The sequence below is a fragment of the Peromyscus californicus genome, unplaced genomic scaffold (genome assembly GCF_007827085.1).
Source record: "Peromyscus californicus insignis strain IS unplaced genomic scaffold, ASM782708v3 Scaffold_11__1_contigs__length_118956290, whole genome shotgun sequence".
NCBI classification, from domain to species: Eukaryota; Metazoa; Chordata; class Mammalia; order Rodentia; family Cricetidae; genus Peromyscus; species Peromyscus californicus.
In genome coordinates, this window is record NW_026294402.1 from 37894095 (window position 1) to 38036860 (window position 142766).

Below are 142766 nucleotides of genomic sequence, written 5' to 3' on the forward strand. Positions count from 1 at the left end.
CCATGCATGCCTCCCCTCTTCACCGTGCTCACACTAGATTTCTCTCCATGCCCAGCTGGCCCCGGTACCCCCCCTCTCACTGACTGTGCTAAAACACACTTCTGTTCCCTCAAATTTTATCTTCTCTTAAACATACCTCTTCCCAGAAGCCTTCCAAGAATTATCACATGGGTAATGACAAGGCACATTCTAAGACTTGGGCTCTTGTATATATACACCCCTCCTTAAATGACCAGGCCTGGAAGTATCCCTCATCAACCCCCATTCAGCCTAACTAAAGCAAAATGTCTCCAAACACAACAGCTGCTGAATATTCATACCAACTCTGGCGGGGGGCAGTGCACAGACAGGTGGATGACCCCAACTTCACCACTCAGGTGTCACAAGTGGGCAACCTGGCAATATAGACTGTCCATGCATGCCGCATGATAACCCTGAGCAAGGCATGCCTCACTCCCTAGGTTTCTGATCTCATCTGTATAGGGAAGGGGAGGAAGCGCTGTACCGACCAAGCTCATTGGCTCTCAAATGGGCCTATCCCCACCACTCTGATTCAACAGGTCTGGATGGGGACCTGAAATCTGGATCCTGTCTCCACCTCATGTGTAGTCCTGGCTGGCCTAGAACTTACAGTAACCCTTCTGCCCATCTCCCAATGCTAGGATCACAGCCTTCCATCTATCACAGTCTCATATACATTTTACACCTAAAAATCTGCATTTCTACCATGTCTCCAGGTGCTGAGGCTCCTGCTGAGGGAACTATGATGAAGAGCCTGGGGGAGGAGGGTGGACGGGGTTGGTAGATGGGTTTGACTATTTTGTCAGAATAAGGCTGTATTTGTAGGAGAGTCAAGCAGGGGCATGTAGGCATGCAGATGGGAGAGACTGGGCAGGACCCACCTTACCACAAGCATCATGGCTTTTTGTGGGGTTTGCTTGCCTACGTGTCTAAGCAAGACTTAATCAGCATTGAGGGTTCAAGCTGAAAAAAGTTTGGAAGGCTGCCAACTAAAGGAGAGGTCAGGGAAGTCCCTTGCTGATGGCCTTCTAGAATCCTGTGGTCCCTGCACACCCTTCCCAGGCTCCCCCAGCCTGCCTGTGCTCACAACCAATGGGTGTAGGAAGCAAGGACGGGTGTTGAATTGTAGGGGAGAGAGAGGACACAATGAGGGGAGAGGAAATTGGTGAGCTCCAGACCATTGTCATCCCAGGGCATATTTCAACAGGGATGCACCATGAAGTAATGTGGATTATAAACACACAGACACAGACACAGACCACACACACACACACACACACACACACACACACACACACACACACACACACACAGAGCCTCCTTCCTCTGCTCAAACATCCCCTCCAGAAACAGTCTGGGATCCAGCTGGGTTAGGCAATTCCTGCAAAGCATGACAAGGTTAAGCGGCATGTAGACATGCAAGGGAGTAAGCATGTACACATGTGTGACGTCTGTGTGTACAAAAAGTCACCATGAAAGTTTTGATTGGAGTGATCAGGATTCAGATAAATTTTAATGACAGGAGCCTCCCGGAAGCTGAGTACAGTGGAGCATGTCTTCAGTCCCAGCACTTGGGAGGCAGAAGCAGGCAGATATCAAGGTCAGCTAGTCTAGATGGTAAGTTCCAGGACAGCCAGAGCTGTATAATGAAACCCTGTCTAAAAGAAGAGGGGGAAGAGAAGGAGGAGGGAGAGGAGAAGGGGGAGGAAGAGGAAGAAGAGGAGAAGTTGGAGGAAGAGGAGGAGAGGGAGGAAGAAGAAGAGTTGGAGGAGGAAGATGAAGTCTCCCCAGCTCTCAAAGTTTCACAGCTCAAGACCCCCAATTCCAAGCCTCTAGACTCTAAGCCTCTAGAGGATCTGATAAGAAGACAGATGTGCCTCTGCAACTGGAACCAGGGTTTCCTGCCGCCTGGGTCAGGGATCTGCCTTAGCTCTACCCAGATGTCAAAGGCGCTCCCGCACACCACAGTGACATCAGTTGAAATGAATGGAGCATCGTGGCAAAGAGACAAACATTTCACAGAAAAGAATCCAAAGCAGACAAATCCCTTCCAGCCATGCCGTCCCCACCCACGTCGCCATACCCTGTCCAGCTGCTCCCAGAGACGCCACTTCCAGGAAGGAACCTGCCCTGCTTGCAGCCAGGCTAGAGAGTGGCCGGAGAGTTACAAGGACTTCAAGGTGAACAGCAGGCCTGACAGCCCCTTACAGTCGGCGCCCATGGGAAAACTGGAGACAGGCGGTCACAGAAAGAGAAACAGCAGAGAAAACACCCAGGCCCTTAAGGTGGATGGGGTTCTCCAGAACCCAGAGCTCTGTGTGAACTGAACAGAAAGAGCAGCAGACAAGAGCAAAGAAACTGTGTGTGTGTGTGTGGGGGGGGGGGGGGGGGGGGGTGCGCGCGTGCGTTTATCAAATTGTATAAAATGTTTGTGCAAACCCAAAAGGGGCTAGCAGAGAATTGTGCAGGCCAAAGAAAAACACACAAACTAGGTGTGCACATACACATACATGTGCTCACACATGTGTACATACACATACACACACAGGGGAATACACATACACATGTACACATATGTACTCATGCGCGCGCGCACACACACACACACACCCAGGCTGCGTGTAGGTGGTACCAGGAACGGGAGAGCCAAGAGTTGAACAGCCCTCAGAGTAAGCCAAGAGCAGACTTGTTTATGTCTGTGACAGCAGGCTGTGACAGAAGAGGACAGAGCATGCCTGCGCATGTGGGCCACATGGGTGTGTGCCTCAGGAACCTGTGCTTGTCCCTGCAGTCAACAGTCCACAATGTGCTCTCACGCTTTTAGGGGATCAGACATTTCCAGGGTCCCCTTCCCTGGGGTCTTTGCTCACAGCCCCCATCAGTTCCTACTCAGAATCTCTCTTGCTTTCAACCCCAAGATGCTCCCCTGCCCCTCTACTTCTCCCTCCGTAGGGACTAATATGGCAGTCCTCAACTCTGGGACAAGCCCCTCTGTTCTGGGGACAGCAATGGCATCCCAGCCAGTACAATAACCATCAAATGCCTGTTCCGATCCTGTCTCATCCTCCTCACCTGACTCTGGATCTAAATAACCGACCTAATAAACACAGACCTTGAGTCACAGCCCCAGCTTCAGGGTTTGGCTCTTAAACCCTGTGACCTTGTGCAAGTTACTTAGGCCTTCCCAAGCCCTTCTTTCTTCTTTTTCTTCTTCTTTTGTTTTTTAAAGAAGAATAGAATTCTTGTTGGGGATTAAATGAGATAATGAGATAAAGAATGTGAAGCCCCTGGCATTGCACCAGCTACAAAGCAAACACTTCCTTTTCGGCCTCTAATTCAGTCTCCCGGGAATAAAGTGGTTCAAGCTCCCAGGGGCTTCCCAAGTCACACCTCCTGCCTGAAACTGGAGGTGACCTTAGAAGTCATGTGTTCTAGGCCCCACCTCACCGAGTTGTAAAAGAAGACTCTGGTTCCTGGAGAGGCTTGAGTATTGATAATGGAGCCGAGATGAGCATACAGATTCTGTCCTCACCTCGGCAGGCAGCCTTAGCATTCAGCCTTCAGCCAGAGGCAGAGAAGAATCACTCACAGGAGTGAGCTTCCAGGGTTGGCTCCCTTTGGCTTGGAGGTGACACTGAGCCACTCTCCCCCCCCCCAAACCCAGGGCGGGGGAGAGCAGAATCCTGCCCCTCTCAGGAGTCTTGATCAGTTCTGCTCTAGCCCAAACTTGCACGGCCCAAGTCAGATCCCCTCCGTTTCCTGCCCCTGCCTTGCCCTCACCTCAGCTGTGACCCACAGTGCTAAGGATAGCAGGTCTATGCTGGGACTTGTCCTTGCCTTGAGCAAGAGTCCCAGGAAGGAGGAATGCTGTGAGGACAACAGAGGTCATGTTCCTTCTTGTGTTTGTCACAACCCGCACGGGAGGTTTCTGAGAGAGGAGTCGGTGTGTGAGGCAGGGGTGATGAGGCAGGAAGCGATCTGGCTGGAAGAGAGAGCTCAGCAGTCGGGGTACAGAGGTCCAATGGGGTAGGAACCAAACTGCCTACTTCGAATTCCAGCCCCATTGCCCAGTCCTGTGTAGCTTGGACAAGTCGTGCAACCTTTCTGTGTTTCCATTTTCTGGTCCTGCACCCATCAATTGCATTAATAGATACTTCATAGACAAACTGTGATTTTTATTTTGGTTTTGTTTTGAGAAATGGTCTCTGAACTTCACACTAGCCTAGAACTCACTAGCCCAGACTGCCATCAAACATGCAGCAACCCTCCTGCCTCAGGCTCCCAAGTGCAGGGATTATAGGCATAAACCATCACACATTGTGGCATAGTATGAGGTTTAATTTGATAGAGACCTATGAACACTTAGAATAACAGACAACACATAATAAAAGTTAAGTAAGTACTAGCTGTGATTATTATTTATTCAGCTATTAAAAAAAACCCACCACCAACAAAAAAGGATTGAGTTCATCCACCGGAGTTATTGCCATAGGTGAAATGCTGAGGAAGGAACCCAGGACCTCCAGCATGGCATGCTAGGAAAGCACTATGACTGACCTCCATCCCTACAACCTTTCAATAATCATGTAAAAACTACATATTTAACAAATTGCTATGAAGATAAAGAATAGAGGATTGTGACGGTTTGAAAGAAAATGTCCCCCAAAGGGAATGGCACTAGCAGGTGTGGCCTTGTTGGAGGAAGTGTGTCACTGTGGGGGAGGGCTTTGAGGTCTCCCATGATCAAGCTACACTCAGTGTTGACACACAGTTGCTTCCTGTTGCCTGTGCATCAAGATGTAGGACTCTCAGCTCCTTCCCCAGCACCATGTCTGCCTGCACACCACCAGGTCCCGCTGTGAAGATAATGGACTAAACCTCTGAGATTATAATTAAATGTTTTCCTTTATAAGAGTTGTCATGGTCATGATGTCTCTTCACAGCCATAGAAACCCTAACTAAGACAAGTACTCTGCAGGCATTTAACTTAAGACCAAATGAGCCTGGAAGGTCAGATCAGGCTCTCTGGAAGGGGATAAGTCCCACAAACCCCCACTGTGTCTGCACATCTGTATGCACATCAGCGTCCACAGGCACATGAGGAGGATAAAACCATCTGTGCCCTGCTGGTCTAGCCAAGATGCATGCGAAGAACTGAGACCCTCTCACCTCAGCTGCTGCTACTTCTCTTCTGAATCCCAGGGTAGCAGGGTTGGGGTTGGGGTGAGGCAGAACCAGGCTTCCTACTCCAAGGCTTCCTTCCCATTGTCCATTTGTAAGCAAGTCCTCTTCCTGCGGACTTCCTGCACCAACTGGCCTCCTTATGGGTCACAGCTGTCTGTTCACTGCCCACTGTCCCCGGCCAATGCCCATCAGGAGGAAAAAAACAGTGTGTTCTGCAAGGTGTGTTACTGTTTATCATTACAGTTACTGTCTCCACCAATGGAAAAATGAACTCAGAACAGTGAAACCACTTCACCAAGATCACAGCTGATATGGGAAACTCATAAGTCTACAGCAAACCCTGCTTGCCTGGAAACCCTGCAATCTTCCTTTTCAAAAAAAATGTTTAAAATATATTCTTTGACAATTTCATACATGCACATAATGTATTTTGATTATATTCATTCCCCTATCTCCCTCCCCCAGACTTTGTGATCTTAAGCCAACATAATGTGTTTTTCTTTTTTCTGTTTTTTTTTTTTATTTTTATTTGTTTTGTTTTCCGAGACAGGCTTTCTCTGTGTAGCTTTGGAGCCTATCCTAGAACTCACTCTGTAGACCAGGCTGGCCTCGAACTCACAGAAACCCGCCTGCCTCTGCCTCCTGAGTGCTGGGATTAAAGGCGTGCGCCACCACCACCCAGCTTTTTTTTTTTTTTAATTTAATTTGTGTGTGCATGCAAGTACCACAGTGTGTGTGTGTGTGTGTGTGTGTGTGTGTGTGTGTGTGTGTGTGTGTGTACATCAGGAGACAACTTGGGGAGTCCTTTCTCTCCCCTCCCACACCATAGGTTCTAGGGGTTGAACTCAGGCTTAGGTTTATATGGGAAAGAGCCTTTACCCCCTGAACCATCTCCCTGGCCTCATAATATGGTCGTTTAAATAGTCTGAGTAATAACTGTTATTACAGCTAATACTTTCATAGCACTTTCCTTTTTATATGTTGTCCATACTTAAATTACTCAATCTCCATCATAACCTGGGAGACAAGTGCTCGTTTTGACACACAGAAAGGTCAAGCCACCTACCCAAGGACAGCAAGGTGAGTCTTCCTACACAAAATCAGACTGGAAGAACCAGGAGTCACTTAGCAACCCTAGACCACAGGCTCAAATGGGAGAGGGGATGAGTCTTGGTGTGGGTGGGGCAGTGATACCCAGGGCCCAGCCTGCCCCACCACAAGCTGCCTCTAGGAAGTATCTCCAAGAATCCGGGCGTCTTGCTTTCTCTTGTACCTGGCCCCTTCTTTTCCCTCCGGTTCTCCCAGGTTGATGATGGCTGGGGTACTACCTTGCCCAGCTCTGTCATCCAGAATTACAGGGCTCCTCTGTCCCCAGGGATGAAAACGAATCAGCCGAGAGTCTGCTCAGAGGCCTCTGAAAGATGGTGGTCAGACATTGAAACTCCCTCTTAGGACTCTACTTGGGTTTATCTCTTCAGAAGGCAACTTCAATCACCCAGCACCATGGCTTGACCAGAACCCAGGGCAGAGACAGCATGGTGCTTGCCTTATCTAACCCCACCTAGAGAAGAGGGTCAATGATCAGCTCAACTTCGTTCCCATCAGTCCCAACCCTTCAAGGGACCTTTACAGAGCCAGCCCTCTCCCTGCATTGCATAGGCCCAGCTCTGTTCCCCTCAACACAGAACAGGGGTGTCTAATGAAAGACAAAAGCATGAAAGGACAAGAGTGAGAGCTGTAGAGGACTTGGGAACCTGGGGGATTAACTTGGATTTTTGGTTTTTAGCCACTGGCACTGTCTTGCCATAGTCACACAAATGCAAAGGGTGTGGAGCCCTCCTTTTTCCTGGGAATATAAAACTGGACCACTGGTTTGTCCCAGAGTTATCCAGACAGGGAAGCAAAAAGAGCACTCCAGCAGGTTAGGTGATAGGCACACAGAGGGAGGCAGAAGCAGAGATAAGCTGACTGAGCCACAGCCTCAAGGTGATTGACGTGGGCTCCCTCCCTCCTCCGGGTCCCCAGGCTCAGCCCCCCATAGGTCTGAGTGAAGGACAGATCCAGTGTGGAAAGAAAGCCTCCTGTAGCAGGAGGCTAAGGAGAAACTCCACTGAATGAATGCTGACATTGGTGGTCCTGAGGATGTTCGAGAGAGGCAGCAGGTGGAAACTGTGGATTGTGTTGAGAGAATGCCCACCCCTGTCTCACACAGAGCATCCGAACATGGCCTTGTGCTGAGCTGGCATGTTTCTGCCTCCCAGTTGGACCACAAAATGGGAGGGAGCATCCATAAAGCTCCAGAGCTGCCTCTGTGGCCCTGTGCTCCACTAGGAGCTGCTGCTTCCCCCCTTTAATTGGCCATAATTTCTGTGATTTGCGGGTCCCAAGCTTGCCCAAGGCCCATCCTCCATCATGAGGGATGGCTTACTCTTTCTGGCCACTCAGAGCTTATATAGCAGGGTTCCCTGGGAAACAGGCCACCCAGCTCTCACCTCCCTTGAGAAGAGCCCGGCCTTGACCCTGAAGCCCAGAAACAGGTGCTACCCCTTAACCTTTATCTGGTAGAATCTTTCATCAGACTTCTAGCCCTGGACAGGATTGTAAGATAGACACAGGGTGTTGCTGTGAGCCCTTGAGTTTGGGCCATTTGTTATAGCATCAATAGGAAACACATGCACATGCTGAGCACTTTGAGAGTGTCTGGCACATGATAAAAGCTCAACAGACATCATCTCCTCCTTGTCACTCTCATTATCTTTGTGGCTGGACAGGATGGAGAATGCACAGTTGCTTCCTATGTGAACTGCTCAGCACCTGTACCTCACTCTACTGGAGAGCAGAGGCTGAAGGTAAGGCTGCCAGTGGGTAGGGACAGCCTTGAAGCAAAATGTCACTTGGCACAGCCACTCTGTAAATATAAGACAGATGATCAGCATCCCCACAGCCCCCTTCTTTTAAAGAACAGGAGTAGTGGGCACCCGGGAGAGAGGGGTGGGCCCATCTAGCACAGTCACAAAGATGTTCCTATACTTGCCCCTGCAGAGATGACAGCTGGGAGCTTAATTGTAGCTTATTCCACTCCTTACAATGGCACTGCCAGGGAGACAGGGAGGCTGAGGAAGTCTTGGCCCCAGGAATGGTTTGGCATCAGACCTCGGACCCACTGTGCAGTGTGCAACAAAGAAGACATGCCGTAGGAAGGACTTGGAGTTAGACAAAAGGAGGACTTCTCTGGTGCCCAGATAACAGAGGACTGACTCTGAAGACGCAAATAAGTGAGAAGGGCTGTTTATTCTCCCTTCCTGCTATGAGCTGAAGGTGGGGATGAGGAAGGAGATGAGAGAGCCCCCACAAGCTCAATCTGCTAATCAATTACGGGCCATCCCACCCACAGACTACACCTCTTCAGTACCCCCTCCTCGGTTACTGCTCTGACCAGTGAGACTTTCCCCAATACCTCCAGCCTGTCTCACCTTCCCATCTGCAGAAGCTCTAGTCCCCAGGCTTCCCCTCAGTAACTCCACAACCTCCCTAGAGAGGGAAGAGATGCATGTATCTGTCCCCAGTGGGTCTTTTACTTGGTGGCCTTTCATAGTCCTTGGTTCTGAGGTAGGAGGCTTCTTATATAACCAGACTGAGTCCAGTGTGGAATAGGCTAGTGCTCATAAACTTCCCTGGGACAGGCACACTGGCCCTGTGTGATATGAGCTCACTGCGGGCAGGGTCCAGGGCTACTTATTTACCATGGAATCCCCAAAGGGACTGAATGTTTTGTTTGTTTGTTTGGGGGTTTGTTGTTGTTGTTATTGTTGTTGTTGTCATTGTGGTTTCTTGTTTTGTCTTTTTTTTTTTTTTTTTTTCTGAGACAGCCTCACTATGTAGCTCTTGCTGTCCTGGAACACACTATGTAGACCAAACTAGCCTCAGACTCACAGAGATCCACCTTTGTCTGCCTCCTGGGTACTGGGATTAAATGTATTCATGATTATACCCAGCCGGGACTGAATTTGAAATAGCCTAGAAGACACTTTTCTGGGCATGTCTGTAAGAGTGTTTTCAAAGAAGTTAACTGAGAAGGCAAGACTCACCCAGAAAGAATGTGGGCAGCACTGTTCCATGAGCTAGGTCCTGTCCTGAATAAAAAATGGGAAGAGCTGAGAATCCGCATTCATCTCTCTCTGCTTCATGACTGGAGATGCAACATGACCAGCTGCCTCAGTTCCCTGTGTCACAGCTAGAGTCACTCTTACCTCTGTTCCCTGCCATGATGGACCGCACCCTCAAGATGTGTGAGCCAAAATACCCCTCCCCCACCATGTGCTTCCTTCCTTAAGTTGCTGCTTGATTTAGGTATTTCATCATAGCAACAAGAAAACTAACTAACTAAAATTGGTACCAGGAATGGCGGGTATTGTTCTGAAGAACCTAGCAATATGGTTCATAGGCCTTTGGAATTGGTTTGTGAAGAAATATGCAAGAGTTTGAAGCACTGGGCTAAAGAAACCTTAGCTACTGTAAACAGAGCTTAATAGGTCATTATGCTGGGGATTTGAAAGACCGAAACACCTAAGGAAATGCAGGCCAAGATTTCATAAGAAAACAAGGACTCCATCAAACACTGGATTACTATTTGTGTTATGTTCTGGCAGAGAATCCAGCCACATTCTGTCAGTGTCCTGTTATTTCAAGTAAGGCTGAATTTAAAAGTGATTGACTAAGTTATTTGGTGGAGGAAATTTCAAGTTAGCACACACACACACACACACACACACACACACACACACACACATATATATGTATGTATGTATATATATATATATAATACACAGCATATACATATACAATATCCATTGTAGCATGACTACTACACACTGCTCTTAGTCAGATAGTCAGGGAGAGAGAACAAAAATATCTGGGAAAATACCAGTTTGATAAAGAAAGGAGTGTGAGCAAGTTTAAAGTTACAAAGAAGGCCAGTGAAGAGAAAGCAATGGTAATTGTTACAGAGATTGATGCTGTTAAAGATAAACCTCATGCTCTGAACTGGTGTAATAGGAAACATGCCCTCAGAGAAAGACACTCCCCCTCCCTCAGTTAAAGGCTCTAAGTTGTGAAAATGTAAATTAGTTTATAAGGAGTGAGCCTGAAATGGGAATGTCATGAAGAGGGTTCCCTGCCAGAAAACAAGCAAATCACACAGGAAAGTGTTTTTCCGGGTTGGTTTGAGAACGTGTACTACAGCTGTGGTAACAGAGAATCAGAATACTCCTCAAACTGGCAGCAGGATTTAGCAGCAGCATCCATATAGTGCTGGCTTTGCAGGCATATCAAATGCAAGGGTTATAAGATCGTGTGGATTTGCACCAAGGTTCCAGAAAGCTGCCGAGCGCACATGAATAGCAGGGTTGGATTCCCTGGCAAAGAAAGCCCAGGAGGCAGTTGCATGAAGCTACAGACATGAACCTCAGGTTGCAGTGAAGATTCCAGGTTTGGGGGGAATTCCAATTGTGGGATATCTGGAGGTACCGGGTGGAATCAAGCTGAGAGGGTAGTTATGAGAGGGCAGAAGAGTTAGGGAGGCAGTACAGGCACTGGAGCCCAGATGATGCCGTCACAGCCCCAGATGCTACAGAGCTGCAAGGTTGGATGTTCGCATTGCTGGGTTTCAGTCTTGCTTTGGTCCAGTCTTTCCTTCTGATTCTCTCTTTTTGCGATGGGAATGTTGATTCTGTGTCAGTGTCTATTGGAAGTATATCAACTCTTTAAAAATTCTTTTACAGGAGCTCACAGTTAAGAGATTGTCTTGAGACTCAGAGGATACTTTGAACAATTTATTATGAGATTTCCATGAAGCTTTGAGGACCATGGGTGGAATGCTATGATTTTAAAATGATATGTTTGAGTATCAAGTTGACAAGGGGTAGATTTGCAACAGTTAATCTTCATTGTCAATTTGACTAGGTTTAAAATTACCAAGGAAACATCTGGAGCATCTGTAAGGGCATTTTCAGAGAGGTTTTTACTGAGGATAGAAGGCCCAGCAAGAATGTAGGTAGCATCAAGCAATATACTCGGTCCCCGAATGAATAAAAGGGGCACAGGGAGGAAGCCAGATAAGCACCAACATTAATTTCTCTCCGTCTACTGACGATGGACTCAATATGACCAACTCCTGCCACCATGCCTCTCCAACCGTGATGAACTGCACCCTCAAATTGTGAGCCCCCCAAATACTTTCTTCCTTAAATTGCTTTGGTATGGCATTTTCTCACAGGAAGGAAAACAGTAATTAATACAGGCCCCAAATCTAAGGGTTAGAGAAGGGAATGCCCATTGAAGAGGAACCCTAGAAACCCCAGCACTCCTCCAGCAGAGAGCTGAGGGAGGAGCCACTCTGGCCACAGCAGATACCTGTGAGAACAGAGCAGGAGTGAGCTAGGTTGCAGGGTGGAGAACCAGTGCTCCATGGGGCACACTGATCCATCAAAGGACCCATCCCATGCAGGAGCCACTGGCAGCCTAGGTGGCCTCTCTGGCCCAAGTTCCCTTACTTCTGAAGGTCAGCGCCATTCCCATTGTCCTTGCTCAAATCCCAACTCACACCTCACCTTCTGATAAGCCCTCCTTAGGACCCCAATTCCAATTCCACCTGCAGGAGGCCAAGCTCAAAGAGGTCACTCCCCAGGGTCACTCTTTGCCCAAATGGCACCTCTCCATTATTAGAAAAGGTGTTCCTTTTGCCAAATGGCTGCAGGCCCCCAAAGGTGAGTTCACATAGATTGGTGCGTTCACAGACGAGATTCAGCTCCTGTCTACTCACTGGCCGGGTATCTTGGCACCATATACAGCCTGCCTATCTGTGCATGGTAGTCCTATTTGACAGACTTCAGGAAACATAGCCACTAAAAGAATCAGCTCACATATATTGATATCACAAACGAGGACATGAAGATCCAAAGAGGGGATAATTTATCCAAGGTCATGTGGCTATCTGGTCACAAAATCAAGGTGAAAAAAAAGTGACAGATCTTGACTATAATTCCATTGTTCATTCTCTTGCCCCTCTCTACCTGAGTCTTACTCTTGGGGACAGATGGCAAAGCCAAGACAGCAGGAGAGCTCCCGAAAGCAGTGCCTGGGGAAGCCTTCCTGCACTAATTAGAGAAGTGATAACCTCATCCCAAACTCTGTCTAGACATAAAATTGAACATAAAGCTCCTTGAACCGTGCACAGCCCAACTTGTGGCTGGCATGGAACATAAATACAGAACCCCCTATTTATTTCCCATCTACCAACCACATTCATCCCACACCATCTCAGTGAGTACGCACGTAATGTCTGGATAGACCAATGCATCTTGCTTGGCCTGGCAGCTCCCAGGTAGAGTTACTGGGATTGGGAAAACCTCAGAGTGTACACGCTGAAAAGAAAAATTTCAATTCAGCGGGTGGTGGGTGCCTACAATCCCAGCAGAGGCAGAAAGATTGCCTTGAGTTGAAAGTCAGCCTGGGATACAAAATGTGTTCTAGGCTAGCCTGTGCTACAGAGGGAGACCATGTTTTTGTTTGTTTGTTTATTTGTTTAAAGTGCTTTGTGGTTTTGTTGTTGTTGTTTGTTTGTTTGTTTTTTTGTTTGTTTTTTAAGATAAAGGTGACAATGATGGAGGTAGATAAAGGGGGTACAGAGAAGAAGTGCAAAAAGGAGAGAGATCTGGCTGGGGTACTCAGGGATAGAACATTTGTCTCCCATGCATGAAGCCCTGGGTTCATCCTTGAACAAGGGCAAAGGATAAAGGAAGAGAAAATGTGGGGAGGAGGAAGAGGAGGTGGAGGTGATTCCTGGTGTCTTAGTTTCTTATCTGGGGTTCCTACTCACCCATTAAGCTCTGCTCCTTACAACAGTGGTGAATGTAAACATGTGTGTGTGTGTGTGTGTGTGTGTGCCTGCTTACACATTCTCTGGCCGTCACTGAGCGTGAATATCCTGTCTCTCTGTCCATAGCACTGAGATATATATAATGTGCTGATTAAACTCAGACAGAACCACACTTCCTGGCTTTGAATTGAAGCTTAGCTACTTCCTAGCTATGAGATTTCAGGTAAGTGCCTTTATGTCTCTGGGCCTCAGGTTCCTCTTCTGCTACCCCTTCAATCACCCTTTATGACCACCATGGGTGTGAATATAGGTTCCTACAGCAACCTACTGGTAGCAGGCCTCAGTAAATTCTATCCATCCCTACCTCCAAGTTACCTCCAAGTAAGTAAATTCTATCCATCCCTACCTTCAAGTTACCTCCAAGTAAGTTTCTTGGCACCTGCTCCTGGTCCTGTGGTCCTGGCCCTGTTTACTTTGGGGAGTTGTGGGGGTGGGGTGGGGAGCTATTGTCCAGGTAGCCTGGCAGTTTCCAGGTCCGCATTCCAACCTATACCAGGATGGGCTATCTGGGAATGAAGTGAACTTCCAATCACCAGGAATAATAGAGAAGAGTCAAGATGAGTGAGTGTGTGTGTGTGTGTGTGTGTGTGTGTGTGTGTGTGTGTGTGTGGTCCTTTCCAATCCTGAAAGTCTGTGACTATATGGAAAAACTCTCATTCTCAGCACCCATATGAGGAAACCTTTGCTTATGAATTGGGACACTCCCTCCACAATGGCTGTGGATAACAGGAAGACACATTATAAACCATGCCAGCCGGCACCTCCCAGCCAACTTCTGTGTACACATCAATGGCAGGTGGCCAGCAGGAGCTGAGGGAGGGATCAAGGAGCTTGTCCAGGAGCCTGTGCCCCACCACTCCCCCAGCTCTTTTTACCCTAACCAGCTGCCTGGCCCACCCCCACCCCCAGCTGCCCAGCTGGAGGCAGTGAGGGCAGGGACCAGGAAGGAGGTCAGTTCCTTGGGTATGTAGATAGACCTAGAGGGAACCAGGCCGTCCTGGGGCCCAGAATGTTGATGTTTTACTATCCCAGCGCGAGTCACAAAGTCCTCTGTGGAAAGCCCCACAGACGGGCACAAATCCAGTGCCATCCTTAAGCCTTGGCAGTTTCCCAGTTAAAGGACTCCTGCCCCCCGCTCTCCTCCATTCTCTCCCTCCGGTCCTCCACCTCGCCCAGCCTCAGGACTTCCTCCTGTACCCGGCCTCCTGGGCATCCCTGGGGAGGGCCAGGTGAGCCACAGCAGCCGACAGGCTTTGCGGCATCGGCATCGTATTTGTCTTTGCAGCAGCTGCATAGCGGCTCCTCTTTCCTGACAGTATCGGCTTTGCCTGGTATTAAAAGGGGCCCCTAAGTGCCACGGAAGAGCTTTGCAGGGAGTGTAGAGCCGGCGCGGGAGGGATGGGATTGGGGGGTGGCTAGCTGGCCAGAATGGAGGCTTAGCGCTGGGGATGCATCCAAAGGCGCGTGCAAAAATGAGGCGTGGAGGGTGAGGGCGAGGAACCTGAATTGCAAGGCAGATCTCTTCCTCCATACCAGGTCCCCACTCTGCCCTCCCCCAGAGTGATGGGGCTGCGTGCATATGTGTGCGTGCATATGTGTGCGTGCATATGTGTGTGTGTGTGTGTGTGTGTGTGTGTGTGTGTGTGTGGTGTTTGTATGTGTGTATGTTTGTATGTGTGTGTGCGCGCACACAAGCACACGAATGTGTACGTGAATGTGTGTGTGTACACGTGTGTGTGTGTGTGTGTGTACGTGAGTGTGTGTGTGTGCGCGCGCGCGCGTGCCTGGCTGTCCCCCCAGCGTCCCTACCACAGCTCGGCTACTCTTGCTAATCAATGGTCTCTTTGTGGCACAGAGAGGAGGGGAGCTAGGACATGCAATGTGGGGGGAGGGGTACGTGCTGCCTCAGGGATACTGGGGCACCGGACCCGGGCCTACTGCTCTCGAGGTGCCCCCCGCAACCCGGGAAGAGTTCGTCCTGGAAAGTCTATGCACTCTCTGGACGCAAAGAACACGAAGCCAAACCAGGCGGTGGCCAGGGTCTCCCCTCACTGCACTGTGCCCACAGTGGTGAGCAGTCCATGGTCCCATACACCAGGAAAGACCCGGACATGCAGTCCCGGTGCCCCGCACCCGCTAGGTGGCGCTGGCCTCACTGTGCTCAGCCCACTTGGGGCAGGTCCAGCAGTTTGGGAGGCATTTGGAGCACCTGGAAGCAGTGACCACAGAAGGATGAGAGGGTCATAGGAAGCCAGACTCACGAAGTTACTCGTTCCTACGTCTGCACATGTCCATTAAGTTGGACAGAGGAACAGTTACACTTCCTTGAAGATCTAAAAGCCTTTATCCTCAAGGTCACAGCCTCAGAGACTAGAGACGCACACAGGAAATGGTCACCCAAGGTTGTGTGGGGAAAGCTGCCAGAATTACAGCCAGTGCTCGGAATCCAGACCCAGAGAGGAATGAAACCTTCCTGAACTCCGATGGGTTATCCTGTCCCCTCTGCCCTGACAAAGCCCTAAGTTCTGTGATCTGGCAGTCTATGCTCTGGAGCTCATGTGCTGGGGGAGAAAACCCTCAGCAGTCATCTCCAGGGACAAGTGCCCTCCATGCTCAGCCTAGACTGCATGCTCCAATCCCAGCCATGGCTGGAAGGAGGGGCGTCTGCATCAGAAAGAATACCAGCCAAGGCCCTCTTAGATCAAGGCTGAAATGAAAAGCGTTGCCTGACATCCAGAAGAACACCGTCTAGGCTAAAGTCGTCTTCCTCTGTAAACTGGGACAAGAAGTGTAGATCCTGACTCCATGTGTAAGGCATAGTTGAATATCTTCTCCTTCCTCCTTTCCTCCACTCTGGAGTGGATGTTTTGACCACTACAGTGAAGAAGTCTGAGGCTCAGGGAGGTCTAAGGGGCTGTCCCAGAGTACCACTCGACCATCTACGGCCCAGTGAGAATTGGGATCCATGACAGGCTGAGTTCCACACCTCTTCTGCTATAGGTGACTAGATGGCTTACACCAGAGGACCGGAACATCAGAGGGGAGAAATCAGAAGGAGATCAGGGCCAGCCAGGCTACGAAGCAGCCTTCAGATGAGATGCTTAGCATTTCTCATAGCTCTTCCAAGTCAGCCCTTTCCCCGAATCTCCTGACCATGCCACCACCCGCTTAACATTCTGCTCAGTTCCCTCTGCTCTGACTCCAAATGTTTATCAACACATGCTGTAATGTAATCAGCTCCTGGGAAAATACACACCAGGTAACGGATGCTGACAGGAGTGTCAGACAGATGTCTCCTCCCTGCCTCTCCTTCCTCCCTCCTGCCCAACCCCAGCAGGCACACCCAGGAGGCTGGTGATACGCTTCTCACCGGGTCACCTCCCAGCCTTGCCAGTGGAGGCATTCTTCGGGAAGCTAGCAACACAGAGGGCAAGGTCCGACCGACACTGGGGTTCAGCAGTGTAGCAGGCACCTTACCAGGCTCTGTACCTCTCATTTCATCTGGCCCTCAAGGCCCCATTTCACAAAAATAAACAAACCTGAGGTCTACTGTGATGACCAACCAGATGAAGCAGTAGTGAGGATAGTCACTCTCCTGCCTTCCCATCAGGCTACCTCCCTGCTGGGCACTGGCTTTGAAAGGGAGCTGCCCTTCGTGGCCTTTTGAAGGGTCTAAGAGCCCGGCTGAACTCAGAGACTATGACAAGCAGGAATTTGGGGGTTTGCAAACTGTCCTTCATTTTAACCAAAGTGAGTGTGATGCAAAAGAGGGCCCTGAGGGAGGGACATCCCTTCTGTCTTCCCTCCTCTCTTCCCCGAACCAGAGCCTTGAGACTCCTAGACAGCCTAGACAGAAGAGCAAGGAAGTATGTAGAGCTGGGGAGAGCCCAGGGAGGGTAGACACCTCCCCCTCCGGCCCTTCCGGGGCCTCTGGGATCAGCTGTGTGAGGCTGGGTGTCCTAAAGGAAATCGGTATTTGCTTTCCCCTCCAACACATTCAATCGTTCCTTTCATCTGACAGGGACTGTAAATGAGACTTTATGGGATTTCTAATGATGGCAGTTTCCCTTTATCAGCCTCCAATTCCCACTTCTCTGCTGGCCTGAGTTGACTCCGGGAAATGTTTTGACCAGGAATCAAGACTCCAGCAGGCGCTGCCCTGGTCACCGCTTTCCAGAATGAGGACTGGAAGTTGTCAAACTGGCATCCAAGGACCATAGGAAGCTCACTACCAAGAAGTTCACCATCTGACGGCTGACTGCCTCCCAGATAGGGAGCTTCACCTCCCTGGTTCTGTTTCTTCAGCCATAAATGCGGGGCAATAATGCCTGCTTCTCCCATCCACCCCAAGAGCTGCTATAAGGCCCTAGTGAGATTCCAGGCCTGAAAGGCTTTGGAAGTATATAAAATGATCTCCCAACCTGAGTTTGCTATCAGTATCGTTGCTGATGAGATTCTGTGTAGGTGCAACAGAGGGAGGAAATGATGGCTTTAACAGTGAGGGTGAGCTTATATGTGTGCACAGAAGTGTACCCACCTGTTCTGGGGAAGGGTGGGGCTCTCCTATTTGCACCTGCTTCCAAAAGCAATAGATGAAGCAATATATATGTGTCTGTGAGTGTGTGTGCACCCACTAAAGTGTCTTCGTATAATGGCAGATAATAGTATCATATTAAAATACAATACAAAACTCCCACATGCTAGGCATTGACGTGGATGTTCCTTTTAACCTCTGTGATGTGTCTTTAAGGACATGAGAAGGCCCACAGGCCAACATACTACACAAGCATCTATTGAGGCTGTATAATAGTGTTTTCAACACAGGTATGTCAGTGTTGGAAGAGGTATGTCTCAGACAAATCTAATGTAATTGCAATTCATCTTACCTAACTAGCAGGGAGGGCCTCCATGTGCTTGCCTAACTTTCAGTACACATGTGAGTTAAATGCCAGGCAGACTAAATGTGCATGCACTCGTGTGTGTGTGAATGCATGTGCATATGGGTGCACACCCACCTCCCGACTCCTGGACTGATTAATACAATCGTTCCTTGTCTACCAGCTACCTGGTCTGAGTGAGCCCCTGGAAGGCTCCGAGCACTACTGTTGTGAGCCATCCAGCCCACACAGACACAATGTGGTGACAGCAATATGTTTGGGAGAGGTAGAACTCAGCGCTTTGGAGTCACTCTCTTTGAAGGTGACAGGACCCTGCCAGAGGAAGGTGTAGATTCATGCACCAGGTTAGGAGCAACAGGGGTATGCAGCAGGTGGAAAAGGCTCAAAAGCCTTCAGAACAAGACAGACAGAGCCAGCGCTGCTATGTTCAAAGGACCTGGAAATGACAGGACAAAGCAATGTCTGAGCAGTCTTGGGGGCGAGGGGCTGCTGAGCGGACAGGCCTTACCATAGCTCCTGGCTGCCCTGGGAGCTCACTGTAGACTTCAGGAGGCAAAACACAAAGCCCACACAGCGAGGCACGTGTCTTCGCAGCCTCTCCCTCATGCTCTCCTCTTGCTCAACCCCAGTCACCCTGAACTCTCACGGCAGTACCCCCCTCATAGCACCCCCATCCTCCTCCATCCCCAGGTGCCCAGCCTGTGGGCCTCCTGCCTTTCATCCACCTGTCTTGGCTTCCAGGTTCACACACCTGACTGGACCATCCTCAACCTCAGAGCGTTTAGCTCACCACTGCAAGACACTTCCCAGCCTTTCCCAGTCTCCTGGACTAGCAACAAGTCCCACACACACACGGCATTCCCACAGATTCCTAATTTCCCTACGATCCCACTTCCTTATTGATCCCTGCCTACCCTATCAGACTTTGCTCCCAGGAAGGAAAGGAGCACAGTACCTGGTTGTGGGTGGGCTGTAACTCTTTTCTGGGTTCTAGGAATTAAACCCAGGGCCTTTAGCATGTTAGGCAAGTCTCTGCCACTGAGCTACATCCTCAGTCCCCATAAACATAAACTCTCCACATATAAATTGTGCTGTTAATCCAGACAAGCTTTTGAGCTATGGGGCCTTAAGGCCAGAGAGAACCATTCTTCCCCCCGTTCTCTCCTCCTAAACCCACCCCCACCCCAGTAGACAAACACCCCCAACAAGTAGGAAGAATTGAAGTTTGCAGTGCACTTACAGAGATTCCCGAGTCACCAGCACCGTCTCACAAGCGAGGCTGCTCAGAGGTCCAGTAGCTCACTAAGGTGAACGAGGAGCTGGCGAGATGGCTCAGTGGTCAAGAGCAGTGGCTCCTCATCCAGAGGACCTGGGTTCAATTCCCAGCACCCACATGGCAGCTCACAACTGTCTGTAACTCCTGTTCTAGTTACCCTCACACAGACATACATCCAGGCAAAATAACAATGCACATACGAAAAATAAATTTAAAAACAATAGCAAAGAAGGTGAAGGACTTGCCCTAGCTTGTCCACGACCTTCCTAGTTTTAACAAAGGGAAGTCTCATGTCCTGGGATCCCCTCAATCCCAGGCCTACCAGTACAGTAGGCCACTCTTGTCCCAGGCTTCACAGTTAATCAAGGGCTGATCCAGGACCCTATTCCTATACTCTTGACTCCATGTCACACCCTCATGCCTTGGTCAAGCCACCTCCCAAGCAACAGAGCAACACATGATCCCTGTTCCTTTAAATCTCAGGTACCTGCATGGGCACTGTCTACCCTTTGGCTGCCACCCGGGCCACTTACCACCTTCCTCGAGCACCTCTTCCCAGAGGCATGTGCTCAAGGAGTACAGGGCATTGATATTAACCTAAATCAAATATAATTCAGAGCTCATTTCTGCAGGAAAAAGCACTTTTCATAATACAGAAAAAAATTAAATTATTAAAATAACTTTATAATGCTATTAAAGTAAAAATTTAAATAAAATGAAAATAAAAAATCTTCACCCACAGATTTATTTTCATTTCTCCACATTGCCTTCCCTATAGCTGCCTATTTTTGAGAACTGTAATACAATATATGAACCCTGCTTGGTTGTTCCAGTTTCATACCATAAAAACCTGATATGGATTCTCTTCTTGCCAGAGTCTCTGTGTCACTAATATCTCTTATTAGGTCAGATGACACAGAGCAGCCCCTCTGCAAAGGATTCCTTCTTCAGCAGGCCTAACTTACCATACTGACATTATCCTTGCACAGATGTGTGGGCTCCCAGACAGAGGGACACAGCTTTCCTCCATCCTTCCTGGAAAAGGTTGAGGCTAACAAGTCTAAAAGGTCTAACTCTCGGGCTCAGCCTCAGCTCAGCGTGCCCAGGACAAATGTCCACAGTGGACCCTTCTCTGCTGGATGGGAGCCGAGCTGGACACTTCTCTACACTTAAGAGCTCTATTGCTTAACTTCACACAGCTCTTGAAAAGTCTGCTTCCCAACTACGAAGACACCCCCTTATAATTTCCTTGACCCCTAGATGGAAGGGAGATGACATGTCCTCTTCCTTTCTCAAAATCTTCCGTCCCTCAGTCCCTGCCACCAGAGTTCTGTCCTGTCCTTCCTGTCCTCATGACCTAAGGTCACTCGTCTATGCAGACCCTCATGCAACCCTCTTCTAGACACCACGGTGGAGTTTGAGAACCCCAACTCAAAGCAAACAAGATGCCTCCAGTCACATACAGAACTCACTGGGATTCTGGGTGGTAAGTGGCCGGAATGTTAGGAGGGCATCTGGAACAGAAGTAAGGACTGTACTCACTCTCTTCCAGACTCTGTTCTCTCTGGAGAATTGATGGTTCAAAATGAGACAAGAGGTAGTTCAGTTGGTAGAGGGTTTGCTTAGTGTGCATGAAGTCCTAGGTTCAATCCCAGGCATTACAGGTACACACACACACACACACACACACACACACACACACACACACACACCCCTGTAACCTCAGCATTCACAGGGTAGAGGCAAGAGGATTGGAAGCTTAAAGTAACCCTTGGCTACTGTGGTAGTTTGAAAGAAAATGGCCCCTAAAGGGAGTGGCACTATTTGGAGGTGTGGACTTGTTGGAGGAAGTGTGTCACTGTGGGGGAGGGCCTTGGGGTCTCTTTTTCTCAAGCTTCCCTCAGTGCGACAGTCAGTCGACTGCCTGCTGCCTTCTGGTCAAGATGTATGTAGCTCCACATCTGCCTGCACGCCACCATGCTCTCTGTCATGATGATAATGGATTGAACCTCTGAAATTATAAGCGAGTACCCCAATTAAATGTTTCATTTATAAGAGTTGCCGTGGTCATGATGTCCTCTTGCAGCAATAGTAAACCCTAACTAAGACAGAAATAAAGTAAATTTGAAGCCAGCCTACATGAGCTTGTCTCAAAAACAATAAACCCCCCTGAAACGAAACCCTTGGACTTCAGTTCCACCAGCCATTAAGGTCCCTGGAACATCTCCTGAGGCTGCCCTTCAGCTAGCCCTCTTGGTTCCCTTTCGACACATTAGATCACTGGACCTGGGGGTGGGGTGCAATTGTATTCAGCTGGTTGTCCCAAGAGCAATGGCAGCCATGGCAATGAGGAAGCTCTGCGGTGATCTCTCTAGGAATAACAATAATTAAATGCTGCTAAGCACTGTGGGATACAGAAGCACAATCATAATCACCACAGCTACCATGGTGATGATAACAGTAATTAGGGGCTGTGGTTTCCAGCTCCCCCCAGGAGCACAGTCTAGGGTGGTGTTGGCCTGTCAGGTGAGGGAAGGGAGTACCTATAGTGGGTGGGGCATCTCTGGGGCATCTCTGGGATTGGCCAGAGCTTTGGGCATGCTTTCTCCATGGGATTCTGTCATCTGGTCCTGCTGTGTGCTACCCCTCATTATCATCATCTTCCTCCTCCTCATCTTCCTCTCCTCACACCTCAGCCTCAACTGGCCTTACACTGAGGGTTGGAGACCCTGGGTGGGGTAACCTTTTATTCAGTGTAGCACTTCCAACGTATCTTCTGCCAACAGATTTCAGGGTTTGAGGGTACCTTGGGGATTTCATAAGGTTCTCCTCACATCAAAGTAAGCTTTATTAGCTAATTACTGAATGACACAGAGGGGCCTGGGAGATGGCCGGGAGGGGAAGTCATTATTGTGTTGACTTTGGGCCTTTTCCAGGCCCAACAGCTGCCTGTCTGAAAGGGCCTGTGGAAGTTGAGAGTGTGCCTCAGGGAGAATTTCCTAGGAGTGCTGCTTTCTCAGGGCTCCTCTCTGGCAGATCAGTTACCACCTTTTCTACCCCTATGGCTGAGAAAGGAAAGCCCAGCTGCCTGCTCTTGGAGAGCCTGTCACACTGAGGCACGTCAGGTCTCAGAGTCAGAAAGGGAGGTCGGACCCACTCGTGTCCAAGCCAGAACAAAATTCCATCGGGAGCATTCCCAATGAATGGACTGCAGCCTCAGTGGGAAGATGACCTGGAGTTCATTCCCTGACCTCTTAGCTCGGATCTCGAAGCAGTCTTTGCCAGATTAAATTCAATACAACTTCTCTTAAGCAGATGCCCTGGGTCCTGACTCCCAAGGAAAGGCACACCCATCACGTGTATTCCTTTCCCCTGTGGTGCGGGAAGACTGCTAATCACACCTCCCTTCCACTCTCTCCAACCTTCCTACTTGTGAAAATCTGAAGCCACCTTCCAACCTCTCCCTGCAGGTAACTCCAGCCCTCACCTCCCTGCAGTGACCCTGTTACTCACCCCTCCTCTTCTGTCCCTCAAATTATCTTCACCCCTGCTCGCTTCACCTCCTCCTCCATGCTCAGAAACCATGCCTCCTCTCTTTTCCACCCTTGATCCCACCATCCCCCACTCTAGGCCCTCCCCCTTCCAGGGCTTGCGCCATAAAGGATTTTCACTTTCACTTGCTTCCCCAGCCCCTCGCTGCCCACCGGCACTTGGTAGCCTGTGATTTCCCACCCAAAAGGAGAAAGTGAGCCCCTCAATGTGTCTGGCCAGCTCTCTCCGTGCTTCTGATCATCCTGCTTACTCATCACACCACATTTCTAGGAAGCAGGACACCTACCGCTCCCCCTCGCTCTTCCTCTGACCCTGCTTGGATCTGGGTTCTGCTCCTACTTGGAGGTCAACACTGTTCTCTCAGAGGTCACTGGTGCTTCAGCCACCGTTTGGAGAGAGCCCTCTGATCCCTGCCTGCACCTGCAGAATCACTCACTATTGGTGGTGGCCTTCGCCGGCTCCCCCGCCCCTCTCTCCCCTTCCTCTTCTTCAGTTAAATCCTCTTCTCTTCTTACTGGCTTCCATGACAACCCACTCTCTCTGCTCCCCTCCTCCTTCACTGACCAATCATCATCTGTCTGTCCTACCCACATCCTTGCCAGATTCATCTCCTGAAAGCCCAGCTCCAGCAGTTCCCAATAAGCACTTCTCTGTTCAAAAATCATCAATGGCTCACTATTGCCTTAAGAAAGAAAGAAAGAAAGAAAGAAAGAAAGAAAGAAAGAAAGAAAGAAAGAAAGAAAGAAAGAAAGAAAGAAAGAAAGAAAGAAAGAAAGAAAGAAAGATTTAAATCAACCATCATGGAATTGTGAAATCATGAGCCTTTATGCAATCATAACTTAAAGTGCAATAATCAGTCAGGAGTCTCCAACTTTTTTGAACAGCCAAATCTTCAAACTCCATTAAGACAAGTAGTTTTCAGAAGGCCAATGTTTACAGTTGTATGAAAACAACATGTTCTTTAAACATGGCCTTATTGAAGCAAGGAGCCGGGACCCAAGGACATTGTAGGGCTCTCAAAATACAATCTGAAATCCAGGGGGCACATTAGCCTCCTCAGTCTGCAAATGAGAAAAAGTGAACCCCAGAGGGACCGTGGGATCGGCAGAAGGTGACAGGAGGTACAAGCGAGAGGACACGGCGTTCTCATTAAGTGAGCGCCGAGGGGGTATGGGGCACGTTCTAGGGCCTAGGGATGTAAGAGAACAACTGGGTATGGTAGAGTAGATCCTGCATTGTAAACAATCACCAATGAGGCTGCAGGAACACAAAAAAAGAGCTGTGGGAAGACACAGGGGACGAGCCTGGTCTACCATGAGGACTTGCCACAAGTGAACTGAGGCCAAAAGAAAAGGTCTCTGAACAAAAGAAGGTGGGTGGGGTTTACAGAGGAAATGAATTTGACGACCCGGGACCTTGCAGGCTCTCCTATGCAAAGCCCTAGAGCAGAGGAATATAAGGCTTCTAACGCTGGCAGGACCCGAGAGGCATCACTAGGCCTGACAATGGCCAGGGAAGGGTTCTCATGCTTGGGGCTGATCATTTGCATTAGAAGGTCACTTGCGTTAAATGCCAGGTTGTGTGCTGATTTGGACCCTAGAAGAGAAAATAGACTTTAGTGAGGAACTTGGGGAAATCCAAACCAATTCTTTAGTTCATTTAATAGAGACATAGTAATGCTAATTTCTTAATTTTGCTACATGGTTCATACATAAGTCATTAACATTTAGGAAAGTAGGTGAGGTCAAATGAAAACTACACCATCTTTTTTGTTTTTAAAGATTTTTTTTAAAATATGCTTGTGTGTGCACATGTGTAAATGCAGAGAAGTACATCATGTCTCTCGGAGCTAGAGTTGCAGGTGTCTATGAACCACTTGAAGTGGGCTCGGGGAATCGAACTCAGGTCATCTGGATAAGCAGCAAATAGTCTTGATGTTTCTTCAGCCTTTTCTATACCTCTTCTGTAAATCCAAACCTATTTCAAAATAAAACATACTTTAAATGCACAGAATGGGAATGCAATGTCTGTATCAAGCTTTGTATATAGTGTATATCCCTCTGGCAGAGAAGAAAAACATTGTATGTGGAAACACAGATTATAGGACTAATGATGACCAACATAAAAACAGCTTTCTCTGTATACCAGGTGTTGTTCCGAGTGCGTCCTACCATGTTTAATCCTCACAATCCTAAATCGTATGTATGCTATCTATTCCTATTTTGCAGATAAGGAAGCTGAGCACATGCAAGTTAAGCTGGCAAATTGACTGAAACCCTGAAGGATGGATCAGATTTGAACCAAGGGAGGCAAAAGAGAGAATTACAGGTTGATCGGACAGCTCATGCAAGAATGGGGACAGAACTTGTCTAAAGACACACAGTTACTGAGGGCCAGAGCTGGCATTTAAGAATTTGAATCCAGGGCTGAAGAGATGGTTCAGTGGTTAAGAATGAATATTGCTCTCCCAGAAGACATGAAATCAATTCCCAGCACCCACTTGTAACTCAACTCCAAGAGATCTGATGTCTCTGGCCACTTGGAGCACTGCACTCACATACACATACACATAGTTAAAAATAATAAAATAAGTATTTTAAAAATAATTTGAATCCAGAGCTGGCCATGGTGATTCGCAGCTATAATCCTAGTACTTGGGAGGTGTGTGTGGGGGGATCTCTGTGAGTTTGAGGTCAGTCTGATCTACATAGCAAGTTCAAGGACAGCCAGGGCTACATAAAGAGATCCTGTCTTTCCAGGTAGTGGTGGTTCATGCCTTTCATCCCAGCACTTGGAGCAGAAGTAGAAGGCCAGCCTGGTCTACAGGGCAGTTACACAGAGAAACCCTGTCCCAAAAAAAAAAAAGGAAAGGAAAGAAAGTGTGCCACCAGCACCCAGCTTGTGGTCCCAACTCTTAAGCTAGGAGCCCAGGAGTCCTTCTTTCCGACTGCTTGTCGCATCCCAGCTTGGTTCTGCCATGCTTATGCCAGAGGGTGTTGTGAAGACCATACAGAAATCATGAGCACAGAGAGACCAGGCTGATGAGAGCAGACATGAGGTCGTGTCGTCCCGGATAGGGCGTGGGCGCACGCCTTTAATCCCAGCACTTGGGAGGCAGAGGCAGGTGGATCTCTGTGAGTTTGAGGCCAGCCTGGGCTACAGAGTGAGTTCCAGGATAGCCAGAGATACACAGAAAAACCCTGTTTCAAAAAAAAAAAAAAAAAAAAAAAACGAGTCAGGACGACACCCTGCGCCCTCCTGGTGCCTGGCCTTATTTTCCTAGCAGCAAAGGAAATCTTTCTGATCTTTTGCAATCCCATTGCACACACCTGCCCCTCTCTCACACTCCCTCAGACTGCGAAACAAACCAGGCCACTGCCGTTTTCACAAAGGCAGAACCCTTACCTTCAGACATCTCCACACTCTTGCACAATAGCACTATTTTCCCAAAATTCTCTCTCTGTCTTCCTAGGTTCAAATCTGATCCATCCTTAAGAGCAGCAGTTAACCGTTGCCTCTTCAAGCCGAAGGTGTATACTGCCTTGTTCCCTTGCCTACATCTTCTCCACCCTGAGGTGGTTTGTCCCTCCTGAAGACACACACCCTCTTTATATGCCTTGTTTTGTTTTCTGTTTGTTTGTTTTTCGAGACAGGGTTTCTCAGTGTGGCCCCAGCTGTCCTGGAACTCGCTTTGAAGACCAGTCTGGCCTTGAACTCGGAGATCTGCCTGCCTCTGCTCCTGCCTCTCAAGTGTTGTGATTAAAGGCATGTGCCGCCATCCCGGTTTTAAGACTTCTTAAGAACAACAATCTCCAGCAAGGGTGGGGGGAGAAGGTAGGACAACTGGCAGAACTTGGCGTACCTGGAATTACCCCCTTGAACCCAACCATTCAGCTCCTATGATGCGTCAGGCACAAGCGAGAAACTCATTTTGGCTTTGGCAAACTTAAAAGCACTTGCCAGCCAGATGGGAGATTCCTGGCTGGGATCCTGGCCACCACTTGCTAAATTTAACAGGGCATTCCCCAGCTTAAGACCCTCCTGAGGCCACTACCTGGCATGATTCTGATCTACAGACTTGACCTTGCCTCAAGCTGAGGCTGGGTTAGGACCAATTATTTATGAGCCCCCTTCCCTAATACCTTAGCTGTGGCTCACCTTTGTGGTTTTCCCTGTGCTGACCCCTACCTTAAATCCAGTTGCAGCCGGGCAGTGGTGGTGCATGTTTTTAATCCCAGCACTGGGGGAGGAAGAGGCAGGCGGATCTCTGAGTTTGAGGCCAGCCTGGTCTACAGAGTGAGTTCCAGGACAGCAAGGACGAAACAGAGAAACCCTGTCTTGAAAAACCATAAATAAATAAATAAACAAATCCAGTTGCTTGAGGGACTGTGTGTGTGTGTGTCTCAACCCCACCCGATCTCCCTTCCCACAGAAGGGTCCAGCCCAGCCCAGCCCAGCCCAGGCTAAAGTAGATGTTTTCCTGGTGATTCTGAAAACCTACTACACTGTGGTGAATGGTTCTTCAGAACTTCTGCTTCTATGTCTCTCCCCGGACTAGATCCAGCTCCTGTTGGGCAAGGACCAATGACGAGACCACGCAATGCATTCGCAGGTCTGGCGGTTAGTGTGTTATGAAGTCGGTCCTGAGTTACACATGTGAAACTTAAAAGGCTGCAGAGAGTGAGTGTTCCCGTGAGTGGAGTGACTTCTTTAGGAGACCGAGGCCACGAGCCCAGGAGTGGGGAAGTGTCACCCTCCTCCACCCTCAGGCCCCTCCCACTCTCGGAAAGGGAAATTTACATTTTATCAGAATGTGGCTGCTTCCTATGCCTCTGTGTCCTTGGGGTTGGGCAAAGGGCAGAGGGGGCGTTGTCTGGTCAGGCCTCCTGGGAGTGTTCCGCTTTCTTGACTGGGAAACCCTGTCTGTCTGCCGCTCCCAGGCCAAGGATGGGGAGCCGAAGGTCCAGGCTTCAGACTGCTATGGGCCCCTCCGGCTCAGTCACCTTGGCAAGAAGCCACCCGGATGTGGTGGGTAGCGAACAGGATGGGGCGGAGAGTCCTGGCCGTTCTGGGACACCGACTGGATGGGCCACTTTCGCGGGAATCCCGCAAACCGCTCAGAAACGAGGTGCGGGCAATGGGAGCCGACTTGCTTTCTTGCTCTTTGGGGAAAGCAGAATGCTTCAATTTCGGGACGAGGACCCCCTGAAGGCAATGAGGATTATAAAAGAAGTCCCACTAGAAATCTGAGTGCCCTGATCTCATCCACCAATGCCTTCCCTCCGCTTCTCCACAGCTTTCGCGGTTGGGTCTCCGCTAAGCTGGTTCTGTCCTGTGTCCACATCTTGGAGCAGAAGCTTTGACAGCTGCGTTCTAGACTGTTCTCTGCTTCTTTCTGCCCCGGACCACTCTCTACGCCCTCCTCTGGGCCTTTGTTTCCTCATCTGCAAAATGGGCCCAGGGTTGGAGGAGAGGGCTGGAAAAGCCCTCGGAGCTCGGACAATGCCAGATCCAGCGTTCACACGGCTCCCCACGGCCGCCCCCCTCCCCATCTTAACTCCACCCCTACCGAGCAGCTTCTCCCCCTTGCCGGCCGCTAGGGGTCACTGCCTCCCTTTGTCAGCGACCGGGTAGGGCAGCCCGCCCTCCAGCCCTCTCCGCGGCCGAAAGGCGACTCAAGGGGCATCTCGCTAGCGAGGGGGCCTGAGCGGGACCCCACGGCCACGCTCGCAGCCGGAGGTGCCTGGGGTTGGGAGGTGCAGGCGCGCGGGCGGAGGCCGGGCCAGGGTTGGGCCGGGCGCGTGGGAGCCAGGAGGGGGTTAACGCTAACCCCTCCCCCCGGGCTGACATCACGGGAGAGCGGGTGAGAGGCTAGATCGGCGAGTGAGAGAAAGAGAGGGAGAGCAGCAAGCGCGGCTCGCCTCGGCTCCCAGGCAGCTCCACATTGTTGCGGATCGCCCGCACCGGGCGCAGCGGCAGTGGTGGGGACCCGTGGCGCACCTGGCTCGCTCCCCTTGCTCCTCCAAGACCGCGCAGCCCGGAGCCTCGAGGGCAGCTGCCCGCCGGAGCCCCACACCACCGCCTGGGCCCCGAGCCCTCCGCACCGCCCGGCCACCCTCTGGAGAACGGCCGGCCATGGACGCCTGCAAGTTGGAGCTGAGCGGGAGGGTGTGAGCGCGCCCAGGGCCGGGAGCCTGCGCCGCGCTAGCCGGGCAGCCGGGCGCGCCGGGGGTGGGTCCCTCTCCCCAGCCCGGCTCTGCGTGGAAGAAGAGGGCGGGGACCGGGGTGAGGAAGAGAGCGGAGGAAGCGAAGGGGGCATGACTCGTGCAACTTGCGGCGGGCATCTGCCGAGGCTCTGAGCCGGCGGCAGCCCGGGCCCGGATTGTGGCCGCGCGGATCCCACCCAGCCCATCCCGCCCAGGCCGACGGCTGCGGCTGACCTGGATCCTCCGAGCGCCAGCCGGCCGCCAGCGATCCGCCCTCGTCTTCCAGGCTGGTTTCTGGAGCGCGAGGAGCGCCCTCCTGGCCGCCCCTTTCGCTGGACCCCCGCCCTCCGATGGCTCGGATGGGGCTTGCGGGCGCCGCTGGACGCTGGTGGGGACTCGCTCTCGGTTTGGCTGCCTTCTTCCCAGGTAAGACGATCGCCTCTGCCTCCCCTCCATACCTCCCACCCAACCAGAGCCTCCCCGGGACTGGGAGCTGGATGACGGGCACGACTGGGTTGTAGGGAGCGAACGGAGCCAGAAAAGTTGGGTCACGCTTGGATAAGGAGTGGGGGCTGGAGGTGGCACCGTGGAGAAAGGGGTTGAGAAGCCGAACAGCCTGCCCTGCAGGGAAGCAATCGGATGCACGTCTCTATGTAGCAAGAAAGCACTTTCTCCGCTCAGTTCTTCACAAAAATAATAATATGTAATAGGGTTCTATTTATTTAATAACCAGTTCTCAGCTCGAGAAGCAGTTTGGAAACACTGAGTGTTACATAAATGCAAAATAATCACCGTAATCACAGGCTCGGGGTATGAGACAACAGCCCCAGGGGGAGGGCGTCAGTCTCCGAGCTGGTGGGCTATGGGCTTGGAGGGTTGCAGGGGGCTTCGTTTCTTTTGGCGGCCTCTTGTCAGATGGTTTCGGGCTCGCGGGGGGCCCCCTCTTGCCCCACATCGCCCCACAGCGGGCGCTCGGAGCGGCTCCTGCGGCACAGGCAGCTTCTTGCTCACCTGCGGTTCCTTTTCTGGAGGGTGAGGCCGGGCCGCCTGGGGATCACAAACTCCCGGCCTTGCGCGGGACTGGGCTCCGCCTTGGAACTCCACTTCTAAAGCGGAGGGCTCCCCCAGGAGGAAGCTCCATGGGCTTCATGCCAGCCAGGTGGCCGCATGACCCACTTTCCCAAGAGGCCCCGAGGGTGTCCCGCGAGTCTTCCCTCAAGGTGTGAGCTGCCGGCAGAAGAGGGGTTAACTCCGCGCCCGACCCTGGGGTGGCCCGTGGTGGCCCATTCTGACGGATGAGGTGGGGGCGGAGGCTGGGACCGGCCCAGGCATATTGTGCTGGGGAATGAACTGGAAAATGCGTTTAGGAGGCAAATCCTACCGAGTCCCCTTGCCTGGATTTAACCCCTTGTGTCCCTGGGGAAGCAACTGGGCTGCCAGCAGGACACTAATGTGGGCCAAGGTGGGGGAAGTATCTCTCTAGCCACCCCCCCAAAACAAACCTGAGATGAGCTCTGGCCCTAGCAAGATGGGGCCTGGGGGGGGTGGGCTAGGGGAAGCTTGACTGTGGCTGGTGGTCGTCAACTCGGGGTGGCAGAAAAAGGTGCGGAATTAAGAATATTGGATTCCCAGCCACTGGCCACTGTGCTTCTGCAGGCTTACCAGGCAGTTTGTTCGGAAGAGGCTGGCCTGACTGTCCAGGTGTGGTTTGAATGCACTCCTGGAAGACAAGAAAGAGCCTGGCCTCGTTTACTTCCTTTACTGCCTCCTCCTCCTCCTGCCAGCTCGCTGCTGGGGCACTGCACCTCTCCATCAGTGGTGGATGCCAGCCGCAATTTGGGAAAGCGGGGATGTGGGCCAGTGTGGAGTGCTCCCCTCTTGGGTGTCCCAGGAGGGGGCATTCCATGTCACTGTCCACAGGAGCATGCTGAACCTTCCTCCAGTGTGGTCTGGGTGGGGGTGAGAGGACTTCATCCACTTTCTTGCCGATGATGTCAGCTGCAGTGCACACACAAAAACTCAGCCTCTAGAATTTACCTGGTCAGCATAGGTCGGGCTTTAGAGAACCTTTTAAATCCCTAACCCTTCCCAGAACCCAGAGCAAGGAGAACTTGCCAAGAGCCCTAAGGATTCCTAGTGTACACTCTGGGTTAACCTAATCCTGGGATGGACAAAGGGCCAGAGGGTTTGAGGAAGGAAGCTCACCCCTTTCTGTTTGTTGCTCTATTTCCCATTTTGGGTTGAAGCACGTTTCATTCCATCCTTGGGGATTAGAGGCCCTGGCATGCTCCGCCCACACAACAACAGGGAGACTGGGAGGTGACGCTCACCTGGCTCAAAGCAGTTGCTCCCCCACCAAAACTCCAACGAGGAGCTAGGGTGCCCAGAATGGAATCACAGCCAAGGGGCATTTAATAAGTGCTCTGCCACTGACTGTGACTGGATGGGTGCATCTGTGGCAGCCGAAGTGCCTGGACTGCCCGAGCTCCTAGATGGAGCCTGCTCCTGTGTGCCTGCTGCTCTCTGCCTGGTTTCTGAGATCCACTGTGACAGAAAGCAGGTAGGCATGGCTACACTCAGCCTCATCCTCCGGCCGAGAAAATAGGAGGCGCAGTTGGCAACTCATCCCCACTGTGTGCACCTCCCTCTCCCTCGGCTTCTTCCTGCTCCGGCCTCTCACTGGGGGTTTGCCGGTCTGCTGCTCTTTCCTGGGTTCTCCTGGGCTGTGACAGGGAGGGAGCATCGTAGAAGTGGAGAGGAAGGCGCCCCCGGTGTGTGCAATGACTCCTGACTTCATAGCGCAGCCGCCGATGTGGCTCTTGAAGTGTGCACAGAGAAGTATGTTTCTCTGTGACAGACGGTACAGGTAGGGTAGGAAGGCCCCAGGAGTCTTTGTTTCCTGAGGTGACAGGCTTCTTCTAGGGTGCTCACTTAGAGGAGAGGGTCAGTGTTGTCCACAGAGGGATGGAAACCTGAAGAGGAAGGGCTGAAGCAGCTGCCTGGGAAGTAGGTGTCCCACCTATACCACACCCTCTCTAATTGGCTTCCCCACACCTTTGGTCTAGAAAGAAAACCCACACCCTAGGTGTCAAGCTCACCATGCAAAGACCTGTCAGGCCACAGCATTCATTCTCTTTAGGCCGCCTGTGCACAGCACCCGTTCCTGGCATTTTCCTTTGAAGCCCCCAGAGCTAGGCCGTTTGGGTTCTTTTTCTCAAAGACCAAGGTGGGCTTGGATTTACTGGGCCAGGCATTATAGCAGAATCCATTCTCCTGGCCTGGGGCTTGCAGTGTAAAACACAGCAGTCTCCAAGCCTATTAGTCAGGCAGCCTTGTGGAGAACATCTGAGTCAGATTCAAGGCCTAACCCTCAAGGCTGGAGGGTAGGCTGGACACTGCAGAGCTTGCACCCAGCAGGCCTGGCCCAGTAGCCTAGAAGGTTTCTGAACCTGGACTCGTTCAAATGTGGGACATGTAGCCAGTGGTTCCCTAAAGCAAGCTGGGACCAGCTGTAGGTTGCCAGTTCCTTCCTTGGCCACTTGGCTTTCACAATGAGTCCACCTGGGCCATCGCCTGGGCTGCCTGGCCTGTGGGCCCAGTTGTAGGCTGCCAGCATGGCTGTACCCACAGCTGAGCCAGTGGGCTGGGATGGAGGGCCAGAGGGTCGGCTCCCATTGCTGCATCTATGATGCTGCCATTGTTTAGCAGCTGACTAATGTTCATTGTTCAGCACAAATAGAAAACACCCAAGGGAGGTGTGACTATAGCGTCTACTCTTCTGATTGTATCTTTCCTGGTTAACTTGGCAAATTGAAAACCTCCTAACTGAGGAAGGGGCAGAGAGGTGTCTGCATCACCTGTTGGGCTTTGAACATTAGCCAGCACTACAGGTAAGCATGGACAGTAGACAGTTATGGGACTTGGACTCTAACACTCTGACAGGCTCGCCTTTGGTCCAGAGTGGGTGTATATACACATGTGTCCAGGGCTTTGTGTAATGATATTGGTCACCCACAATTCACTGTTACAAGCACAGGTCTGTGAGGACTAGAATTAGGGAGTATATAAACTCATATTTGCAGTCACCGTGGAACTGAGGCTGTAAGCACCAAACGCATGTTCACGCATAACTGATATTTTTATGGCATTCAGATGGGTTGCATGGGTGATCTCGAGCCTTGACAATGCCCGTGTCTCTGTCCGTGACTTGAGGGTGACTTTGGGAGGGGAGCCAGAATTTGCTCTTAGCTAGCTCGCACCAGGAAGTTGGGTCCCAGTCCTTTGGGGTACAGGAAGCCTTGGTGCTGCTTTCTTGCTTCTCTGTCCTTGGCTTTCCACTAGACCTTGAGAACACCTGGGAAGGCTTCCCTCTCTTATCAGCCTTCTGTTGTCTCCTCGGCCAACAGAGCGATGCTGGAGCCAGATGGGCCTGGCCTGCTCCATAGGCTCACAAGATCCTGAAATGTCTGGAAGGGGCCACGGGATGTAGGTTTTCAGTTCCTCCTTAGGTACCTTTGCTTCCTGCACGGGCACTTGTGAAAAGGAGTTTGGGGGAGTTAGGTACCACACTGTCCTTTTTAAAAGATCATAAATGAGAGCTTTGGTCCCCTTAAGAAGCCAGGGGTTGGCCAGGTCAGCAATGAATGAATGCACATGATATAGAATCCTAGGCATGGGCAACAGAAGGAGAGAGCCCACTTGTTAGAAAAGGGGGTGGCATTGAGGGACAAGGAATAGGGGAACAGCAGTCCCTGGGGGCTTAGCCTCCTCGCCCAAGCCTAGCAGACAAGTATTCCCCTGGGCTGCCGACCGACCCCACTCCATAGAGAGCACGGCTGCAGAGCCAACAGCAGATGTGCTGGCTGGGGCAGGAGGTAACTTAAGATCTGAGCCAGATCATCTTGCAGAGGGAATGCCCTAAGCTGGAGATAACACCCCTGCATCCAGTTAACCCTTTAAGCTCCCCGTGCCTGGTGAAGCTGGAAGAAGAGGAAAGGGAAGATATGGGAGTCAAGGCGTCAGACCTGTTACCAGAACCTTGACCCATCCACACGTAGGGGCGAACCCAGTGAACCAGAAGAGATCCAAGACAGACCCAGAGAGTCTGTGAGAGCAGGATGCAGGGTCTTGAGAGCAATGGGTAGGTAATCTTTGTCCCGGGAAATGCAGAAGGGAATAGGTTTTTATTCTCCAGGGGTAGGGCATGGCAGCTATACCTTTCTCAGACTCTCAGTAGAGGGGAGAGAAGCAGGTCACTTAGCTGTCCTTCTCCTGTAACCAGGTGTTCACCCCATCTTGGTGGCCCAGCATAGTAAAACTGGCCAAGCTAGGTTGGAGTCCCAGCTCTACTGATGACTAGTTGAGAAACCTTAGCAGAGTTGCTTGCTGCGCGCACCTCAGTTTTCCTATCTGCAAAATGGAACTTTGTTGATATGATATTCAAGATTTCAAGATGAGGTGGAGAATGATGAATGGAAAGTCCTTTAGCTCAAGGATAGCATGTGATAACACAAAATAACGACGAGCCTGGGAATTCTCTCCCCATGTCTTTCCTCTGAATGGCCCTGCCCTTCTGGGTCTGCTCATTGGGCATTCCCACCTTTATGCTCCTTGGAGAAGGCCACTCAGCTGCCTGCTCATTGCCAGCCTCACTTCCCTTTTCTCCTAAGGGAGAAAGTCCCTGCCCCTATTTGGACATGATGGTACAGCCACCTGGGAGCTGCTGGCATGGTGGGAGGACTCGGGTGGCCTGACTGGCTGAAGGTACCTGCCCAGGCCAGTCCTGTGGAGGCCGAGTACTACACAGGCAGCAGGTGCTGGGCAGCCTTTGTTCTGTAGCATGTTGCCCAGGGCCCTCCAGGCACCGGGTTCACTCCCTGGCTGCGGCCCAGCTGGGGCGCCATTGCCCATCTGGAGTGCTTGCAGAGGCAGCAGCCTGGGGCTGGCAGGGAGAGCCTGGGACTCTCTGCCCCTGCTTTTCTTCAGATTTCTACATCTGAGGGGAGGGGAGGTAACAGCTCTCGGTGAGGTGGTCGAGGCCAGGTAAAGAGAGTCCTTCTCTTCCGGGTCTCCTGTTGCAAACTGAACACTTTCATTAAATTGTCATGAAAACAATGCAGATGGAACCCTTGTGTTATGTGGTCAGTACCACTCTCCACTCAGAACTTCAGCTAGAATTCACACGAGTTGTGTTAGAATTAATATTGTTCCCTTTTACAGACAGGGAAAGTGAATCTTAGTTTGGTGACTTATTGCCTATCCCGTGCTCGTGTGGCCAAATCAGGGCTTCTGAGGGTAAATCTGGTAGACCAGAAAGAAGGAAGAAGCTGGGATGGTCACACAGAAGGGGTTGAGCCAGGTCACCATTGTGTCCATGGTATAGTCATTGACTTTGCAGCAGGTATGGCAGCTCCGGGCAGAGGTGAGTGGAAGACAGGAAAATGCTGCTGGAGAGGACCACAGAGCTCAGGTTGGCACAGGGTATGCCTAGCAGTAGAGCAGTGAAGGAGAGGGAGACAGTGAGCATCCTCCCCTGGAAATGTGGGCTGAGATGAGGGCAGGGCCCTGAGGTGTGAGCGTGGAGCCCCAGGGCATGGGCATGCCAGGACAGGGTGTGGGCTTGGCTCAGGCAGAAAGCAGGAGCCCAGAAAGCATCATGGGATGGATGGAGCACCCAAGAGGGGCTTGGGGGTACAATTTGGCACTTTGAGTCAACTCCCTTGCCCGGGCAACCCCTGCCACCTCTAGCCTGCACAGACCCCAAATCACTCCCAGTTTATGAGGAGTCTCATTACCCAGCCACAGACAATAAAACCCGCCTGACCACTCTGGCCCGACTCATTAGAGGACATTAGTTCTGCTGGCTCGGGGCTCCTTTGGGACCCAGCTGCAGACGTGGTTCAGGAAGCAAAATGGGCCATTGGCCATGGGCACAAGAACGTCCCGTTGAGAGATTGAGGTCCATCAGTGGGCTTAAGTGGAGGCCATCCCCCTAAAGTCCTGGAATGCATGCGCCTCAGAGCTGGAAAACAGCTGAACTCTCAGTTCTGTCCCATGCCTGTGGGGGGAGAAGACCCAGCTTCCTCCCCGGGGCTGTTCTCTGAAAGGAGCTGACTGTAGGCTCTGCCCATCATTATTCCATGGATGAGGGACTTTAGGGACAGGGACATCATACCAACTCCACATGCAACTGGAGCAGAGATACAACCTGGAGCCTTCCACGGCCTTGGCCTAAATCTTGGCCTGTCTTTCTATCCAAAAAGCAGAGAATAAAGATGTAGAGACCCTGTGGCAGAAGCAATTCCCCCATCTCTAACTGGAGTTTCATCCAAGACTGAAAGACTCCGCTTCAACTAAGAACCATCTAGTAGCCTTGGCAAGGCTTCATGCCCCACCTCCGCCCTGGAATTGGTACCTTGACCAGAGTCCACCTTGAAGTTCCATCCCCCAAAGACAGGTCTGTGTGTTTCCTAGCAGGCTCTAGTGTCTACGAACAGCCAACCTTGTTGTGCCTGTGTTCCTGTGTTAGACTTCCCACCCGAAGCCCAGCATACCAGAACACCAGCATGGCTCCATAGATGTCACAATGGAGAACAAACAAGATCCTTCTTGGTGCCCCAGGCTTATTGGGAAAATGCAGGCCAGACCCAAATAACTGGTGTGAGCACACTGGGGCTCCCGGGTCTGCCCTGCTCCTATAAGAGGGTCATGCAGGGTAGCCCACGCTTTGGCAGGTGAGCTGGTATGGCCGCCAGATGAGTCAGTGTAGATGGAAGCCTGATCTGTTTGGCAGACACAGTCAACTCTGCACTGAGGGAAGAGGCCAGTAATGGCTCCAGGGCGTTCCCTGTGAGCCCCTCTAAGCCACTTCTGCTATATAAGTGACACTTGGGATGGGGGGGCGCCACACCACTGGTGTCCACCTCCCCCAGTCAGCTGCTACGAGGAGTGCTGGAGAAGGTGCCTCAGGGCCAGGCCAGTGCTGCATGCAGACACTGCTGTGGGCCCTGATGACAGCATATCCTTGGTGAAGCAGCTCCTGCAGCTCCTGGCTTGCATCGGGCCCCAACTCCCGGCTCCAGTGTGCCCACACACCCAGGATACACCTGAGAAGGACACTCATAAGCCCAGGGCCCAGGAGCGTATGATGACTGCTCCCTCCCTGCAATCGCCCACTGGCCTCACCTGCACGCTTCACGCTCCTCTGTTCATGCCAAGCGTGTTTCCCACTTCAGGGCCTTTGCACGTGCTCTTTCTGCACCTTATCCACTCTTTCCTTTAAAAGACTAATTCTAAACACTACATTTGAGCTAATAGTATCATGAAACCTTCATGGTCTGCCCTCTGGCTGTGAATAACTTCTCTCAAAGTCTTCCTGTACCTCATCAGTGCCTGGTAGTTATTTGGACCTGGGATTTATCTTCTTCACAAGGCCAAGAGTACCTCTTGGTCTTCCCATGGCCTAACACAGAGCCAGCTCCATAGTCGACTAGGAGCGTTGCTGTGTGGATAGAGAGGTGCATGAATAATAATGATGGTGAAAGCAAACTTGTATTAGAGATCCTTGGGTGCCGGACACTGCTGGCAGCACCGGTTAATGATTTAATGACCATCACAGATCATGTGAATATTCGTTCATGGTCGATGTGGTGTGTCTGTTTTTATATATGTAAGGATGAGGCCCAGACAGGTTGGGGGACTTGCCTGTGGTCACTCAGCTGATGAGTGGCAGAGCCAGAGTTCAGGTCGAGGAGGTCGGACCCGACGTCCATGATGCTTCCACTTGCCTGAGTTGTTTCTCCACCAGGGCTTTGTGGGCAAATGGGGGAGGAGCCTGTTTGCTAAGCCTGGAACAGTCAGTCACAAGGCACTGCGTTAAGAGTGGTTCAACTCCCGTGCATGGCTCTCCGCTGCTTACATCTGTGTCCCTTTGAGGACCCCCACATAGCCTGGTTCTGTGGTTGCGTGGCCCAGGAGCGTTGCACCTTCAAGAGTCCTGGCGCTATTCCTGTGGTGTCCTTTAGCTACGTTGGAAGTTTTAGAAGTGCAATCAATATGTTCCTGGACCATCCTGCCCCTTCTCATGTCCCTCCCTCTCCTGGACTTCAGGAGTGTTCATTGGCTGTGCTGGAATGGAATAGACATCATGTTATTCTTTCATCCCCGAGTCTACACATTACCAGTGAGTGCCATCATGGGGGCCTCCCACCATGCTCCATGCAGACACATGAAGCAGAGCATTGGCTTCTCCCAGGGAACTTCCCAACAGGTATCAAGGTTCCTGGGTTTGGCACAGATCATGGGTGGGTCCAGAAGGTTGTAATATGTCTTGCTGTCTCCTAGGGATCCCAAAAGATGGAAAGGGAGGGGCCTCTGCAGGGGCGGATTTAGGGTGTTCACCTGTGTAGGAAGCTTTGATCTCTTGGGATGAAAGGACCAGTGCTTCCACTACCCCAGGAGGGCTGGGGACCAGGAGCTGGAGTAGAGACAGTGCATCCCTGGGGCCTGGGATCCTCAACCATGCAGCAGGGTGTAGCAGGGTGCAGCAGGGTAAAGAATTGGAGAAGCCCAGCAGAGACAATCCTGGGAACAGAAGAAGACTCAGACCTTTCTCCATGCTGTGGCTGGGGACTAACCATGGCCTCTGCACAGGGCATGAACATATCGCCCCTCTCAGGGTCACTCAGATCTAGAGCTTTTTCCTGGCATTCATGACCCTACAGGTCACCCAGTGGACTCTGGCCTCACAGCTCCACTGGCTTAATTAGGAAGTTAGCTGGGCTGAAACACAGTCATCTGATCGGCTTCGAAGCCAAAGAGAAATTCCTCCCAGACCCTCAGATTGTCCATGCTCCATTAGCTTGAATCACAATGTGGCCCCTGTGGCCCAGACACGAGCTGGAATCATCCCAGACTGGGATCTACTTGAAAGCCCCTAGAAGAGGCAGGCTTAGGGCCTGCTTGGATCCTCCCCAAATCCAGGGGTTGCCCAGTGATCACAAAGGGGCCCCCTACCCAGGAGAGTTTACATCTGTGGTGGCTGTATTCTACAGTCTCTCTGGAGGTCTCAGTTGGAGCACAGGCAGGGACAGGCATCTCCCGAGTGTAAATAAGATACTGACGGAGCATCCACACAGCACACGAGATGATTTTATTATTACTGCCCACCACCCCCGCCCTGAAGCGTCGACATCTCATTGGCCTAGATTGCTGCATCTCTCAGAATGATGGATGGGCCTTCTCTCCCTTCCCAGGCAAGGCAGCAGCCCTGCTACCCAGATACCTCCTACACAGCCCCTTCCTAAATTTATTCTTTGTGTCTGTGGTGCCCAGAGAGTCATCAGTGTCCTGAACCAGCTGAGCACTGATTATCTCCGATGGCTTGATGGATGGGCCTTTAGGGGGACTTAGGCGACAGACCCTACTCCCCTGCTCCCTCCTCTGTCCCTTCCACAGCACCCTTCCTAGCCCTCCCAGGAGGCAGATAATGGGCCTGGGTCTGCTGAAGAGAAGCAGGGGTGATAAAGGAGAGAGGCAGTGACAATCCTTGGCGCCCACCTCCCAGTGCTGCCGCCGCAAGGATAGCTGGGAAGACTCCATATCTACCCCACCCCAAGCTCTGCATGGAAGCATCATTCCCAGGCAGTGTTTCTTACCCTGTCCACCCCCTGTCACTCCATTACCCCATCCCCTCAGCACTATGGACACAGTTTGCGGTGTGGTAATGATCTGTGTGGTTTATGTGTGTTCTTCACAAGTGTTTTTTTTTTTTATGTCTTCTGTGTGTGTGTGTGTGTGTGTGTGTGTGTGTGTGTGTGTGTGTGTGTACTAGGGAGGTTTATGGCTATGTGTATGTGAGCACACATGAGGTCATGTGCATTGTGTATATGTGTCTGCTCCTCCTGGTGTTGGTTCAGAGTCTGGGTCCTGGAGGTGAGAGGTAGCAAGAGATGCTGACTCCTCCGCTAGCCAAGATCTGCTCTGCCCCCAGGGCCACGTAGAGACACTTGGAGGTCACTTGCAAAATTGTTTTGTCTGTAGGATCAGTAACGACTTAATTTCACTATTTTTCTTCTCAACACTGAACCCACAAGTTATTTTGGGCTCAGGGTTTTATGAGTGACCTGTTTGGCCTGTGGATCGATGCCATATGACCTCTAAACATGGGTTCCCTTAACTGTTAAGTTTGGGCGGGGAGTTGGAAAGAGAAAGGAACTGAAAGCTGATAGAGAGCCTGATATTATACCATGGGCCATCACTAGCTCTTCACTCAGGACCCTGAGTTTAAAGAAGGTTTAGTCTCCAAAGGAGGAACCCCTCCTAGCAGCACGGTCAAGGTATTCCCTCCTCCAGGCTAGGGGCAGAGATGTGCCCTTAGAGGTGTGCCTCCCACCTCGGATGGTCGCCTGGTGCCTGGTGGCTCTTTGGGCCATTTGGTCTCCTTTCTTAAGAAGTTGGAAGCCAAGGTTAAATGAGAGAGACTCAAGATTCTGACTTTCCCACGGACTCCTGACCACCCTTGTGCAAGCATGGTGGGCAGGTTCTTTCATACATTCCCTTGGAGATGGCAGCCAAGGACCCGGCAGCAAACATAATGTCCTGGCCAGCAGAGGATGGCATCAGCCCTCTGTCCTCTACCCTCACACATAGTGTGTGACACTTCAGGTCAGTTCTCCTTTAAGTGAGAATTCTCACAACACAGATGCCTAGAAGGCCGTGAAGACAGTGTTGCCACCTGGTGGGTCATTTCAACACTGATCTCCCTGAATAATCCCTGTATAGAACTTAAGGACAGGCGGGCTAGGCCAGGTACTATGTTCTCCTTCACCCTTCTTTTTGGTTTTTCAAGACAGGATTTCTCCTCGTAGTTTTGGTGCCTGTCCTGGATCTCGCTCTGTAGACCAAACTCACAGAGATCCACCTGCCTCTGCCTCCCAAGTGCTGGGATTAAAGGTGTGCGCCACCGCCACCTAGCCTCCTTCACTCTTCAAGGAGAGCCCCTGCTTCGCCACTAGACCCAGGACTAGAGAGAGCCTTTCAGTACAACCGCAGTTTAAGGAGTTTCTCTTCCCTGTAGGGAAGGGCAGAGCAGGTTGGTCAAAATCCTGGAGTCTCAGCATTGCAGGCAAAATCAAATAGAGTACTACCACGTCCACATCCTGAACCCGCTTACCCAAACTACTACCAGTTGGTAGAGCTGCCAGCTTCAGTGTGAACCCCTCTGAGGACAGGGGGCTCTCCCCACTCCAAGAAGCCCTTAGAAGTCCCCCCGCGACTGTACCACGATCTGTGTCCTGACCCGCCAGCTCTATCGCTGACCCTTGGGATTGCCTGGGAGCACATTGATGTCCTTGTGGTCATCTACTCAGAGAGGCCTGAATGCATGGCTCTTCCCCCCATGTGCTTTGGTGGCCCGGGGCCACACACCTCGCCATCGCTGGTGCTGAACGCACTGTCTGGATATCCAGTAGCAGAGGTACTGCCCCAAACCGAACCCAGTGCACCAGAAGCAGACTGAGCATTTTTGCCCTCAATTCTCAACCAACTGTGAGAGGGTTAAGAGGACATGGAGTGGGCAGGCTGGCCTCACACTTCCCACCACCCTCACCCCCTCCTCTAGCCCAGCCCTCACCCCTTCCCACCCCTGTTTTCTTTTGGATTAACCATAAATTGCAGTGAAAGATCGGCTTATCTCCAGTGGGAATTAAGGAATTAAGTTAGTGATGGGGAGAGGGGAATGGTGGAGAGAGCATATTGCAGAGGATCAGGGTGTGTGGGGCGGCTCCGAAGAGGCCGGGGGCAGCCAGGGTGGTGGACAGGACCCTTTCTGCCTGCATCTGTTACCTGGGAGGTTGGCGGGGTGGGGTGGGGGGTGACCGGGTTTGGGCTCCAAGCTTCCTCTGCCCTCCTGGGGACCAAATTCCTGACTGCTTTGGAGAGTACGGTGACTCCATGGGAAGGGGGTGCCGCAGGGGGTACCGCAGGTGGCGTGATCTCCCAGCAGCCTCTTCTGTTCGCGGGTGTTTCACGGCCCGGTAGGTAGCACAGGAAGGACCAGACCCAGCATGTGGCAGGGTGGGGCCCTCTACTTTTTGGAGGCGCTAAGATGCTGAAGCAAATTCTACAGGCGGAAGTTCAGGGGCAGAGGTAGAGCTGACCGAATTGTCCTTGAACTGAAACAAGTCCAGGTGGGCCTCACTGCCTGTCTCAGGGGTCCTTACCAGACAACACCTGGAGTTATGCTGAGACCCACATGGCCACTGCCCGCCCCCAGCTCCCCAAAGTGAAAGTTGAGGGGGACAATCAGCTTCCCTGTACTTTCAGGGACACTCAAGTGAGAGGTCAGGGGTCACCCAGGATCTCCTCCACCTGCCTCCCCCTGACCCAGCTCCTGCTTCCCTGAGGTGGCCCTGTCTATACCCCAGACTGCTGCTTGTCACCCTGCCTGGCATCAGCCCCCCTCTGTCAGAGACAGTGTCTGATGGTGCTTCCCTCCTCTCCTTCAGCCTGAGTCTGAGCTTGGGGCGGTAAGAAGCTAAGGGCATCCAGCCAAACCAGCCATGGGGGAGGTTGAACATGAAGACTGGACAGGGCCGAGGACCTCCCTGTTCACTCAGACAAGCTGGGGACCTGTCCCAAACAACTGTCAATCCTGGGTTTAGGGGTCATTGGATAGTAGCAGCCATCAGGGCACCAGAAGATAAGATCCAGACCCAAAGTAGCCTGGGGGTGGGGTGTTGTTCAACTCGGATGATAGAGGAAGCCCGGCCTAAAGGTCCAGGCATTTGGGTTAATCTTTGGCAACTCTGGTTAATAAGTCATTGGCAGTTTTGTCCCCAAATTTCAGCCCTCGATCCTGGAGGTCTTTCTGGCTATGTCCAGATCCCAGAAAAGAGGCCCCATCTACCCTATCCTGGGCCCCCCACCGCCCAGGCAAGAGTCTCCCATCATGCCTCAATCCCCTGTTCTCTGGCACCCAGAATCAGCCTGCTGTGTAATCTCCAAGAGAGATTAGTGACCTGCCTTCCCTGCCCTCCCCCACAGGCAGTGGATGCCCCTAGATACTTCCTGCAGAGAGGGCAGGCCACCCACAAAGGGTCTCCAGGTGCCCTAGTGAGCAGGGCCGCCATTATATGTGGGCCCTTTCCACAACCCTGTGGTGCCTGTAAGAGGATTGAAGCCAACGGATTCTCCTCAGGCAGCTCCTTTGTGCCCGGTACCGTGTGTCAAAAAGACACGCTTTTAAGCAACTAGAAACATGATTAGAAACTTTATTCAGCTGGTGCATGTTGGAGGCACCTGAGGCCAGTTACACCAGGTCCTGCCATTTAGGGTAAAAAGAAGAGGGAGTCACATGTTCTGGGGTTCTAGCATTTTCTGCATCTGACTGCTGGGGCCCTTGCTGGCTGGAGGTTGGCCAGGTTTCCCATCTCTGACTTATGATCTTGGGGATAAGCCTGTCCTGGTGACCATTAGAACAGTTTCCCTAGCTGGTTTTACCAGCCTGGCATCAAGGGACAGAGTAGTAGAAAGGGAAGCAAGAAAAAGGCCAGAGTTGAAGCCAGAGCCCCCGGGTGGGCCCTCCTACCCTTCCTCATTCGGTGCATACACTGGAGCCAGGTACAAAGTGGTGGGCTATCCTCCAAACAGGTGGGGTTCCTGTCCCCCTGGAGTTGTGCAGAACGTGAAAAGTATTTGAGTGGTTAAAGTATGCAGAGACTGGGATGGAGACATGAAGAGCTGGCCTTCGTGAGGGTGGGTCCCAGAGACTTCTCCAGGACAGTGAGCTTGACACTGAGCCCTGAAGGCTTAGGAGATGGACCAGGACAGCAGACTTGTGTCTTCTGGGACTTGCGATTGGAGGTGGGCATGGAGCCTTGGAAGGCCCTGGAGAAGGGGAAGGCTAAAGAGAAGCCCTCCATGTCTTATTTCAGCCTGACCTGTGTGCAGTCCTGCACCCCAAGATCCTCACTCACCTCTTCCCAAGCTATAGCCCACCCTGAACTCTTCCCATTTGGGCCATTGGAACGCCCAGTTCTGTTCCCTGTCCTTCACTCTTTTCCCTTGACTGCTGCAAGGCCTGGCAGTGTCCTCCTTGGGACACCTCTGAGCTCAGTACTGTGGTTCTTCCCCAGAGTCTTTCTCCATTCGAGAGTAGTCACTCAGCACTGGCAGAATGAAGAGAAGTTGGAGCATATCACTGTCCCACGCCGAAGCCCTCATGGGCTCTCTCTCCATTGCTGCCGACCTCAGTTCGTGCTCCATGATCTAGGCCATGCCTTTCAACCTTAGCACTGCTCACTTGGAGCCAGACATCCTTGGGCTTGGTCCACCCTGCACACTGTGGCATGTTTAGCATTTTCCCTGGCCTCTACTCACTAGAGGCCAGTAACATCCACCCCTTTATGACAATAGATGTCTTCAAGCCAGGCATGGTGGTACAAGCCTGTAATCCCAGAACTTGGGAGAGCAGGGGCAGAGGCAGGCAGATCACTGTGGGTTTGAGGCCAGCCTGGGCTACCTTGTCTCAGACAAACAAAACCAAAACAGAACAAACCACCCAAAATATTGCTGCAGTTCCCCTAGGCATCATATTGATCATCATTGGTCTAGCCTTCTGCTGTAGCCAGATCTGTTTTTCCAAAGCTACCTCCCGTACTGTTAGTTAGGCATAAGGTGAACCACTCCAGCTCCTGTTCCTGAGCCCTACTTCCTGCTGATGACTGAGCCCTGAGCCCTAGCACATCTGCCTGTGAAACACCCAGTCTGCTCAGTGTGACTTTATCTTCTCCCTTCCTCTAGACCCTTAGCTCTTCAAGGAGGGCCTTTACGCAGCCCAGCTCAGAGCCTTGTAAGCAGCAGGTGCCTCATGAATGTATGATAACGTGATGGGAGCCAGCTGGCTCTGGAGCACCCCCTCTCTATGCTGCTCTTGGCACCCTCTCTCACCCTGTAGCCAAGAGAGAACTTCGGATGCTCCGTTTTTCCTGACACCTCTATACCCACCTCGCTTTTTTCACAGCAAACAAAATCATCTTTTTCCATTTGCTAAGTACTGGGGTACTGTGGTTGTGTGCGCAAAGCTGTGTGTGGCTGGGCGGCTTTGCAGGCGGGAACCGAGTGGTGGCATGTTTCTGTGTGTCAGATATTGGTGTTTGCGTCAGAAACGATGCCATTTGTGCCAGGCCTTGTCTAGGGGGTCTTCTCTCCCACGAAATGCTTTACACACCAATTCCACTCAGATGTATTTATTCCCCTGCAAGCTACGTTCTTTCCCAGCTTTGTTCTGGCCATCTTCTCTCTTTGGAGAGTCCTGCCTCACTGCCTAGCAAGCTCCTACTCACTCCTCAAAGCCCAGTGCACCCTGTGCACATGTCCTTTCATCTCCGGTCGCCTTTTCCGAATTAATCATTTCTTTCCTCTGTGGCCACAGCACTCTGTGAACCGTCTGGCCGAAGCTGTGCTCGTGTTATTAGTTCATTTGTCCTGTGTCTTTGAGGCCAGGGACAATGTCCAATCACAGGTGTGTGTTTATATCCCTATTTGCAGGCCTTTGATAAGAGTCTTCCAAGATGTTAATTAAATAAATGGGAATAAATTGCTTATTTTGTCTCCAACGCATTTTCTTTGTACCGTGTTAAAAGTGTGTCTCTGTAATGACTTTGCTTAACCTTTCTGCACTGCTCCTGCGTGCTTCTGTTCGTGTAGACGTGTTTCGGTGTGCACAAGTGTGCTTGGATGTATGTGTATGCACGGATGCGTGTGTGCCTCCATTTTGAGGCTCCGAATTTAAAGGTGAACCCCCCCCCCAGTGCTGTTCCCCAGAGCTGACATTTCCTCGACCTCCTTGCCCCACATCTTTAAGAACTGAAGGCATGAGGGGAGGGGTGCCTGCAGTGTGAGACTCTGTGCCCAAGTCTCCTGTCCATCCTCGGGGAGCTCTGGGTATGTGCGAGGTGGGTTGGGGGGCAGAGCCCTTCATGGCCCCATCAGATCACACCCCCTTTCCTATCTATCTCTGCCCTGTTTAATTGGAATTTGGCTAGTGGAGACCATCTGTTCTATTCCATCCTGTTTCCATGACAACCAAGTGGCTTGAGACTGAGGTTTGTGGTGAGAGAAGTGGCCTGGGGGATGCTGGGAAAAAAATAGCTAAGTCCTCCCCCTCAAACCTGCTCTGTCTCGTCCCCCCGTCTTTGCCATGCCTTCACCTCCAAACTCGAGTGACATAAGAACCGCCCCTGTCCCAGAGCTGGAGTCCCCCCCGCATCACTCTGTCGTCTCCCCAGCCCTTTCCCAGGCTTCCTTTGGCCTCCCACACACACGGCTCCCCCTCCCTCCACTTCCATTCATAAGTACTTCCCATGCACGCACACCGGGGTGTGCAGGGTTGCCCTTGTCCTTCGCCCCAGCAGAATGAGAGCCGGCCTGCAGCTTCTGCCACCTTCCAGGTACCTTTTCTGTCTCCCTGCCCACCCCACTTCAAAGCATCCAAAGTTTCCCTGTGGGGGCCTTCCCACTTCCCCACTCTACAGGTAGCGTGAGGGGAACCCCAGCTCCCACAGATGAACCACCTAAGGAGCAGGGCCTTCTCCGTCCCTCACTGGGAAGTGAGTGCCTTCAGAGCACGGAGTGTGTGACTCAGTGACCTACAGCAAGGGCCATCTTTAGAAGGGGTCTGGGCTTCCTCCGAATCCCTTCCCCTCCCGCCTCAGAGAGCACATTAGGCCCCTGCTGCACAGTGGCAGACATAACTCTGACTCCAGGGAGACAAGTGAGGCAGTCTGAAGTCAGGTGACCCTTGGTCTCCCAGGAGCTCCGACAGGCCCCACACACTGGGATGTGGAAGGGCACGGGGTCCCTCTCATATCCAACATCCACTTCTGTTTTCAGGATGTTAGTTTCTGCCCCAATTTCCTCATCTATAGCAAAGCCTTTCCATGCCTGCTCAATTGCCAGGGGACCTGCCTGTCTTCAAAAATAAGTGTGTGGTGTGTCAGGTGACCTGTGTGTTATGCGGGTCCCAGACATCATGTGTGGGACATACATGAAACATTTACTATAGTAGGGCGTTGGTGATATGCCTAGAGGTGGGGTCCTGGGGCCTTTCCAGTCCCCACCCCCAGCAGAATCAGCCCTGGGCTGGGGAGGGAGGAAGGTGTCTCAGACCTTCACCCCTCATGGTTGGCACTCTTTGAATAGAGCTCCCCACCATCCAACCTTCTCCATGTATTTTTTTTTTATTACAATATAATTGACATACCATAAAATTCACCCTTCTAAAGCACGCAGCCCAATGGCCTTTATTATATTCATTGAGTTGAGAAGCCATCACCACCCTAGCATTCAGAACATCTGTACCACCTCAGAGAAAAACCCTAGACCTGTCACCGCTTCTCCGCCCCTGCCCACGTGCCCACTAATCCACCGTTTCCTCTTTAAACACATCACCTAAGTGAGACCGTACAATGCCGAGCCTCTTCCACTTAGCCCTCCACAAACCTCCTCCTGAAGTGACTCTGTGACTTCTCTTCACAGAGAGCACTAATGGTACCCAGCGGCTCGTGGGTAAGGTTTATAACCTTGTCTAATACAAGGACTACTTGTTTACTTACTTACTTAGGGGTCCCATGTAGATCAGGCTGGCCTCGAATACGCTATGTAGCAGAGGCCTTATCGTCCCGTCTCCACTTCCCAAACGCCGACATCCCAGTTGAGTAATCAGTGTTATGCTGTGCTAAGGATTGAACCCAGGGATTCAAGCATGCTAGCGACACAGTTACCTCCCCTGCCTCCTCCCCCCCACCCCCACTCTCCCCTCTGCCAGAGATCCCGATGTCCCTCGCCCACACACACACTTCTAAAGGTACCCTGTCTCTTCTGTCCCCTCTTGTCTTCCTTACTGAGGGACTCCCATGAGACCCAACTCAAAGCCTCATCTTGGCTGTAGTACCCCCATCACTCTGGGCAGCATCCTCTCTCATTCAAAACACCCTCGGTTTTGGTTCATACTTTACAAAACAAACAAAACCCAGCACTTGGCTTGCAGTAATTGTTTGTTTTCGTGTCTGGGGCTCTTGTTAGCCCGAGTTTCCAAAGAGAAGGAAATTGTCTCTGCCTTTCTCATTCCCCTGTCTCCTAGCGGTCACCACTATTGCCGTCTCCACCTCTAACAAGCAGGCACCGTGTTGACACACGGCGGCGTGTGGTCCGGAGTGTCTCAGGTGAGAGTGAGGGACACAGGACAGGGGAGGTGGCTTCTGTGACAGGTCTAGGTTGTCAGTAACAGCATGGGAGATGGATTTGGAAAATTTGGCAGAGGTGGGAGCAGAATGGGGATTAACCACAAAAGATAGGGTAAGGTGACTTTCAGCCAGAAAGTGGGAGCGGTGGGCATAGGGGCAGGCACTCCCTGCAGACAGGGAAGCTGTGCAAAAAGCCCAGAGGGAGGAGAGAGCCAGTGCCTAAAATAAGCTGGCATAGGGCCCAGCACAGGAGAGGGAAAGAGCAGCGGTGAGTCTGGGCAGGTGGAGTGAGGGGGCCAGCTGCCCATTACACCTGCACCTGCTGGGAACCTCCCTGTGTGGCTGCTTGTCACACAGAACACCTGGCAAGTGCAACTCAAGGGAAGAGGGGCTTATTTTGGCTCACAGTTGGAGGGGATACAGTCCATCATGGCAGGAAAGCCATGACAGCAGGTGTAGAAGGTGGCTGAGTCCATTATAGCCACAGCCACCTTCAGGAAGAAGAGACAGACAGACCGAGAGAGAAAGAGACAGACTGAGACTGGCTGGAACTCTGCCTGCCTTCTTCTTTTTATTCAGCCTTGGACGCCAGTCTATAGAGTGGGTTCTCTCACATCAATTAACCTAATTTAGAAAGACCGCCCCTCTCCCCTGCAGACATGCCCAGAGGTTTATCTCCTAGGTGATTTTAAATCCTGTCAAATTGAAGATCGATATTACCCATCACACCCCTCCCTCATCCTTCAAGGTCACTTAAGGATGGATCGCTTGATGGAGACTACTAGAATGCAAATGGTGGATCCTGATCCCTCTCCTTCCTCCCCACATAGCTTTAGGTAGAAGAATTATGGGGTTGGGATTGGAGAGATGGCTCAGCAGTTAAGAGCACTCCCTGACTTGCCGACTTGCAGAGGACCCAAGTTCAGTTCCCAGCACCATGTCAGGTGATTCACAGCTGCCGGTAGCTTCAGCTCCAGGGGCTCCAGTGACTTCATCTGACCTCCAAGCCTATGTGTACCCACATGCACATACCCACATGCATGCACAAAAATAAAAATAAGTCTTAAAAAATAGAATTGAGGAACAAGGATGGATCTGGGGGGTCCCTGGCACCTGCTAACCTGTGCCCTTGGACTTTATGCCAGAACCCTGGCCTTCAGTTTCTTCTTCTGAAGTACCTACCGGCTGGCCACAGTGAGGCATTCCTGTCATCCCAGCACTTGGGAGGCTAAGGCAGAACTATCAGGAGTTCAAGGCCAGCCCGAACCACATCGTGAGACCCTGTCTCTCAGTCACCAAATAAACAAATAAATAAGTTAATTTATTTATTTTGTTATGCCACCAACTCCACAAGTTTTCATGAGGACCGAAAGAAATGGTGGATACCAGTGAACTGGAAGGGAGTGCCTGTGCTCGCCCTCAGGTGTGCTGGGGACACCATTAACTGAATGGAAGAAGTAGAGGCCACACCAAAACCTCTGATGTCCTCTATGCCATTTCCAAAGGTCTAAAAGCCCCAGTGGGGGCAGTTCTAGGCCGTGCATCTGAAACAGACTGGAGGCAGCGCACACTGCGATTTCCGAGTATGGGAGCGTGTGGGTTTTTCTGCCCCCTCTGCTCCCAGGGTTCAGATGTGCAGAGAGAGGTGCAGGTCCCTGGTTTGCAGGATCTTCCTGGGCTGTGCAAAGGCCCAGAGGCAGAATTTCTCAAAGCGTAGGGAAATCTGCCTTTCCATACTCCTTAATGCCCAGGCTGATGCCTTACAAGCAGGTTCAGTTCCCAAGCAAGGTGCCAGACAGACCCCTGCCCTAACAGAAGCCAAGCCATCAAATTGCCTCTTAATCTGGGTGTGGGCCTGATGATGTGGTGCCCAGTGGAAAGGAGAACTTCGCCTGGAGTGAAAGTTGGTTGATCTCTGAGTGTCGGGAAAAGTGTAAGGAGAAGGAGTGGGGCCAGGCTCCAGACCCTGGGAAGGCCACCCCAGAAGGCTCTGTTCTCTTTGTGACAGCTGACCCAAGGATCTTGTTTATGCTGTGTGCTTCCATCCCACCCTGTTCCTCCTGCCTCAGGCCAGGATGAGCGAGACAGCTTGTCTGCAGGGAGAGGGAGCGGGTCTCCAGCTGTCACCTGCACAGGTGGGAGAGGTGGCCTAAGAAGAACTGGAGGCCTCCCCATCAGGCCTGGGGGGCTCCCGTGAAGTGTCCTAGTTGGTACAGTAGCCTAGGATGTACAGCTCTCTGCCTCCATTCCCTATAGGTTTATTCCCCGCAGTTATCAGTGATCTTGTGAAAACAAGTCAGATCAGTTGCCTCCTCTGCTGTCTCCCAGTGCCTCTCCTCTCACTCAGAGGAACTGTCTAGGCCCTGTGTCATGTGGCTCCTGTGTTTCTCACCTCAGCAACACGGGCCAAAAATTCCAGACCTCTTGCTTCAGGGCCTTTGCACCTTCTGCTCAGAACTGGAATGTTGCTCTACCTGGTAAATAGTTGTCTTGGTTGGTGTTCTGCTCAAATATCTTTTCTCGGTGAGAAACCCAAATCCCCTACAGACACTTCCTCTTTCCCATCATTAGCATCTAAACTTCCCAGGAACAGAGAATTTTTATGTTGTATCTAGCACCAGATCCCTGGACCTAATAGGAACCCTGTGATACCAGTAATATTTTCACGAGACACCCCAGAGGGATGTCACTGCCAGTGCCTTTGCACACTCACTGACCCTCCCGTGCATGCTCATGTTGCACACACGCGCACACATCTCCCACTCACCTGGGCTGACCTCAGGAAACTGCCCCTGACATCCATGTGGCCACAGTGAGTGTTCCGTCCCTTTCCTGAGTCTTACATTTGCCCCAGTCTCTTGAGGTACTTTGGGAGCAGAGGGGTCTCTACTTCTCCAAGACCCAAGCCCTACTCCGAGAAGGCGAGAACTTACTCCCAGCCCTCCTGACACTTAATCGAATAGTTACAGATGGACACAGGACCTGGAAGGGTCTAGGAATCTCTCCCTATGCTAGAGCAAGGAATTTAGTCCACAGCTTCTGACCCCATCCGCCCTCCCTCCTGAAGTCCTTCTCTCTGGCTACATCTGCATCTCAGGGAACACTAAGGCTGTCCCAGAAGGCCAGAGGAAGGAAAAAGACAGGCCCCACCCTCAGGTGGAAGTTCAGGAAAATGGAACAATGAATGGTCTTAGTGAGCCACCTACCAGAGGTGGCTCCTTCCAGCCAGGAGAACCATGTCCCCTGGATGCTTGGGCGGGAACCCTAAGAAGAGGCCCCTGCCAGGAGAGCTAACTGGAAGAGAGGAAAGTAGCACAGTAAATGTGTGATTTGAGCCTGTTTGGAAAGTCAGGAGTAAAGAAGGCTGATTGCCTCTTCACGTGACGAGCGCCTGTATGCTATCCCAAACACGTTCTCCACTCATGTGGCAGAAAGCTGCCTTGCTGGTTCCATGATCCACTTTGAGGCTCTAAGTGTTTGAGGTCACTGGGGTACTTCAATGACAAACCGGATGGTGGACATCCAGAGTGGGGATCCTACAGGAAGTGCTTTGCTAACGGGGGCTAAGCATGCTCAGATGGAAAGAGTGTTACCTCAGTCACCAAGCAGAATAATCACCCTGGCTGTCCTCAGGCCTTGGTGCTCCTAAGAAGCTCTTAGAATCTTCTGCCCCGTGCTCTGTGCACAGCAGATATATGTGCGTCTATCACTCATCCCTACCTCCTGTCAAAGCATTAAAAAACTAACAAGCAAGTTGCACACGAGTGAGGGGCTGAGACTTCCGGGACCTCTGGAGATGCCTCCCACCTCTTGTGTAAGACCTTTCCTTAGCCATCCCCTTGGTATGCTCAGGAGCCCTTTGTGACAGTTGGGGCCTTCTGCATGTGGGCTCCAGACAGCCAGACAAAAGAAACCTGAGGTCAAAGACCTTAAACTAAGCCCCAGTCCTTTCCATGGGGGTCGGAGAATCGTTAGGATGCCCTGGCCTCCTGGTCACGCTGCTCATCTGTCAACTCTTCACTGTTGGTCTCCTGTGTGAACATCCTGGCAGCCTCCAAGCACCCACTGTTAGCAAGGAAGGGCCGTGTGTTCACGAAACTGGTGGCCATTACTTAGCACTTGCTTTGAGCCAGGGTCCGCTTCTTAGACTCAGCTTAGAGAAGTCGTTTGATCTTTCGGAGCCAGCAAGATGACCCAATAGGTAGAGGTGTCCGCCACCAAGCCTAAGGACCCAGGTTTAATCCCCACATGGTGGACAGAGAACGGACTCCCACAAGGAGTACTCTGACCTCCATATGTGCCGTGGCACGCACCTACCTATACAAACATGCACACAAAATAAATAGTTAGTGAATTTTTTTTAGTCATCTGACCTTTCCAACTGCTAATCAATGAATAAGGAAATGACAATCTTCTCTTCCTCTTCTTCTTCTTCTTCTTCTTCTTCTTCTTCTTCTTCTTCTTTCTTCTTCTTCTCTTCTTCTTCCCTTCTTCTTTTCTTCTTCTTCTTCTTCTTCTTCTTCTTCTTCTTCTTCTTCTTCTTCTTCTTCTTCTTCTTCTTCTTCTTCTTCTTCTTCTCTTCTTCTTCCCCCTCCCTTCCTCCCTCCCTCTCTCCCTTTGGTGAAACAAAGTTTTTCTAGGTAGCACAGGCTAGCTTAAAGGCATGGTCCTCCTGCTTCAGCATCTTCAGTAGTGGGATTTCAGGTGGGTGCTACCATGCTGGACTCTCTTTCCATGGTCATAAATGAGGACACAGGTGTCAGAAGTGTTGCCACACAAGCTAGCGACAATTATAGAGGCGGACTTGGGGTCCAGTAACTGGAGAGAGAATGTTCTCTGCCACACAGCGAGACAGAAGAGCCCCTGATTTGGTGCAACAAGAAGGCAACATGAGAGAGAGAGAGAGAGAGAGAGAGAGAGAGAGAGAGAGAGAGAGAGAGAGACCCTGCCCTACCCCAAACAGAAGGGAATCTCTCCTTATTTTAGCAGTGTATGGACAGTATCCACGTCTAGCCCTAGCCTGGGTGGTGTCTGGCAGTAACAGATCCACTCCTGGGCTCAGTATCAAAAAGCATGAGGGAAACGGACTTCCTCTTCAGCAAAAAGGATGGAGATTAAACAGCAGGGGGGACTTCCCAGCTGTCGGGACCATACGCTTTTAAAACAGGCAGCCCTGGAAGGTGGAGGCCCTTGCCGAGAAGGTTAATGCTGCCGTTGCTCAGAGCTGTAGTCAGAGGTGAAGCGAGGGAAAGGTATGCCGACGGACCTCCCTAGGGTCCGGAGGTAAGACCGGGTCCTGCAGACCAAAGACGCTGCCCCACAGAAGAGAGACTGTTGGCTCTCCCCACGCGGGTACCACCCTCTTCCTGGGACCCCGTCTGCCCCAGCTCTGCCATTGGACTGCATTAAATTGCGTTTTCCCAGAGCAGGGCAGGCCAGTGACAGAATGAGTCAACACCAGCTTGCTACTACTGTCGCCCCTGGAGCCGGCGGGCATAGAGGGAGATAATTGGGAGCGGTTTGACAGCTTAATGTCTGAGGCCGGCTCCCTGGAGCAGAGCAGGGTGGGGTGGGGCGGGGCATGGAGCCAGAAATCGAGTGGTGGGAGATTGGGCTGTCTTCAGACCAACCCCACCACCACTGCCCCTTTCCCCCCTCCATTTCCCCAGCGCCAGCTTGTTGGGCAGGAAAATAAAACACAGAAAAGGAAATTAGATACGGAAAATAAATTAAGGCTTCTTTATTAATTTGTCAGAACTAATTAACGTCTCCCTGAGATTTGTCTTCCTCTCCAGATCCCCTCAGAGCAGGGATGAGGAAAGTCCGCAAGAGGTCAGTCAGGCTTGGGCTTCGGGGTCCCTGTCCCAACCACTCCTGACGGCACCCACCCCTGGAGTAGAAGACAGAAAATGTGTATCACTCAAAAGGAGGCCCCTGGAGTCCAGCTGAGAGATCCTACACCCTTGTCCATTTCCCTGGGTCACTGAGCCCCAGAACACCTCTGTCTCGTGTCACAGAGTTACTGCCTGCTTCATCCAAGGCTGTGGAACGGTATCTAACGTCAAGTGCCATTCTGGGCGAAGTCAGGACTCGGTGTTACTTAGGAGACAGGACTTAGGAGAAATACTGGAGCCTCTTCAGAATTCTTTCATCCTAAACCTATACGTGGTAGTTTTCACCTGTAATCCTAGCACTCCAGAGGCTGAGACAGGAGGATTGTTGCTAGTTCAAGACCACCCCGGGCTACAGAGAGAGACTGTCTTTAAAAAAAAAAAATAGCCGGGCGGTGGTGGCGCACGCCTTTAATCCCAGCACTCGGGAGGCAGAGCCAGGCGGATCTCTGTGAGTTCGAGGCCAGCCTGGACTACCAAGTGAGTTCCAGGAAAGGCGCAAAGCTACACAGAGAAACCCTGTCTCGAAAAACCAAAAAAAAAAAAAAAAAAAAAAAATAGTCTTCACCCTCAAGGTCCTTAGGGCTTCACATTTGCAGTCGTCTCCAGAGTACAGATTAAGTGGTTAAATGTGCCTTAGTGGTTAGTGGAGAGGGACCGAGCTCCCAAGAGCTCCCTGGCCATGCCTCCTGAGCCCTGTCCACCCATCTCACCCACCACTCAGCCTGACTCACCTCAGGGAGTCTCACTAACAGTTGCCTCACTTCCTGGTTGTGAGTGCAAATGCTCCCAGCCGGGAAGCCACCCCAGCTCCCCCTTGATTTGGGTGAGAACCGGGTTTTGTTTCCCAGAGTCAGGCCCAGCCCTGCTGTGTCAGAGTGAGTTTTGTGAGAAAGCTCTCCACGGCCACGCCTTGTATGTAGTAGACACTGCCTTGGAGGGTTGCAAAATCCAGTCTGTTCTGTGGGTCCCACAGTACTAACAGCATTTAGACAGTGATGCTAGACATCGTAACATTGACACCGGCCAACCAGACCCCAGAAGCCTAGGAGCTGTGGAGTTGAAACTCACTCTCCTCCCCAGGCCTGTCACCCCTGGAGTTGGCTGGAGGTTGCAGAGCTAAGACTCCCCAGGCTGGCCAAGCCGGAAGAGGCTAAGGGAAGAGAGGACTGAGTAGCCTTTCCTGTAGCTCAGAGGAGGACACTCCGACCTGGAAAGAGAGAGCCATAGCTTGCTGAGTCAAGGCAGCCCCAGGGTTAGCCCTTGTGTCTCCTGACTTCCAGGCCATGCCTCTCAGGAACAGGTGTCAGGGCTTTATAAATGACTTTGGAAGTAAATTACTTTGTCACAAAACCCTCTGGGGGATGTGGGGGGCATATGCCCGATGAGGTCCGACCACAAAATTAGTGTCCAGGGGCAAGGTCACAGTCCCACCCACCCCCCCTCTGACCTTGGGAACATTTCGGGCCCCGCCACGTCTCTTCATTAGCAGTATGCAGTGTCTAGATTGAACAGACCTGGGTTTGCATCCTGGCTCTCCTGTAACTGTGACCTTGGCTGTCCTTGAGTGCCGCGGAGACTTGGTTTCCCCAGCTGTCTTAGAATAAACACCTGCTTTGAAATGTAAAGACTCCATGAGCCTTGGGTGTGGTGCTCTTGGGATGGCTCCAGTGCCCAGTAATCTCCACAGTGTCCTTCAAAAGGCTCCACCCAGCCTCTGCCACTTTCTCTCCACACTAGGCGGAGATGGAATGGGGCCCTTGCGGCCATCCTATGATTCTAACCAGGGCTGCCCGGCTGCCCTGCTGTGCACCAGCCAAGAAGAGGCACTGGAGTGCAGGAGTGGAGCAGGCAGCTGGGATGGGGGCCTCTGTTCTCCAGGTCTCCAAGTTAGGCAGGAGGACTTTGGGTGGCCAATGGGGAGGGGGCTGGGGCCAGAGAGAGCCTGGCAAGGTTGGTGTCTGTGTCTGTGGGCTGGACATGGAAGGGAGTCTCAGAGTTCCCCTGAGGCCACTTGGAACTGTCTTGGACTTGAGGAACTTGGGGAAGAGACTGAGAAGCCCCTTAGCATCATGAGGCCACACCCCCATGCTTCTTACCACACCCTTGCACCCTAGCCAGGACAGGGCTACTTGCACTTAATCTCTGCAGGAAGGATGCCCAGTGCCTTGTGGAGCTCTCTCTGGTCACTAGCCCACTGGCCATGGGACCTCAGGACCTGGCCCAGCTCTGTAGGTCAAAATGAGAGTGCTAATTTGATGGGGAGCAGTGGAGCTGCCCAGCTGTGGGACTTCTACAAGACAGCTTAGAGAATCGAGGCAGATGAACCTAGACGCCACCTTAGGGAGCTGGAAAAGGTGCCACCAGCCCTGAGGGGTGGTGTCAGGTGGCGGCTCTAGCCTTGATCCCACGGCAGCTCTGTGAAGCTCCCGCTCCTGAGCAATTCCTTGGCCAGGCAGCTGGATAATCATGTCTGTATGTTGTTTTATTTCAGCCATTTTGAGATAAGATACCCACTTTGTGGGTAAGGCAACTGAGGCTCCTGGGATTGAGGCAACTTGCCAGTGAATGGAAGAGCCCAGACCAGGCTCTGTTGGCCTCCCAAGCTCTCTCTCTCTCTCTACTCCCCCACTACTCTCCTTAGGAGGAAGAGCTTAATGCTCCTTAGCTTTGCTGCCTGGCCCAGCAGGTCCAAGCACACCGTGGGACAGGGTGTGCTTCCTCTGCAGCAGGAAGAATTGGGGACAGACAGACTCAGGAGTGAAAGGGTGTAGATCCATCTAGCAGGTTCCCAGGGGCAATGGCGAAGTACCCCACTCTGGAGACACCAGAAGGGAGAAGGAGCTTAGTGACTGGGTGGGAGGTGTGGAGGTCAGCCTTGCCGTAGGCAGTGGATGATAGCCCCTCTCTGAACCGCCCCGGTGGGAAGTTTTGGGGACTGAGAAAGGCTTGACTTCTGTCACTTTTCCAAAGACTTTTGTTCCAGTCCACTTGGGGACCCTTGCTAGCCAAGGCCTGGGGTAGCTTGTCAGGCTGGGCAAGTCTGGCCCAGCTACCTGTTTGGGTACTGGCTGACTCCCAGCTAAGAGCATTGCCGCTCCGAGCCCCACATGCTACCTCACTTCTCTGTCCCTGAAGGGGACCAAAGGGACCCCAGGCTGGGTATGTTACCGAGGGCTTCAGCCTAGGATGCCCTCGTTCCCTTAGGAAAGAGACTTACAGACTTCGGCAAATCCATCACTATGCCACACCGGGAACAGGACTCCAGGACCCAGGACATGGCTCGGACAAAGGACCTAGGGCCGAGTCCTGCCTGGTTCCACTGCTCTAGCTGTGCAACTTGGTGGATTTCTTACCCAACCTGGGGCCACAGTTTCCTCCTCTATAAAATGGGAGTGTCAAGACTTGCTCCCGAAGATGGCAGTGAAAGTGGAAGATTCCAGAAGAGAAGCACTTCTGGGTGCCCAGGACATAGAAGGAGTCTGGAGAAGAGCAATCAGTTCTCCAGTTACAAGGGCCAAAAGTACAAGCTCTGCCCACCGGTATTTATTTTTTAGGGTTCAGAGAGCCTGAAGGGTAGGGGACAAGCTTGCTCGATCTGTGTTTAGGAAAGGCAAGGTTGCTGAGAACCGCTGGTCTTCTGAGGGGGCCAGGGCTGGAGTGCAGATGAGGGTCTAAAGTCAGATGTATGTTTTTAATTGCTTGAGTTCACATCTTATAAAAGAGGGAGAAATAATAATAATAATAATAATAATAATAATAATAAGGCAGGAGCCTTGCCATTCCCTACCCCCCCTTTCTCTGCCATGAGTCAAGAACCAGTTCCCACCAGTCTTTCTGGGGTTCAAAGCGTCTCCCCGCCCTAATCCTCACTTGGACCTCCCCGCTCCCACCACTACTGTGGGCAAGAGGCTTTTCTCTGGTGGGGTGTGAGCTCTGCCACTCCCAAGGCCAGACCGTGCCGCCGCCACCATGGTGGGCAGTGCCCGGAGTGCTGGCACAGAGGGGGCACGGCCAGGCTTCCTGTTGATTGAAGTGCATTGTGGGAATCCAAGCCTCAACTCTCTCGCTTTTATCTAGCCCAGGCCTGATTTCTCCCTCCACAATGGAGGCAAGAAGGTGCTCCCACCTTGTCCCTGTCTAACAGAGGCTGCCTTGCTCGACAACCTGAGCCGTACCAGGGAGGCAGAGGTCTGGGAGAAGGGACCCCTGAGCCTAAGTGCCGCCTTCCGACCTGGGGGTGTCACCCTGGCCTGCTGCCTGACGCCCCTCGATCCTCTAAGGTGGACAGAACTTCATCCCCCCCCCCATTCCATCCCCCTCTACCCCACCTCCAAGCCCTGACTCACTCCCTCACTTCCCACTCAAGCTGTGTCTCCAGGACATGTCAGGACAATGTGCTGGGTTCTGGTCCTACAGGCTTGGCTGTGTTGCTCTTGCTGGGGGTGGGGCAGTGCAGTGGGGAGAGTTGGCTTTGGCCTGCTTCTTCAGGCCTCCTTCCCACCCCCCTTACCCTGGGCGGGGGCAGGGCTGAACTCTAGAGCACCTCCTGTTTGCACCCACAAGAGGCCCTGCTGGGGCAGCTGCAGCCTAGGGGTGGCGGGGGATGGGGCACCACCCTTCTTCACCCTGATCCTGCTGTTCTGAGTCTCTCAGCGTGTACATGGGATGCCAACCTGCTGCCCAGAGACACTCTCAGAGTGCTGTTTCTCACCCAGTGGCTGGCCCCGCTTCCCCATTTTTCTACAGTCAAAGTGAAAAGGGTCTTGGGTTCTCCTTGGTTCTTTCATGTATCGTATAACTGTAACTATACCGTGTAAGTCACTTCACTCTGCTGAGAACCAACTTTATCATCCTCGAAATGGTCAGCACTTTCCCCTTGATTGCTTCAGGATTCTGGATCCTAAAGTCAAAGAGGCTGGAAGAAGGAAGGAGTGGTAGGATGCCCCCTGGTCAGCCAGCCTAGCCAGCGTGAGAGGGGTGCGTCCATTTCTCACTGAGAGAAGGAATGCTCCCCCACCCCTGTGGCTCTCAGCCCTCCTCTCTTTAGACAATCCTCTCTTTTGGCAAGTAACCATGGCTTTTGCCAGGGAGCCTGGTCCTCCTTTGATCAGTCAGCTTCCTAAGAAGTCTGGATTAAAAGCTCGCAGTCACCTGGGACGCCAATGGGGACCCACATCCCCGAGTCTGTTCCCTAGGGTTGGACTCTAGTGCAGAGTTCATTGGGGAGATCAGATGGAGTACGTTCCCAGTGCAAGCATCAGGCACCAGGCCGGGGAGTCTGGTTTTGGAACAGCCAATCATGGAGCACCCAAGGATTGCTATTTGAGCTAGGTGGAGCTAGGGGCTGTGGGAATATGAGAATAGAACAGGTGATTCTGTGGGACCTGAGTGTTGAAGTAGGAGTTTTCCACTTCAAAGAGGTGTGGCGGGTGGGGACATGGGAGGGGTAGGAGAGGAAGCTGGGAATTTAAGCAGGGGTAGATTGAAGGCCTGATACTGGTTTAGATCTGCCCCAAGGCAGTGGAGAGGGCAGGAGGCTGTGTCGGAAGATCTGGTTTATATTCAGATCCACCTGTTAGCAGTGTCGCTTGAACAAATCACTTTGCCAGCCTGAGCCTCAGTTTCCCAGCAGGACAGTGGCACCTGCCTTAACAGAGTGTTTGTGAGATGTGTCGCCTAACCTCGAACAACTAGACGTGGATGCTTCTCAGGGAAGGTTCACCGTCTTCAGAGTTTCCCACCGATTTGTAAAGACAGGAGGCTGAAGACCATATCTAGAACTTCCCAAGGAGAGTTAAACCGCTGCACTGCTGTGACTGGAGAGTTGAGTCTTGTGGGTGGTAAGGAAGCATCTGGCAGACAGCATGCTCAGTAGTATTTTTTATGTCCGTGAGCATTGGCCTGCATATATATGTGCATCACGTGCATGATGGTGCCCACGAAAGCCAAAAGAGAGTGTTCCGATTCCCCAGACCCGGAGTTGCAGACCATTGTGAGCCACCGAGTGGGTGCCGGGAACTGCACTTAGATCCTCTGTAAGAGCAACCTGTGCTCTCTCTAACCACTGATCCATCTCTTCAGCTCCTAGGTGATTGGTTGGTTGGTTTCATTTTGTCATTTTAACTTTCAAGACAAGTTCTTGCTAAGTTGCTCAGGCTGGTCTTGAACTCACAATCCTACCTCAGGCTCTGTCCGAGGCTGGGATTACAGACCCAGCTACTGTCTGGCTACCCACTCCTCTATGATCTTTCATTCCTTCCCCAGCGTGTTCCAGGAGCTGATTCCTTGGCCTCCTCGTTTTCCCAGTTCTCTTGAACTCTGGTCGCTTTATGCTGCAGCCTGGCAGAGTCAACCGAGCAGGAAAGAAATGGGAGGCCAGGAGACTTAGGAAACATTTGAACCTGGAGAAAGAGGCCAAAGGGGGAGAGAGATGTGTGGCTGGAGGTGGTGGCCTTCTAGCCACCCACCCACTGCTCTTGCTGCACCTGGTTTCTTAGGTGAGCCATTGCTTATCTTGTGACCCAGAGGCAAGGCTTTGTAACCACAACAAGAGAGACAGGCGTACTACTTTTCTAAGGTCTTGTGGCTGGCTGGTAATTCTTCCCCAGGTGTTCTCATGGCCATTATCACCGTACGGAGCCGTCACAGGCCAAGTCATGCCTTCCTACTCCTCTTCAGCCAGCTCCTCGGTTCTAATCCCTACCAACTTCTTTACAACTGTTGGACCAGTTAATTCCTCTATGTTTTTTTTTTTCTTTTCTCCTGGACAAATGGGGAGCCAGTACAGTTGGTCCCCAACTAAGAGGACCACTGAAGGAGCCACAGCCTGCTGCCTCTCCACCCTAGACTTTCCTTGGATTTCAATCTAGGTCCTCTGTCTCTTTGACTTTCCTATTTATGTACCAGAATTCACCCTCCACATTTCAGTTTCCCAATCAAATCATTAATTACCCCAGTAATTAAATCCAATTAGCAGTTGTAGGGGCCTTTCTGAGTGAGGAACCATTAGCCAGGGTGAAAATGCATGGGAGAGGGAGAGAGAAAAAAAAAAAAAAAACCACCCCTTCCCAGCTTTAAAAATGAAAACAGGAGTCAGTGCTACAAAGCCCAGGGCCCCAATTAAAGCTGGGGCCTCGCTCATTAAGCTAATTTGGCATGCTATCCCAGCAGCCTCTGGTGGGAAGGCCAGCAGTGGAGCTGGCCAACATTTGGTGGAGGTGGAGGTGGGACAAGCCCTGCTCACCTTGAGGGCTGCGGTGGAGCTCCAGGCCTACTCAGGGAAGGACTGGGGTCTCATGAGCACCTCTTGCTTCTGGCTTCCTGGACTTTGGGGCTGTTGATGGTAGGATGGACTGGGGCAAGATGAGAGGGAAAAGAACACCAACACCTTCCACCTCCAGCCGTGGGAAAGGACAGCTTGGCAGTCACTCACCTTTCCTTTCTAGATCTGCAGCTGAGGGGAACTCCCCTCCTGGGGTGGTTGTGAAGATTAAATACACACAGAAATATATACACACACACACACATACATACATACATACATACATTCATACATTCATACACTCATACACATACTCCGACTTTAGCTCCTTGGCGCCTCCACTCCATGATTCCTGGAAATCCTCAGTATTTTGTCTCCGTTTCCTTACAGCTCACACTGCACAGTTTCCAGGTTGAGAAGGGGAAGGTCAGAAAAACTCGGCCAGAGTCAGGCAGCATGGAAGAATAGAGATGATGGGTGTTTAGAGTCCTCAGTCAGGCCTCTTTGTGGCTCCACTGACCTGCAACCCTGACAGAGGCAGAGGTGGGGGCAGGGGTGAGAGACTCAGCCTCTTCCCAGAGCTATGTGCTAGGCAGAGGGGATGGTACCCACACTCCCTGTATTGTAGGGACCCCGTGCCCATCCTGCATCAGACAGGTAGACCACTGCTGCCCCCAAAAGGGACAGGAGCAAGATATATACTTATCAGCAGGTGCCGTAATGGAAGGCATAGCCTCCAGAGACACTGTCCAGATCAGAACTGGCCTCACAGGCTGTTTGGCCTTGGACAGGTTACTTGCCCTCTCTGAATTCATTTCTACAATGAGAATGGCAAGGACACCCAGCACCTAGGAGTTTTGAGAATTAACAAATTACATTCAGACTTGGCTCTGGGACAGGTGACTGACACACGCATGCTAACTGTTCTCGTCATCTCCCGGAGGATCCCAAGAGGGAACATGGCCCTCTTGTGTCTTCTCAGGAAACTGAAGGCTTCTGTTGCTCAGGGTAATGTCCAGTCTTGGGGTGGTCGAAGGGGACAGGCGATACTCCTCCCACACTTGTGGGTTACCTACACACACAGCACATCCCTGCCACAGGCTGCCCCGAGGCTCTCGGGCCACTCTGGGCCGGGTCAAAGGAGAAGGGAATGGGAAGTGGGGGTAGCTGAGGGAAGCAGGTGGCCACAGAGGCCGGCCGGCTCCATCTCTGCAGCTGGGCTCCATGCCCTGTGCCTACGTGCTGGCTTCCTCTGCAAGGCAGGATGAGGAACAGGCCCTGGCATGCCAGCCCCTACCAGTGACTCCTGAAACCTTGACAAGTCTGAGCTGGAAGCAGGACTGGGTGAGGCTCCTGACAGACTCATGTTGGGCAGAGGGATGGTCGGTGTGGGGAGGGAAAGCGGGAAAGACCCCACACTTGAAACTGTGACACCACCAGGGGAAACTGGGAACGAGACTCAGGAGGATCCGGGGTGGTGGCCGGACTCGGAGCTTTTTCTGACTCTGTGACTCTCAAGTCCCCTCACCCCATGGGTCCCTGCCAGGCAGGGCAGGAAGAGGACAGGCCGCCGTGGCAGCAGGGAGGTGTTCCCCTCAGCATTTTGCCAAGTGTAAGGTGATGGTTTTGAGTGCTGTGGAGAAAGAAGGAACAATGACATGTCCCGTGTGCCAGGGACAGAGGAGGCTGCCCAGTGCTGGGGAGGTGACCTCACCCCAGCTGAGTGAAGCCGCCGGGACTCGCTGTGTCGGTGAAAAGGCTGGGTTTGGGGATGGGCGTGAGACTTGGCCATGGGCACTGACACTGGAAACCACTGAACTAACTCATCCAGGTCAGACCGGAAAACCTGGACCCACCACTACCACCTTCAGCCTCCTGGGTGCTAGGGGGGAAAGGCCACTGAGGGACAGTTAGTTGTGCAGAACCTGGACATGGCCACAGGCCTGCTGAAGGTAGCAGCAGGGTGCCCCAGTGAGGCAGCCTCCTTCTCCCTGAATTGCCACGTAAGGAGCCTCTGAAGATCTTGTCTTCTTCTCCACATTGTGCTAGGTTGGGGGGGGGGGGGGTGCTAGGTGAAACACACACACACACAACCGAGTCATAAGTGTCCTGCTTCCCTGTGACAGTAAGCTTGGTTGACTTTAGACCTGGAGTTCCACAGAAGTTGAAAGGAAGCCAGCATGGTGGCCCCCACCTGTAGTCCCAGCTCTACTTCTCAGAAGGCTGAGGCAGGAGGATCCCTCAAGCTCAGCATTCCAGGCCCAGCCTGGGAAACTGTGTCTAAAAAGGAGCGGCCAGGGCTGCCGCTGTAGGGTTGCAATGCTGGGTTTGCTGCATGTTGTGGAAGGCCAGGAAGAGGTTAGCACTCAGGTTGGAGGCACGACCCTGGTTTTGTTGTGATCTGGGTTGCGTGAAAGTGGGCTGGAACTGCTGTGAGGGTTTGTGTTGGGGGAGGATGGTTTGGAGGTCTACATTGGGTGTGTTAGGGAGTTGGACTGTGATCCCTAAAGCTAATATTCTAAGGGCATCCATGCCATATATATGAGTTTGGGGTCACTATGGTTCTGGGCTACAAAGTATCACCCTCAAGTTATGTATTTCAGCCTCAGGAACTGCTAAGACAATCCCTCCCAGAGGGGCTGGAGCAGGAGCAAGGCCTGCCTTCTACCCTATCCCAGCATCCCTCAGTGGCCCTTGGCACTGGTTTGTGATCAGTCCTGCTGCCCACTTGGATCATGGGAACTCAGCCTCCAGTGTAGTTAGCTGTGTTTTCCACATTGTACTGTCCCTGTCCCTCCGCTGGTGGGACAGGCCCACACTCAGCAGTCTGGAACACTCCTCTGACCTTTAGCCTTTCCTATAAGGTAGCTCCAAAGGTAGGGCAGGACCAAAGGAGAGCTGCCTGCCACACGCAGGTGCCTGGGGGTATGGACAAAGGGCTAGGAGGGACAGATGCCAGTCCTGGGTGGGACAGCCATCAGGGCTGGAGCAGTGAAGTCTGAATGCCACACGATGCATGTGTACATTTGTGGTGTGTGTGTGTGTGTGTGTGGGTGTGTGTGTGTGTGTGTGTGTGTGTGTTTGCATGAATACCTCCTGAGCCCACCATGCTGGAGGGACCTGGGTTCCTCTAGTCAGGCCTTCCCACATTAAAGCAAAGGCAGGAGAGCCAGGCCCAGGGTGAGGAGAGCAAATAGCAAAACTTAATGACTTTAATATGAAAGAATTTGCCACTAATTAAGCACAAACACTCCACTAATGCAGAGAACACATGTTGTGGATTTCACTTAAGCAGGAACCAAATGAGGTGAAAATCCTTCCAAAATGATAGCAGTTTACCCTCGAAGGAAGATGCTACCTCACCTCGGTTCTGCCGAGCACAGCTCTGAGTGTACGGCGGCCCTCTGCCTTCACAGCCTTCCCACCCTCCCTGACTAGGGGTTCTGGCCATGCTCCCTCAGCAGGTCTCCCTGCTGGCATCCATTCCCCCTGGCTGCCCTTCTCTGTGTTTTTGCATCCTCTGGAGACAAGAAAGTCTCTCCACAGCCTGTGTTTTGTCAAACAGAAACCCTGTGAGCCCACTGTTCTGATCACCTGTCTCCCCCATGCAGAGCTCAGCTCAGGCCTTCAGACAGGAAGGCCTGCATCTTTCTTCTTACCCAGGACATACAAGGAAGGTTTCCCCACCGGAGTGTCCCGCCGTGGTACTACTCCTCAGCCCCTGTACCCCAGCTTGCCATGGCTGGTCCTGCATAGCCATCATGCATTTCACCTCTCCTGCCTGAGCTCATCGTCCCCTCCTCTAGTCCCTTGTTCCCCTGGGGAGCATGTGATAGTGGCTGGATATGATTTTTTTTTGTTTTTCACAAGTGAAGGTGGTGTTCCTGACGTCTAGTGTGTAGATGCAGGGATGTTGCTAAGTGTCTTACAGGGCACAGGACAGATCCCACCAGAGAGGATTGTCTGGCCCCAAATGTCAGCAGTATCTAGGTCAGTAGTGCTCTTGCTCAGGAAGCTGGCTCACCTGAGTCTAGGCAGGTTTTTCCCCCACGCGTCCCCAATACCAACACTTAGGCAGGCAGCATCTCCATGTACCAGGCGCCATGTTAGGAACCCACAGGAATGGTCTCATTTCACTCTCCTGTCAGCCCTAGGAAACAGTACTGTCATTATCCCCACTTTACATGTGAGAAAACTTGAAGCTGCCCAGTTCACGAGCGGCCCATGCAAGCCCTCGTCTTGCCTGAATTGAATTGGAAGCTGGTGCTCATGGACTGATTACTTCATGTATCCCAACGCCCTCTATAGATCCCACCCTCTAAATCTCTCAGCCCCTTCTCTAACCTGTCACTCCTTCCACCCAAGCCCTTTCTCTTATACTGAGCCTTCCCTGTAGGCAGGCAGCTGTACCCACCGGATAGTCTCCCCTCCCCCAGCCATCTCTGCAGAAAGAGCGTCTGCAGAGCTGGGTGCTGGGGTGACCCACCTTCCCCTCCTTGATACAAGGCAGACCCGAGAGCCCTCCAGATGCTGAACCTCGTTGTATTTGGAACTCTGAGCGCTGAGGCAAGGAAGACACATGTCAGTGCTGAGCCTTGTGAAGGTTCCCCTGGGGAAGCCTAGGGAATTCTTCCTCTGCCTTCTCAGCAGCCCCCAGCCTCTCCCTCCTCAACGAGAGTCTTCCAAAGAGGCTGCTGCCTGCCTACACTTTCCCAAATGTGTCAGTAGCAGTGTGTGCTTGCTCACAGAGGGAAACCCGGGCTGTGTCTGCTCTGAGACAATAGTGTTCACTACAGCGTCAGCTGCCATCACGTCACCGAGCCTTTCTGAATCTTGGTCTTGGAGCCAGAGGCTTCTCGGCCTGCAAGTCAAGAAAGGCCTGGTCAGGCAGGAGCTGCCCAGGGCTGTGGAGGGAGGGAGGGGAGCTGGAGAAGACGTAAACAGGCTTAGGTGGTGGGAGCAAGGCTTCTCTGCAGCAGCTGAGGTGAGAAAACAATTTTTCACCTTATCCGCTGGTGTGAGGAAGGAAGGGAGACTGGGGTGCTCGGAACTAGGACAGAAGAGGGAGAATCAAGACCACCAGCCGGGAAGCGAACAGGAAGGTATGGAATTGAAAGGCGGGCAGGTGGTTAAGCTGACCCACCTCCGCTGGGGATGTTGCTGCCCATTTCTGGGCAGAGAAAAGTCATGCCTTAAACTGTGTCCCCTCTATACAGGTGAGGGCTCACCTTCCGGCTCTGCCCCTTGGCTAATACACTTCCCAGGAAGTTGCCACTGGACCTGAGACAATGGCTAACCTTGGCCCAGGACCACAACTAGCTCACAGGCTTCTCCACCAACCAGTGGGGGTGCCCTGTGAGTTCTGAGTGCCAGGCTTTGGACTAACGCGCTATGAGAGGAACATGCCCATGTATGCACTCCGAGTATATAGTACCATCTAACCCCTGACAGAGCCAGGAAAGGGCTCCAGGAAGCCAAGTCTCAGGGAGTTCGGGAAGGACAGAAGTCACATGCGTATGTTTTTAGTAGAAGTGGGTAGCAAGCCAGACCTCTAGCCGTCTCTTGTGTCCTCATTTTCTCAACATTCCTAATCTGGGACTCTTCAAGCTCTACCCTTGGGGCACCGTGGCTCACACTTATAATCCCAGCACTCAGGAGGCTGAGGCAGGAAGCCTGCCATGAGTTCAAAACCCACTTAAGTGACCTTGGGCTTGATCTTGAGGAGTTCAGGAAGTTTATGACATGGGAGCTCCAGTCAGGGGACTATATACACTCAACGTTGTCCTGCAATGGACCACTGAGAGGTGGACTGGGCACCGGGGTGAGGCATGAGGAGAATGAGGGAGGCATAAGGCGTGAGCGTTGAGGTGACCAAAGAAGGGGTTGTACATGGGGGCCCAGCCCAGGAAGGTTGAGAAAACGAAGTGAGACACTACTGGATATAGGGGTGCTGATGGGAGGGGCTTAGGGGGAGTTTAGGTTTGGACAGATGCAGCTTAGGGAACACAGCTGGTAAGGACCTACTGTAGGCCGGACTGGGTAACCGCTTGGCTGTGGAAGAACCTGCTGTACCCCAGCTTTGCTATGGTGCAACCTGGATTTGATCTGGCAGGACTTCCAGAAGTTTGCCAGCCTACCAAGACAGAGAGCCGACTGGTCAGTACACAGGTTCCCAGAGGTAAATCCGGAGGAGGAGCAGAGCTGAGGCAGGGTGAGCTGAGCAGGTTGGAGCCACAGAACCCCTCCAGGATTCTCAGGTCTGCCACTCCCATTTACAGAAAAGGACACTGGCCCTACTCAAGCCCAGGTGACAACAGGGACCAGGGAGTAAAGACCAGAGCCCAACTCTCCCCGTTTCCAGTGGGTACCTTCCCCTACCCACTGCCCAGAGGAAAGGTGACAGGTATGATACCAGAGAGGAAGTAGAGTGGGCCAGGAACTAACACTTTGAAGGCTGGAGATGGAGACAGACAGAGCCAGGAGCGAGGCTCTGTGTTCTTGGGCTACCAAAGGAAAGTCCTGGCTTGCCAGAGTCCCTGGGGTGGGGTGACAACAGGAAATGAACCTGCAAGAGGGTGGTCCAGACATCCCCAATCCCTTGTTCCTTGATGGGAGAGCCAAAGCCCAGCTCCCTGATTCATCTCTGTCCCCCAACCTGTCCTGCCAGGTTTCGGGGAGAGATAGGGTTTGTCAGAGCCTCCTCATGGCTCTGCCACCCCCGGGGCTTCTGCACTGCCAGGGGAGTGGGGCTGGCCCAGTCTGTCTGGAAGATCCTGGGCCCTGGCTCCTTCTGGGTCTTTTCCCAGGCTGCCTCGCCCCCTCTTCTCCCACGCACCATGCTCCCCCACCCAAGGCAACCGGCGCCAGCCCCACAGCCCATCATTAACCAACTCCATGTGGGGAGTCGGTGGGGGCGGGGGGGGGAGCATTCAGCCAAGAGGATAACATGGGCAGTTTCTGTGACCCCAGAGCTGGGGGTGGAGGCGCCTGGGCTCAGACAGTAGCAATTAGCCCCTGACTGTGGGATCATAGGACATTATCACTGCTGCGAGCGAGTGGCCGGCGGTGAGAGTGGAAGGAACACAGAGCCCCCGGAGTCATCCCAGAAACTCTGTCCCCAAGAGAATTCCCCAAGGCCTTCTCACCAGCAGAGGTCCCTGAACTGCAGGAGATGGGAAATGGAGATGTGAACCACCACCATGCGGGGCCAAGCCCAGGACATGTGCTGTGCCTTCTTGCTGTGCTTCCTCAGGGAGGGCTGGCTGGGCACTGGGACAAGAAACGGGACACTTCTGTCTTCCTAGTGCCCTCTAAGCCAGGTCACCGTGGCCCTGTCCTGGGTGCAAAGGGGAGTTTGGAAGCGGGTGATGCAGCCTGGGAGCCAAGGAGCTCCTGAATTAATGGGGAACCATGCCTGGGGCATAGATACGAGAAAGGACAAGTTCAAAGGGCTTCAGCAAACGCCCCGCCCTGATGGGTTCTTGCTGGCAGAATGATCAGGTCCAGATGACAGGTTGGCAAAAACCTTCCAAGAGGCGATGACCCCAGAAAGGGAGTTCCCTGCTGGTCCCACTTCTTCCTCGCCAGCCTCCCTGAAGTGCTTCCTGCCTGGACTTCCTGAGAGGTGACATTTGGGAAAGAAGCCATGCTGAGGGGAGGGTCCCAAAGCTGTAAGTCACCTTGCTGACTCAGCTGGCTTTCAGGGACCCTTCCCCCTCCCCACAGTGAGTCATTCCCACTTATACTTAGCTGTTTCTCACCCCCGGAAGTCCTGTCCTGTCTGCCCATTCCTGGAGGGGAGGGAGGGAGCATGCCTAGAAAGCTCTGGAAGCAAAGGATATTGGTTTCAACTGGAGATGTGCCTTGTTGGTAGAGCACTTACTTAGCTAGCATGTGCAAGGCCCTGGGTTGGATTTCCAATACAGTCCCTGACCTAAACACACACACACACACACACACACACACACACACACACACACACGTCGGGGGGGAGGGGGGTTGATTTCTTCTAGCCAGGTGTCATGGTCATGGTAGCTCTGACATGTAACTAATCCCACACTGGGCAGGAACCTTAGTTAAAAGGTTAAGACAGGAGAATAGCCATGACTTTGAGGCTAGCCTAGGCTGCATAGTCTTGTTCTAGAGTAGCCTAGGCTACAGTGTGAGACTTTGTCTCACAACAAAGTAAAACCAAAAGAAGAAAGAGATGTTTTTTTTGGCACAGGTCCTTGTCAGAGAGCCCAGCACCCCACATCTGTACACACAGACTTATTCTCTTCGTGTGCTAACACTCTGCTCCAGCCACTGCTGGAGACACCGGGGCACGTTTCAGAAAATGAAGGCCTGGAGAAGATCTGCCCAGCCAGGTCAGGACACAGTGGTCCTCACAAAAGTACCCATTTACACACCCACCTTCTGAGCCCAGACCCAGCTTGCCCAGGAGTTCTGAAGTCAAAAAGGGCAGGAGGAGAAACTGCTCGTGTGGCCACGCCCGATGCGTGGGAACTTTTGCCACCCCCCTGCAGATTAGCTCCGTGGCAAGCAGGGCAGGGCCCTGGGGAGCAGGTTCGTCTGCCACAACTGAAGAGCCTTTGTGTTTTGTTGCTGAGTTTGGGTTTTTGCTGCCCTGTGACGTTGTGGGGGGCTGGTCCAATGCTTGCCTTGCTAGCTCAGCACTTCTGAGAAGCCAGGTTGCCCCAGCTGCCTCGCCTGTGCCCTGTTAAGGAAACTGAGGCACCGGAGCACAAGTCCCAGGGACCTGTGTCTTGGACCTTGACCGTGTAGGGTGGTCAGAGAGGATCTAGGCAGTGATTAAGGGCAGGGCAGGGCAAGACTCACTGTGTACCCTAAGATGTAAGAAACCCTCTTCTGTGGGCGCAGGTTCCACGACAGGGCGCAGGACACCCCCTGTCCTCTCTCTACTCCACTCTTCCCACTGTGCACATAATAGACTTCTGTAGGCACTCCAGCCTGAGCTCCCTAAATTCCATCTGACCCACAGTCACTGGACTCCAGCACAAGGCACCTATGAGTACTGTGGCTGGGTACTGTGTCATTTTCTAAGGTTTCCGAGGGTATCTCCCAGAAGGTCATCATCACCCAGAACAAGGACCCTAGGGAGATAGATTGAGCCAGACTCTCGTTTAAGGTAGGAATTACATTAGGCCAGGGGGCTTGCTAATCTATGACCTTGGGCAGATGACCCAACCCCTCTTGACCTAGTTAGTGCTAGGTTGCCTGATCCATTGAGCCCTGATGTGCTACTGTGTCATAAGCCCCCGTCTATAGTCTGCAGGGGAAGGGGGCTTTCTTATTGCTTGGGTAACCAGAGCGTCAGCAGATTCCCCAAACCTGGGGCCTACTATGTCAGGCGTAATGTGGTTGACACAGCCCAAGGTCAAGCATGTCCCTACTTTTCCCATGGTAGCTAGACATCCATTGAGTGACAGGATACAGACTCCGCACAAACGCAGGAAATAGTAATGGGTTCGAGTGCATGGTTCTATGCCATTGGGGTCCTCGTAGAAGTGTCCACCAGAGAGTCAGGAATGAGAACCATCTCGGTGTCCCAGAAGAGGGGGCCTGTAGCACCCTGCACAGTGCCTAGTGCCAAGTAGATGATCAGGAAACATTTGTTGAATGAAGTCCTAGAAAGAGAGGCCTACTGCTTCACAGATAGTGTTGATGGTGATGGTGATCATGATGATGATGGTGATGGTGATGGTGATGATGACGATGATGAGGATGGCGGCAACCAACGTTGATTATTTATTTGGTGCTCATGCTGCTTTCTGAGTTTTCCGTGTATTCCTTCACTTCACCCTTACAATGGGGCAGGCATTAACTATTAGAATCCCCATTTTGCAGATGTGCACCCTCAGTGTAAACTGGGTCGCAGAGAGTTTAAGTCATTGGCCCCCTGGAAGGCACAGAGGCCGAATGCAAACTCATACTGCAGACTCTTCCCAGCCCCACTGTGCACCTCAAAAGAGGGTGCCAGGAAGGCCATACAGAGCTCGGGAGCCACCCATGTCGTTTCCCAGACTGTGAAGCTGGAGCGGGCATGGAGAAAACTGAGTGTACTCTAAGACCTCCCTTCCTGCCACCTGCCCCTGCAGGCACCCTATCCGTCCTGTTCCTCTTCTCAGGCTTTCCAGGTGAGGCCGAGGAAGCCTACCCACCCCCGCCCCTCCTCTCCATGTGCAAGAGTGAGCCCTTTTCCTTTGGAAAGCCACCCAGTCTAAGAGCTGGATACTTAGATCTGATTTCACATGCTTAGTCCAAGCCAGGGAGTCCCGACAGAAGCTTGAGAACCAGGTCCCTCGGGCTGGAGTGTTGAGGCGGGGCCTGATTTTGCTAATCTTTCATCCCCTCTCAACTCCAGGACACTGAGGTCTTTACCCTCAGTTCTCCAGGAGCCCCACATGCCACCCATGGACTACCTCCTAGGCTCTGTTAATAGCCAGCCAGCTATGACAGAGGCCAAGAGTAAAAGTGAGGATGCCCACTACTGAGAGGTCCTCCATGTCCCCACCCAGCTCATCACAGGGCCAGAGAGGGCCAGGAATGCCTTTGTGTACAATGAAGGGATGCCAGGAATTTTTCTCTCTACACAACCATGAAGCTGCTTCTGGGAGACCCCAGTGGAGAGAAAAACGGCCTCTATCCAGTATAGACTTAGGTAGGGAGGATGGACACACACACACACACACACACACACACACACACACACACACACCTGCTTTGGCATAGAAACCTCCCCAACTTACATGGGGCATCAGCAGCGACCTCCCCCTTCTGGCACCAACTTAGCCCTGAAGGGTGAGGTCACTGCTTGGGAAGCAGCATGGGAATATCAGCCTGTATATCAGGGCCTCCCCGCTGCCTGCCCCACTGCAGAAGGCATTAGAGGAGGTGGGGTAGTGGGGCTCAGTGGGCCATGTGTCTTTCCAGGCCCACCATACCTAGCACCAGGATTGTTCCTGATACCCATGCCCCTTCCCCCAACTCTCAAGTTGTGGCCCAAGCCCTCCCAACTGGCTTTTCCAGTTCTTGGCTTTATGTGGTGCAAGTTTCCCAATTATGCCCACATTATCTCAGCTGCTGGGCAGCCTCCAGCAGGCTTGGGGAGTGGAGGCTGGGGGAGTTTCAGGGAGCACCCATTTTTATCCTGTCAGGGAGGATGGAGGAAATTAGCTGCTTGCCAGCTGACCAGTCAGCAGGAGTGCTAGACCATCTGACCCACTGACCTCCTCTCCGGCTGCTTCCGGGTGGGGCGTGGGCTGGGCTGCCGTGGGACAGCTAGAGCCAGAAGGAAACAAGACCCAGGGCAGCCAGCCTGCTCCCTTACAGAGGCAAGGGACGTGACTGCCAGGGTCTCACAGGTAGGCAGATATTCAGCCCCCAACTATGTGCCGTACTTCGCCCCCCCAGCTCCCCCAGCTTCCAACACCTCTGCTTGAGGTATCTGGTACTACCAAGGGCCAGCTGGGGGGCGGGGGCAGGAACACTCAATGTGCTTGTCAAGACTGTAGTGTGAATGGCAAAAAGAATGGGAATATGGATGAAATTCTCAATGCCAAGGGCATGGCTTGGGAAAGCCAGAAACATATGGCTTCAGCATCTCTCTCTCTCTGTCTCTGTCTCTGTCTCTCTCTCTCTCTCTCTCTCTCTCTCTGTGTGTTGTGTGTGTGTGTGTGTGTGTGTGTGTGTGTGTGTGTGTGTCTGTGTGTCTGTGTGTCTCTGTCTGTGTGTCTCTGTCTCTCTCATCTCTCCTTTCTTCCACATGCCTCCCAAGGTCTCACTATGCAATCCAGACTGGCCTTGAACTTAAGATCTTCTGACTCTGACTCCTGAATGCTAATATTACAAGCATGTCCCACCATGCCCGGCCTAGCGTGCATTTCCTAAGAACCTGCTGTGTACTAAGCCCCAAGATCCCACAGTCAATGTGATCCCTCGAAGAGTGGGATGGGGAGCAATGTGCTGAAGTGACCATGGGCTTTGGGACCTTCCCAGGAGCCCCTACTTCTCCATCATGCAGAGAAGGCAAGGGGAAGCCCCTGCTTCCCACTCTTGGATCCTAGGCCTCTTGAAGCCATCCTCCTGCCTCTGGGTCAGTAGAGGGCTTGGTACTATTGATGGTACTCAGTAAACTGCAGATGTGGGATATGAAGTACACCAGTGTCATCACTCATCAGTGACAGGAAGCACATACAGTCATGTGACAAAGATGCAGCCTTGGGGACTTGACAGACTCAGAGACAGACAGAAGTGGAGGGCAGAGCCTGGTCTGGGGTGGTTGTCTGGGGGTAGTGCCAAGTTCAGGCTAAGGAGGTGCAAAGGAAAGGACTTCCTGGATGTGGAGACTGGAGGGAACTTCCGCCTTGCCCCCAGCTGCCCGCTGCTTCCTGGGAGTCTCCATTCTCTTGGCTACCATTGCAGTTTGCCCAGCAATAAATATTTGCTACATTAGAGAAAAGGAAACACAGAAGCCTGCTGTGTAAGCCAGATGCTGAGCCGGGCTGGACTTTGGGGACTCAGGAAGGGAAAGAATTCCCTGCAGGAGTTCACAGTCCATGAGAGAAGTCAGGAATGAACAGCCGTTTCTGAGACAGGGAGACTGTACTGGGAGGAACCTAGAGGACCAGACCACAGCTTCCTAACAGAAGGGCTTGAGTGGGTTCCTCACAGGAGCTGAAGGGGAAGGGCTCTCTCACCGTGCATCCTCAGCATCTCCTTCAATTCCTGCCCTCCACCCCCCTGTTACACTCTTGGCTCCCCAGCAACGGGTGAAGTAGAGAAGACTGGATTATCTGGCTCATTTGTCAGATGAGGGAACCGAGGCCCAGGAAAGCTCCTAGCTAGAGCTCTTCTTGGAAGGCAGAGCTTTTGACTCTCACAAAATGAAAGGAAAGACAGCATTCTAGATATGGTGCCACCATCTCCAATTCTAAAGTTCTGGAGGCCGAGGCCAGAAGGTTAGTCCAAGATCAGACTTGACCATTTAGCCAAAAACTGCCTTCAAAGACATCTTGGTGGGGGGAAGGGGAGGCAGAGTTTGAATGTAGCTCAGTAGTGGAAAACTTGCCAAGCATGTTGTCTCCATCCACAGAACCAGACAAAAGTGGGGAGACTAGAACCCGTGGATGTATGTTTACTAACATCGAACACTGACCTGTATCACTAAGGAAAAAGCAGCATTTGAACAATCTGTACAGTATGATTCTGGTTTGTTTGTTTTTTTTAATACAGAGAGCTAGCGAGATGGATCACTAGGCAAAATTCTTGCCATAAAAACATGAAGACAATATTTAGGGTCCCCAACACCCACATAAATGCCAGATGGACATAGTGGCCTGCCTAGGAGGTAAAGATGGGATCCCTGGAGCAAGCTGGCTAGCCAAATTAGCACCACCTGGGTCCAACTGAGAGCTCTTGCCTAAAAATGCAAGACAGAGAAGCTCATGCCTTTAACTCCAGCACTGAGGAGGCAGAGGCAAGCAGATCTCTGCAAATTCGAAGCCAGCCTGGTTAACACAGCAAATTCCAGGCCAGCTAGGGATACAGAGTACGACCCTGTCCAAAGAAAGAAAAATATGGTGGAACTCAATCAAGGAGGATACTTAGCATCATCCTCAGACCCCCATGTGCATGCATAACACACATACACATGCAAAAAAAAAAAAATACAGATAATAGCCAGGCATAGTAGTGGCATACATGGAGAATCCCGGCACTCAGGAAGCTGAGACACTAGGCAGTGGTGGCTCACGTCTTTAATTCCAGCACTCAGGAGCCAGAGGCAGGTGAATCTCTGTGAATTCAAGGCTAGCCTGGTCTACAGAGCGAATTCAGGATAGCCAGGGCTACACAGAGAAGCCCTGTCTCAGGGGAGGGAGAGGGGAGGGGAAGGAAGCTGAGACACAAGGGTCATGAATTCAAAGCTATTCTGAGCTACAAGTGAATGATGTCATTGTCTTCTTGGTATTTTTTCAGAATTATCTAGAGTGAAATTTTATTAATTATTTTATTTTATGTGTGTGTGCATATGCTGTGATGGGTATGTGGCAGTCAGAGGACAATTTAAAGGGGTCTCTTCTACCATGTGGATTCTGAGGATCAAATTTAGGTCATCATGCTTGGTGGCCAATGTCTTTACGCACTGAGACATCTTAACAGGCGATTTTTATATCAAGTAATTATTTAATTAATTTGGGGGGGATTGGAAATGAGTTTCACTTGTATCTCAGGTTGCCCTGGAACTTACTATGTAAGCAGGCTGCCCTCAAAGTCTCGTAGCAATCTTTCTGCTTAGCCTCCCAAGTGCTGGGGTTATGGGCACAAACCACCAGACCCAGTGATGATTTTCGTAAGAAGAATTACCAAAGTAATGACTGCTGTAAAAGCTAAGGCCGTGGTAAAGAGAATGGTAGGGGTGGGCAGTAGTGCCTGGCACTGACCATTTCCTATCTTCCCCTCTGCCAGGCATTCACACACAGGTGGTGCAGGTGAATGATTCCATGTATGGCTTCATCGGCACAGATGTGGTACTGCACTGTAGTTTTGCCAACCCACTGCCCAGTGTGAAGATTACCCAGGTTACGTGGCAGAAGTCCACCAATGGCTCCAAGCAGAACATGGCCATCTACAACCCAACTATGGGTGTCTCCGTGCTGCCCCCCTATGAGAAACGAGTGGAGTTCCTGCGACCCTCCTTCATTGATGGCACCATCCGCCTCTCCCGCCTGGAGCTGGAGGACGAGGGCATGTACATCTGTGAATTTGCCACCTTCCCTACAGGCAACCGTGAGAGCCAGCTCAATCTCACTGTGATGGGTAAGCTGCCCTGGGCCTCTTGCCTTTGCCTGTCTAGAGGGGTTGACCATCCTTATCGTGTACCTCGGTGGCCCCAGACACCCCTGTTGGGTTGGCATGCTCCCATAACTCCATGTATAGTGCCTCTCACTTGACTAGCCAGACTGTCCACAATTCCCCAAGAATTGAGGGTGGGGCCTTAGCTTTGGGCAGGGGCAGTATTTAGGCTGGAGCCCCCACCAAGGGACATTGTGTTGGAGACTAGGATGCGGGCAGATGCTTTAGACACCATAATAAGGAAGAAAGATGCTTGGTTTGAGCATGCCAAGACCCCAAGAAGCCTAAAAACAGGACTTTTTGTGCAGCAAGAAGGATTTATTGGCATGAGGAACTTCCCAAGAGAAATTCTGGGAAGGGCTTTGGCAAGGGTGACAGGCAACTTCAACTGATGCCATGGTGTTGTGCCCACAGCCAAACCCACCAACTGGATCGAGGGTACCCAGGCAGTGCTCCGAGCCAGGAAGGGACAGGATGACAAGGTCCTGGTGGCTACCTGCACCTCAGCCAATGGGAAGCCTCCCAGTGTGGTGTCCTGGGAAACACGGCTAAAGGGCGAGGCAGAGTACCAGGAAATCCGGAACCCCAATGGCACAGTGACAGTCATCAGCCGTTACCGCTTGGTGCCCAGCCGGGAAGCCCACCGGCAGTCCCTGGCATGCATCGTCAACTATCACCTGGACCGCTTCAGGGAGAGCCTCACACTCAACGTGCAGTGTGAGCCGGGGCCGGGGGCCCTTCCCACCCATTGCCACCTGCCCTCCTCTTCTGTCCCCTAGTCCTTCCCCGCTGCTTCCTCCTCCAAGATGCTGCAATTCTCCCTTCCTCTCCCTCTGTCGCTCCTCCCTCCTTCCAACCTTCCTTTCCCCTTGCCGCTTCTGCTCTGAGGTCTTGTAATGCCCACTAGCTGCTCCTGTGTCCTCACCGTCTCCCTTCCTTAGCTGTACCTTCCATCCCTTCCCTGCCTGCTCCCCTGACCTCACCCTCTTCCAAACCCTCCCTTGCCTCACAGATGAACCTGAGGTGACCATTGAGGGCTTTGATGGCAACTGGTACCTGCAGCGGACAGATGTGAAGCTTACGTGCAAAGCCGATGCTAACCCCCCAGCCACCGAGTACCACTGGACCACGTGAGTGCTGTAGGCTGGCCCATCCCCTGAGAATACCCTTTGCTGGACCACATACTGGGAGTAGGGAGGATTAGAATCTAGGCTCCGATTTTTCCGTGGGGGTTAGTTTAAGAGATCCCACATATACACACATACCATGTACGCACACCTCTGCATTTGAGTGCTAGGATTTGGGACTAATAATCCTGCCAGCGGGGGTTTCCCTCATGACCTGCTTCCCTTCACTCACTAATAAAGGATTTTGTCGTTTCCCTTTGGTGACTCATCCCACCCAAGTCCCCATTATTTATTTTATCAAAGTGTCCCCTGGGAAGCTGGTGTTCTGGAACACCCCAGGCTTTCTTTGTTCCTAGTCCTTCTGTATAGCAACCCCAGGTTCTCTGGGTGGAGGCAGCAGTGGACCCCCATGTCCCACTGTCCCGTTCTTGGCTTTACAGGCTGATTCTTGACCTTCAGAGAGGAACATATCCTCTCTAGCCAATACAAACATCTCAAGCCATCGTTCTTTTCACAGAAAACTAGGTGGGAAGCTAAGAGAGTTGGCATGGGTGGCCAGAAGACAGCAGCTAAGAGTGCACCTAAACCATTGTCTATGGAGTAGAGGACCCTGGCAGGTCCTCCCTGGCAGCCTGAATTTCTAGGCACAAAACTGCTTCTGAAGGTGAGGTAGACAGAACCTGCTTGCCAGTCGGCCCTGTAGCCAGAGCAGCCGCTGGCTTAACTGAGGAGCAGCTAACAAGGGAAGGAGGAAGGAGCAAACTCCCAGATGTCCCCCACGTGACAATACCTTGAGATATGCCCAGCAATGGCATATGCCTGTTTCCCCATCCAAACAGCTTCTTCTAATGCACTTGGCCTCAGTGGCCTCACTAAGGGGAACCGGGATCAGGACCCAGGTGTCTCTGTTAATCAACCCACTGCCAAGGAGACGAAGGATCAACAAGACCCAGGAGCAGTAGGACGAGCACTCTCCTGAAGCCTGCAGACCCAGCTGGCCTCCACTCTGCTGCTTCCTAGCCGTGTGTCCTGGTCCTTGAATCTCGGGTTTCATCTGTTAATGTGGGAGTGGTACCCACCTGCCTTGAATACATTTCAGTGGCGTGACGATCAACCATGAACTGCCAAGCACGATGGTCCAAGCCTTGTCATCTCAGCACCAGAGAGGCCCAATCAGGATTGCTGCAAGTTCAGCGCCTACCTGGGCAACATAACAAAACCCTGCCTAACAAAGAAAAAGAAAATCATGAATTACTGAATAATAGAAAAACGGAGATGCAAGACATTATTATTGTGATTATTTTCCCTCCATCTCAAACAGACCCTAATATATGCACTCAGCCAAAGGGCTGGTGGATAGCATTAGAGCCAAGCGGATGCCCCGGGAGCTGAGTCTTGGAGCTGAAGAGTCATAAACCTTTACTGTGTCTCCCAATACCTACAGGTTGAATGGCTCCCTCCCCAAGGGTGTGGAGGCCCAGAACAGAACCCTCTTCTTCCGAGGACCCATCAACTACAGCCTGGCAGGAACCTACATCTGTGAGGCCACCAACCCCATTGGTACCCGCTCAGGCCAGGTGGAGGTCAATATCACAGGTAGGAACCTTCATGCTCCCTGCTGCTCCCCATCTTCGGATTCCTCCATAGCTGCACCCACTGCTTTCTTTGCACCTGGTGGGAAGTTTGTGTCCCCCACCCCACCACCCCACCCCCATTGCTTCTCTGCAGCTCAGGGCATGGTTCTTTCTTTACATTTTTCTCTTTGCTTTATAGGGCTATAGGGTACAGTCAAAGTGACCTTCGGGCGGCGTGGGAGGAGGCAGGAAGTGTTGTTTTCAGCAATGGCTGAGCGCTCGCACCAGGGAGTCATGCTAGCTTACTAGCATGGATCGGGTCTACAGGCAGAGCTCATGTCCTCCAAGTTCTGCAGCTGGAGTTGAGGAAACCTATAGGGCTGCAGGGTGAGGCTCGCCTCAAGCGGAACACAAGACAGACAGTAGAGTAGAGGCTGGAGTGAGCAAGCACCCCGAAGGCACAGGATACTTATGTTTCGAGACTGAATTGCTCTCTTCCCAGATCTTTCTCTGTGATCACAGAGGGGTGAGTCCATCAGGGGAAATGAATGCTGTGGTGTTCCACAGGGAGACTTCACCCGGGATGTGACCTGAGCAGGCCTCATCTGTAAAATGAGGGTAGGGTGACCCGCCTTGAAGGAAGGGCTGCTGTCCAATGACACATAATGTAGGTCACATAACCTAGCACAACTCAGTCTGTCAGTAAGTGGCCAAGGCTCTGTGATTATTGTCGTGACCTCCGTCATTATCATCGTCATTAACCATAGCATCAAAACAAATGCACCAAGGAGTAAATTGCCACCAAATAACTTCAAAAGGGGGAGTGTTTTTAGTATCAAACCTGAGTCGGTTGCCAAGTGAGAAAGGGACACAAAAAGCCTCCCAAAACAGGAAAGGACATCCCACTGCCACCAAAGGAGACAGGATGTAATATGCACAGAGTGACCTCGAGCTTCCAGGAAACTAGGCAGTGGTAGCAGATGCTAGCTAGACACAGGTTTGGGGGAGCCCTGAGGATGTGCTGGCTCTGAGAGAGAGCCCTCATCCATCATCCGTGGGTGCATTCCAAACACACCTGCACAAAGAGCAGCTGGAGCCGTCCACACTGACCTGTCCTTGGGGCTTCCTGTCACCTAGGAACAAGAGGGTGTGGTCACTTACTGTTTTCCTGAACTCCCTGCCCCCGACTCTGAGAGTGTTTAAAGAGGTCGAGGTACCAGGGTTGGAGCCCGCTAACAGCCAAGGGGGCCTGCCGGGATAGGGTTTGGGAATTCCTATAGGGTGACAGACAAGCAGAGGGGGACTGCGCACACTTCTCCCTTCTGGAACAAGTTGGAGACACATAAGGGTCCTGAGCGCTGGCCCTGAGGCGGCGGGGTTGATGAGGAAATGCACAGCTGCTTCCCATGAGGAGTCATCATAATGGGTGTGGTGAGCAGTGTCACTTGAGGGCCAGGAATGTGTTCGTGTAAGGACTTCTTGGCTGTGTGGCCTTGAATAAGTTCTTCACCTCTCAGCACCTCAGCTTCCCGATCTGTAATGTGGAGGAGGTAGTCGGACTTACATCCCATTGTCCATATGACCATGGAGTACTTTCTCCAACAGGAACACCAAAGCCACCACAGCATCCCACGGTGCCACCCAGAAACTCTGGGAAAATGGCTGATTGGAAATTTGGAGGAAGTAGGGCGCCCCAAAGCATCCTCTCATTGATGTTACCTCTCAGCATGAGACTGACCAGAGACTAGCCTCAGAGTCACAGGCAGCAGGAAGGTGCATCCTCCCTTCCCCAAAAGCCCAGGAGTAAAGGTGCTGGTCTTGAGGGAGGGCTGCTCTGTGGGGGGCTCAGGTGCAGGAGCAGAGAGAAGGAGGAGGAGGAGGAGACTAGCCATGGGGAGGAAGCTGCTGTGGGTACCCAGTGCCTGCTGTGGGACCTGTGGTCAGGTCTATCTAGGTGGTGGTGTGTGCTTGGCTGCACATAACTTCTGGAGTGTGTTCAAGGACAGGTGGTCTAAAGCTACCCAGAGCTCCAGCTGAAAAAGGGTCACCCCATGCCAGCTCTGTTGCTGGCAGATTAGCCAGAAGCCAAGAGCCAAACAAGCATGGCACCCCTTGATCTCCTGATGGGCTCAGGAGCTGTGGGTCAGCCCCTCCCCCCCCCCCCACCCAGGGAGTAGCGTTCATCCTTTCTGAAGGACTCAGCCAGATGTTCTAAGCCTTCCCAGTGCTGTTTATTCTCTAAGTGGCAGATGACCTCATCACCCTTCTCCCCACATCAGCAAGTGGCCTCTGCAATCTCTGGGAACCACCCCAAGGGGCACAGCTGGGCCCTGTGCTCCTAACCTCACTGGTCTGAAGGCAATGCATGAGTGAGAGGGATAAGTGGAAATTTAATATTTCATCCTGACCATCCTTTCAGGTAATAGCTTTGCCCTGGGCACATCTGGAGAGTGGAATGAAGAGCAGCTGGGGTGGGGTAGGCAGGGGGCGCACGTGGAAGGTGAGGAGCTGGAACGGTGGGGGAAGAGGGGGATGAAGAAGGACCGGAGAGCCTCGGGAAGGCTCATGGTGAAGCAGCTTGAGGTTTGGCTATGTTCAGATTGCTGCATGGTGGCACCAGGACACTATTTCGTCACTGTCACAGTGAATGACCCCTGGTGTGAAATAGGCCCAAGCTATGGCCATAGGAATGAGAAAGCTGAAGAAACAACCTAGTGGAATTTGTGGGTGCATTTAACAGCGTCTGGCCACTCAAAGAAGCACATTTCCAAGGCCCTTGTGCTGAGAAGCAATTTCAAAGTGTTGGGTCAGTGGTCCCACAACATAGTAGATAGTGTACCTACCTTCTTCCACGAGGGCTAACACTAAGGGTGGGAGGGGTCCAGAATATGGCCTTACCAAATAGGATATAGCTTTCACCCCTAAGGGTGTTAGGAGGAAAGTGGCAGATTGGCCTGTTGCCACTCCCAAGAGCAGGGCAGGGAAGCCACTCAAGCTCAGTGTGTCTGTCCCAACTCTTCCTTCCAGTGACGTCTAGGCTCATCCCATGGGCATGCCAGTTGGGCCAGTTCTTTGGACCAAAGATGGCGGGCCTTCACAGGGAGTGTCTCTGCAGGTGTGCATGCCTAGACACGAGTGTGGGTGTGTTCTTCTGTAAGCATGTGTAAGCCCGTGTGAGCAGGCAAGCCACGGTCTGCATGCTGAGCATGCAAATGGAAGCCTGGGGCTATGCTGAGGGCAAATGTGACTGTCTCCAAGCCAGCAAATGGCAGTGCGTTTGGGATTATGAGGATGCAGCTGAGTCCATACCTCTGGGAGTTCCTCTCCCAGCTTGCAGGAGCCTTGTCAGACAATGGAGGAGCTACACAGCTGCTACAGCTACAGGAAGACAGCAGGGCTTCTCAGGGTATGACCCCAGCCTTCCCATTCTCCCTCTGGCTCGCCTCATTGCATGCTGGGAAATGTAGTTCTCACAACTTCCTGGCCTGATCGGATGTAGGTCATTTCCTGCCTGCTGAAACCTTCAGCATTGGTTGTGGAAGCAAGCCCAGACATTCTCTTTGACCTTAGATCAATCTAGTTCTAGACTCTAAACCCTAACTCCAGTTCACCTCTTATCTATCCAAAGCCCCCGACACTGGGCCACCCATCTTACTCTGGAAACTATGGACCCAGAACGAGCAGTCTCATTGCTCTGAGGTCCTGCCCATTCAGGTTCCCAGAGGGAAGCCTGCAACCCTTCAGAAGCAGGGCCAGGTGGGCCACTTTGTAAGACGACCTGAGAGGAACCAGCTGGGCCCCCAGCAACAAGAGCAAATGATGCCAGTGCTTCTCTCCCTAGCTGTAGCCCTTGTGTTTCTGCTTCTAACACAGAGACAGAGGTGGCTGGCCGACTGTGACAAATGGAGGGGTGGAGGAGAGGGGCGGGATGCCCCTTTCCTCCGGTTGGCAGGTGGATTAAGTTCCCATAGCCATCCCTTTCTTCTGCCTCCCTCCCTTGATGCTTGTGTTTTGACATCTTAGCTATCCCGTTGCTCTCCACAGACCTAACACTAAAGCAGGCTAAATAACATGGGTTCCCTGTGGTCCCAAAAGGGACCACAGGAACAGTAAACCTGTGTTAGAGGGCCTGGGCTGGGGAGGTCAGAGGTAGAGAACCAAGTATAATCTGCCCCTAAACCACTGCTCTCCTCCTAACCCTGACTCCTAAAAAATGAGGTCCCCAGGGTGTCCCAGGCCCACTTCATCTGTGGACGGAATGCTTTTCACTGCCAGGAGTAAGCCTTACCTTTAAGGCGGAGCCATGGCATGAGAGAATATGTTCTTTTGCTCAACAAAGATTTCTTTGCCTTGTGATCTAGGCGTTGGGGATAAATAAGTGAGTAAAACAGACCAAACTCCATCCTTACGGGGTCCAGAAGGTGATACAGGAAAAAAAGAACAGTGACAGAAAAGTCACTGTGCTGGAGATGAGTGCCTTGTGCATTTCAGTTTTAAAGGTGGTGGGTGGGGAAAGTGTTCATGAGTAGGTAATGTTCAAGCCAAGCCCTGAAGTAGGTGATGGCATGAAGCTCCAGTCCATGGCAAAGAGGTCTCAGCCTTCAAGAAAGCAGGGCAAGATGGTGTCAGAGGTCAGGCAGGGCACAGGTCATGGAGAACATTCTAGACTCTGTGGCTTTGGGTTTCCTCTGGGAGTAAAACAGTCATTAGGAGCTCCGGGCAGGGTAGCGATGGGATGTGACTTAGGCTTTAATGGGCTCTTGCTGGCTGCCGTATCAAATATAGTCCGCAGAAGCAAAGGGTGTAAGCAGTTAGGTATCGATAGCAATAAATAATCCCGGTGAAAGATGGTGGTGTCGTGGATGAGGGTGGTTGGGATGGAGTGGCAAGAAGTGGCTAGATTCTAGATTTATTTCAAAATATAATTTACAGAGTAGTTGGGGACACCAACTATTCTCATCAGACAGATGATACAGCAAACCCTGTCATCCTGTGATTAGTGGGGCCAGAAAATCCAATCTAGCTGAGTTAAATGTAAGAGCACGGTATTTTTCATTGGTTCTTTGCTGGGAAAGCAGGAAAGTAACCATGGTGGGGCTTAGGTTATGCACAGCGGTAACACAGCAGTGAGTCAGCTCCAGAAGATGAGTGGCTCCTTCCCTCAGCCCGACTGAAAGGAGAACCAGAACCAACCGTGGTTAATCCTAATTTGCGTTTATTAGCAATGAATTTGTAATTAATACATTGGAATCTGAGATTGTCTAGAATAAAGTGAAGGGTGCTGGCAGGGTGTGGGGTGTAAGCAACGGCTTACTTGTTTGCTTGTGATTAGGGACTCACTTGAAGCCAAGTCTGGGAAGCTGAAGCCAAAGGATCATAGGTTCAAGGCCAGCCTGAGAAACTTAGTGAGACCCTATCTCAAAATATGAAGCAAAAGAGAACTAAAAATATAGCCTGGTGGTAGAGTACTTGCTAGCTTGTGCCAGGCTCTATGTTAATCCTTACTTAGTAACACATACACATACAGAGAGAGAGAGAGAGAGAGAGAGAGAGAGAGAGAGAGAGAGAGAGAGAACACCCACTTAGATAGCAAGTATAATGTGTTAATCAGCTTGCTGTTACTATCATAAAATACCTAGGATAAAGAGGAAAGGTTCACACACCTTTGACCCCAGCACTTGGGAGGCAGAGGCTGGCAGATCTCTGTGAGTTCAAGGCCTACACAGTGAGGTCCAGAACAGCCAGGACTACATAGTAAGACAGTTGTCTCGGTGGGGGTGAGGGGGATGGGGAGGGGGGGATTCAGTCTAGCATACTGTGTCAAAAGTTGCAGTCCATGGATGTTTGACATAGACTTTAGGGGCCTGTGATGAAACACCACCATGGAAAGAATATGAGGTAGAGTAGCTCATTCATTCTGTGGAAGCCAGCACACAGACAAGGGGCAGGGTCCCCACATCCCTTTCAAGGACACACACACACCCCCAGTGACTGAACTTCCTCCCAGTAGGCTCCAGCTCTAAAGGTACCACCACCGCCCGGTAGTGCCATGAGCGAGCAACCAAGCCTTTAGCACCCAGGCCTTTGATGGGGACAGCAGTGAAGGTGTGTGACAGAGACTTGGCAGGCCAGGTGCTAAGGCCCAGCAGGCAATGGGGGAGTTGCTGCTGGTCATTGAGATGGAGAGAGTGACCGTGACTTTACAGTGGGAATTAACCTGCTGACGGTGGGCAGGGCAACTAAGAGGGAGCGACCCGGTGAAGGCGAGCGGCCCAAGAGCCTTCTTCACACAGCAGAACCCAGAGAGGAACGGTGACCCACCAGGCGCGAGTCAGAGCAGACAAACGCTGGTGGCGGTGGGAGCCCGGGGAAGGGCTGGTGAGTGGAGAGAGTGAGGAAGGGTGGACGGACGGACGCCATGTTGGAACAGGTGGGATTTGAGTTGGTGATTCCAGAAGTTTCTCGACTCCGTAACCGTAAACGTTAGTTCCCCGGGGATGGTCCTGTGGGCGGGAAGATGGGGGCAGGCTCCAGGAAGCTGGGACATACTCCATCCTGTATCTCTCTCTCCTCTCTCTCGTAGTCCAGGGTATGGGAGGAGGTGAAGGGCTCCCGTGTGTCATCTAAGCCAGTGTTTTTCTGAGTGTTTGTCCTACCGTTTCTTTGCTGAGCTCTGAGTCAGTGGCTCAAGGTTCTGTGGTGTACACTTTGGGAAACTGTATCCCAGAGGCCTTCAGAGATTCAGCTCTGCAGCTGGGCGAGAGCTGTGTGCTTGAAGTGGCTTGGGAAGCCAGGAGGACCACAGTTGAGTCATGACATGGAGATGAGCTCTGCCATGAGCAAAGATAAGGGACAAAGGTCCATAGACAAAGCTCCACTGGGAAGGCTGGAAAAAGCCCAGCAGTGCAGGCGGTTCCAGAGCACTGAGGAGGGAAAGCCGAGGACCCAGGGGTTTTCATCTCAGCAGGCTAGGGGCACAGTTCAGAAGCAGCAGGCAGGTCCTTCCGTATGGAAGTCCAGCCTCCAGGAAGCCTTTTCTAAGTGCACACCACAGTGTTCTCTTTCCCCTGCACTCCTGAGCACTTCCCTGCCAGCTTCCTCGATGTCTGCTGCTGCTGTGACTCCAAGCATGTCATTTGGTTCCGTAGCAATGCTGTGACTAGAAAGAAAGATACTTGGGGTTTATTTGCTAACTGAATAAGGAAGTAGACCGGTGAGGGTGGGCCAGGAGTGGTGGTGACCTGTAACGTCAACGCTCAGGAGGCTGAGACAGGAAGATCTCAAGTTCAGAGCCAGCCTGGGCTGGTGGGGCCTTGTTTGAAACCAACCAAGCAAAGAAAGACATGGAGGCAGATGTAGAGGATCAGATCTGAGGAGATCTGAAGTGGAGGAGGTAGGCTGAGAGTACAGATGTGCAAAGTACTTCCTTCCTAAGGACAGTGAGCAGATGGGACCCAGGAAACCCAGAGGAGCTTGAGACTGCTCCCAGAGAGTGTTGCAGAGATGGGCAGTCAAGACAGATGTCAGTAAACATTTATGGATCAGCTCCTCTGTGACCTGCACTGAGGACACAGGAGTGACCATCGGGGAACCAAGTCTTCCTGGCTTGTGCTCCAGCTCCAGGCTTAGGAAGCCTCTGGGTGGCCACAGCTCAGCCATGTGATCTCAGGCAAGTGCCCCCCCCCCCTTTGGGGGCCCCTGTGTTTTCACTAGCCTTTCCAGCCCGAGCCACAGGAAAGCCTTTCCCCCAAGCAGAACCTCCGCCCTGCTCCTGCCTGCTTGCCAGCAGCACCCCACACACTCACATGGGGCCCATGGGAGGAGTGTGATTCCGATGGAGTGAGTGATGCTGACTCAGGGAGTGAGCTGGCTGCAGCGGGTTCCCAGGAGCAGACACACACGGGGGCACAGACAGACCCAGTACCTTGGCCTTGGCCCTCCTGGGCCAGGCTGGAGAGAGCACCGGACAGCAGCCTTCCAGGCTTGCCCTGAGTCTGCACCCCAGCTCCTTACCAAGACCAGTCATGGTCTCCGGTGCCACCCTGTGGTAGTGCTGGGAACCGTCTCCCTGCGTCTTGCCCTGGGACCTCTTGGCCTCTGGCCTGGCCTGGCTTCACCCTCTCCCATCCACCTCCCAGGCCTGGGAGAGAAAGGAAAAAAAGAGACAACAAGGTTGTCAAAAAAAAGTCACCCGCCTAATGACGTTCTTCCTTCCACCCTCTTAGTCTTCCCTACCTTTATTACCTTTTATTTCTACTCTGTCCTCATTTTGACTTTCCTTTTTCTTTCTTTCTTTTTTTTCTTTCTTTCTTTCCTTTTCTTTTCTTTTTTTTTTTTTTTGAGACAGTTTTACTCTATAGCCCAAACTGGCCTTGAACTTACAGCAGTCCCCCTACCTTAGTCTCTCAAATCCTGAAATTACAGGTATGAGCCATTATGCCTGGCTCAGTCTGTCCTCATTATGCACTCTGCATCTCTTTGTGCACACTTTGTTGTGCCTGGCGAGGCCTGTGGGCCATGAAACATGCTCGTACATGTTTATGTTCCTGGTCTGTAAACGACATGCGGGCCTCTACAACCTCTTTCTGCCTGTACTGACTTTGTGCCTACCATCTGTCCCTTTTGGTGTCCCAACCCTGGACTCCAAGCTGGCAATCCCAACAGGTCTCCACCTTGCCCTGCGGGGCCAGTCCACAACCAAGAGTCACAGCCCTGGTTTGTAGCACACTGGCAGATGACTGGCACTCACAGGATATCTACTGAGTCAAAACTTGGAAATCCATGTTCTGTGCATCCGGGAGGCAAAAGAAATCAGTCCTGGAATTCCTACTAGGCTCCTGGTGTTGGGACAGTGACGTCTACATGTCAGGCAAAGGGACACTGGTGATGTGCACAGGGTTTATATGCAAAACAAACAAAAAGCAGCAATGTTCTATCTGATTAGCGGTCTCCTGCATTGAATAGAAATGAGCAGCAGACCACCCTTGGAGGGTGGTGACAGTGTGGGGCACACAGCTGGGTACATGCAGATGTGCTTCTGCACCATGATGGGATAAAACAGGACTGACACTAACTACCTCCGGGGATGGTCAGGATGGGAAGGTTGGGTGCTCTGGGTACTCTAGCTGCCTCTCTCCTCTCTCCTGCCTTTTTCTAGCTCCCAATGCTGACATGACCTCAGAGAGGTGGGGTGCTAGGAACCTCTGGAACCAGAACTGCTCAAACGTGGGGTGTGGACATCCTGTCCCGGGCCTTTCCCTCCCCTGCCTCCCTACACCCCTGCTGACTTCCGAAGAACAGACACTGACACTGTCCCCTCCATCTCTTTTCCTCACCCAGAATTCCCCTACACCCCGTCTCCTGAACACGGGCGGCGTTCCGGGCAGGTGCCCACAGCCATCATTGGGGGCGTAGCAGGGAGTGTCCTGCTGGTGCTGATTGTGGTTGGAGGGATCGTAGTGGCCCTGCGCCGGCGCCGGCACACCTTCAAGGGTGACTACAGCACCAAGAAGCATGTATACGGCAATGGCTACAGCAAGGCAGGAATCCCCCAGCATCACCCGCCCATGGCACAGAACCTGCAGTACCCGGATGACTCAGATGATGAAAAGAAGGCCGGCCCACTGGGCGGGAGCAGCTATGAGGAGGAAGAAGAGGAGGAGGGCGGTGGAGGGGGCGAACGCAAAGTGGGCGGACCCCACCCCAAATATGACGAGGACGCCAAACGGCCCTACTTCACTGTGGATGAAGCTGAGGCCCGTCAGGACGGCTATGGGGACCGGACTCTGGGCTACCAGTATGACCCTGAACAGCTGGACTTGGCTGAGAACATGGTTTCTCAGAACGATGGGTCTTTCATTTCCAAGAAGGAGTGGTATGTGTAGCCCCGTCTTCTGGAGCCTCTGTCTGTGCCCACTTCTCCCTGGCCCCTACCCGCACGACCCCTGCCCACCCCCCACAGCCCACTGCCCCAGGAGCTCGACAGAGACTTGACTAGCTGCCCTCAACCAGCCCCAAACTCCTGGGGAGCCAGGGGAGCTCAGGGCAGACCCCACTTGGCTTCTTTTTTTTTTTTTATTTCCTCCCTCTCCCACCCTTCCCCACGGTGTTGTGTTCGACTGTGACTTCGGTGTTGCTGTATCTCTCCTTTAAGGACCCCATCCACTGCCCTCTGTGCAGGGAGCCCCGTTCTTGTCTTGTGTACTCGGGCATCCCTCCAGGGTTTAGGGAGCCAGTCCCCTCCTATCCCCCAACACTGGAATTCGTTTGTGTTCTCTTCACTGGGGACGGAGGGCAGAGGGGGCTTCAGGATGAAGAACACCCTCACCTCACCCCATATGCTGCTCCCCTTCCCAGAGAGAAGTCACTCAATGTCCCCCGACTCTAAGCTGATGCAGCCAGCGCACCTAAGAGGTTTTAGGGGAGTTCTCTATGGTACCCAGGGGAGTCTTGTCTGTGAAACGATGGAGCTGAGGTTCCTCCTGGGGTCCTGGGCAGTGTGTTTTCCTGGTGAGGGGGGCTTTATGTTTTCTTTTTTTTTCCTTCTGGCCTACAAAATGAGGTTGGCCTAGCTCTCATATACCCTTTCCTTTACCCCTAGTCCCTTCTCTACACAGTGAGTGACCCCGGGTGGACTCTACCCACAGTTCCTGTATGCCTCCACCAACACATGCACACACACACACACCACTGGGTCTCTGCCAGTCTCCCACAGTGCTCTCACGCCTTGCCCAGGCTAAACACTGCCCCAGGCCCTACCCTCTGCTCCGGCTCTCACTTCTTCCCAGCTTAGGGAAGTCCACAGAAGTGTCCAGAGACAGCTAGGATGGACCACCCAGCTGCTGCCGCTCTAAGATTTTGGTGTATCTCCAACCTTTCAGGCAGTGTGCACGTTTCTCGGATTTCTCTTTATCTGTCAAGAGCTCACAAGACTTGACTCTTCTGGAAAGCCGGGGCTGGGACCTCAGGAAGGAATTTGAGGCAAAGAAGTATTTATATGGCGAGGGCAGCCTCGTGGAAGCTCTGCAAGCATTCTGGTGACTGAAGGGGACTGCTAATGTCTCACACAGGAAGGCCAGCATACATGTCACAGGTCTCCAAGAAAGTGCAGGGGCCCCCAGGAACCTGCTGCTTGTCCACAGTCTGTCCCCCTACTCAGTTTCTCCTGGTGCCATACTGAGATGAAGGGGACCGTGGAAGGGCCGGCCTTTGCATGCAGACTCCCTCTTTGAATGGGACTCTGGCTTCTTCTGCCATCTGGGGTTGGGCTTTCCCTTGAGGTGCACGGAGAAAAGCCCCCTCCCAGCCCTCTGTCCCGAAGCTCAAAGTGCCTCAGTTTTTCCATCTGTGCCCCCAGACTCCCCACATTCTAAATGGGCATGCCTATGCCCTGGGGTAGGCAACATGGGCTGCAAGAGCCTTAGGGCCCGCCTGCTAGGATCTCCGCTAACAGCCCAAGGCGACGCTCTGAGGGATAGCAAGTGTGGGGGAGAGGGAGGCAGACCATTCTGTGCCCCACGGGCACTGACCCACCCTGCCATAGGCTTCCTAAGGGAGCCCTAGTCCTCAACCCGCACCCCTCCCTGGTGCTGCTATTGAATTCCCAGTCCAAGCGCCATCTCTGGCACCCCTCAGCCCCCCGAGCTGGGGCCCTTTGGCCAGGCCCTCACTGCCCTAGTCCCAGCCCAGGCTGCCCAGTAGCCACGTAGCAGAAGTCTGAAGCCATGCTAGCCCTGTGGCAGCTCTCCCCTCTTGGCATTTGGGGACACTGGATGGGGTGGAGTTCGGGGAAGAAAATTCTTGGGGCCTTTCTAGCCACAGGGTGGAGGAAGATGGAGGAGCTGGGCTGCTTCTCTCAGCAGTATTAATGTCCCTCCTGTGTCTCATTTCCCCCCTCCTCATGCCCATTCTGGCCCCTCTGCTTGGTCCCCTTACCCCCAAGGCAGGAGGCGGAAGCTTGACTGCCCCATAGAGGCGTTTCTGTCCCTATGGAACCGTAACACTGAAAGGACTCACCCTCCTGCCAGTCTCGAACCTTTCACTGTCACCCACCTTGTTCCTTATTTTGTGATGGATTGAGGAGGCCCTGGGCCCGGACAAAGCACCTAAGCTCCCCTTAAGACACCTGCACGCCTTCCCCACCCCAAGCAAAGCACAATTTTATGGGGTCCATGCAGCAGGATCCCAGCTGTGGCACTGCTACCAGGCAGCTGCTACCTGGGCTAAGAGAGGAAATGAGGCAGGAGTCAGTAGCTGGGCCTAAAGAGGACGGGCTTTCTTTGCCCTGTGTGAAGGGGGGTGGGGGGGTAGGGGGGACGGACAGGGGCCACATCCCGCTAACAGTGGAAAACCCAGAGCAGCAGAGCAGAGGGCATTCAGCCTCACCGCCATGCCCCCAACCCAAGCTGAGCACCTGCCTTACTGCACAGAGAATAAACTTGGTGTGTTAACTGTGCCAAGGCCTCTCGGGTTGTCATCTCTGCTGCCCCTGGACTCCTGTGTCCCTGCAGATTTTGATAGTGTTCTGAAGTCCAACAACCCTCTGAGTCTCTTTTGCCCAGGCAGACCTGGAAAGAACAGAGCAGCACCCAATCAGTGAACACATGCCCAGCACACTGACACACGCCTTCCACAGACCAAGCACAGGTGTGTGTATGTGTGTGTGTGTGTGTGTGTGTGTGTGTGTGTGTGTGGTGTGCGCACACAAGTACACACACGAGGAGTGAGAAGCCCTCACTCATGCTCAGGCCCAAGACAGATGGACGGGGGGCCCAAGCCCAGGGAAGGTGCCCCTCTGCCAGCCACCCCCGTGTGCCCCAGTCACTGGTGCAATAACTTTGCTGCTGCCCTCGAGGTGGGAGAATCAGGACTCCTGTCAAGGGGGTTGGGGCCACTCCTCTGAGCCCAGCGGACACTGCATTCCCTTTCCTGGGAGGAGGGGGGGTGCTCCCAGGCCTCTGGGGGTCCAGGTAGAGACATCCCCAAGCCTGACTGCCAACTGAAACACCCTCTCCTGGTGAGGGCAAGTGGCTCAAGTTGACCTGGGCCAGAGATACCCAGAGTTGAGGAATCCGGGTCTCGCTGCTGCTGCTTTCTGACCCTGGCTATGAGGAATAGGCTTGGGGGCGGGGGGTGAGTCTTGTTTTTGTTTTTGTTTTAACAAATGGAAACAAAATCCGGAGAAGCTGCCAGGCTCACCCGCCGCTGAGTGTGGCCAGCTTCCTTTGCTTCAGTTTCTTGTCACTGTTTTCCTCTTTGGTCCTGGGGACAGCCCAGCAGATTCTCCTGGTTCTGACCTGGGGAGGGGGGGTGTCCCACCCCCTTTTACTTGTATTAAAAAAAAAAGATGGGTTGAAAATGTACTGAGAAAAAAAAATGTACTTTTTTATAAATAAAGTGTTTTAAAACAAGCCCATTTGCCTCATGTCACTGAAGTGGGGTGTGGGCAAAGCTGGAGAAGGAGACACAAGCCAGACATCATCGGGAGGACAAAGGAACACTACAGATAACCAGAGCACCTGATCCCATGGCAGGGACTCACTGGGGTACCCCACCAGCCACCTTGCAGGCATTCCTGAGTGCCTGCCGGCTGCTATGGAACCAACCTTCCATGAGAAGATGTGAGCTGGGCAGAGCAGTAGGGTACAGGGGGATGGCTGGCGTCTGCTGGCCAGGGCCAAGGCATGTTGGGGCCGGGGGGGTGGGGGGAGGGGGTGGTCAAGAGAGGGATGACAGAAATACACAGCTGGGCAAGGCCTGCTCTGGCTAGAGCCACAGGCAGCCCCTGTTCCACAGCTCTTGCCTAGTTGGTCCCCTCTTGCCCACTTCCCTGGAATCCTGTTCCCCCCTTGCCGGGTCCACTGCGGGACCCGCAGTGGAGCACCTGTGTGTTAGATCTCCGGAGATCCCTCTTCTGTTCTGAGGGTGTAGCACATCCCTGTCCCCCAACAGCTCTCCCAGGTCCCAGCCTTACCCCTGCCCTCCCAGGGGGGCTGGTTGGGGGAAGCTCTTCTGGTTCCTCCATCCCCTCCTCCTGCCCATGCCAGCAACATCTGCTTCCCATCTCCTGGGCTGGAATGCAGGGCAAATCTACCCTGGGGGGGGGGGGGGGACAGGGGGCTTCAGGGGGCTGCCCCCTCCTACTCACCCCGGTGGCATCTCGTTTCACTGAGATCCACACCACAGAGCCTTGGGCTCTAGAGAGGGCAGGGACCGCAGAAGCCAAGACAGCTGCTTAGCAAGCCCTCAGAGCCACATGGGGAGCAAGGCCACCTCCTCCACACCTAAGATTAGGTCCCCTAAGAAAGGCAGGATCCAGCATGAACGAGGAGCCTGCAGCTGTTGGCAGCTGGCTAAGCCCCTCTCTGGAAGGCTAAACCAAGGCACCCAGGACAGACAGAGCTGTGTTTAGATGTTGATATTCGAATGAGATGCAAATTGGTTGTCTAAGCGGTTATTTCCTCAGTTTTTCAGGCTGTCTTGTTTAAGTTAATTTTTAATTTGTGCGAGCAATAAATGCTTAATTACATTATTAATATATTGGAAGAGAGCAGTGGACAGAACATCCTAATTGGCATTTAACTAGAGCGTTCCGGCAAATTAGCCAAGACTTTCTCCGGCTTTGAGGAAGGAGGGCAAGCCAATTAGTCTCAGGCACAGCCTCTGTGGGTGGAGCATTGCACTGGTGAAGCCAGACCCACACCTTCCCCAGGCCTGAGGCAGGTTGCCCAACTCAGGATACCAGCATCCACTCTCACTTCCTAGTTTAGTTAGGCTTAGGAGAAACTTGCTGCTCATTAGGCCATGGCTCCTTCTTCTGTCCAAACCCAAAACCCTTGGCCTGTGCCTCACCCCAGACAGAGCAGGGAACCCAAGGCTGGATGGCCTGAAGCAGTCCCAGCCTGAGTAGGGCTAAGTCTGCCTCCTGCATGCTGCCATTGCCTGCTCCCAGCAGGTACCCTGTTCTCTAGAAACCATTCTCTGAGCAAGTTTTCTGCTGTATGACTAAGGGAATAAACTTGATGTTCGAGATTTGTATATTTGCTCACATTATTTCACCTAGGTCTGCTAGTCTGTGATTATGGCTACTCCAAGAATTCAGAGCACCAAGGATTCTAGATTCCAAATGAATCATTGGCCTCCTGGTCCTAACAGTGCAATGCTAGTTTTGTTTGAAAGGGGGTGACATGACCTTCTATCTTGACCTTGAAGAATACATAGGAGTTCTGCAGATATTGGTGGGTCACAAGTACTCTGGGCAGACCACACATTATTTGTTCCAAAGTGACCATGCCAATTCAATCCCCTCACTCTACAGCTGAAGTCTAGAGCCAAAACTAGGAGCCAGGTACACCCCAGTAAGCATATGCTGAGCTTGCTCATGCAAGTGAGGTGTCAAGAAACTGAGGGGACGGGAAAACAGTAGATCTAGAACAAGTTTCTGCTGACCAAAAATCAATACAAGGCCCCAGTGGAGCATAAGGTAGGAATACAGAAGCTACATTGAGCTCAAGTAGAGGAACCAATCATATCAGACTCATTGAGGAAGACTTCTTGGGAAATATGCCAACAACTGGTTTAAAACAATGAGAGGAATGTGGATGGTGGCACAGTGGGTGTAGGGAGATTTCTGATGGCTGGAGTAAGCACCAGACCTGCTTCTGGAAACACCTCTACACCTGCCTTGATGTCCAGCAGCTTCCAGGAAACAGTCCTCAGGCTTGACCTCGGTGCTAACCTCCATGGTCCTCAAGCCCTATTTTCTCCCCCTGGTTAATAGGCTTGATGACAGCCGTGCCCAGGTCTTCTGGGGGCCTGCTGTCTCACTGCTCATCTGTATCACCAACTCTTAGATGACAGTCAGAGGCATTGTCCCCTCTTTTTCTCCCTCTGACAACCACTCCTCCCCAAACACACACACACACACACACACACACACACACACACACACACACACACACACACTTCACACCCCATACCCTGCCCCACCTCTGGCCGCATCATATCCAATTCACCCTGAACTCCAGGCTAAGACTAGCACAGAAATCGTTATGTCTGCCTTGCGAACCAACATAACAGCATCATCTGTGTACATCCCAAGTGCCACTGAGCACAGAGCACTTCATCCAGAATCACCCAGTGTATCAATTACTTGCCTTGTTGCTATGACAAAATAGCTGACCAAAGCCACTTAAGGAAGGGAGGGTTTATTCTGATTCTGCTCATTCACTCTTCGACGGTGTGGTTCGTCTCGGTGAAGAAGTCCTGGCGTCAGGAGCCTGAGGGCTGATAACTTTGCATCCACAGTCAGAAGGCAGAGAGAGGAACGAGCGTTTGTGTTTAGTTCTCTTCTTTTCTTCAGTCTGCCACCCGAGCCCAGGGAATGGAGCTGCCCACATTTAAGGTGGATCCTCCCAACTCAGTTAACCTAATCTAGATAATCCCTCACAGATGAACCAGGAGATTTGTTTCCATAGTGATTCTAAATCTCATCAAGTTGACAGTCAAGATAAACCATCATAGTTGAACAAGGTTTTTTGTTTGCTTGGTTGGTTTTTTGTTTTGTTTTGTTTTCTGAGACAGGGTTTGCTTCTCTGTGTAGCCCTGGCTATCCTGGAACTTACTTTGTAGATCAGGTGGCCTCAAACTCACAGAGATCCACCTGCCTCTGCCTCCCGAATGCTGGGATTAAAGAAGTGCACCACCACGCCCGGCCACAGGAGGCTTTGAAACTCCAAACCTTGCCCTAGGTAGATATAGGCAGAACCTTTGGGGCTTGAGAGCTTCTAACAAGCTACCTAGGACAGTCTAAAAGACAGTTAGATTCAAGCCTCCAACCTCAGGTTGGGACCATCCTCAGGTGTCAACCATGAAGAAGAGGGAGGTCCTGAGATAGGATCATGACTAAGCATGACAATGCTTGTCTGTAATCCCAGAACTCAGAGAAGTAGAGTGGGATTGTGAGTTCAACAACAAGCCTTGGCTAGAAAGCAATACCCTAATGCGGGGAGGGGGGGCGGGAATTGGCCAATAATAAGTGTCGTTTCTGGAAGGGCAAAGTAGATGGGTAGTTGGATGACAGGGCAAAATAGTGCACATAAGACTTGGGTACCAAATATGCTATTTGTTATCCTTCTTAACCACCTTCATCATTACCCTCCAAGACACAATGTCCTAGATGATGATGGCTGTCACAGAGGCCACCTGGAGGCAAGTAGGGGGCCAGGAGCTAGCCATAGCTGTAAGCAGGTGTTCTGATGTTACACCACTCCTAGATGAGAGGGCTCTGGGCAGCCTCCAGAAGAGAAGGGGTTCCATAAGCCCTCTATGAATGAAGATTCTTGGTCATAGGCCCTCTGTGAATGAAGATTCTTGGTTCACTGTGCTAGAAGTGAATATCTTCAAGAAGGAAGCTGACATTCCCTTGATAGGAAAGGGAACGGTTGCAGTGTTTATACCCTTTAAGCCCTTTTCCCTGTCTGAGGACTGGCCCCACATGTCCTGAGAAGGCCTATATTCCACAGTGAATGAAAACTTTGAGATGATGGCTGATTCAGAGCCCTGCAGGTCCCCTGACCTCCTCACACCCAATTTCCTCTCAACTGAAGGATCTAGCTTGTTTTGGGTAGGGTTTCTATATGATAAAAACACCATCCCCAAAAGTAACTTAGGGAAGAAAGGATTTGTTAACCTCATACTTCCACATCACAGTCCATCATCTAAGGACATCAGGGCAAGAACTCAGGCAGGAGCCTGGAGGCAGGAACTGAAGCAGAAGCTATGGAGGAGTGCTACTTACCAACTTGTTCCCCAAGTCTTGCTCAGCTGCTTTCTTAACATCCCAGGACCACTTGCCCATGGGCGAAGCACCCACAGTAGGCCAGCCCTTCCACATCAGTCACTAATTAAGACAATGCACCACAGAGTTGCCCACAGGTCAATCTGATGGGGCCATTTTCTCAATTGAGATTTCTTCTTCCCAAATAACTGTAGTTTATGTCAAGCTGACATAAAACTAGCCAGCACATAGCTCTTTTGCATTTTACAACATCCTTGGGACCCTCAGCCTCAGGAGAGCTCAGCCTACAGGCCAAGGAGCAACAAGTAATAGAGTCACACAAGCTGCCTTCCTCACTTGACTGTAGATCCAGGAGAGGAAGAGAGTACCTTCCTCATCCCCAGTGCTAAGCAAAGAGGGACATACAGTTGGTGCTCAGTAGAACTGAAGACAAATTGAATTTGTAAAAGTGACAGTCAAAAGAGACCTTTGGATCACAGAGGCCAACCTCTCCCAAGGCATGGCTATCCCCAAGCACCCTGAAGCATCTGTTGATGGATAGTTGATTAGCTCATGGGTAACCTGGCCTTCCAGGGGTTGTTCTGACCAGCAGAAAAAAAATTCCCTCCCCAAGCCTCACTCACTGATCTGGGCACACAGAATAACTCAGCCTGCCTCCTAGGACAGCCCTTTGGGTATTGTGAGATGGTCGCTGTTTACACAACTATGTTTCCCTGACCTGAACAGCAATCATCGGGCCACTGAGCATCATGGCAGTGAGGCACCTGCCCTTGGGAGTCAGACCAGGCTGGGCTTAAGTCTTGGTGCAATTGGTCAGCAGCTCTGGAAAAGCATGATCAAGGCCAGTATAGAGCCAGCACTCAAGCTGGCATCACCGAGCCCCAGTCACCTCTGGACTACAGGAGATAATGAGGTGTCAGTGTGGGTTCATCCGTTGCAACAAATGTACCACTCTGCTGCCGGACTTCTGAGAGTGTGGGAGGCTGTTTGTATGTAAGGGCAGGGGGTCTCTGGGAATTTTCTGCCTTCCATTTAGTCTTACTGTGACCCTGAAATGACTCCAAAATATAAAGCCTATTTTTGACGAGCCCCCAGTTATCCCAGTGTCCCTGGGTAAACAAAGCACCATCTCCCTCTCACCCTCGTGAGCACAGATGAAATATTGTTGCCTACAACTGTCTGACCAGGAGATGATGAGGGTGCAGGGGTGGGAAATTGTGTGTCCTCCCAGAGGCTGACCTGCCCACTCTTATGCAGTGGGCACAGCCAAAGCAGCTGTCTTCACAGCGATGGCATGGACCATAGAAAGGTTCAGTCCTGGTGGTTGAGTTTCTGAGTCGATGCAGAGGGAGACAGGAGGAAGACTGGGGGGAGGGGAAAAGGGGAGGGAAGGAGGGGGGAGATTGGGAGGGTGGATGGATGATGGATGGATGGACGGGTCAGGAGGGAGGGAGGGAAGGAGGGACAGGTGGGCAGGTGGGAAGGAGGCAGGGATGGATAGAATGGGTGGGTAAATGGATGGGTCGGGAGCAAGGAAGAAACGACGGATGGATTAGATGAGTGAGTGGGTGGACAAGTAGATAGGGAGAAAACAGTGATGGGTGAATGGACAGACAGACATGTGTGCTCACTCTAACCTGGTTTCATTGCCCTATACAGGCCCCCATCCACATCCCCTCACCCCAGAATGTGGTGGTTTTTCATGTGACTCTGCTATGTTTTATCTCAATGATTGGAGTCAGAACTTCAGCCTGTTGCCATTTTTTTGTTTGTTTGTTTTTTGGGGGTTTTTGTTTGTTTGTTTGTTTTGGTTTTGTTGTTGTTGTTGTTGTTGTTGTTGTTGTTTTTGGATGCCTGATTCTATTGGCAGTTCTGATCATCACAGATCCTTCCTGTGAAAGGATGTACGTGTGGATGTACGTGAAAGGAAGGAGACAGAATTCAATCCCTACGTCCAAGTGTCAGCTGTGTGGACCTATGTACGTTGCCAGCTGTCCTTGAGATTTGTCTCTATGTCAACAAGTTGCTAGGATGAATAAAGATAGTTCTGAGTTAACTGTTTGTTTGTTAACTGAGCCAATAAGAGTGGTGCCCACCACAGGCGGCTGCTGTGTGGGGCAAATGAGAACAACTTCCCTGTCAAGTATTCAGCGTATATTCCTGGACAGATGGGGTGCTCAGTCAGGTTTAGATACCCGAGAGGATATCATTTCTTAACATAACTTTTAGTACTATGTGTCTCTCTAAGTAGGGATCAGTCATGAAAACATCAGCTATCAGGACACTTGTCAAATTATAGATAAGATGCCAACCCTACACCATACGAGCTGTGGGGACCACCACCCTCCTGGCGTTTCCCTCTTGCCTGCCTCATCTCAGCTTCAGGCAGGGTGTAGTAGCTGGCATACGTAGCCTTGTCTAGGATCTTCACCTTCACTAGTGGGGGATTGGAACCCACTGCAGGAACAGAAGACCATGCTTACTTCAGAGCAAAGACTTCTGGGTGCCCCTCCACACGTGCCAGTTTCATCTGTAGAAATAGGGGCTGTAGCTCATGATGGAGCCCTTGCCTGGCATGCCGAAGGCCTTGGGTTTGATTCTCAGCACTGCCAAATAATTAATTTTAAAAAGAAACAGAAATATCCTAGGGGAAGCAAGAGACTAGGTCTCAACTTTGGTCTGTTTACTTATCAGGACTCTGTGTATGAGTTAGTCACTTTTAATTTTTAAGCTTCCTCATTTGCCAAGGGTAAAGTGCTCAGACTGCCAAGGTCCAGCTTCATATGCACACACACACACACACACACACACACACACACACACACACACACACACATCAACTCTCCATCAAGACAGAAGCTCACACACACCACACCTCCGGGCAAGACCCTCATCTGGAGCCATGAAGTGTACCTTTCCTTAATGTTTTCAAAGATTTATTACTATTATTATTATTGTGTGTGTGTGTGTGTGTGTGTGTGTGTGTGTGTGTGTGTGTGTGTAGATGCACATATGTGCATGTGTCCTGGCATGTGTGTAGCGGTCAGCGGACAGTTTGCAGGAGTCAGTTCTCTTCTGGTGCCTGTTGCCTCTTTGTGTATTATTCCGTTGTGTGTTCCGGCCACACTGTATTTATCCTGTGGGCAGGGGTCACCTGTTTGACGTGATCACACATCCAGTTGCTACACACAAGTATGAAACTGTGGGACCCGTCACAATTGTGTCTGCTGGCACCTGCCTGAGAGTGGAGTAGAGACAGACACGCAGCTGGGTTTGTTTAAGGGGAAGTCCTGCCAGCAGCATGCGAGTTCTGGTGGCTCTGCTGCCTGGCACACTTGCTGTCACTTCTCCTTTTACTCATCCCAGCAAGGACCTAGTGGTGTCTTATGGTGGCTTTAATTTGCATTTTCCTGATGACTAGTGAATGATGTCTGGATTGTTTTTTCATGACTATAAATGATTGGGACTTTTGAAAGAGTCCTATAAAATAAAATAAAATAAAATAAAAAAGGTTGGCACCCATCTGTAATCCCAGTGCTGCAGAGAGAGAGACAGGAGCATCCTTGGGGATTGCTGCCCAGACAGTCTGGCCAAATCAGTGATCTCAACATTCAGTGAGAGGCCCTGTCTCATAACTTAAGGGAGAGAGTGACAGGAAGGTGGACCCAACGTCCACCTCTGGTCTGCAAACACATGTGCACACACACCTGCACACACACGAACACATACACACACACACACACACACACACACACACACACACACACACACACACACACAGTTTGGAAGCTCCTTGGCACGTGTTTCCCAGAGCTCAGAAGGAGGGCTGATGTCTGCCCATCTGGGTATACTGCAGTCTTCTTAGGACAGGTTCCTGTTAGGGGCCTTAGGAAGTCAGAAGAGGATGGAGGGAGTCAAGAGAGAGGGGAAATAATAAGTGCTGCGGGGGAGGGGCTGTCCCAGAGTAGCCAGGAATCACCAGCAGTAAAGAACCTGACAGCTGGAGAGGCTGGCTGGCTTGAGGTGTTAATGATGCCACTTAACTGTCCAGGTAGAATTTGCTGAGAAACTTTCTTCTGTTCCCACCCCATCCCCCACCGCCCCGACCATGGTTGACTCCTAAGTAACTCAGAGTTGTAGTTTTGTTTTGTTTTTGTTTTTGTTTTTTTTCTACTCTTTGGGGGCCTGCCACCCAGCTCCCAAATAAATATATGGAGATTTATTCTTACTTATGAATGCCCAGCCTTAGCTTGGCTTGTTTCTAGCCAGCTTTTCTAACTTAAATTGTCCCATTTTCTCTTTAACTATGTTTTGCCTCTGGGCGTTTTAACTTTTTTTTTTTATCCTATATATCTTTCTTTCTTACTTACTCTATGGCTGGCTGTGTGGCTGGGTGGCTGAGTGGCTGGGTGGCTGTGTGGCTGGGTGGCTGGGTGGCTGGGTGGCTGGGTGGCTGGCCCCTGGCATCCTCCTCTCCTCCTTTTCTCACTCCTCCCCCTTACCCCTAGATTTCTTTTGTTATTTATTCTCTCTGTCTGGCAGCCCCACCTATTTCTCTCCTGCCTTGCTATCGGCCATTCAGCTCTTTATTAGACCATCAGGTGTTTTAGACAGGCACAGTCACACAGCTTCACAGAGTTAAACAAATGCAACATAAAAGAATGCAACACATCTTCGCATCATTAAACAAATGTCCCACAGCATAAACAAATGTAATGCATCTTAAACTAATATTCCACAACACAGAGTTCCTGGGGGCGGGGCAGCAAAAGGAAGGCAGTGGACAGGGAGGCACACCTCTCATTTCTTCTCCAATGACTAGTGAGTGGCAAGGGAAGAGCATTGCTTAGAACTGGACCCCAGGCAGGAGGCAGGGAAAGCATTGGGGAGGGCTGGGCTGAACCCCAGGGCTGGGCTCCCCTCCCCTAATCTATGTCCCACCAAGTGACCTCCTTGGTTGCATGACATTACTGACTAGGGCATGGCCCCTGTCTGCAGGTGGAACAAAGATCTGGGGACATGGGAGCATGGTGGCTTCTCCTGGGGTGCTCCTGGAGACAAAGCTGCAGGGCCAGGACAGCAAGTCCCCAAGCTCCTCACAGCCTGACAATGATGAATTGCCGTGCCCGTACCACAGCCTATGTCTACTTCAGTGGATGCTGAGGTGGTGGTGCCTGGGGTAATAGTGTGACTGCAGGCTTGCAGAGGAATCTGCTGCAGCAGCATTGGAGGAAGAACAGCCCAGTCACACTGCTTGACCCGCCTCATCAGTGACACAGCCCCCCTCTGTCTTCCCCTGCAGAGAAATGAAGGATCTGCCCTGGTAGCAAAAATGATCCAAGGCCCCTCCATGACAAGATGAGCAGAGCAGCTCTTCCTACAGGGAAAACCGCGACAGGAGTGACTTCCCATGCCGTAGTGGAGGCAGAGACGGAAGAGCGTGCCTTTACTCTGTCCCCAGAGTCTTCCTCTCTGTTCACTGGAGGAAGAAGTGGAGTTTAAGCACCGAAAAGTGAATTCCCTTACATGAAAATCGTTCAGGAGACACCCCTAAGCCCTGTGGTACTGACAGCAGTTGGCTGGTTGGTCCTGGCTTTCCCGAAGGCTCTGACTAACTAGGGAGCTCACCCTCCAACACCTGCCACCAGCCCTTCTCAGAGGTCAGAGGCTTCTCCCAACGCTGAAGCCACTGATGTTCTGCCCTGTACCCTATTCTTTTGTCCTCAGGGCTCAACTCATGAAAATCCCCAGCAAAAGATCTGTCATCTAGTTTTTAAGAGACGGGCATCCCTTGATCTTGTTAGAGTCCAGGACTTCCACCTCCCAGAGTCTGTAGGTGTTCCAGCCTCTTGTATAAAGTGGCACAGCGTTTGCACAGAACCCACACGATCCTCCACCACAGCTCGTAAGATCTGTAGATTACATACAACAGTGGATACAGCAGAAGTGACATGTAAATAGTTGCCACGGGTACATTGTTTCAAGAATAAGAACAAGGAAAAGAGTCAGCGTATGTTCAGTACAGAGATGGTCTTAGTGTTTCCACCAATGTGACCAAATACCTGAGAAAAGCTTAGTGGGGGGAAGCTTTCTTGTGGCTGTTTTGAAACTGTTCACCTGCTCTGTATCCAGGCTCATGTGAGAAAGACCAAACCCCACATGGTAGAGGAAGGCTGCTCACTTCACCGCAGTCAGGAAGCTGGGGGCGGTCACATTGTACCTTTCCAGAGCACAGCCCAGTGACGCACTTCCTCTAAGCCAAGCCACACCTCCTAACAGCCCATTCAGCTGTGAAGTCCTCAGTGGATCAATTCATTATGAGGTCAGTGATACAACTGGCTCTCAGTCAGCACCAGGGACCAGATCTTCAACATATGAGTCCATGGGGGAATCTATCAGATCCAAACCACAGCCAATGCCTTGTTTTCTTTTTTGAGGCAGAGTCTGAACACACAGACCAGACTTCATAACCCTAGCCCTTACCCTGATGGGAATTCCCCTGCCTTATTTCCTCAAGTGTTGAGAATACAGCCATCCACAATCACACTCAGCTACAATTACTTCTGAATATTTCCTTTATTCTTTTTTTTACATTTACATCTCCATTTGTGAGGATGGAACTTCACATGTGTGAAAGTCAGAGACCAGCTTGTAAGAGTCAATCATCTCCTTCCACTATGTGGGGTCCAGATATCAAACCCAGGCCACTGAGTTGTGTGCACAAACAGCTCTGCCCACTGAGCCATCCCACCACCTTCCTGAATATCCTCAGAGACTGGAGATCACAGATACAGACACAGAGAGCTCATGGCATAAAGCATTAGAACATCAGCAATCATTTTCCCCAGTCCTCGGATGAGGAAACTGAGTCCCAGGAACATAAATGTGATCATAAATCCTTACATTTATATAATATTTGGAAATCACAGAGTGACTTCAGATATATTAATAACAGCTTGACCTCCAGCACCACTCACTGAGGACTGGATCTGGTTCAGAACACTTTACTCTACCAGCCCCTCACCACAGCCCTGGGAGACATTAGTATTACAACCATCATCCAAAGACACTGGGAAATGAAGAACGGACACTTGTCCAAAGTCACAGAGTCAGCCGGTTAGGAGCTGGCCTTCCACTCCAGCCAGGCTGCCTCAAAGGTTATGTGCTCCTCTAACCTCTTGGCGGGCCACCATCATCATAAAAACCAAAGACAGAGGTTCAGTTCATAGACGCTTGCTAGCATGTAGTCTCGCTGGGTTCAATTCCCAGCACTGCATAAACCAGACATGATGGTACCCAATCAGTCCAAAAATTCCAGTGCTCAGGAAGCAGAGGCAGCAAAATCAGAAGTTCAGGGTTAGCCTCAGCACAGCTACATCACATATTTGAGGATAGCATGGGCTACATGAGACGTGAATGTGGGAAAGAAACTTGTAGGGAGGAGGGGAGACTACAGGGTGTGAGAGGGTGAGCAGGTACAGGAGTCAGGATGTACTTTATACACGTATGAAACTGTTAAAGAACAAGTTCAATAAAAGAAGGAAACAGCAAAGAATAAAGGCAAGAGCAGGTACAGTGACTAACACCTATAATTCCAGGACTGAGGAGTCTGAGGCAGGAGGATTGCCCTGAGTTCAAGACCAGCTTGTCTTACATAGTGAGTTCAAAGCCAGACTGCTACCTAGGAAGATTCTGGGGTGTGTGTGTGTGTGTGTGTGTGTGTGTGTGTGTGTGTGTGTGTGTGTATCTGTGTGTGTACACTAAGAGAGATAGGGCAGAGGTCCAGGAAAGGGGGAACACACCAGCCTTACTTACTCTTGGGAGGAGAACGTGGGCCCCATACATGTTTCTGTTCATCCACAAAACAGTAAGTGCCCCAGGCAGGCAAGTACAGCCTGAGCTTGTGAGAATCATGTTCAATATCAAATTGAGTTATGAGAGGCAGGCAGGAATCATGAAGAAAGATTTCTTGGAAAAGATGGTATCAAGGTGACTTTGTAAACCAGAAGTGATCTGGAAAAAACGGTAGAACTCACAGAACTAGAGCAGAGCGAAGCCCTATGTGAACATGTCAACAGCAAGCAGGGACTCGAAGGACACGGTCCTTTGGACTTCTGAAATGGGAACCTATGTCCTGTCATCTCCTTAGCCCCCTGGACAGGTAGCAAGAGGCAGGCCTGCCCAAACCTAATTAACTGAAGATCATCCCTAGGCCGGAGATGTTTGACATCTTGCCCAAAGCTAAATAGTGATGTGTAGCTGATGTAGACCTCGCACCCAGGCCTTCTAGCTACAAGTCAAGCACTGCTTAACCCTCTGTACACACACAAACAAAAAAGAACTGTCATTATGAAGAACTAGGGGATTTTATGGACAATTCAGACCATACCGAGGTTTAATTAAAAACACAAGGAAGGTTCTTGAAACAAGTGTGTTCATTTGTTGATTCGCTCATTCTTTCAGTAACTTATTTACATGCCCTCCTTCCTTCCACCTTTCATGTCCTTCCTTAGAAACGTTCAATAGAGATCTGAGGTAATGTAGGTATAATGACTTATGCCTGTAACCCAACACTCAGTCAGGAGGCTGAAACGGGGATTGCAGTAAGTGCAAGGCCAGCCTGAGCTATAGAGTGAAACTCTGTTGTTTTTGTTTGCTTGTTTGTTTGTTTGTTTGGTTGGTTGGTTGTTTTTAAAGACTAGGCCTAGAAAGATGGCTCACTGGCTAAGAGCACTGGCTGTTCTCCCAGAGGAACTGGGTTCAATTCCCAGCACGCACATGATAGCTCACAACTACCTATAACTCCAATTCCAGGGGGTCCGACACCCTCATACAGACATACATGCAAGCAAAAACATCAATGCACATAAAATAAAAAATAAATGATTAAAAAAAGACTTGAGCTAAAACTATGGCTCATGAGTTTCCATTGCATAGAAGAGCCTCAGTCCTGTCTGAGGCAGTAGTCAAGAATCTTGATGCAGCCCGGCGGTGGTGACGCACGCCTTTAATCTCGGGAGGCAGAGGCAGGCAGATCTCTGTGAGTTTGAGGCCAGTCTAGTCTACAGAGCAAGATCCAGGAAAGGTGCAAAGCTACACAGAGAAACCCTGTCTCGAAAAACAAACAAACAAAAAAAAAAGAATCTTGATGCCCAGCCTAGACACGAAAGCCCAGAGGTGGGGCCAGGTCTAGAGGCACTTGGAGTCGCTACCTTTGAGGAACCTGAAGACCTGGAGTCATGAGAATAAAGAAAAGACACTGATGCACACTTCCAGGGTCCCTGTGAGGTCACCTGAGACATGAAACAAGGGTCCTGTGCCCAAGGATATCATCTTCACGTGGAGTTCCATCCCCAGATCCCAGATGGTAGAAGGAAATAAAACAGTTCCTCAAAATTGTTCTCTGACCACCACACCCATGCTGTGATGGGCCGATACTCAAGGATCTTTTGATCAAGGTCCTTTCCCACCGAGAATACCTCAAGATCTGCTTAAGGTACCTCAAGGGTCAGGAAGCCCACAGCACTGCCTCAGAGGAACCCAGGGCTTAATTCAAGCTAGGCAAGTACTCTCCTAACTGAGCCGCGTTCTCAGCCCTCAGCCCCAGGAAGGTAGGCCATGAGGATATGAGCCCTTATCAGGCTAAAGAGGTGCTACCCTGGAGATTTCAACCCATATACAAGGGTTTCCCAGGGCACGTGGAGTCCCTGCTCAGTACCACAGCTGAGCGTAGAAAGGTGGACAGAGATTCCAAAGTCCCCAGACTCAACCCCAAGGCCCCTGGACCTGACTCCAGTGGTCTGAGCCAGGTCTGCTAGTTACATTGCTCCCAGGTGACCCCAACCCTAAGCCGGTCAGGTTTAGTTTCTATGAGGTCAGTCTTTCGCCCTTTGCTCTACCCAGATTTCCTCCTGGGCCCTGGATGGTGACTCCAGAACTCAGGTTCCCCCTCCTGCCCACTACTCTTATCCAGAAAATGTGAGAAGTAGGACTTGGCAGTCCATTGCTGTTCATGGCCTGCTCGTGTTCCCTCTCCAGATTACAGTGGCCATCATACCGTGAGTCTGTTCCTTCCAGAGAGGCACAAACAGGCTGTCTCAGTCCAGTGAAGGCCATGCTACTAAAAGTGGAGAGTCACTGTCCTTCCACTTTTTCCAGTTTGGGTCTGTGTTCTTAAGTCAAGGCAGCTGTTTGAGACCAGCTGGGAAAGAAACAGGAGCTGACAAAGGAGAGTGCCCAGTAGGGTAAGGAATGGCCATGAGATACAAATGGCTTCCCCACTTGCTCATCTCACTGGGCTGGGCCCTACCCTGCCCCTCAAGAGGCTGAGGGTCAGGTCCCTGCAGGGCAAGGTCCCCACCAGGAAGATAGTGCCTCCTCCCCCAGGAATGTGCATGAAATCCCAGTAACTCTCTCCAGCTGGGCCTGATGTTGGAAGGGCTCAGCTTAAGTTGTCTCTTCTCTCCTAATGACAACTCAGGGTGCAATGGTTAGGTAGGGGGGGTTAGGGGGCCTGGGGACACTGAAGAGAGCTTTCCAGATAGGAGGACCATCATAGGCACAGTGGAAAGTGACTGTCCTACACACACACACACACACACACACACACACACACACACACACACACACACACACACGCACACGCACACGCACACACGCACGCACGCATGCACATCAGTCCTCCATCCTGAGCCTACAAAGGAACTCATAATGGTGCCCTTATGAGTGGATCATAATGGTGAGGAGACTAAGGAACACTAAGGACAAGAAAAAGACTAGCATGCATATTTTCCTAAGGGGCCCGACGAGAAGAAATGCTTGTAAATAGTGTGTCCAGGCACTTGCGCTAAAGCTTCAAACATGTGTGACCTAACACCTGAAACCTATGTGCCACTGTTTCCATCTTCCAGATGAGATGCTGGCCTTTGGAGGTTTTGAGTGACTTGCTAAGAAGGTGGGAAACTCAAGGCTGAGCTGCCTGTCTCCTTAGCAGAGCAACTGAGAGCTAGAGGCAGGTCCGAAGGGGGAATTCAGGCAGGGGCCTCCTTTGTGCTACCCAGAGTACTGCACTGAGAATCAGGACTCCTCTCTCATCTCCACCAACAGTGTGACCTTGGCCGCATCATGAACCTCCTCTGAGCTTCAGTTACTGATCTGTCTACAGAGGTTAGGCAGCGGAGATGTCGGATGAGATCATTTAAGTCAAAGTATATGGAAGACACAATTGCTGTGATGATTGGGTGGCAAGTATGATTTGGCTGAGTGTCACTTCTGTCAAACTCTGTTTCTATGCCAGGCACTGTGGCACACACATGTAATCCCAGCACTTGGGAGGTAGAGAGGGGATGATCAGGGCTTTGGAGCCAGCTGTGACCACACAGTGGGTTCAAGACCAGCCTGGACTTCATAATACCCTATCTCAAAACATCAAAAAAGGAGGAGGGAGAGGAGGAACCATCTCCACCTCGCTTCCAAAGAGGAGAGAAGCAGTACTAACGTGTCCCTTATCATCATCGCCCCCATCACCACCACCACAGCCAGCAGCAGCAGCAGCCTCGTCCCGGTCACCGGCGACTTCAGCACCGCCACCCTCAATTTCTACTTATTGAATAGCTAATAACAAAAATAGTAACCATTTATTACATATTGACTATGTGCCGGGCATTGGGCTGAGCACTTTACATCATTTATACCTGCCTCGGGCAAGCAAAATGGAAGTCAAGTGCAAGGGAGTGAAGAGGTGGGGACTGTGGAAGGGGACTGCAAAGTGGCCTCCTGCCATGTCCCAGGCCTAAGCAACTGCTATGCCAAGGAGAAAGGCTCTTCTCACTGGAGGGCCCACCAAGGCAGGCGCAGACAGCCCAGACCTTAGGGAGCGACAGAGACAGAGCTCTAGAACGAGATGGTCAGAGGCTCTTAGCAGCTCCAGCCCAGGAGCACCGTGGTGGTAGAACAGAGGCCGTACCTAGCCCTGTAGCCAAAGGGAAGGACAGAACAGAGCTTGGCTGTGTCTGAGTTCGGTAGCCATTGGCTGCTTAGAACAAGAAAAGGATACTGTGGCTGTCTCCTCCTCATGCCTCTAGGTGGGTTCTACGTCAGCCCTGGGTCCAAAGGAAGAGCCTGGAAGAGTTGGCTCCTATAGGCAGAGGAGAGATGCAGTCACCTCTAGTCGGAAAGGGGGGGATTCCTACAACCCCCAAGTATGCTGATACAGCAGCCAGCTGCACTTGGGGTCCTGGGAAGATGGAACTGAAATGAGAAGAGAGTTGGAGAGAGCAGAACAAGCAGCAGCAAGCTGCAGGGCTGTGTGGGAAATGGCTGGGGTCGGGCTAAGGAGTTAGTGCATGGGCTTAGGGAGCTGAGGAGCTCAGTCCAGTTGCCAAAGCCACAGGCCTGTAGGGGCTGTGGCTGCTGATTACTGATGGCGATGTGCCACACCCGAAGTCCTGATGCCCTGGGATGTCACCTGGCTCCATCCTGACAGCTGTTGTGACCTGTGCCGCCAGAAGCTTCTTGTCCCCGTGGAACGGGTCATATGACACAGGCTTCCATACAATGGTGACATTAAAATGAATCATGAGCGAGGTGTGGTGGTACAGACCTGTAATCCCAGCACTTAGGAGGCTGAGGCAGGAGGATTACAGCAGTTCGTTCAAAGCCAGCCTGGGCTACATAGCAAAATCATGTCTCAAAAGACCAAGAAAAAAAATTGTGAAACTCCTGCTCTACCTAGACCTAGAGAGCTGGGTGAGACTGTGGCATGCTGGATTTTGCCCTCAGATCTTCTAGAGTTGTGCCCAGAGCACCCTCAGCCCAGCCCTCCCTCTAACCGGCGGACAGAGGCCACCCTGTACATCTGGGCTGGGGGAATGGCCATGTGACCCACTGGATGGGCCCTGAGTAGAGAACTCAGCCAACCCTTCCTCCAGCCCACCCTCCCCTATGCCCAAACAAACAGGCACCAAAATGAAAATCCCGTCTTCTTCTCTCCCACCAGGGCACCTACTTTCCCACACAATCCATAGACTCCTCCAGAAAGTCTGCTCCGAGGGAGGTGACCCACCCAGGACGGACCTGGGTGAAGAGCTCTTGAGGAAGCTACGCTGGAAAGCCTAGTCAGTCCGTCCAGCTGCTCAGAAAGGCAGGGTCTCTGTGCCCAGAGAGGGACAGCATGAGAGGCTGTTAGCATTTAAACCTCTAAGCACGATCTGCCCTGTCTCCACCGCCAGTCTCCTGCCCCACCCTATCGAACCGGAGCTCCCTCCCCTGCCGTACGCAATAGTTAGGCTTCTTCTCAGATCCTCACACTTCACACACCCGTCCCTGTAGCACACAGTCCCCCTGCCTATACTGCTGTCCCTTTCTACATCTAGGGACTCTTATTAGACTCTCAAAACCCCATCCAGGGGTCCACGCTCTGTGAAACCTGAACTCCCAGAGTCAATCACTCTCTTCTCTATACTCATCCTGAGCTTTTTAAAGACCTCTCAAGGCAAGTACCTTAAATTGGGGTACCTGCTGTGTCTGTGTCTGACCCCCACCTTCACCAAGGAAAAGCCCCTGCCCCAGCACCTAGCATCTAGAGCTGAAGGTACGCTTGTGGAAGAGGAGCAGGCCAGCGAGCTGGGAGGCAGGCTGTAGCCCTGACTCAAAAACACAGTCACCTGGACAGGCACAGGGGGAGGACAAGATCCCAGCTCCCCAGGGAACCCCTCAGGCTGGCGCCTGAAGGAGCCTGGAGCCCTAGCTGTCACTGTTCCAAGCCGCCAGGCTTGAGCCCTGGCCTCTTTTATAACTCACTGGATTTCATGGGCTCGGTTTGTGGAAAAAGCGGCTTGTTGTCAACAGGAGCAGGAGTTCAAAGTCAGCCTAGGCTACGTAGTAAGTCCAAGTGTCCTGTGCTACACGAGACTGGAAAGGAGGCAGAGGAAAGGAGAGGAAAGAAAAGGAGAGAGGGAGAGAGGGAGAGGGAGAGGGAGAGGGAGAGGGAGAGAGAGAGAGAGAGAGAGAGAGAGAGAGAGAGAGAGAGAGAGAGAGAGAGAGAGAGAAAGTCAGGCTGGATCTCAGTGGTGATCCTGGTTGTGGAACTCTGGACTGTTGACTTAACCCCTCTGAGCATCCTCAACAGAGCAAGAGGCACACAAGCAGCCTCGCGACACCGGCAAAGACTGGGCCTCACGCTCAGGGCAGGTTCATCGAGGAAGCCTTTGCTTCTCTTCCACATGCTTTCCCAGGTCCCTCCGACCCCTCACTGGTTCTCCTCCCAGCCATGTCCGGCGGCTGCAGGTGACAGAGCCTGCTTTAAACCCCGTGGAGCTGGGACTGGGGAACAGATTTGTCACGGTGTAACCAGAGAGTGTCTGGGGGTTGATGCCAGCGCTCCAGCTGGGGCCAGCGCCAGGCCCCCTCCTCACAGCTGTCAAGAGGAGGCTCAGAGACAAAGCAACCAGGGGCCCTCACTGGGGGCAGGGGCTGGGGGGGCTGTTTGCAAAGGGACGGGGAGGCCACAGCAGGTCCATGTGGCCGAAGGGAACCAGGATCTCTAAGAAACCCTGACAGTCTGGGCCAGGGAAAGTCACACACACCTGGGTCCCAGTGTACCCCTGACCACCTGGAGAACTTGGAACAAATGACTTCACTTCTCTAAGCTGGACTTTGCTCATCAAAAATAACATCTAATTCTGCAAGCTTAATGTAAAGATCAAACGAACTAGAAATCAGCCAAGGCACTGGGCAGAGAGCCTGGCAAGCCACAGATATATGCCAACTTCTTCTCTTTTCTAGATACCCTTTCGTCTCTTCTCTCTACTAGTGCCTATTCCACTGAAGTGGGGCGGGGGGATCCTCCAGGTCAATGGGGCAGGGCCCAGGGACAATGGGGGTAGCTCTGCTTTGAGGGGGCAAACCTAGAAGAAACAAAGTCAGAGGCCTTCACCCCGCCCTGGCTCACGTGAGGCCTTGCTCAGAGCCTGCCACCCTCTATGGGCCTTGGTTCTCCTAATTCCCCCGACCTACCCACCCTGATGCATATGCAAACCCTTCCCAGGTATTTTTTTGTTTTGCTACAGTTTGATACCAGGCCCCTGGTTGGGACAGCTGCCACCTTCCTTGCTAAAGTGATCCCAGCGGGTGATGGGTGAAGGCCCAGGAGACAAGGCCTTCACCCATAAACAGAGAGTGCAAATGAGCCGGAGACCCCAGGCCTTGGTCCTAATGCTCTCCCTCCCTTCTGCCCCATCGAGTAGCTGCTGCCCCACAGCTTGACTGGTAGAAGGGAAACCTGAACGCTGAGTGCCAAACAGGGGATGTGTTCATTCCCCTGCCGCTCCACCCACCCAGCACCTCCAAAGTGCCAGCCTGCTTCAGCTGGGCCCATGCAGGGTACCAGATATAATTGGGCCTTAGCTAGGAAAACTTAAAGGCGGCTCAGGGTGAGAGCACCCCCTGGTGGAAGGTAAGATTCTGGTGCTTGGGCTCACCCTCTCCCAGAACTGCCCTTTGGGGACTGGCCAGCCAAGCCCCACTAAACCAGTTGACCCTGCATGTGACAGCCATTTCAAACTCGTCACCCAGGCTCTCACCGTCCATAGACAAGACAGTGAAAGAGTGCCAGGGATGGAGGATAGCCACCGGGTGGAAGAAATAGGAGGGCAGCAGATGCCAGACTGGCCTGGCAGAGAGAGGGGTGCACAGGAGAGGCTCCTGCAAAAAGCAGCTCCCCAACACCTGAGCAAGCTGGGAAGCTGGGGTCCTGCCACGAGGATCCAGCACAGTCAGGAGAGAAGGACACAGAAACATCAGGACCACTCCTCGACAAGCCTCAACAGCCTTGCCCTACGACCCTGTGCTGTGCACCCTGAGCCCCTGAAGACTGTAAGTGGGGAGGGGACTGATCAGATCTGCAGTTTAGGAAGATCACTCTGAGAATGGAAATGTAACTCGGGCAGTAGAGTGCTTGCTTGCCTAGCTTACGCTAAGCACTGGATTTGAGTTCCAGCATAAAGTGACTGTGGCGGTACACACCTGTAATCCCAGAATCCCAGAGGCAGAGACAGGAGGATCAGGGGTCCAAAGTCTCCCTTGGCTACATAGTAAGTTAGGACTAGCCTGAGCTACATGAGACTGTGTCTCCTCAGAAAGAAAGGAAGCTGGAGGTCGTGGCATCCCAACACTCGGGATTGGACAGAGGTAGGCAGATCTCTGTGAGTTCGAGGCCAGCCTGGTCTACACAGCAAGTTCCAGGATGGTTAAGGCTGTTATGCAGAGAAACCCTGTCTCGAAAAACAAAAAGAAAAGAGAAGGAAGGAAGGAAGGAAGGAAGGAAGGAAGGAAGGAAGGAAGGATAGAAAGATGGAAGGAAATAGTGTCACTTGGGATGGAGGGTGGAGAACAGCTTCAAGGGGACAAGACTGTCTGCAGAGAGACATTTAGCCTGTGATGACAGCTGATGATACAAAGGTAGCCCTGGAGGTAGGAGAGTCCAGAGGCACAGCCACGTCCTCTCACATCTCTGTGGCCAGGACTAGTACAACTGTGGAACAATCCAGATGCTCCTACCTGTATTCGTCCGCTAAACCCAAGGAGAAATGAGAGTGGAGAGTTAGGAGGAGGTGGGAAAGAGCGGGGAGGTTGGAGACATAGATGAGAGGTACTCGTGCAAGACGCCAGCGTTTAGAGGAGAGGAGGTCAACAAGGTTTGTTTATCGGGTTCTAGTATCCCAGTCTAAGATGGCTGTGAACAAAAGATACGGTGCTGAGGCAGAGGGTCTAAGGAGGAGCCTGAGACATCTGAGTCCCTCTGAATAGATGTATACACCACGCACACACATGTATATCCCAGCCCCAAGAGCCTGTAACTACCATACAAGGCCTCCCTTCAGCAGACACAGCCCTCCCAATGGAGCCATAGGCCAGCAGCTGTGTACAGATGGAGGGATGCTGAGGCTGGGTGGAGCCGATGTGGAGAGACTGTCCTCAGAATACCAGAAGCTAGAACTAAAGAGGGTCTACAGATTGCATGATAGCCAGGCTGTGCTGGGGTACCTGCTAGACAGCCCCCATCCTCCTCTCCCTTCGTAGCATTGGGCCTGGGAGTGGGGGTGGCGATACTCATCAAATCCACTTTCGGAAAATTGGCTACATGATGTTTATTGCAAACTGCAATTTAGCATCTCTATTCAGGTCCTCTCCATGTTTAATTGGGTATAATGTGGTGGAGGGGAGGAAGCAAAGAAAGGACTCCGTATGACTCCCTCCTCAGTTTCTCCCTCCCAGAGTGTTACAAAGATCAGAGGTGAGACATGGAGTCTGGGACATGATCAGAGGACCAAGGGCCTGGCACTTTCGGTGTCCTCACATGCCAAATCCGCAGCTCTGGAAAGCTGCTTGTACTCCTGGCTGCAGGACGGGCTGGTGGCTTTCCTCAGACTATGACTTAGCTCCCCATGCCCCAACAAATCCCAGGCCCTTTTCTTTCCATACCCCATACAGAGCAAGTTGAGAGGGGCCGCTCCCACACCCCAGCCCAGATAGGAGGTATACTCAGCCCCCATACCTTAGACTACAGATCCCTGTGATTTCAACCCCTCCAAACTGAAGAGACTAGAGTTCCCTCAGGAGCCTCCAGGCACCCCTTTCCCATCTAATCTCCTAGCCTTCTTCCCCTCAGGATCCCCATCCTCTCCAGAGCTGTGAGGGCAGGGCTCCAATTAACTCATTTGCTTGGTTAATTGGGTGGGGAGGGGAAGGAATTAAACTCCTCATCAGGGATCTCCCCTGCAGGGCCAGAAATGGAATGAGGGGGTGGGGACCCCATCTCTGAGCACCCTCAGCCAACCCTGGATTCCCCCGCACACCTCTGTGCCCTAGATCTGGATCCAAGCATGGACTGAAGCTCTGGGAGAGATTCTGACCTCCTGGCCGAACCAGGCAATCACCCTCCTAGAACCAGAGTGCAGTGGGGGACAGGGGACGCCTGCCTCAGGGTCTGGTTCTATTAATTTCTAGGTTTTGCTGGCCTTACTGACTCTCCCTGGCTCATGATCCATCCCTCTCTCTCTCTCTCTCTCTCTCTCTCTCTCTCTCTCTCTCTCTCTCTCTCTCTCTCTCTCTGTCTCCCCCTGGTCTCTTGGTTCCAGAAAAACCCCTCCCCCAGGGGGGCCCAGGAAGTGCAGCCAGGCTTCTTGGGGGTGCATTGGCCATGGTCCTCGTCCTTGGCGTGACTCTGGCTGTCTTCTTTCTGTACCGCTGGCAGCAGAAGAACCGGCTAGGAACTGACATAGACGGGTGAGTGTGGACAAGCCTATCTCCCTTGCCAGTCCCCGATGGCTCTTACACTCTCAGCAAGCACTTGCCCTTTCAGGGGTCCAGGTGGTCAGGTGCTCCTCAACCCATGTGGGAGGGGACAGGCTGGGAACAGGTCTCAGCTGGAAGAACAGTCCTGTGTGCAGGGCCCGATGCCTACACTACCATAAAGATGCAGTTCACAGCCGGGCGGTGGTGGCGCACGCCTTTAATCCCAGCACTCGGGAGGCAGAGCCAGGCGGATCTCTGTGAGTTCGAGGCCAGCCTGGGCTACCAAGTGAGTTCCAGGACAGGCGCAAAGCTACACAGAGAAACCCTGTCTCGAAAAACCAAAAAAAAAAAAAAAAAAAAGATGCAGTTCACCCTCACAGCAGCTCAAAGTAAGTGCACAATTCCTGTCAAGGAAGACTATGGCTCAAAGATGCTGCTGCATAACTAATACAGTTTTACCTTCTCCTAGCCCAGGTTCTCAACCTCAATAACACTGCGACCCTTTTTTAAAAAAAAAAAATATAGGGGGCTGGAGAGATGGCTCAGAGGTTAAGAACACTGACTGCTCTTCCAGAGGTCCTGAGTTCAATTCCCAGCAACCACATGGTGGCTCACAACCATCTGTAATGAGATCTGGTGCCCTCTTCTGGTCATACATGCTGTATACAAAATAAATAAATAAATCTTTAAAAAAAATATATATATATATATAACCAATATCTTTTTATAGTCTTACTTTTTTTTTTTTTGAAGCTTTTTTGTTTTTTGTTTTTTGGGTTTTTTTTGTTTTTCGAAACAGGGTTTCTCTGTGTAGCTTTAGAGTCTGTCCTGGAACTTGCTCTATAGACCAGGCTGGCCTTGAACTCACAGAGATCCGTCTGCCTCTGCCTCCAGAGTGCTGCCACCATCGCCCGGCATGCTTCGACCCTTGAATTCAGCTCCTCATGTTGTGATGACTCCCAGCTATAAAATCATTTCGTCACTACTTCATAACTGTAATTTTTCTACTGTTATGAATTGTAGTAGTGTAAATATCTGATATGTGACCACAAAGGGGTCACAATCCACAGATTGAGAACCACTGGACCAAGCCACTGATCAAGGGTGAGCTGGGGGCCAGAGACCATTGAGGTACAATGTTTATGGAGGAACCCAAAAGTCTAGTCATCACCATCAATAACATTTTAACTCTTCTTTTCTTTTCTCTTTTTAGATAGGGTCTCATTGTGTTGCTCAGGCTAGCCTCGAATTTCTGGGCCCAAACTATTCTCCTGCCTCAACCCTCATGCCAAGCTTGAATACATTTTTTTTTTTTTTGCTAAAATCAGTATAAAAAAATCTAGGATGAACAAAATATCCGCATTTTAAATAGAGACAGAATTAGAATGCCTGTCTTCCCCCTTTGCCTCGGGCTCCAATATGGCTCAGCATGCTATTGCTGATCCTCTTTTCACTTAAAATGTTACTTTGTTCGTCATGGATTTCTGCATTAACTTTCATTTGAAAAATATTGCTTTAAATATGATTTACTGTGATGGCTGAGATGGTCGCTGGCCCACGCTTTGTCCCTGTGTTCTCCTTCCCCCGGCCCTGGGTGCAGCCTCTGGACTTCTCACTGTTGCTGGGAGCTAGGAAACCTGAGACTCACAGGATTCCTACACTGTCTAAGGTGGTCTGGGCTGGACTATGGCAAGGACACCTGGGAAGGATGGACAGGTCACCCTTGGCTTCTCCTCACCATGCTGAGTAGCCATCCCATCGACTCGGCCCACCTGCGGCTGCCTGGGAGCAGAACTCAGGGCTCTGGGGATGGTGATGTTCAGGTGTCCTGACGGAGACAAAGGTCCCCATCGAGCCTGTCCTGAACTCACCTTCATTCTCTTTCTCCAGCTTGGACCTGACTCCCTCCCGGAAGCTGGAGCCACCTCCAGACAATGCACCCGAGGACGTTCAGGTGGGCCTAGGGAAGCACAGGGCAAGACCGCTGGCCTGAGGAGACAGGGGTGGGGGGAAAATGAGAGCCAGCCTCAAGGAGGGGGTCTACCCTGAAGAGAGTATGGTGCCTTCGTGAACCAGTCAGTGTCCCCAGGTTGGGTCAAAGCCTTCCATAGCCCCACCCTCAGAAGTGACAAACTCAGGCTGTCCTAGCCAGAGCCTTAGAGGACCCTTTCGCTGCCTCTCAACCACCCACTGGGATGTAGCTCAATTGGTAGAGCGCTTTCATAGCAGGCATGAGGCCCTGGGTGAATGCCCAGCACTGAATAGATTGAGAAAGGTAGTGTGCTCCAGACGTTTAGGCAAGAGGATCAAGAGTTCAAGACCAACCCAAGCGTGGTGGCGCATGCCTTAATCCCAGCTCTCAGGAATCAGAGGCAGGCAGATCTCTATGAATTCCAGGCCAGGAACTACATAGTGAGACCCTGTTTTTAAAAAGAGGAAGAGAGTTAGGGATTAAAAAAATCAAATTAAGAGAGAGAGAGAGAGAGAGAGAGAGAGAGAGAGAGAGAGAGAGAGAGAGAGAGCACTCAAGATCAGCCTTGGCTACTTAGAGGCTACTAAGAAGCCACGTGAGACTGTCTCAATACCAAAACAAAACTTTCTCTGAGCACCTGTGAGGTGCCTGGCCTGTGCTGGCTCCTGCTAGGCTGCCTTAATCATCTCCAAACCAATCATCACTATGGTGAATATGGGGCCATGAACCAGGAGGAGCATGAACCAGGGCAGAAAGGATCACCTGGAGCAGGGTGTGGAATGGTCTGTGAAGATCCCTCTTTCCTTCCAGGGTCTCCATCTAGAGCTGGGGAGACAGCAGGAAGAAGATCTGTGCCTACAGCCCCCCTACTATGACCTGGGGATGTCCCCCATCTACCAACCCTTGGTAAGGATGGCTGAACCCTAGGACGGTGCAACAGCCCAGCTCCCCCACAGCCTAGCTGCCTTAAAGGGAAAGAAGACAGACAGAAGAATGAGACGCTGAGCTGGGGGTAAAGTTCAGTTGGTAGAGTGCTTGCACTAAGTGCTTAGCACTCAAAAAGCACTAGGTTTGTGCTCCAGCACTGTATAACCCTGGCATGGTGCTGCACTCCCATAATTCCAGCATTTGAGAAGTCAAGGGGGCAGGGTCGGAAGTTCAAGGCCATCCTTGGCTACATAGGGAATTTGAAGCAAGCTTAGGATACATGAGACCCTGTCTCAAAACAAACAAACAAACAGGCCAATAAGATGCCTCAGCAGGTAAGGGTACTTGGAATGGCAAGCCTGGTGATCCACATAAGATAGGTGAGAATTGACTCCACACCATCCTCTGTGTATGCTGTGGCTCATGTGGTTCATGTTTTTCTCGCTTGCTCACATGCACACACACACACACACACACACACACACACACACACACACACACACACACACACGGCGGTGGGGGGGGGGGGAGAGAGAGAACACAAGATTCTTGCCAGGAGGGATGGGGAGAAGGAAGCCCCACTTCAGTGCCCCTGGGCAAGAGGGTGCTGCATTCTACATATACCAGAGGAGAGACAGGACTTCCAAGTTTGCTAAGCCCAGCCTAATGCCCAGCTCTCACTCCCCCAAGCACCACCCCCAGCTCCATACCCAAGTCTCCAGGCTCTACCAACCACAGAAAGCTCCTCCATGGCTCCTTCTCCTGGCCCCACTCCCAGCGGCTCACAGGGCCAGCACCACTTGAATGGCTGCTGCCTCTGCCCACAGCCGGCTCCTTTCAGAAGGCTTGGGAACTGAAGGTGGTACCAAATGGTGCCAGCCCAGAGACCCAGGCCAGAGCGGCTGGGCCCAAAGATAACACCCTCTCTCCTGGCACCGGTGGCCAAGGCAGGCCTTTGTCTCCTCAGCACAGCTATCCTCCCTCTTAGCTGGAAGTGCCAGTGAAAGCCCAGTGTAGGTGCCAAATCCTGGCCCTGGGGCGGTCACATTCCCTTCCGGGAGATTGCACCCAGAAGAACAGTCCAGCCTCCACCTTCTGATACAATGCAGGGTACAAAAGACCACCCGCCGACCAAACCAAGAAGGGGCATGAAACTGACTCCTCAGAGAGCATCCCTGACTCCATTCTCATCCCCACTGGAGGGTACACAGCACGGCCCCGCCAGCTCCCACAAAAGGAAGCCGAGTGGCAGAGCACAGCGCTGGCTGGGCCCCAGGCTTCTTGCCAATTTTCTCCAAACACTATTTCATTTAATCTCACAACAGTCTAAACCACAAGCCTTGTTGATATTTATGGGATAAATTAGAAAACTGAGGCCCAAATAATTTGAGAGGCTTGACCAAGACCACCCAGTGAGCAGTTAGGACCGCACTGCGTACCATCCAGGTCCCCGGGAGCCTGCTTCCAGGTACCGTGTGTGTGCAGTAGCCAGGGCGACCACCAGACACACGGCGAGTGAAGGGAAGACACGGGAGCCTAGAGCAGGCCCTGTGCATCTTCCGGCTTCCTACTGGTGCAGAAGGACCCAGGTCTATTGTCTGCCTGTCCAGTCCAGCAAGGAGAAGCGTGGGCAAGGAAGCTGAGAGCAGGTGAGGTAAAACGAGGTGGAGAGGTCCACCATTCCCAGAAGAAAAAGCTACCACCCCCCCCCCCCACCTCACCCCCCACCCCCCCACTCCAGCTTCCAAGATTTGCAAAATTATCCGTCTGAGGGATAAAGGGAGGAGGGGCCCAGGCTGTGGCACAGGGGGGCAGAGATGATGGAAGTTGGCAATTTGGGAAGTGTGGGTAGACTCCAGTGGGATCCCCTGTAGAGTGGGCCAAGACACACCGTAATAATCGCTGTGATGTAACGAGACAGCTGCGCCTGGCCCTAATCCCCACCACGACTTCCTCCATCTTCCTCCAGCTCTCTGCCAGCTGCCCCTTCCACCTAGCAGTCCCAGGCCTCCCTGGGGACGTAAGAGGAGCCAGACTGCACCCTGCAGCTCCCACTCAAGGACAGGACCCCAGACCCAACTACACACTCCTCTTCCTTGGTCCCTCTGAGCACCACGGCCCGTGGCTCCTCGCCTCCTCCTGAGCAGTCTGTCCTTCTCTAGCTCTGCTACAATCGGACTAACAGAATCCTCTGTAACGGTGGTTCTCACCCCTCCTAATGCTGCGACCCTTTAATACAGTTCTTCATGTTGTGGTGACCCCTAACCATAACATTATTTCATTGCTACTTCATAACTGTAATTTTGCTACTGTTCTGAATCGTAATGTAAATGTGTGATATGTGGGGTTTCTGATATGCAACCCAAGGGGGTCACGACCCACATGTTGAGAAGCACTACTCTGTACTTTTATCCATTCAAGAGCCTCTGAGGACCGAGAGTAGAGAGAGCCACCTCTGCTCACCAGTCACAGGCAGGAGATGGGACCAGGAGATGTCTCCACCCTGTGTCCTGCGTGAGCCAGAAGGCAGCATAACAAGGATATCTGGGTGGATAGAGGCGGAATGGCCTATGGGGTGGGGTGCGCTGGTCTCTGGAGGGGAAGGAAAGTTTGGCACCGTGGGAGGCTCCATTCTTGTTCTCAAGAAAGGTGTAATTCCTTTTGCCTTACAGAGCAATTACTGGCCAGGAAAGGATTTATGCCCGGTCCTCGGGTTTGGTGTCCGTGCGGCTTGTATACAAGTCACATTATTGATGTTGCCATCAGTTCTCCTTTTCAACAAGCAGTGAGAGAGGGAGTCAGGAGCGTTCACTATTCACTGAGACAGAGCCAGGAGGACTTCAGGGAGCCAGCAGGCTAGCAACTTCAGGCTCAGCCAAGCTCAGTAGCCCTAACCTGGGTGGGTCTAAGTTCTCTCCCTGTGTGAACCAAGTCCATGCTACACATTTACCCAAGAGTGCTAACCCAGGCCGTGACACTCTCCTGGTAGGCTGTGGAAGTTTCTGGGCTGGGAGTTTACCCAGGTACTACTGGAAAGCTGCACAGCTCTAGGTTAGATCTTAGGGAGGACCTCAGAGAATCCATGATGTCCAAGAAAGAAGGAGGAGAGGAGGCAGGGCCCTACCATTAAGGAGAGAGGTTCCTGTCTCCTCATCCTTATGAGAAGACAGTCCGGGCTAGAAACTGAAAATGCTACTCAATGGCCTTGGGGACTCTGAAGTCGACTCCAGTCCCCCCAAGAAGCAGATGCCACAGTAAAATCAGACATGCAGGGAGTCACTGGGAGGAAGACTCTGAAAGATACAGAAGGAGCAGAGAGTGAGCTTTTGACCAGAAGGCTGCCTTATTGCCCATGAAAGGAAAGGGGGCCGGAGGAGAATTGCCTGGGTAATCTCTGGATGTTAACACAGTTTGGCCAGGCAGTGGAGAACACGTAGTCCATCACGGCCATCCCATAGGAATTTACCTGCAGTGACCAATCCTCACTGATGAGTAGATGGAGCAGCCTGGGCCATGGGTACCCTCAGCACAAACATTGTTGGAGGATCCAGGGGGTGGCCCGTAAGCCTACAGCCAATTGCTAGAGCATCCTGGGACCACAGAGATGTCCAGACCACCCAAGTTCAGATTGCCTGTGGTCCTTTTCATGAAAGACAGAGCCTTGTAGCCATGGAAGACCTTAGGGTCATGACTGGTATTGCCTCCTCCTTTCTTTCTCTTTATTTTTGTTTGGTTGGTTTCATTTTGTCTGCTTTTGAGAGTCTTACGTTGCCCAGGCTAGTCTCATACTTGAAATGTTGCTAAGGAAGACCTTAAACTCCTAATTCTCCTCTACCTTCCAAGCTCTGGGTTTACGGGCATGCACCATCACCCTTAGATCTCTTTCTGCTTCCTGTGTCCATTAGCTTTGTTCATTCAGCCACCCCCTCAGCAGGTCTTGATGGCTAAGCCGGCAAATGATCAGACCTCCATTCTTGAGGGCCCAGGGTCTTGGATAAGCCTGCCCTTCTCACCCAGGCATTTTGTGTGTCTTAGTTCATAGTCAGGCCAGAAGATGTGTCAAGGAGACCAAGTGTAGGTTCCTAACATTCCTTGTCTTCATCAGGTAGCAGTCACTGGCCTTCTTCTGCTATTAATTACCCTACCAACACAAGATTCCTCACCTTGCTTGTTGGACCTGAGATACGGGGAGTTCTATTGGCCAGGCAGCAGCCTCAGGTTCTGGCCCAATGGGACCCTCTGCCTTGCAGAGCCCCAACTATGAGGATAGAAACACAAAGTTCCCCACTTGGTACTGGGGACAGTGGAATTCGCTCCTGCTAGCTTGTGTGTTTTGGTTCGCAGACTCATGTATTCTTGTAAAGGACACAACTCCGTTTAGAGGTCTTTCAAAGTACTGCCAAGGGGCTGGAGAGATGGCCCAGCAGATAAATACACTTGGCTCCAAGCCTGATGACTTGAGTTTCATCCTTGGGACCCACATGATGGAAGGAGAAAACTGACTCCTGCAAGTTGTCCTCCGACCTCTGTACACACACTGTGGCCCACTGCATGCACCAGTGCGTGTACACACATAAATAAGTCTAACTCAAAAGCTGTGTTAAGTGTATTGCTACCAAGCTGATCCTTTGGCTGGTATTTGAAAGACTGCTCCAGCAGATGAATTGGACTAACAGTAGATTGAACCCAAAGTAAGTAGTTGACTGACTGTCCTAGACTGTCCAGGCTGGTGCTAAAACAAAACAAAACAAAACCCCTCACAAACATGTGGCTCATAAACAAAAGGAATGTGTGTCCCGCAGTTCCAAAGCCTGGAAAACCCAAAATCAAATCACAGCAGATTCAATGTTCGTCAGGCACCATGGCACCATGTTGTGTTTCCTAGATGGTGTGTTCTCTTGCTGCCCTTGCATAGTAGAAGAGTAGATGGGTTCCTACTCACCTCCCAGAGCCCCAGCTCCTAATACCATCACCTTAGGATTCCAACATGAGAGCGAGAGGCCACCAACATTCAGGCCTTGGCGTCAGCCATCACTCTATAGAGTCTACTGGTTTCTACAAAAGCTAGACTAACAAATTAAGTAGACCTAAGACGGGGAGCACCTGCCTGTGTCCTTTAGGTCTTCAGGGGTGACACTTCATATACCTTCTTGCCTCACAGGCGGCAGCTGCAGTGATTTCCATTTGGCTTTCCCCCACAGACCGAGAAGCCAATGTGGTGTTAGTGTGTCGATCCCTATGCTATACTCCCGTGTGGAGGATGGTCATAGCCCTGGGGGTGAGTTTGCCTGTCCTCTGGGGTTCTGCAAGTCACTTTTCTTGTCTTGTTACAAAATACCTGATAGAGCAAATTAAGGGCAGAAGGTCTGTCTTGGGTCACGGTTTCAGAGGACAGAGTCCATCATGGCAAGATAAACATGGTAGCGTAAGAGCTCCTCTTCATAGCATGACCAACCAGGAAGTAGGAAGAAGAACCCAGAAGCAGGTATAACCGTCAAAGCCCTCCCCCACTGACACACTCTTGATACAACTTAAAAAAAAAAAATCCTTAAGCTGAGGACCAAGAGCTCAAGTGTATGAGTCTATAGAGAACATTTCAGACTCAAATCATAACGAAGACCCTGAGTGTCAAATCCCAGGTTTTGAGAAAATGTTCCCAAAGTCAATGGCTTCCATATCTCATTCTTGCTCTGGCCCCCTGGATCAGAACCCTCAAAATCTACCTAAAGTCAACCCTGGTAGCAGACACCAATAATCCCAGCTACTCAGACGACCGAGATGGGAGGGCGGAAAGTGGGAAGCCAACCTGAGCTACAAAGGAGACTGTAAAAGTAAAATAAAACTAGCCTAGGAGTGTTCATCTGGTTTCTGCTGTGCCTGCTAGCTGATTCTTTACTTCGGGAATGTAATTTTTCTTCTTCAGTTGGGTCCAGCATGTTCCCAGCTGGGTCATGTGAGGCTCTAACCCTAATTACCAGCCTGTAGCCAGGGATGTTCGTTAGCAAAGAAGTCTCCGAGGTAGCCTCCAGCATGGAGCAGCCGCTCTTCACAGGGAAGAGGGGCCACCACCTCTGCCCGCTCTGGGGGAATCCAGCTTCAAGGACCTTTGTCCATTCACTCTGAGCTAGGTTAGGGTTGTCTGGAGCAGGGTCCTTACCTCATAGCAAACCCCGCTCCCAGTGGAGCCCGCTGGCTCTCTGTGAATCCTGCTCCCAGATCCTGTCTCTCAACTGAATCCTCTCCAGGGCAGGAGAAGGGCCTCTTTGGAAGTTACCAGAAGATGGGCTTTCACACTGAGCTTTCCTGGTGATGGCTCACTATTCATGTATCAGTGTTCACATGACTTCATAATAAGCCACCTTTGCTGTCCCCAAAGTCACCATTCACTGCATCTCTTTCAAATATCTTGCCTCATTGTATCTCAGAGCGTCCTTCCACCAATTCTCCCGGTCACCACTAGAGAACTAGTCAGTGGCGGCTGCCGCCTTTGTGCTAGGGACTCTGTGCCCTGTTTGGGTTTTACTTCTTTATTTCGGGAGTCGATTGTTCATTGAGACAGGGTCTCATTTAGCCTAGGCTGACCTCAAACTCACTACACAGCAAAGGTTGGCCCAGAGTTTCCAGTGCATGCCAAGCTGTTGGGAGGCAGGGTGGCCACTGGCTTGTTTCAGATTTCTTTGTAATTTGGTTGTGGGTGTGTGTGGTGGGGTAGGAGAACAACTTTCAGGGGTCAGTTCTCCACAGGGATCGAAATCGGGTCATCAGGTTCCGCATAACACACGCTTTTTACCTACTCGGTCATCTTATTGGCCTTCTTGTTTCTTTGTTGTGGGGGACTTGGTCTTGTTTTTGGAGACAAAGTGTCCTTCTGTAGCCCAGACTGGCTGGAAACTCCCTCTGTAGACGAGGTTGACTTCTTGCCTCTGGCCCCCAAGTGCTGGGATTACAGATGTGCATCACCACGCCTGTGCCCTACTTCCTGCTGGGGCTGCAGTCTTTACTACCCAGCAGTGAGGAAACTAGACCCAAATCTCCAGTCTACCCTCTGTGCCTATTTTCTTGGGTTGCCCCTGGCATTATCCAGCAGGAACCATAGGTCACAGCTTTCTGCCCGTCTCTGGGAGGTTTTATTAAAGCCTTTTTAGATAATGTGCTCAGGGTCACAGGGCAGCCCCCAACCCTTGAAACCTGTAAAATGGGCAGCCCTTCTCCCCTCCACTTATCTAGATGAGGTGTTCCCAAACTACCCCTGCCAGCACCCTACCTTCCCTCTCCTGGGGTCAGAGCACAGTGGCTCCATACGATAGCAGTCACTGGGAAGGACCTACAGAGAGGTAACCAGAACACTGGAGGTCTCTTGAAAGAAATCTTAGTGGACTCTATAGGGCCTGGGAAGTCCCCAGACACCCCTAGCCTCCTATTCACTGGAACCCCAGGCCTCGAACCCGTTGTGATGAGGGGATATGAAGTGAGGATACACTCCACATGTCGGAGCCTTGCCTCAGCAGGACAGCTCCACACCATCTTAGTATGCAGACATCCTCCACTCAGTAAAGGCTCCCTGCACTCTGTGATTGCCACATGCAGACTGCTCTGTTTGCCTTCAGTTGTCTTTCCCACACACAGCCACCCTCCAGGCCCTTGAGCTTATAGTTAGGGCCCAGACCACCTGCCCGTCCAGCCCCTTGCCCTTCATTCTGTCTCTAACCAACTTCCTTCAAGAGCTCTTGTCTGCTGGAGAAGATATTCACCACCACCACCACCCCCCCCACACACACACACACACACACACTCCAGCCCGACTCTGGGAGGGCAGAAGGCTGCAGAGGAAGGTGTTAGAGTGTGACTTTCACTTGTGACAAATCAGAAGCTAATTGCACCCCTTTTAGCTCTGCCCTGTCCCTGACCTCAGGCACTGATGGGCTCCACCTGGGTATTACTGGAGGTCAACCAAAATCAGGACACTGGACCTCATCTGCTGCCCAGATGACCCAACCAAGAGGAAGCACAGCCTAGGGCCCACCTAAGAGGGGTCCCCTCCAATTGCACGGTTCCCTAATCCTGTTCCCAGTCTTCTACCCGTCTGTTGGGCTCTGTGGACAGGACATTCTGTCTTTCTGCCCAAAGACTAGCACTGAGTCTTGGAGGAGGTATCAGCTGTGAAGGAAGAGCCAGAGGTAAGAGCCGGAGAGACCTCAGATGGTCAGGCCACCCTCACGTTTTGCTGGAAAGGAAACTGAGGCCTGGGAAGAAGGGCTTGGCTGGGCTCCAGTGTTGAATCAGCAGCCAAGATGGGGAGGGTATCTGCCTTTCAGCAGCTCCTGGTAATTTCCACATCAAACCAAGAGCCTAAGTAAAGCAGTGCCGTAAATAGCCAGCATGGGAGGGAAGGAGCCTGGGCTCTAACAGGAGTGATAACGCTCATAAATTTTATGTCTCCATGTCACAAACGAAAAACTGACTTTGGATGGGTTGAACAATCTGCCTGGCAAGTCACAGCAAGCGGCTCAGCTAAACCCAGAGGCAGGCGTCCTGACTCCAGTTCTGCTGCGTGTTGTTGAAAGCTTCCATGACCCCAGGCCCATCAGCGCCCCCTCTTCCCTCTGAAAAATGAGAGGGTAGATCTAAATCAGCCCTCAGAGCCCAGAACAGTGGGAGCAGGAGACCCACTGGCTCTTCCCACCCACACCCAGGGTCTAAAGCAGTGATTCTCAACCTTCCTAATGCTGCCGCCCTTTAATACAGCTCCTCGTACTGTGGTGACCCCCCCCAACCATAAAATTATTTCGTTGCTACTTTATAACTGTAGTTTTGCTACTGTTGTGAATTGTAATGTAAACATCTGATATGCAGGATATCTGATATGGAACGCCCGGGAAAGGGTCATTCAAGCCCTGAAGGGGTCATGACCCACAGGTTGAGAATCACCAAAGGAACACAGCTTGGCAGAACACATAAATGATGCCTTCTGGCCCACACCCTAGCTTTCTGTTGTCACTAATGGATTGCTTTTTTGACCCCCCCCCTGCTCCCCAATCCTCCATTCCTCCCTCCACTCCCACCACACACACATCCACCCTCCCATCTCACCCTGCAACCTGGGTCTGCCCCCTTCCACCCTCTGCCCAATTTCCAGAGTTCTTGCTTAAAAGACAGAGACGTTCACTACGCCGAGCTGGACACCTCAGTCCTGGCACTTGTACCAGGGCCACAGAGCACTGGGCAGGGGCCGGGAGAAGCTGTCGAGTATGCCGTCATCCAGCTGAGTCCACCTGAGCACTGACCCCCGAGCCTCTCACCCAGCTCTGGACAACAGGTATATCCTGCCAGCACCGGCCTGCCCTTCCCACTTCCTGACATCTGTGCCTGATCCATGGTGGGCTGGAGAGGGGCCAGAGCTGGGCCCCAGCCGTTGGGGAGTAGGAACCGGGGGAAGCAGAAGGAGACCGAGATCCCAGAGGTCTGGAATGCAGTCCTGTTCCTACCACCAACCTTGAAGACCTGAAGTATGCCGTCTCCCTACTCCCCAAGCCTGTGAACAGAGAAGAGTGGACCCAGTGATCTCCAGAGCTCCCTCCGGCCCCAGTGGCCCTCACATCCATAGAAGGTGTTTCACTCCCAGCATCACAGATACAGATGGCCCTTGATCCTCCACCAGACACCCAGATGCTCCATCTTCCTTTTTTACCAAGGGGCCCCCAGCACCGGGGCTGGGGGCCCACCTTCGTCTCTGACATTCTTCAGCCCAACTGAACAGTTGCATTCAACCAACTGTCATCGAGCACCTGTCCACACCAGCCATGGGGTGGAGAGCTTCAAGGTTAGGGCGGTCCCTAGCCCATGAGTGGTACCCATTAGAGTAGACATCTCGAGACCTCTGAGTCCACAGTCTGAAGGGAGCTGATTGGCAGAGATAGATGACCATCAGGGCCTCAACACAGCTGAAGCCCTGGAAGATACTGCAAGTCACAGGGAGAGCAGAGAGAGCTTGAACACTGGCTGGGGGGAGATGGAGGGAGGGGGAATCCAAGGAGCCTCCCTGGGGTGCAAAGGACACCCGCTGACTACAAATGAATATACCTGGCCTAGTAGCCCTGGGCTTGAGCTAGTTTGGACAGGAGGGAGGAGGGAGGATGGACCAGGAGTGACAGACAGCAAAACGAGAAGTGGCGTGGGCTTGGCAGCTGGCAGGTCCCGTGAGAGTTGGCAGCTGGAGATGCTCCCGAAAGGGGCCTCCGTGAAGGCCCCTGCAAAATGTCTTTCACTCCTACCAGCCAGCTGGGTTCATAAACCAGCAAACTGTGCCCCAACCTCTGCTGCTATATATATCATTAAGTCTCAGCAAGCCAGCACCCCACATCCTGGGCAGGGGGATGGTACTGGGCCTCTAGCCTCGTAGGAGAGAGAGCAAGGGCAAGCTAGGCCTCACCAGGGCCATGTGCAAACCATCCTTCCAGAGCCTGGCTACTCTAGGACCAGCCTATCGCCTGTTCCAGTTCCTCATCACCTCACCAGGAGAGGGGTGCTGTGATGAGAGGGAGGGTGCCCACCTGCCCTCCTCGCCTCCCAGGGGCTGCTGCAGCTTCTTGTGAGGTCTGGCTCCGGGCATGAGGCTCAGGGTGGGGGAGACAGGCTGGGGGTGGGGTTCGGGGAGAAGATGTGCAGAAAAGCTGTTAATCCTATAAATCCTCATTTGGATGACCTCCCAGCCTCTCTGAAGTCCTTGGGGCTGGGGCTAAATTAATCCTGGGTGCTCCTGGCAGCAACCCAAGAAAGGGACAGATTTTTGCTGCCTCCTCTAGGGCCTTCTCTTGCCAAACATTCCCACGTGGAGGGGGAGGCAGCTGTTCCTGGCCCAGAGAGGCCCTTCTTCCCCTGGAGGAGCCCAACCAGGATGGCCAGGACAAGGGAGGAGGTACAGAGCTGACGAGAGCTCATACAGGACCAGGAGAGTAGCTGGTGGGGTGAAGATGAAGAATGAGGTGTGGAGTGGACTGGGGAGGAGGGAGCTGTGCAGCTGGAATCAGCCCTCTCTGCCTGTGAGCCTCTTCCTGCCATGTTCTCACTCGCCTGCCTTGAGGCAGCCCCACAGCACAAACCAGGATGTCAGACAGGAACAGGTGCACGGGCCCATCCGCCCCTCCTCCTCGACTGGGCACAAGCCTGGGCCATAGACCCTTAACAGAAGTCTCAAGGTGAGATCCTCCCTTCCCGCCTTCCTTCTCCCCGCCCCCCCCCCCCCCCCCCGCCTCCTCCCACCTTGGGGCCGTTTGGTACCTTTCTTCCATGAGGCATCAGCCCAGAACTTGTACCATAAGCAGCCTGGGCAGAGCCAGCCTGAGAGCCTCCTCCTGAGAGAGGAGACGGACTTAAGGCTGGGGGCTGGGGGTGAGGGAGCTAGGGTACATCTGTGTGGACGACATAGGAAATGAAGGCCCCATGGCCTGCACCTCAGTCCTCTCTCACCTGCCCCCCCCACACACCCCTACCCCCCCAGCCATTCAGCCCTTCCCCTTCTCACCCTTGTCCTTGCCTGGCCTCCCTGTCTGCCCTCACCACCCCTCCACCCAGCCCCTTTCCCACCAGGCTCTCTTCCCCCTCCCTGCCTGCCTGACTTCCCTCCTCTTGTTCACACATCTGTTTCTTCCTCGTGGCCCTCCCCAAACCCCCTCCCTCCGTGCTCTCCCCCCATCTCACCCTTTCATCTCCTCCCTCCCCACACACTCTCCCCACCGCCAAAGTCACTGGTCCTAGTGCCAGAACTTCAAAAGAAGATCAAAGTCGGGCTCCCCCCATCAAAGCTCTGTCAGAGCACCCCCCTACCCTGTGAGTGTAACTCTCCCTGACAGGCCCGAGTCCTACACGCTCCCACCCTGGGAAGCTCAGGGTCAGCTGGATCCTTGCTGCTACAGCCAGGACTGAGTGTGCCTGAAAGTTCCCCGGGTTGGGGGCTCAGAAAATGAGCTGTAAAGTCAACCCAGCCAGCCCCTAGCAGGCTCTGTGGTCGTGGAGACATCATTGAAGCTCTCTGCACTGGAGGGATAGTACATTTCAGACAGAGCTGGGGTTGATTTTCGGGGCTATTTAAGGCTATTAAAGAAGAGAACACAGGCGGCAAATCAACTGTGCCTGTCTTACAACAGGTTCTCCGTAAATCGCTGTCTTAACCTCACCAGTTAGGTCCTCTGGTGTGGTGGTGTATACAGACGAAAGTGAGATTGCGGGGGAATAAGCCTGCTGCTGTCCTGAAAAGCCTCCAAATCCCCCTTCTGGACCCCAAATCACAAGAAGGTTCCACTCATTCTCTGAGTCTGAACCTCATAGAAGGTAGTGGCCGCGACAAAGCCCCCCATGGCCTCTGCTGGACACTCGGCCACACCCCCTCCTCGCTGGATCACCCAAGCCTTTAGCTTGGCTTCCCACAGCAGAGAAGTCTGGTTCTTACCTTCTCACAAGCCCAGCCCATGTCCCCCAAGGGATGAGGGGGCCTGGATGGGTGGAAAATAGGGCTGAGTGGCCATTTATGAAATGGCTTGAAACGTCAGGGATCCTCCAGGGATGCTGTGACTCCCGTAAGTCCCTCAGCCTCAGGAAGCTTGTTCTCTCATTTGCAAAATAACAGGTTAGCTGCCTCAAACCCTCCTCAGGAAGGCACACAGTATAATTTCACAGAACTGTGAGACCTCAGAGGTCCTGCCGCGCAGCCAAATGTGGCCACTCAGTGTTTTTCTGTGAGGTGTTACGGCCCTGTTTTACCAAGCAAGTGACCCAGCTTGGGAGGTGAAAGACTGCTCCAGAAGTCGTATATGGAGGGCCATGAAGCTAGCCTATGCGCCCTCAGACTGTCTTTGCTGTACCACATGACCGATCTCAGATTGAAAAATGGAACATGGCTTAACACCAAACCACACCGACAAAGATGCATCCTGCCAGCCTGCCCTCTGACACCTCCCTCATCTCCTGTGCCCAGCACTGGCCTCACTCAGCTTCCTGACTCTACAGACCCAAGCCCAACACCAGATGTCCAAGGACTAGACCAGTACTGCCCACAGAAGCACCTGTGAAGGTGGATGCTCTAGTTAGCTGCTTTCCTGTGAGGAGCCTCTGGCCACATGAGGTGATAGAAAGCCAGAAATGGGGCCCCAGCCTGTAACATCTGGGCCTTTGTTATGCTAATGCTGTTTGTTAATTAATCTCAAGAGAGATACAGGGCTGGAGGCTGCCATACCAGGCACACATAGTGCACCCCATTTCCTTGACCTGTCACTCCCATCCTACCCTCATCATCCTCTTTCTCCCCCAACTCCTCTTCCATCCCACAGTCACGGACAGCAGTAGTTCCTTCAGAAGCAGGACCATGGACGACACTGGGAAATAAAATGAGCAGAAAAATCCCTGCCTCCTGACTTTCCCAGCCCAGTCCAGCCTCCACTGAGCTTCCAAATGTGCTGGCCAGAGGTGGCCAGGCACAGGGCAGGTGGGCACGGGGAGCACAGTGTGCCCCAAAGAGCAGCTCTCTGAGTACGGTTGTGCTGAAACTTGGATGAGAGCTTCCGTCCCTTCCTAGAGGTGCCCTCTGCTCCCAGGACTTCTGGACAGCTTCTGATAGACTTCTTTCTCTACAGACCTGGAGGGAGGAAGGGTCCAGGCTCTCCTTTGGAAGAGGCTTGGAACGGCCTAACTTTTATGTCCAACCTCCTAGGAGGCCAGGAGTTGTAAGCCTGGCAGAGGGGGGTGGGAGTCCCTTCCAAGAGCTAGCATGTGTGCAGCCCAGGGCCCTCTCCACTGTGTTTAAAAGGTCTATAGGACCTTGGAAACGGTAGCTGGAGGCCAGGGCTCCCCCTGCTGGGAAGGCTAGGAAGGGCACCCAGCCTCCGCACCCAGAGACCAGAAGCAGTAAGTCCCTCGCGATGGATGAGCACCTCAGAGAAGCCACACAGAGACTTCAGATGACACAGAGAGGCATCCTGAGGTATCCCCTCCAGGATTCAACATGGTGAGGATCCAAGTGAAGATCCCTTCAAAGCTCTAAAGTTAACTGCCACCCACGTCCCCCCCCAGGGAAGGCAATCCTTCTATCTGCTCCCCTAGACCCCTGCCACAGGTGCAGAGGAGAGACCAGACCAAACTCCGCCATTTGCCTATGTGACCGTCCTGGAACCGGTGGAAGGGAGGGTGAGGACCACTTCCGGGCGTCTTGGAGAAGCTGTTGTGAGCTGAATGAACTAAGGAACTGCCTGGCATGGGAGGGGCCGCTGCCCCCCCCCCCCACCTCTTCTCGCGCTCTCCTCTCCTCTTTTTCTCTAGAACTCCGGCATGAGAACCCCAGGACCCCAGAGCTGACATGGAGAAGACTTCTGCATTGGGACCAGCTGCCCATCTGTGTGTGGAGCCATGTCCTCCAGAATATTTGCCAGCCTCCTCTCACCAGCCTCCCTGGGCTCTGCTCATCTCCTTGGCATCCATGAGGCAGTGCTATCATCCCCCCCACACACACACACACACCCTTTCCCTCCTGCTGCAAGTGGGCCAGGCCAGGAAGCAGCTTCTACAGTGGAGGACACTGACTTCCCTCCAGCGCACTACATGGGGCAAGCTTGAAAGTAGACACGAGTGTGATTCTTGTGTGTGGTAGAGGATGGGTAGGGAGAATTCACAGAGATTTACCATCTCCACCCCCATATGTAGGCTTCCCATCTTCTCATAAATGCTTCTGTTCGGACTCTCCTTTGGCCTGCCAGGCTCAACATCAGCCAGGTTGAACCATTAAGTTACTGACGAGGCATCAGAGTTGACCCTCTGTGGTGGCTACCCCTGCTTTCCACCGCCCCCAGCTTGCCTCCAGATTCAAACCTGAGGCCTTTCCTCTTGCCTACCCCAAACCCCATCTTGGGTATCATGGGCAGGTCCTCTAAGGAGCCCAGCAACTTGGACAAAACCACAGCCTCTGCTGGCCCCTCAGAGCCTGGGGCACTCTGGTCTAGCCAAGTCTCTTTACCTACGTTTTTAGGGCCCAGAGGTCCCAAGGTTATAATTTTTTTCTCCTTCTAAGGGCAATGAGGTATTTAGGCCAACCCAGTTCCAAGTGGCTCTCCCTTAGTTAGGGGAGACCCAATCCAAGAAGCCGTAAGCCCAAACCCTCAGGCCCGGTCTAAGGCACATTTCCCAAGCCGGGTTTTATGGCACTGGTGGATGGGACCCTAGGAACACCTGAGCAACACCCCGCAGCTGCCTCTGCCCACAGCAGGTAGAAAAGTGGAAGGGGCTGGCCATCACAATGACTGAGCACTGGACTAGGAGTCCCATCAGCGCCTTTCTCAAGGACCACCAAGGGACCAAAGCGTGCCAGGAGAAGAGAAGGCAGGCTCAGGAGAACAGCGCTGAGTGGAAAGCAGGAACATGTCACCTCAGGAAAGCACTGCTAACTGAAGAGGGTGAATTTCCTCTTCCAAATTGCTAGTGCCTCAAGACCCCAGTTACTAGAGAGGAGCTGGGCCCAAGCCAAAACACCACAGGCTCAGCTACAAACGGGACACAGAAAGCCGCAGAGGGCCAGCTCTGTGCGTGTGTAAGTGAACACACACACCCATACACACTCCTGGGAACCCCCGGGTCCAGTACCGTTTGCCTACTACAACTTCCACTTGTGTGTGTCTGTCACAACCACTGTGTCCTGACCCCAACAAGGCCTTGCCCAGATGGGAACAGCACAGAGAAACGAGGCCTTCGAGACAGGGAGGTGACTCCGAATGTGTGTCCCCTGGCACTGAGAACTACCCAGTGTGGTGTGGCTAAGCACCAAACTTTCTCTTTTACCTACGTTTTTCCCAGGACTCCTGCGTACTGCGCAGATCCTCTGCCACTGAGCTCCGTGCCCAGACCTTTCTTTTTCTGTCCCACATTTTGTTTTGTCTTCTCCATTCTGCAGCAAGGTCCCTAAGTTAGTCGGGCTATCCTCAGATTCACTCTGCAGCCCATCCTGCCTCAGCCTCCTAAGTAGCTGAGACTAGAGTCCCGCACCACTGGCCTCAGCCTCTTCCCTGAAAGAAGACGTTGAGCTGAAACTTTATGAATGAAGGAGGAAATAGAAATATCCTACACAGTTAAACTGGCAACCCAACATATGTGTAAAAGATGGACAATTATGAAAACTAAAAATAAAACGAAGTAGAGATGAATGTAAAGTCTTTTATTTGGGTTCAAACACAGTTAAAAGCTCCTAGATTGGCTGCAATTCGTGTAAAAAGTTTCATTAACTACATGTTTAAAAAGAGTTTATCAGCTTTATTTCTGCTTGCTTAAAGGCAGATGAATTACATTACCGTCCCCACCCCCGTGTGTGTGTGTGTGTGTGTGTGTGTGTGTGTGTGTGTGTGTGTGTGTGTGAATTTTGAGGGTTTTTTTCTTTGCACATTTTTGTTCTCTCAGCCTCTGTCTGACCACACTGCCTTCATGTTAGCTACTCTCATGATCAGAAGACAGAGCCACAGTTCCAGGCATCACAGCTAGACTCAAGTTTCTAATACAAGAGGCAAGCTCTTCTGTTTTAAAAACCTTTCTTGGCTGGGCACAGTAGCACATGTAGTGGTGCTTGAGAAGCAGAGGCTAACCTGGGGTACATAGCAAGACCTAGTCTGAACTCTGGCGGCGGCAGCAGCAGCACATATACTCCATGTGGCTTATGTGTATCTGCATTTCCTGAACTGGAGCAGGTGACTGATCAGATATGGCCCCCTGTGTTCCAGGACCACCCCTCCTTTTAACAGTGTCCAGCCTCCTCTCTATTACTTGGGCAGCGCAGACACCCCAAGATGCAGAAGTGAAGACGTGAACAAAGATGGAGTAGGGGCGTCTGACTGATATCAGCCTGCTCCTGTCCAGCTACGGGCTACAGGGACCCACCCAAGGATGGAGCTAGGCATGATGGTGCATGTCTTTAACCCCAGCTTTGGGAGGTAGAGAGAGAATGGCCACGAGCTCAAGGTTAGCCTGAACTATAGAACAAGTTCCAGGGCTGGAGAGGTGGCTCAGTAGTTATGAGCACTGGCTGCTCTTCCAGAGGACTCAAGTTAGTTTCCCACCACCAGCATGGCGGCTCATAGCTTTCTGTAACTCCAGTTCCAGAAGAACAGACGCCTTCTTCTTACCTCCACTGGCACCAGCACACACATGGTGCACACATACGTGCAAACAAAACATCTGTATACATAGGATAAAAAAAAAGTTCCAGGCCAACCTGAACTTCATAGCGAGACTCTGTCTAAGCAGTATGGAAACAGAGGAGAAGACCATCGTCATGGGGGTGCACACCTCTGCTCCCGGCACTCCAGGGGTGGGGGCAGGAGGTTCGGGAGCTCAGAACTCAGTGCTAGCTTTGGCTACATAGTGAGTTCAAGACCAATCTGAGCTACATGAGCTAGCATCTCAAAAAAAAATAAAATATCAAAAGGTGGATTTGTAGAGGCCAAAGGAATGTGCCTCATGCCCTCATGCCCTCTGACAGCTCAAACTGAGCCTTTACAGAGAAAAAGTACTCAAGTCTAGTCCACGCAACATCACAGGAGGGTGAGGACCAAGGGGGGAGACTTAAAGGATGGTACACCCTCCTCAGGAAGGGGCAGGTTGGTAATTTAGAAAGAGAAGAGCATTCAGAGGAAGTGGGTGAGTAAAAAATAATAGCTATAGTAGCCTGGGCAAAGCTCATCAAGGCTCTGGACCAAGATCAACTCTGGTCCTGTCCTGTGAGATCGTCCCCTAGAGGACCCAGACTTCGGTAGATAAGGACTTCAGAGACAGCCCCCTCTGTGGGAGAAGAAGGCAGTGGGTGGACTTGGGGAGGCTTGGCTTTGAGTTGCCTTTTTTTTTTTAGTTCAAAGTGCTCAGCATGTCTGAGTTCTGTACTTTGGAGTGCTGCTGTCTGAGCACAACAGAATTAACACCCACAGCAGAGGCCAGCAGGCACCTCCCAGAGCCACTGGTGTGTGTAAGACACAAGAACCCAAAGCGAAGTGTCCATTTGATTTCCCACTCAAAGACCCACTGGTAAAACGGAAGGCAGAAGGAATCCAGGATGCAACCAAAGAACAATAATTCTATTTCTGTAACATGCATGTGAAAACCAGCCAGATTTCTGCCATCAAAATAGAAAAACACTAATCCAAGACTGGTATACAGAGACAGATGAGTGGAGACAGACAGAAGGCATTCTGGGGACTCAGGGGAGGCAGAGCAAGTCACTAAAAATGGTATGCCTGCAAGTGTCACATGCCTGTAAGCACTCGGGGCTGAAGCAAGAAGAGCACGCAAGTTGAAAGGCAGCCCTAGATGCACAGCAAGTTCCAGACCAGCCAGAGCTACATAGCAAGACCTTATGTCAAAAACAAAACACCCAGTCCAACAAACATACAAAAAAAATCAGTAATGACCACTCATGGTGGTACATACCTGCAGTCCAGCACTCGGGAGCCAGAGGCAGGGGGGTTGTGAGTTAGAGGATAGCCTGGGCTACCTAGCAAGGAAGATTTCCTTTCTCAAATGTGCGTGAAGGATTTTGGGGTTTGGTTTTTGTTTTTGTTTGCTTGCTTAGCCAAGGTCTTATCACGTAGACCAGGCTAGCCTTGAGTGTTTTGAGTTTTTAGGGCAAGCTCTCATTGGGTATGGGAGCACACACCTGTAATCCCAGGACGTCAGAAGTAGGGCTGGAAGATCATGAGTACAAGGCTGGCCTCTGCTACTTGGTGAGCACAAGGCCAGCTGGGGTGGTATGAAGAGACTGTCTAAAAGCGAACAAAACAAAAAGACAAGGTCCAGGTTTGGGATGGGGGCGTGGGAGGCGGTGCTGGCTGGGATACTGGCCATATCAGGGAGAGGGAGGGACTCACGTTTAGAGGATGTTCAAGTTTGCACATGTAGAATGGAGACACCCATGAGGCGTCCATGCAGAGGTGATCTGAGGATGCTCAGCTTGCTGCTCCCAGACAAGCCTGCACTGGCGAGGCTGTCACCCACCACCTCTCCATGGTAATGAAAGCCACAGAGGGAGAGTTCACATGGAGAATGGAAGAGGAGAGAGGCCTTTGCACCTCACTGAAGAGCACAGGGGTAGGGTAGGGAGTGGTGTAGGGTGAAGAGAGCGCAATTAGCAAAGGAAGACCAAGAGAACAGGACAGGTCTGCCTCAGGAAACCCGGGGAATGTGGAGTGCAGCATGTCAGAGCAGGAGCCCACGCTGTCAAACGTGCCTAAGTCAGTGTTAAAGGAGAACCTACAGGAGACATTGTTTTGGACTAAGCTTCTGCTTAGACCCCGACAGTCCAGGCTGAAAACCAAAATGGAGTCACTCATGCTAAAGTTCTACGTCACCAAGCTGAAACTAAGCTGTTTATCTCCTCTTCTGAGAAATCAGGATTAGAGAGATAACAGCCGAATTTCCCAAACAGGCTGGTTTCGGCTGGCATGATAATAAAATTCCCTCTGGCTTAATCCTTAAACATACACAGGAAAAGGTAACCCGAAGTAACCCGACGTCAGCCAGTCAGTTATTTCTCTATTGTTCTGTCTCCCGTCTCCCACATATAAGGAGCGTTGCCCAAATGACCGACTCGCTTTTGATTTGGGGTTTGGCGTTCTTCAAGCCCTTCCCTGTAAAACCGGGCCTTTTGCTTGGGCCATTCCAATACTTACTCTGTTTTACGGAACAAGCTTTGCTTGATTCTAGAGCCGAAAACAAAGCTACATTATTGCCATTTTGTCTCTCGACAGCAGGAAGGCCTTGAGAACCGCTGCTGGCTTTTAAACCAGTGGACTGGTAATGATCCTCAGCAGAGAGGCCCTGGAACTCCAGTTCTGAATGGTTTGGAAAGGGATGGAAATGAAGAGAGAGCAGGAGAGAGGTGGACTAGAGATTCGCACTGGAGAGAAAGATAAGATGTTATCTGAACAGACGGGTGGGGCCCTAGAAGAGAAGGTTTGGTTTGGTTTGTTTTGTGAGTTGAGCAATTTCAATGATAGCAGAAAGGAGCCAGCAGGGTGGGATGGTACAGCTGGCAAGGACTCAGGAGGAGAGGGACCAGAGACTTGAGTGCCTCAGGAGTGGGGGGGACCCTCTGCCTCCCTTGAACCCACATTCCTTCCAGATCATCCGAATCAGCAAAATCCACAATGCGGCTCCAGATGTGGTAATGCACAACTGCAATCCCAGCACATAGAGGCAGAGGCAAGAGGGTCCTGAGTTCCAGGCCACCTGGGTCACACTACCCAGCACAGCAAAACCCTGACCCAAAAAAAACCCAAGAGAGGTAGAGATGCAGCTCAGTGGTAGAGTGCTCGCCCAAGGCCTTGGGTTCAATTTACCAGCATGGGAAAAGGAAGAAAGGAAGGGAGAGAGGGAGGAAGGGAGGGAGGGAGGGAGGGAGGGAGGGAGGAAGGGAGGGAGGGAGGGAGGGAGGGAGAGAGGGAGGAAGGGAGGAGGGAGAGGAAAAGGCACAAATGGACCAGAAAGGAAGGTCCACTAGAAAATCTATCAGAACTGGAGTAAGGTCCCAGAAAAGTCACAAAAAGAATGGAAATAAGGAAAGAACACCTAGCCTCTGGCATGTGAACTAGGAAGCAGTTTGTTTTCAGGAAATACGATGGTGGCTGCCCATGCCTCCACCTCCAGTACAGGGACATAACAAAGCTCTCCCGGCCCACCCTCCTGGAGGCTGCCCCTGTGGCTTAGACCATCAGATGGTTTGCACAGGTATGTCCCACTGCCCTCTGAGACTAGCTTGTGTGCTTCTAGCTGTGGCCTAGGTGCCAAATAGCCTGGCTCCAGAGGGAAAGTTGTCCCAAGTCTTCATAGAGTGCTCAGAGCTGGAGGGATGGCACATTGGCTAAAAGGCTCTTGCTGCCAAGCCTGATGACTTGAGTTTATTCCTGCAGATTGTCCTCTGAGCATGGCACCTGTATGCCCACACAAACACACAAGCACACGCATGCACACACACACACACACACACACACACACACACACACACACACATATAGATAAATGATGTAATAAATTTGTTTGTTTTATCCAGACACGTTTTCTCTGTGTAGCCCTGGCTGGCCTCAAACTCAGAGATCTGCCTACCTCTGCCTCTGCCTCCCAATTGCTGGGATTAAAAATGTGCACCACCACTGTCCAACCATAATAAAAAAAATTTAGGAAGAAACTGAGTTGTCTTATTAGGCTTATCCTTCCCACAGCCCCTGGAAGGTGCCCCCAGACCTATGGAGGCCGCCAGTGATCCCCCACAGCAAGGTTGCTGAGTTCCACAGCAACCTTGTTCCATCCCATGACTCTAACACACAAGGGCTGAGCACAGGCTACTCCTTCTTCCCTTTAGTGAACACTCAGGAATGCCTAGCTGCACCTGCCACTTTGTCCGGAGTCTATTTCAGTCTATTATTTTACCTGACTGACCGGTGGATTGACTTTGAGGCAGGGTCTCACATATCCCACACTGGCTCACTAAATAGCCAAGATGATCTTGAACTCCTGATCATCCTGCCTCCATCTCCCAGGTGCTGGCATTGGGAGCATGTGCCAGCCTACTCAGTTTATGCAATGCTAGGGATTAAACCCAGGGCTTCTTGCCTGCTACACAAGTACTCTACTAACTGAGCTTTCCAATTACCTCCATTTTATTTTATTTGTTTTATTTTTATTTATTTTTTATTTTTTTAATCCCCATTTTATAAGGGGCAATTAAGGCTCAATGTGGATAAAAGTCATACAACATGTTAATGGCAGAACTCTGGCCTACCTCCCTCATAGGCTCTGTTCCCTCCCACTACATTGACTCTACTTTTGGCCTCCTGGAGTTCTCCCTGGAATAACTCCTTCCTCACCCTGACATTTCTTTCCTGCCTCCTCTGCAGGGGTGTGGTTCAGTCTCCTCAGCCCTGCTAAATGGACCAGGCTGCTGATTTCTCTGTCAGAAGCCCAGGCCCCTCCTCCGTGGAACGAGGCCAGTCCTGAGCCCTGCCCTCCCAAATAGGCGCTGTGGGGATTAAATGAGGCCAGAGATGCAAAGTGCTTTCTGGGGCACGCATGGGTGAGGGGTATTCCTATTGAAGCCTCTCCAAGCAGAAGCCCCAGCATCAGCAAACTGCACACTGGCCTGCCACTCTGGGTTTCCTGTACCAGGCTGTTTACACGGGAGCCCTTAGCTAGCTGGCCCCGTAATGAAAGGGTTTCCCTCTTTGGAAGGCATTTCAGATCACTGAGCAGGCAGAGGTGGGGATGAAGGGGAGGGGGGTTGGGGAGTGGGGGGGCATCAGGGGCTGTCCTTGCACTTGGGAAATCCCTGCCAGGAAGTGTGAGCAGACTAGCATTTACTAGGCACCTAGACCTAGCTCTGCACACAGCATCTCATTTACTTCTCAAGCTTTTAAGGCACGGATTAAAATTTCTTTTTTAAGTAAAAAACACCAATTTATTTGAGATATAAAGCTGAAGCTGGTATGGAACTCACTGTGCAGCTCAGGCTGGCTTGGAATTCATCACTCCTGTGCTAGACTCAAGATCCCCTTGTCTTGGTATCCCAAGTGCTAACTAGCCGTGCTTGCCAAAATCACAGAACTGGGAAGGGGTAAATTTAGGACTTAAGCACCACCTGTCTGACTCCCAGTGAGAAAAGCCAAATCATGTTTCCAATTTCCACTCACAGTGACTTCCTCCAGCTGCGGCCTCAGCATGATCACCCTATGCTGACAACTGGCGAGCCTCCCTGATGCTCCTGTCTTGGACAGTGGGCTTTTTGAGGGGATGGGCTAGATTCCATGTAGTCCCAACATCAACCCTGAGACGGAAAAGTCAAGAAATGTTTTCTAGCCATAAGTGATGGCTCTCGCCTATAATCCCAACACTTAGGCATGGAGTCAACAAGATGGAGAAGAAAGGAATATGGAGCAATGATTTCCTAAGTACAGAGTTTCTGTTTTGTGTGATGGAAAAGCCCCACAAATGGACAGTAGTATCAGGACATAATATCATGAATGTAATAAATCATATCATAAATATAGTTATTGAATGAATACTGTGAATGTAATCGATGAATACCACAAATATAATTAATATCATGAGTATAATTAATGAATATGAGTGTAATTAATATCTTGAATGTAATTCATGCCACTGAATTGTGAACTTAAAAATGGTTACAACTGCAAATATTATGTTCATTTAAAAATATAAGGTGGAATGTAATCACCATACATTATATGTGTGTATAAAATTGAAGACAGCGATGTTCTGATGATGTCATGGGTCTATGAAGATGCTGGACTAAAGTCTATCAAATTGTGCAAACAGGCAAATTGTGTACTATGTGAATTGTTTGTCAATAAAGATTTTATAAAACGAAAAAAAAAAAAAAGGAGTGGAGTCAAGAGGATCGCTGGGAGTTGGAGACCAGCCAGGACTACATAGCAAATCCATGTCCCAAAAGAACAAGAAAGATGGGAGGGAGGGAGGGAGGGAGGGAGGGAGGGAGGGAGGGAGGGAGGGAGGGAGGAAAAGGAAAGAAGTGACAGGTATATTGGTGCACGCCTTTAGTCCCAGCAGCCAGGAGGTAGAGACAGGCAGATCTCTATGAGTTTAAGGGCAGCCTGGTCTATATAGTGAGTTCCAGAACAACCAGGGCTACATAGAGAGACCCTATCTCAAAAAACCAAAACCCTAAAACCAAAACCAAAACAACAAAAACTGTGTCAAAGATACATTTAACATATTAGTTAAGAGAGGAATTAGTAAAATGTGACAACTGGTTTGAAGAAAACCTCATGGTCAGGCATGGTGGTACATGCATTGCAATATTAGCACTTGGACACTGGAGACAGGAGGACCTTACCTACATACTGAGCTCCTGGCCAGCCTGGGTCACAAGAAATCCTTAATGAATCAATGAGCAGTTGTTTAGGATGCCATAGGAAATGCCTGCTGCCCCAGTCACCCCTAACGGTATCTCCCGCAGACTGCATTCCTGTACACGACAATCCTTAACCACCCTTCCTCCACCAGACAGTGGGTGGTCCCACAGCCAGGCCCCTGAAGCATGTCAACTGTCAGTCAACCCCACCCACACTGGAACTTCTATCCTAAACTCACATCTGCTGCCACCTGTGGACTGCCTCCTCTACCTAGACTGGAAAAGGAAGATTGAGTCACAGCATCCTAAGTGCAGCAGGGGACTCTGTTATGGATTAATAGCGACCAATGAACAAGGCAGGAGAGCCCTGCAGAGTGACGCATCAGCTCTCAGTCACTGGCACTGGCGTTGGTACATGGAGGATCTCCCTAGCCCTGGGAAGAAGGTCACTACACAGTCCCCAGGAAGAAATATCCACAAGCCAGAGGGCGCCTTCACCGCCTGGGTACTGTGGGATAGTTTCAGATCCCGCCAGACTGCACGTGTGAAGGAGCCAAGCTGGGAAAGAGAAGAGCAGTCCCATGGAGGAGATTCCCACAAGAAAACCAATGGCCAGCAAGCCCTGCCTGGAGACCTCCATAGAACCAGCTCCCCAAGAATCTCCGGGGCCTTTCTCATTCTCCTTTTAAAAAGGAAGGTCGTGCTCAGCCTACAAAATGAGACTTGTACCGTGGATCTGTCGAATTTGTGTCAGGAAGAACAGTCAGGACAAACTGGCCAAGAGCCATATTAGCAGAGTTTGCCTGCCATTGCTAGCTTGGACTAGGCACAAC

At 51.9% G+C, this 142766-nt stretch overlaps 1 protein-coding gene across 1 annotated transcript; it reads left to right on the plus strand.

Annotated features, from left to right (window-relative positions):
- The first annotated feature begins 28717 nt into the window (after positions 1 to 28717).
- Nectin1 (nectin cell adhesion molecule 1) lies at positions 28718 to 92452 on the plus strand. Its single transcript, XM_052757668.1, has 6 exons — positions 28718 to 29499; positions 75960 to 76310; positions 76761 to 77063; positions 77359 to 77476; positions 78918 to 79069; positions 88387 to 92452. Exons 1-6 carry the CDS (start codon positions 29424 to 29426, stop codon positions 88929 to 88931), a joined length of 1545 nt encoding a protein of 514 aa, XP_052613628.1. The 5' UTR covers positions 28718 to 29423; the 3' UTR covers positions 88932 to 92452.
- The last annotated feature ends 50314 nt before the right edge of the window (positions 92453 to 142766 follow it).

Excerpts from the sequence above, each read along its gene's own strand:
- Nectin1 (XM_052757668.1), top strand. The coding sequence starts at position 29,424 with ATGGCTCGGATGGGGCTTGCGGGCGCCGCTGGACGCTGGTGGGGACTC. Across the intron at positions 76,311-76,760 it reads GCTCAATCTCACTGTGATGG|CCAAACCCACCAACTGGATC; the intron begins GTAAGCTGCCCT and ends TTGTGCCCACAG. Across the intron at positions 77,477-78,917 it reads ACCGAGTACCACTGGACCAC|GTTGAATGGCTCCCTCCCCA; the intron begins GTGAGTGCTGTA and ends CAATACCTACAG.